Here is a 144,179-nt window from a genome sequence, read left to right as displayed (position 1 = left end):
TGATTTCAAATAACTGTTAGTACACTTATCCCACTATGAGACAAGAGGGTAAATGCCTTAACGGAAAAACGTTTGCGGTTGCCTACGGGACCATGATTGTACCCTGTCGTGCGCCTCTTCGTCTAAAGCAAAAAAATGGTTCAAATGGCCCTGAGCACTATGGGTTCAAATGGCTCTGAGCACTATGGGACTCAACTTCTGAGGTCATCAGTCGCCTAGAACTTACAACTACTTAAACCTAACTAACCTAAGGACATCACACACATCCATGCCCGAGGAAGGATTCGAACCTGCGACCGCAGCGGTCACGCGGTTCCATACTGCAGGGCCTAGAACCGCTCGGCCACTTCGGCCGGCCGTCCAGAGAAAATCGACGGCAACGAATGTCCCCAAAAGGACATGGGAATACATCAGGAGTGAATGGAGCATGTATAATGGCTTCCTAGCGAAACTTCGTAGTGTAGTCGAAACAACCATTGGAACATGTGGGCGGACACTTGTTGCCAATGGTTTGCTTCGGACGAAGAGGTTCACGCCCTGGTACAATCATGGTTCCCTAGACAGCCTCAAACATTTTTCCATAAAGGCAGTGACCATCTTCTCTCAAAGTGCAATAAATGTACTAATAGTTACGGCGCTTACTTTTGAAACAATACACGGTTTACTCATTTTACCACCTGCCTTGTTTTCGTTTGCCGATACTTACAGATGTACGTGTAGGAACAGTTGTTGCTCATTCAGAACCACATTTGACTATCCTTTTAAGTGTGGGGCAACTATCACATAGATAATTTTCAAGCGAAATACCAGAACGTTTAAAATCAACTGCCCACTTCGGAATTATGGGAAATGGTGCATGGAGCATACCCCTTGTAAAATTTTTCCAACATTTTTCTAACTATGGAGATAAATCATCAGTTTCGATTTTTAAGTGATTTTCAAATAGTTCAAGTAATGTAGTACATCAATATATTATCCAGCACAGAGGCATATAGGCAGTCATTTTTCCCTCGTTCTTTTGGGAGTGGAACAGGGAGAGAAGATGCTAGTTGTGATACGAGGTACCCTCCACCACGCGCCTTATGGTGGATTGCGGAGTATGTATGTAGATGTAGATGTACTTACGTCAGTGTTATTACCACATCTTAACGGCAATATTTAACAGTAACTCCTAAACAGTTTTAATCTGCCAGGAAGTTTCATATCAGCGCACACTCCGCTGCAGAGTGAAAATCTCATTCTGGAAACATCCCCCAGGCTGTGGCTAAGCCATGTCTCCACAGTATCCTTTCTTTCAGGAGTGCTAGTTCTGCATGTTTCGCAGAAGAGCTTCTGTAAAGTTTGGAAGGTAGGAGACGGATACTGGCAGAAGTAAAGCTCTGAGTACCGTACGTGAGTCGTGCTTCGGTAGCTCAGTTGGTAGAGCACTTGCCCGCGAAAGGCAAAGGTCCCGAGTTCGAGTCTCGGTCGGGCACACAGTTTTAATCTGCCAGGAAGTTTCAGTAACTCCTAAGCCTAAAGGAGGCTATGTTACTGATAGTACATAGCGATCTATTATTTATCGAAAACAACATCAGCAACATTTACACAATGTTTATCTCAAGTGTCACAATGTTATTTTCACATCTCAAATATCTGTCAAATGGCAGCTAAATCCTGACCGGCTGTTTCCATCTTGGATTATAATTTGATCCAACAAGGAAATGAATAGGGGATAGTTTGTTATAGTTTTACTAATAATGTGATGTATAGGGCACTTCGTTGCAGTTTTGCTGTAACACGGTGATGTATGGGGTAATTTGTAACAAATTCATGTGACGCTTATTTGTTACTGAATAGCAAATAGTCATATGTGGGTTAGTTTGTTAGACCAACCGAAGTGGCGCAGTGGTTACCACACTGGACTCGCACTCGGGAGGATGACAGTCAAACCCGCGTCCGGCCATCCCGTTTTAGGTTTCTGGCGATTTCCCTGAATCACTCCAGTCGAATGGTTGGTTCCTCTGAAAGGGCATGGCTGATTTCCTTCCCCAACGTTGACCTAATCCGTGCTCGTGCTGCATCGCTAATGACGTCGATGTAAATGGGACGTTAAACCCAATCTTCCTTTCTTCCTTCAGTTTGTTAGTATTTCTTCTGATGTTTATCTGTAACATGGTGATGTGATAATAACGCTGGCACAACCATTGTAGGTCAATTATACAGGTAATTTACATGTGGAAATATTGAATTTTGGAGGTGCATCGCGGCTTGCACCAAGTCGGTAGTATAATCAAACTCATTGACAAAGGCTGCTTAACCTGTAATTTTAGACATGAAAATAACATTGACAGAAACATTTTGTTTGTGTATGTATGTATGTGTGTGTGTGTGTGTGTGTGTTCGTGTGCGTGTGTGCTACGTATTTTTGATAACTATCACAGTAAATTTTGATATAGAAATATTTAATTTGGGGCTCCACTGTACCTTGTACTTAGGGGAGTACAGGGATCGAACTAATCCCCTTGGCAAGTGCTCTTAATAGGTAAGTTAGATCAATAGTGCCGAGGTACAGCAGTATTCTCAGTGTCTCCACATGTTTTGGTAAGTAGTTGAATGCTTTAGAACATGGTGTAAAATTCATACTGTTCAGATTCTTTTGAGCATAACTCAGATTTATGCAGTTCATGAGACACTTGCAATATTATTTGATAATCCTTACACAGCGCTTAGAATAATGAATAAAAGAATAGCTTTCGGTCTCAACGGTGAGCATCAAATTGGTAAAGCGGTTAACAGAAATATCGCTATTGATAGTCGCTCCTGTGGCGACTAACTTATTAATGTGCCAACATGTTATGATGAAGATATTCGTAATTGCCTCAAAATAATGATGCAGTGATCGATTGCAAATAAAGCATCTAAGGTTTGAATCACATTTCACTATCTCTTGGATGGGTGTTGGTAGATGATAATGATAAGAAAGTGAAAAAAAACTCTTCTTACCCTTTTTTTGAGGGCATATTCTACTAGTTTAGTTTTTGCTCATATGTTATTAAAATTAGTAGAAAAATCCAGCCTTCATCTCATTGCTACAGTAATTTCTGATGACAAATTGTGAAGACAGTCCCTTGAAGCAATAGTTTATAGTCGTCACTTAAAGACGTTTTAATTCACCAGTGACTAATTGCAGCAGGGTTAATGATTTCAAAAATAAATGAATTGCTACAGCAAGTGAGAACATATTTTGTAGTTGCAAACTGTTCAATATAACGAAATTCCTACTCTGCAAGTACCATTCAGTTATTTACTGAAAAAAATCTAGTTCCCAAATGAGAAATTATCTTTTCTCCTAATAATGTTTACTAAAAAAAATTGTTAAATCAGTCAATATTACATCATTACAATTACTACAAATACTTTTGTTTGTCCCTATACATACACTCCTGGAAATTGAAATAAGAACACCGTGAAGTCATTGTCCCAGGAAGGGGAAACTTTATTGACACATTCCTGGGGTCAGATACATCACATGATCACACTGACAGAACCACAGGCACATAGACACAGGCAACAGAGCATGCACAATGTCGGCACTAGTACAGTGTATATCCACCTTTCGCAGCAATGCAGGCTGCTATTCTCCCATGGAGACGATCGTAGAGATGCTGGATGTAGTCCTGTGGAACGGCTTGCCATGCCATTTCCACCTGGCGCCTCAGTTGGACCAGCGTTCGTGCTGGACGTGCAGACCGCGTGAGACGACGCTTCATCCAGTCCCAAACATGCTCAATGGGGGACAGATCCGGAGATCTTGCTGGCCAGGGTAGTTGACTTACACCTTCTAGAGCACGTTGGGTGGCACGGGATACATGCGGACGTGCATTGTCCTGTTGGAACAGCAAGTTCCCTTGCCGGTCTAGGAATGGTAGAACGATGGGTTCGATGACGGTTTGGATGTGCCGTGCACTATTCAGTGTCCCCTCGACGATCACCAGAGGTGTACGGCCAGTGTAGGAGATCGCTCCCCACACCATGATGCCGGGTGTTGGCCCTGTGTGCCTCGGTCGTATGCAGTCCTGATTGTGGCGCTCACCTGCACGGCGCCAAACACGCATACGACCATCATTGGCACCAAGGCAGAAGCGACTCTCATCGCTGAAGACGACACGTCTCCATTCGTCCCTCCATTCACGCCTGTCGCGACACCACTGGAGGCGGGCTGCACGATATTGGGGCGTGAGCGGAAGACGGCCTAACGGTGTGCGGGACCGTAGCCCAGCTTCATGGAGACGGTTGCGAATGGTCCTCGCCGATACCCCAGGAGCAACAGTGTCCCTAATTTGCTGGGAAGTGGCGGTGCGGTCTCCTACGGCACTGCGTAGGATCCTACGGTCTTGGCGTGCATCCGTGCGTCGCTGCGGTCCGGTCCCAGGTTGACGGGCACGTGCACCTTCCGCCGACCACTGGCGACAACATCGATGTACTGTGGAGACCTCACGCCCCACGTGTTGAGCAATTCGGCGGTACGTCCACCCGGCCTCCCGCATGCCCACTATACGCCGTCGCTCAAAGTCCGTCACCTGCACATACGGTTCACGTCCACGCTGTCGCGGCATGCTACCAGTGTTAAAGTCTGCGATGGAGCTCCGTATGCCACGCAAACTGGCTGACACTGACGGCGGCGGTGCACAAATGCTGCGCGGCTAGCGCCATTCGGCGGCCAACACCGCGGTTACTGGTGTGTCCGCTGTGCCGTGCGTGTGATCATTGCTTGTACAGCCCTCTCGCAGTGGCCGGAGCAAGTATGGTGGGTCTGGCACACCGGTGTCAATGTGTTCTTTTTTCCATTTCCAGGAGTGTATTTTCCTCTGTCATGTCCAGACAAAGTAGAGGCTTAATTACAAGTAGTCCGCTCTTTTAAAACACATTTAACAGGCGCACCTACACAGGGATCGATCATTAATTGAGCACTGCTTTTCCTTTACTTTTCTGGTAGTTAACATTAAAAAAAACACACACACAGCTAACATCTACATGCGACAAACGTGACATCTTGTCAGAAAAATGTGCTAGATACTTCCTGGCAGGGCTGCAAGGATTCTCCATTGTCTCTTTGCATACGTTCTCATTACCTGAAAAGGAGAAAAATACGACTGCGTCAATATCTGCTCCAGCCAACTTATCGGTGATTTTAAAGGTTCTTATTCTACTTCCAAAATTGAATTCCTCATGCGCCTTTTTTTTTTTTTTTTTTTTTTTTTTTTTTTTTTTTTTTTTTTTTTTTACAGACGAGCATCACAGTTGTAAGGTGAATGAGAAACGGCGGAAAACAGATACGCCAAAAACATGAACTGAAGTTATCGATAGTGATTAAGCAAACTGTAACCATACAACCTTACGTTTTTTTGACAAATGATACATATGTGGAAATACTGCAGTATTTTTAATATATTCACATAGATTTGATAAATAATTCAAGTTGTTCGGATACTTTTGAACATAGCCAATATGGTGTCATATTGACTACTATATTTCATTTTAACGGCCAGTAAAATATTGGAACTGCAATTGGGAGATCTAAATGTGCGTGTGTGGGCTTACAAGCTCTCGTATTGTTATGTTTCCAAGGAAAGATACTTGATGACATGACATCATAGAAAGGTGATGTGACTTGTGAAGCCATTTGCTCAAGGCCAAATACAGCACACGATAGCAGCTCGTTCTAGATCGCTCAAAGTGTGATAGATAGTACACAGATAATACATCGCTATTCCTGGGTACATTTCGTGTTCCCACCTCCAGCATTGCCGAACATGATCATTTTAATGGTCTGGATGTTATGACGTGGAGAGGCAGAATGTTGCATGACCTCCAGATATTTTAACACAGTACACTCACCGGTCAGTGTAACTGTGACAGTGTGTTTCTTCCCCAAGTGCGTCTTTTCATTCTTATGAATGGCGTGCACTATCACATCGAACTGCCCGGGTGAAGGAGAGGATATTCGGTGGATAGGCTGGGAGCCGGCCTTAGTGGCCGTGCGGTTCTAGGCGCTACAGTCTGGAACCGAGCGACCGCTACGGTAGCAGGTTCGAATCCTGCCTCGGGCATGGATGAGTGTGATGTCCTTAGGTTAGTTAGGTTTAATTAGTTCTAAGTTCTAGGCAGCTGATAACCTCAGAAGTTAAGTCGCATAGTGCTCAGAGCCATTTGAACCATTTTGATAGCCTGGGACTGTCCATTCCTCCGACTTAAACCCCCCTCCCCCCTTCCTCCCCCCACCCCCCAAGCACGTGGCGGATGCTTTAGAAAATGTACTGCAGCAGTGCAGCAGTCCACGTGCACCAACGACCGTCTGGCGGTTGTCGACTGTGGAGAACTGGAACGCCCTACCACAGGAAATCCCCATCAACTTCGTGGACAGCGTCGGACCACGTTGCAGAGCATGCTTTGCCATCCGCGGTGATCACATACCCAATTAAGAACCACGTCATGCTTCGTAATGTCCAGGGCACCGTCGTGAATCGCGGAGACTTAATCGTAGTTACTACACTACTGGCCATTGAAATTGCTACACCACGAAGTTGACATGCTACAGACGTAAAATTTGACAGACAGGAAGAAGATGCTGTGATATGCAATTGATTAGCTTTTCAGAGCATTTTCACAAGGTTGACGCCGGTGGCTACACCTACAACGTGCTAACATGAGGAAACATTCCAACCGATTTCTAATACACAAACAGCAGTCGACCGGCGTTGCCTGGTGAAACGTTGTTGTAACGCCTCGTGTAAGGAGAAGAAGTGCGTACCATCACGTTTCCGACTTTGATAAAGGTCGGATTGTAGCCTATCACGATTGCGGTTTGTCGTAGCGCCATATTGCTGCTCGCGTTGCTCGATATCCAATGACTGTTAGCAGAATATGGAATCGGTGGGTTCAGGAGGGTAATACGGAACACCGTGCTGGATCCCAACGGCCTCGTATCAGTAGCAGTCGAGATGACAGGCATCTTATCCGCATGGCTGTAACGGATCGTGCAGCCACATCTCGATCCCTGAGTCAACAGTTGGGGACGTTTGCAAAACAACAACCATCTGCACGAACAGTTCGACGACGTTTGCAGCAACATGGAGTATCAGTTCGAAGACCGTGGCTGCGGTTACTCTTGACGCTGCATCACAGATAGGAGCGCCTGCGATGGTGTACTCAACGAAGAAACTGGGTGCACGAATGGCAAAATGTCATTTTTTCGGTTGAATCCAGGTTCTGATTACAGCATCATGATGGTCACATCCGTGTTTGGCGACATCGCGGAGAACTCACATGGGAAGCGTGTATTCGTCATCGCCGTATTGGCCTATCACCTGGCGTGATGGTATGGGGTGCCATTGGTTACACGTCGCAGTCACCTCTTGTGCGCATTGACGGCACTTTGAACAGTGCACGTTACATTTCAGATGTGTTACGACCTGTGGCTCTACCCTTCATTCGATCCCTGCGAAACCTTACATTTCAGCAGGATAATTCACGACCGCATGTTGCAGGCCCTGTACGGGCCTTTCTGGATACAGAAAATGTTCGATTCCTGCCCTGGCCAGCACATCCCCCAGGTCTCTCACCAGTTGAAAACATCTGGTCAATGGTGGCCGAGTAACTGTCTCGTCGCAATATGCCAGTGACGAACTGTGGTGTCGTGTTGAAGCAGCATGGACAGCTGTACCTGTACACGCCATCCAAGCTCTGTTTGGCTCAATGCCCAGGCGTAGCAAGGCCGTTATTAAGACCAAAGGAGGTTGTTCTGGGTACTGATTTCTCAGGATCTATGCACCCAAATTGCGTGAAAATATAATCACATTTCAGTTCTAGCATAATATATTTGTCCAATGAATGCCCGCTTATCATCTGCATTTCTTCTTGGTGTAGCAATTTTAATGGCCAGTAGTGTATCTTTGAATAAAAATGTCATTTCTTTTCGTCTCACTGTGTATTTCTTTCATTTATCTTCCTTTCTGTACGGTAGCACTTTTTTCTATGTATGCTCAAAGTTTCATCGAGCTATCTTACTTGACTTGACAGATGCGCATGAAGCGAAAGCTGCTTTCTTTGGGTTTCCCTCACTGGTGTATGTATAATGGCTGGTTAGATGCAAGAGAGATACCATAGCCCTCATCTTGCCAGGTTAAGTACATTAATAAATAGATTAAAACAATAATATCACAGCTGAAACAGCTGTGAGTGAAATGAGCGGCAATGAAATTTACAGCCTGGTCCTCACAAATATTTGGCTGTTTTTCCGCATTGTTTCACGATTTACAAGCTTGTGTTTAAGAGTGGAGCCTAGTAGCACAGCTTAAATTGTTGCAAGTGAAACAAAATTCCAGTTAAGTTCACGATTCGTCGTATTTTCTCCCCATCATCTATCAATGTAACTGTTACCAACAGCAACGCCCTGTGGAAAACCTGCCGACACTGTATAAATGAACTTGTGCCGACCGCGCAGACTGCACCTGAGACGAGGGTATACACTGTCCCTGGGGAATACGTAGAAACATGGCTTCCTGTCGGGCTGCCGCCAGTGGGTGCTTTACTTTTCCCCCGCGGTTCTCGTAAAAGTATTTGTTTGGCGTTTTACGACGAGTGGAGGCTTTCCGGAGACGGAAGAGCGTAATATCGCGAGCCTGTGTCGAGTTACGGCGCGCCGTTGCCAGCTTTCTCCGAAGCCTCGAGAAGTCTGCCTCGGAAGGTACACTGCTACGCTGCGTCGCTACGTTCATGTGACACAACTTCCTTCCGGAAGATGGAAACCGAATTTCGGGGACCTTTTCTCGCTGTCGTGTTTACAGGTGAGGCCGGAACCGGTTTTGTTAATTCGGTCAAATATCAGGTTTCCGATTGTCACCTGTTTTACATAAATAGCGTTTCTCATTTAGTCATCGCCGTGGATGTTTCTCTTTAGTTACATATTACTTTCGGCTCAGTCTAATACTTCTGTTTCAACCTCATGCTCAGTCTAATATTTCTATTTCTCCTTCAATGCATAAATTCCTGAAAATTGTTAAAAACAAGACGTAACCTGACAACTCAAGCACGTTTAAAAACGGTTGAGCTCCATGTAAATATAGCGCTACAGTGCTCACACCACTCATCATGTCTCAGTAGTGTTATCAGTCTTTCAAAACAATTTTCTAGTTCGTTAGTTATCACCCACTTGTTTGTTTTCTTCGAAATTCGAGAAAGTCTTTCCCTAAACGTAGTTCTCTCCTTGCGCTGCTGGTACATGTGTCATGTAACGAGATCTAGGTTATATGGAGAAAGCTCTATGAAAGGAATGCGTTTGTCTTTGAAAGCTCGTATCAGACAGAGAGAGGTAATTGCAGGTCAGCACGTTGTTCTTCATACTTTTTTCACAAATTCGATTGTTATCTATCATGTATAATGTAGCTAGAAGGTCTGTAAGATAGGGTAAGATAGGCTGGCTGTGAGGTAGTACTAGTTGATTTGCTTCGCATTATGAGATATGTCGACAGTGCACCACATGGAGGAAACTAACAGTGCATCCCAAAGTGAACTAGAAAGTCAATTTGTCTTTGGAGAACTGAGAGCCTTACGAGAAAGTACAAAAGAATTTCCATCTACCTGCAACTGCCTGTCCATCAAGCCTGGCTCCGCACAGAAGGGCAGGCTCAAATTTAGATGATCAACTCTCCGTCAAGCAGAATCTCAGCCAGCATCATTAGAGCATTGGCATTATTCTACATCTACATCTACATGACTACTCTGCAATTCACATTTAAGTGCTTGGCAGAGGGTTCATCGAACCACAATCATACTATCTCTCTACTATTCCACTCCCGAACAGCGAGCGGGAAAAACGAACACCTAAACCTTTCTGTTCGAGCTCTGATTTCTCTTATTTTATTTTGATGATCATTCCTACCTATGTAGGTTGGGCTCAACAAAATATTTTCGCATTCGGAAGAGAAAGTTGGTGACTGAAATTTCGTAAAAAGGTCTCGCCGCGACGAAAAACGTCTATACTGTAATGACTTCCATCCCAACTCGTGTATCATATCTGCCACACTCTCTCCCCTATAACGCGATAATACAAAACGAGCTGCCCTTTTTTGCACCCTTTCGATGTCCTCCGTCAATCCCACCTGGTAAGGATCCCACACCGCGCAGCAATATTCTAACAGAGGACGAACGAGTGTAGTGTAAGCTGTCTCTTTAGTGGACTTGTTGCATCTTCTAAGTGTCCTGCCAATGAAACGCAACCTTTGGCTCGCCTTCCCGACAATATTATCTATGTGGTCCTTCCAACTGAAGTTGTTCGTAATTTTAACACCCAGGTACTTAGTTGAATTGACAGCCTTGAGAATTGTACTATTTATCGAGTAATCGAATTCCAACGGATTTCTTTTGGAACTCATGTGGATCATCTCACACTTTTCGTTATTTAGCGTCAACTGCCACCTGACACACCATACAGCAATCTTTTCTAAATCGCTTTGCAACTGATACTGGTCTTCGGATGACCTTACTAGACGGTAAATTACAGCATCATCTGCGAACAATCTAAGAGAACTGCTCAGATTGTCACCCAGGTCATTTATATAGATCAGGAACAGTAGAGGTCCCAGGACGCTTCCCTGGGGAACACCTGATATCACTTCAGTTTTACTCGATGATTTGCCGTCTATTACTACGAACTGCGACCTTCCTGACAGGAAATCACGAATCCAGTCGCACAACTGAGACGATACCCCATAGCTCCGCAGCTTGATTAGAAGTCGCTTGTGAGGAACGGTGTCAAAAGCTTTCCAGAAATCTAGAAATACGGAATCAACTTGAGATCCCCTGTCGATAGCGGCCATTACTTCGTGCGAATAAAGAGCTAGCTGCGTTGCACAAGAGCGATGTTTTCTGAAGCCATGCTGATTACGTGTCAATAGATCGTTCCCTTCGAGGTGATTCATAATGTTTGAATACAGTATATGCTCCAAAACCCTACTGCAAACCGACGTCAATGATATAGGTCTGTAGTTAAATGGATTACTCCTACTACCCTTCTTGAACACTGGTGCGACCTGCGCAATTTTCCAATCTGTAGGTACAGATCTATCGGTGGAACGTCTTTCCATAACATCATCTAAATGCATTTACACTGTGTTTCAAATGAAGGGCTTATTTCAATAGTGGTACAAGTTCATTTTTGCTCATTCTGAGATACGGAGTCCTAAAGTTAAATGAGCACTGAAAAAACTGCAGTTGAGATATCAGAAATATTCAAGTATATATAGAATATAATATTATATATATACTTGAATATTTCTGGTATCTCAACTGCAGATTTTTCAGTGCTCATTTAACTGTAGAATGGACAAAAATGGACTTGTACCACTATTGAAATAAGCACTTCAAATGTCGTGAGATAGCAATATGCGTGTATAATACAAATATCGGTAGTATATCGTACGCAAGGTGTAAAAGTGCAAGGAATGTCTTAAACTGCCATTCGTACTCAGGTGAGTCATGTGATTATGGCCGCACCACGGGAATTAACAGACTTTGAACGCGGGATGATAGTTGGAGCTAGACAAATGGGACATTCCAAATCGGAAATCGTTAAGGAATTCAATATTCCGAGATCCACGAAGTCAAGAGAACGCCTTGATTACCAAATTTCAGGCATTACCTGTCGCCACGGACAACACAGTGGCCAATGGCCTTCACTTAACGACCGAGATCAGCGGCGTTTGCGAAGAATTGTCAGTGCTAACATACAAGCAACACTGCTCAAAATAACTGAAGAAATCAATATGGAACGTATGACGAACGTTTCCGTTACGACAGTGCTGCGAACTTTGGGGTTAATGGTTTATGGCAGTAGATGATAGACGCGAGTGCCTTTGCTAACAGCACGACATCGCCTGTAGCGCCTCTCCTGGGCTCGTGACCGTGGCCTGGTCACACGAGTTCCTATTTCAGTTGGTAAGAGCTGATAGTAGGTTTCGAGTATGACGTTAGACCTCCAAAGCCATGGACCCAAGTTGTCAACAACGCATTGTGCAAACTGGTGGTGGCTCCATAACGGTGTGGGTTGTGTTTACATGGAATGGACTGGGTCCTCAGGTCAAAGTGGACCGACCTTTGTTTGCAAACGGTTATGATCCACTAGTTGGAGACCGTTTGCAGCCACTCATGGAGGTCATGTTCCCAAACAACGCTGGAATTTTTATGGATGACAATGCGCCAATCAATGGGCGACAGTTATTTGCGATAGGTTGGAAGAACATTCTACACCATTCGAGCGAATGATTTGGCCACCCAGATTGTCCGACATTAATCTCATCGAACATTTATCGGACCTAATAGAGAGATCAGTTAGTGTACAAAATCCTGCACAATCATCACTTTCTCAACCGTACACGTCTGTAGAAGGCAGCGTGGCTCAATATTTCTGCAGGGGACATCCATAGAGTTGTTGAGTCCATGCACGTCGAGTTGCTGTACTACGTTGAACAAAACGATATTAGGAGGTATCCGATGACTATTTTCACTTCAGTGTATAAGGTGCATTTACACATGAAGAACTCCCCCGCCAGTGTCAGAACTACCGTAAGTGGACGGGATCAAAAATGTTCAAATGTGTGTGAAATCTTATCGGACTCAACTGCTAAGGTCATCAGTCCTTAAGCTTACACACTACTTAACCTAAATTATCCTAAGGACAAACACACACACCCATGCCCGAGGGAGGACTCGAACCTCTGCCGGGACCAGCCGCACAGTCCACGACTGCAGCGCCTCAGACCGCTCGGCTAATCCTGCGCGGCGTGGACGGGATCAGGCTGAACAGAATCTCAATCAGAATCACGGAAGATGTGCAGATTTTCATAAATGGGACTTAGTTCAGGCAGTTTCGTGTTACTGCGACGTTCATCAACAAACTATCAACCATATTATGAGGAACTACGCTCTCGGAGAAAGTCAAGGAGAATGAAATGATTTTTAGGAGCTACACTAGCAGCTCTTAAGATCATTCCTCAGCGGGAGATGGACTTATGAGTACTTTAAAAGCTATTTGCTATTTTATGTTTGTATGCTATGTTCCAGTGTTATAGACAAGTTTCTTTTTCACATCAAACATGTCTAATAAATATTCGTTTCATACTTACGTACTTGTATTGCCATTCTCTGAGGTATGCAATGCGATAAATGAAATAAAATCAGTTTTTCTACTGTTCCCCTCTCAACTTGACTAAAACCTCAGTGTAATACTTATTAATCATTTGACGCTGATTGCCAACCAAATGGAACCATATCCTGGATTTCTAAAGAAGCTATCCGTATTATCCTCAGTTTCGATTTGCTCAACTGCACTTTTCTTTAGTTTTAGCTTGCCTTTGAAATCATCGATCGTCTTTTCTTGTCTTTTAATTCCCCCGTGAAGTTTCTGATTGAAAATTTTTTTTCACCTTCCGTCATGTTCAAGTCGTTAGGCAAGATCTATCATCTCTTTGCGAACATTTGTCATATCTGTCGTCATCTGAATAACTAAGCTTCTGCGTTTTCATGCATTTTCTATAATTTTCTGAATGTTTTCACTAGTTCTTGTCGCCTACGTCCTTTCGACCTCGTTCCAACATTCTGTAACATTACAGGCTGCTGCAACATCACCTCTTATGCCCTTTTTGTGGTATCACCAAACAGCACCTTTAAGAACTTAAAACGTCCGTGCCTATACCACAGATTGGTCGACAAACAATATTGAACAGTTAATAAAAGCACGAATACAGAAACAAGAGGGCATGAATCTCAGCTAAATTCTAATATTGCCTTGCCCACAAGTCCCAAATCTAGAGGGTGGCAGTTTATTGATTAACTGTAACAACTTGCACTTCCAAATTTTAAAGGACGCAGTGGCAGGACCATTCGTACCAGCTAATGCTTCAAAGTGAATTTCCTGAATTCTGGAAGAACTTTCTTGAATTATTACACAACTTTACACCTGACCCTAAATACTCTTACTTTTTAAGCAAATGGAAATAGATGTAATGCCAATGTTGACAGTGATGATTGTTTCGTACTGTGGACGTCAGTAACGTAGTTCTCTGTAACCACACTAAGATGTGTAAAGACAGAGTGGTTAAGATGTATAAAACTCTTCAATAAATTATATTCGTTGTCAGAAATATTACTCGCCACATTCCACTTTCTTTCAGTTTACTCTCATGTGATACCCATAAAACTATTTTTTTAAGTACTTGGTATAGTTATCTTACAGACAGGCATGTAGTTAAGAAATGATGTAAAAATAAATCAATCATCACTCCAAAGATCAGTTTGAAGTCCTTCTCGAGGTGACTTGTTTCGCAGTTGCTTGCCGTTGCCCGGTGACCTGATAACCTTTCAGGCACTCAGTTATGGGGAAGCCTAATGTTTAAGTTATTAATCTAACTATGGCACTATCTCTTTCTTTCATTGATAGAATCCATTCCAGCGTTTCACGGTAGGATCAACCGGGGACAGCAAGCCAAAAACCGCGGAGCATGGCTAATGCTATAAATCAATTGCATCTAGCAATTTAAAAAGCAGATTAGTTATTACGAGGAATTTTAAAATCTGTACAGTAATCCTTTTATGCGTATATTAGAAGATGAAGCCACGAATAAAAATATTGTCTAGTCGAAAAGTTTACAGTATGTTCGGTAAGTAAACCAACGAATATACAAGACTATCTTTAAGAAAAAAAGAAAAGAAAAAAGAAAAAAAGTGTTACCCGCGAGAATGTGAATGCCAGTGCATACTGCGAATAGTATGCGCGTAGTACTCGTACTAAAATTTCAACGTCTATTCGTAGGTTTGTATGGCAGGTATACTACCCTGAAGAGGTTTACTTGTATACTAGTTTAAGACGTTCATTCGTCGTAGAACTCTGCACGAATACTGACGAATTAACACGCCAAGTTTATATAGTAGCGACTCGCAGGCTAGTAAATTTTTCGATCGTCTCGTAGCACGAGCTAAACAAAGGACGGATGATCTGTTAGCCTGACTACTGCCACGCGCCATAATGTGTAAGACGGTCAGGCAGCTGTGGTCTAGTGATTAACGCGGTGATGGCCAGTGACGCTATGGTGTCGGATCCTATTCCCGGTGACCACCTCCATTCTTTCTGCAGTGGGAACGTCTGCGAGAGCAAATGAGAAGATATTTGAATAAAAGAATCAGCGCAACTGTCATGCAAACGGCCGAAGTGGCGTCAATTCGAATGGCTTACTCCACCACACATGATTGATTGGCCTATGTACCGGACTTGGTTTGCGATGCGGTCATGTATCATGTAAAAGTCCTATGTTAAATCAGGCTCTAAGAACGTCATCACAGCTAAATGGGGAGAAAGAAGCTCACCTCGACCAGGTGGCTGTTTCCCTCGAGCCTTATTGTCTCTCTTCTGACCATACCTCGTCCAGTCGATATGACTCCCAATACTGAAGCAAGGCACTCTGTACTACATTATCATTTGATTGCCACTCCGGCACATTTCTGGGAAATTCCATGTACCCCACCATTAACGTTTTGCTTGTCTCTAAAGCACGAAGTCGAGTTATGGAAGTTTTTGATTTGTTTGTGCACGCTTTATCCACCTCGATGACCGCGGTGTGTGACGACTGCTAACACGGCGGCACTCAACCCGTAGGTATCTACACGCAATTGGTGGAAATATTCGTGAGCAGTCTCTGACCAACAAGGAAGGAAATGATAACGCAGAGCTGCTGATCGTGACACTTTTCGCCAAAATCCTGGGTCACCCTTCAAACCCTGTTCTTGCAGAATCCTACAGAATATTTTAAGCTTTAACGTTAAGACGTTCCCGGATGGGAAGAAACAACTACCAAAGAAACAGCATACCTTCAGGAAAACTCCGCCGTGCAAGAGACAGACAGATCCTTTGCAAATAGCAGGCCCAGGTGCACAGGCAGAATTCTTCTTTCTGGAGTTCGACGCGGTGCCACACTATAGCACATTGTCAACCGATAACTAAGATATGATTATACGAAGTATCTTCATATATATTCGGCTAGATCGAAGAATTTTAGGCTGATATAACCCAGTACGTTCAACAGAAAGGAAAGGAGGACTGGGTGTAGCACAGGGAAGTGTGACAGCGCCGCTGATGTTCCCAAGCTTAAGTTCTGTAGCACACAGAGCCTATAACACTGCTTTTTCGCTTGTGTTGCTTTGTCTACAGTAAAGTACTGGCCTGGCGACTCTTGTAGATAAGTAGAATCAGTCTATCCGCTAGGTGGAAAAATGCAAAATGGTTCAAATGGCTCTGATCACTATGGGACTTAACATCTGTGGTCATCAGTCCCCAGGAACTTAGAACTACTTAAACCTAACTAACCTAAGGACATCACACACATCCATACCCGAGGCAGAATTCGAACCTGCGACCGTAGCGGTCACGCGGTTCCAGACTGAAGCGCCGAGAATCGCACGGCCACACCGGCCGGCGAAAAAATGAAATATGATTCCGTAACAAAGAGGAAGCACCCGATAGTAGCAGATTGCAAGGTTACTGCTGTACTTCTGAAGCCTGTCATGTCGTTTACATATATGGCGGTAGTACTAAGAAAAGAAATAAGAGCATTTCTTATGTGAGAACTAAAAGGTCATTATCAGAGAGTGTCATTTGTTGTTCAAAAAATACTTTTATATTGAGACGTTTCGGGCGCAGCCCAGCTTCAAAAAGTCGAACAAAATTTGCCTTCATACAAACCATGGCGTCCCATACGTACCTCAACAACAGTACTCAACAAAACACTCTTGCTGTAAAACGTGATCATGTCGTTCCACATTGAGCGTTTTCTTCAGCACCCCTGGGGGACCACATCCCACCCACGAAAAACACCCCTAAACACCCACTCGCTGCTTCACTGTTGGCTCTGCACTTGATGGTAGCCAATGTTCTCCAACCATTTTCCAAACTCAATTCTTTCCATCGGACTACCACCAGGTATAACGTGATTCATTTTGTAAACCCTCGTCGCCAGTTTCGTAAAGGCATCGTTGCTACTGTTGTGGAGGCCGAGTTGCCACTGTTGTTACGGTAGGCCGAGTTTGTGAGTTCGTGAAACGGCTTCTGGTGCAGTACAACGCTAAGACAATTTCTTCCTGCCACAATTACAGCTATGCCCCAGGGTCAGCTAACAGGATAGGAGAACGAAGGTCCTACAACAATCTAACAAATTAGTAACAAACTCACACAAATAAATTAAAATGTTTATCTATCTTAGTGACTTCTTGAATAATGAAGTCTGTAACACAGGTAGTAATATACCACAAAAAATGTTCTCAATGGGAAAGTACAAATAATCGTAGGTAAACTTCACAGTAAGCAATTTACAAATGCCACTTATGACGTTCCCTGCTTAAGTCAGCCCTGGACGACGATCTGTAACAAAGTAGGTGAGATCTCCTGTCGTATCTTCCGAGTAGGCTTCTGCCCGTTGTCATTCGGCATTGGATTGACTGTTATGGTATGTTATGTTATATTAACCGGGGACCTAGAAACGACGGAGAGGCTCCGTCCCCGCCGCAGCCGCTGTCGTCCGCAACCCCACGACAATCACCGCAGTCCACTTCAGCCCTCCGCCACCCCACACAGAACCCAGGGTTATTGTGCGGTTCGGTCCCCGGTGGACCCCCCCCCCCCCCCCCCCCAGCGAACGTCTCACACCAGACGAGTGTAACCCCTATGTTTGCGTGGTAGAGTAATGGTGGTGTACGCGTGCGTGGAGAACTTGTTCGCGCAGCAACCGCCGACATAGTGTAGCTGAGGGAACCAGCCCGCATTTGCCGAGGCAGATGGAAAAACGCCTAAAAACCACCCACAGACTGGTCGGCGCACCGGTCCTCGACACAGATCCGCCGGGCTGATTCGTGCCGGGGACCAGACGCTCCTTCCCGCCCGGAAAGCCGTGCGTTAGACCGCACGGAAAACAGGGCGGGCTTGGCGGACTATACTCGCCCGGCAATTTGCCGAGGCGAAGTCGAAATCTTCATCCTCAGCGCCGCCCGTGGTGCTGGTGGAACTCGAGCAAGTGGCGAGTCCCCATCGCAATGGCACCAGCTCGCATCTTCTCCACGTGTGGGGCTTTTGCCCTGGCTGTGTCTTGTTTGGACGACACAGCAATTCATCATTCCAAATGACTCGTTCCCAGTCTCCCGATGTCCAGAGGCGTTGCTCTTCACACCACCTCAAGCCTCGCTATCCTTTCACTACATACGAGCAAATATGTGACTTATGAGGAGCTGCTCGACCACTGTACCGTATTCTGTTTAACTCTCTGCGCACAGTCTGTGTTTTAGCTGGACTGCTGATAATGCTTTGCAGATCGCGAGTGATTCTTTCCACCGATTTCATGCAGTTTTCTACAATCACCCTCTGCAATACTCGACGATCCCCGTCCGCCAGAACGTGAAGGCTGCCTGGTCTTGATTTAACTCCAGTAATTCCTACCCATTCCACTTCATAATCACCTCACCATCAATCGACCTTTTTATCACTGTATCTTTTTGCATTTAGAGGCATTAGTCCTAATTCATGTCTTACTTCTGTGCTTCGCTTTCGATCTCGTTAGTTGTGTTCTGAAGTGCATTTGAGAATCTTCATTTATGCACTCTGGGATTTTTCGTACATACTTTCTCGGTCTTAGTCAAATTCTGCATCTACATCAGCACTCCGCAGGCCATCTTACGCTGTGAGCGTCTTCTGCTGTCACTACGTTTTACTGTTCCATTCGCGAGTGGTGGGCGCTGCATAGGAACAACAGTTGACAAAAGCCTCCTGGTCCTTTTCATACGTCGTCTGACTGGTCTGGTGTGACTTGCCACGACTTCCACGCCTGTGGCAACATCTCTCCCTCTCAGAAGAGCTTACATCCGGCTTCCTCATTTATTTTCTGTAAACATTTCAATTTCTGTCTGTCCCTCCAATTTTTGCGCTCTACAGCTACCCCTAGTACTGTGGATGTTCTGCCTCCCTTTCTTAACTACACTACTGGCCATTAAAATTGCTACACCACGAAGATGACGTGCTACAGACGCAAAATTTAACCGACAGCAAGAAGATGCTGTGATATGCAAATGGTTAGCTTTTCAGAGCATTCATACAAGGATGGCGCCGGTGGCGACACCTACAACGTGCTGACATGAGGAAAGTTTCCAACCGATTTCTCATTCACAAACAGCAGTTGACTGGCGTTGCCTGGTGAAACGTTGTTGTAATGCCTCCTGTAAGGAGGAGAAATGAATACCATCACGTTTCCGACTTTGATAAAGGTCGGATTGTAGCCTATCACGATTGCGGTTTATCACGACGTTTCTGCTCGCATTGGTCGAGATCCAATGCCTATTAGCAGAATATGGAATCGGTGGGTTCAGGAGGGTAATACGGAACGCTGTGCTGGATCCCAACGGCCTCCTATCACTAGCAGTCGAGATGACAGGCATCTTATCCGCACGGCTGTAACGGATCGTGCAGCCACATCTCGATCCCTGAGTCAACAGATGGGGACGTTTGCAAGACAACAACCATCTCCACGAACAGCTCGACGACGTCCACAGCAGCATGGACTATCAATTCGGAGACCATGGCTGCGGCTACCCTTAACGCTTCATCAGAGACAGGAGCGCCTGCAGTGATGTACTCAACGACGAACCTTGGTGGACGAATGGCAAAACGTCATTTTTTCGGATGAATCTAGGTTCTGATTACACCATCATGATGGTCGCATCCGTGTTTGGCGAGATCGCGGTGAACGCACATTGGAAGCGTGTATTCGTCATCGCCATACTGGCGTATCACACGGCTTGATGTTATGGACTGCCATTGGTTACACGTCTCGGTCACCTCTTGTTCGTATTGACGGCACTTTGAACAGTGGACGTTACATTTCATATGTGTCACGACCCATGGCTATACCCTTCATTCGATCCCTGCGAAACCCTACATTTCAGCAGGATAATGCACGACCGCGTGTTGCATGTCCCGTACGGGCCTTTCTGGATACAGGAAATGTTCGGCTGCTGCCCTGGCCATCACATTCTCCAGATCTTTCACCAATTGAAAACGTCTGGTCAACGGTGGCCGAGCAACTGGCTCGTCACAATACGCCAGTAACTACTCTTGATGAACTGTGGTATCTTGTTGAAGCTGCATGGGCAGCTGTACCTGTATACGCCATACAAACTCTGTTTGACTCTATGCCGAGGCGTATCAAGGCCGTTATTACTGCCAGAGGCGGTTGTTCTGGGTACTGATTTCTCAGGATCTATGCACCCAAATTGCGTGAAAATGTAATCACATGTCAGTTCTAGTATAATATATTTGTCCAAAGAATAGCCGTTTATCATCTGCATTTCTTCTTGGTGTAGCAATTTTAATGGCCAGTAGTGTATGTCCTATCACATTGTTCCTTCTTCTGAATTTCGTTTCTTTATTCTCCACATTTTCCACTCCTCTCTGATTCCGCGTAGAACTTGCTCATTTATTTTCTGGTACACATTATGTGCCTTTTAAGTAGTCATTTTACCTTCATGGTCAATTCGCGCAATGTACATTGGTAGAAATAGTATATGGTCCTACTATTTTTGGAACAAGTGTTCTCAGTATGTCAACAGCATGCTTCGCTGTGATGCAAAATGCTGCTGTAGTACTGTTGGCCGCTGAAATTTGATGAGCACTTCCGTAAAAATCTGGCTCTTGCTAAACAAACCCCTGACGAAACGTGCTTCTCTTCTTTGGATCTTTTCCACCTCGTCTGTTAGTCCTACCTGGTACGGTTCCTAGATTGACGAGCATTACTCAAGAATAGGTCCAACGAGTGTTTTGTTGGTTATTTATTTCGTTGGCTGCTTCATTTCTCTAGGATTCTTCCAATGAAGCTGTATGCTATGTACCTTTCTAACAACTAGCTTTTTTGGAGCCGCTTCATATCGCTCGTAGGTATTTTAAGGTTGTTATTGTTCCAAATGGTTTACTGCCAAATTTAATGGTCTATTTCGGCTATTTAGCGTAATACACATCATTTATTTACGTTGAGGTTCAATTTCTAATCATTGAACCAAGCGTCGATACTCCCAAGGTTGTCTTGAATTTCATTACAGTTTTCTGGCGTCGGCGCTTCCCTATACACTCGAACAATAGCTTCGTCCACGATCTGCCTCACGGAACGTCTGCAAAATCCACCAGATCACTTAACGGACCTATAAAACTACATTGCGGTACTCCCAGATTTACTTTCTCAGCGGACGATTCCTTACAATTAAAACTGGTATTTTGAAATCTATCTAGCTAGAATCGATATATTACAACTACAAGAGACAAAATGTTGTAATATTTTAGCAGTGTTTCTGTCCTCAATTTCCCATAAAGGTTCGTTTGACAGAACCACTAATTAGGTTCAAATTCTCTAGCTTTTAGCGAAAATAAATTTCATCTTCATGTCCACTATAGCACCCTTTGCATTTGTAAATTGTTACTTAACCTACTATTTTGCCATTAATTAAAATATGAGACTTAATTTTGATACCGTCGCTTTTGCTTTACTACCTGATAACTGCAAGTTATGTGAAGCACTATTCTTTATAACTGATATACTGCTCTTTCTAGAGCATTTTCATCATAAGAAATAACTACTTCGGAAACTGCAAACAACATCACCAGTACATAGTCCGTTTCGTTTTTTAATTAAAAGAATAAAAGGTTTGTATTTGGTTTATGTGAGTATAAATATGTACAAATATAAAACATTTTTGACATGTACGTTGATGTTTGCACCAAGTAAACTATGCTCATCAAAGTGGCATAACGATCTGAATGGCTCGTGTTGCATGTGTGGGGCACAATAACTCAGTACCTGGCTCAAAATCCTTTGCTGACTACATCTACAAGAGTACCATCCAACACCATCATGATAGTGCCTATACATACATGAAATGTATTCGCAGATGCGAATACGAGCAACCATTATCTGTGTAAGGGAATGATGACAGTGAATATCTATGCCGGCCCGGGACTCGAACCCTGATTTCCCGCTTTACGTGAGCGGTCACCTTAACTGCTTTGGTGGCCGTGCACGACTCACGGCCATACCCAAACTTACGTATGACGTGGTACCTGCGTCGGAACCTGTACTCGTACAATTACGTAATTCCCCTATACGGAAGGACATTTCAACTGAAAGTCGCTGCCTGGTATAGACGGATAGCCGGCCACTGTGACCGAGCGGTTCTAGGCGCCTCAATCTGGAACCGCGCTGCTGCTATGGTCGCAGGTTCGAATCCTGCCTCAGGCATGGATGTGTGTGATGTCCTAAGGTTAGTTAGGTTTAAGTGGTTCTAAGTTCTAGGGAACTCATGACCTGAGATATTAAGTCCCATAGTGCTTAGAGCCATTTGAACCATTTTTTATAGACGGATAAATACGGTACTACTGTGCGTGTCTTGTTATTAAGACCGAACGTTCTTCATAACAACACAGCCACTGCAGTATCATCTCTATGCATGACCGCACAGCTGCATTACAGCTACAGGAGACTGTGCAAGACAAATTGTTGCCCGAGATAACCTTTCCATAGATTGTGACTAATCATAGTACACAAACTTTGCATCACGCGAATAAAACTCCATTAGTGAGGGCATCATTACTTCAGGGCGTCCATTTTTGATTAATCTCTCAAGTAAAAATACAGATTTTATCCCGAAATCCCTCTGCGTCCTAGACTGATACACTTAGGAACCATTACGTTCAGAAGAAGTACCGAAATGAAGGTTTCACTAAGGAACTAACCTGTAAAAAAAATTGTATTTTGTCGTTGATTGTGGGCGGAAGGAAGATTAGAGTGTAACTTTAAGTCAATGTCGAGTTAATTAGAGACGGAGCAGAAGCTTAACTGAGGAACGACATGGAAGAAAATCGGACATGTCCTTTTCTGAGGAACCAACATTTGTTTTAAGCGATTAAGGGAAATGAAGGGAAACATAAATCTGGTTACCGGAAGGGGATTTGAAATACCGTTCTCCTGAAAGCGAGTGCAAGTTCTAAGAACAGTGCAACCCCGCTCTGTCCTTTGACAGTGGGGGCCTGGTGGGAAAGTCGGGCGAAAAGGCATTAGGCTGAAAAGTGTCAGACGAACTGCCTCTGCCATCCCGTGATGCGGAAGCGCGCAGAAGCGGGACAGCAGGCTGAGTGCGGGGCGTGTTGCAGAATTCATGGCCGGCCCGTAGGCGACAAGCGTAACGGCTGCTGGCGGCTCCACGAAGCATTCAGAATTTCTGTGGCGATACAGTCTTCCATGAACGCAGAGCAGATGGCAAACTTAACAAAATACCGTTTGAAACGCCTTGGAAACAACGACAGCTATTAAACACAGTGAAAGCTGCACTGTTGTTGTTGTTGTTGTGGTGGTGGTGGTCTTCAGTCCTGAGACTGGTTTGATGCAGCTCTCCATGCTACTCTATCATGTGCAAGCATCTTCATTTCGCAGTACTTACTGCAACCTACATCCTTCTGAATCTGCTTAGTGTATTCATCTCTTGGTCTCCCTCTACGCTTTTTACCCTCCACGCTGCCCTCCAATGCTAAATTTGTGATCCCTTGATGCCTCAGAACATGTCCTACCAACCGGTCCCTTCTTCTTGTCAAGTTGTACCACAAACTCCTCTTCTCCCCTATTCTATTCAATACCTCCTCATTAGTTACGTGATCTACCCACCTAATCTTCAGCATTCTTCTGCAGCACCACATTTCGAAAGCTTCTATTCTCTTCTTGTCCGAACTATTTATCGTCCATGTTTCACTTCCATACATGGCTACACTCCAAACAAATACTTTCAGAAACGACTTCCTGACACTTAAATCTATACTCGATGTTAACAAATTCCTCTTCTTCAGAAACGCTTTCCTTGCCATTGCCAGTCTACATTTTATATCCTCTCTACTTCGACCATCATCAGTTATTTTGCTCCCCAAATAGCAAAACTCCTTTACTACTTTAAGTGTCTCATTTCCTTATCTAATACCCTCAGAATCACCCGACTTAATTCGACTACATTCCATTATCCTCGTTTTGCTTTTGTTGATGTTCATCTTATATCCTCCTTTCAAGACACTGTCCATTCCATTCAACTGCTCTTCCAAGTCCTTTGCTGTCTCTGACAGAGTTACAATGTCCTTGGTGAACCTCAAAGTTTTTATTTCTTCTCCATAGACTTTAATACCTAAGCCGAATTCTTCTTTTGTTTCCTTCACTGCTTTCTCAATATACAGATTGAATAGCGTCGGGGAGAGGCTACAAGCCTGTCTCACTCCCTTCCCAACCACTGCTTGCCTTTCATGCCCCTCGACTCTTATAACTGCCAACTGGCTTCTGTACAAATTGTAAATAGCCTTTCGCTCCCTGTATTTTACCCCTGCCACCTTTAGAATTTGAAAGAGAGTATTCCAGTCAACATTGTCAAAAGCTTTTTCTAAGTCTACAAATGCTAGAAACGTAGGTTTGCCTTTCCTTAATCTTTCTTCTAACATAAGGCGTAAGGGCAGTATTGCCTCACGTGTTCCAACATTTCTACGGAATCCAAACTGATTTTCCCCGAGGTCGGCTTCTACCAGTTTTTCCATTCGTCTGTAAAGAATTCGCGTTAGTATTTTGCAGCTGTTGTGACAGGTAAAAATATTGCATCTTCCCAACAAACAAAAACTCTTTTCACTACTTTGTCGGCAACTGGTGGGCATAATGCAAAATCGCTTCTGCTTCTGCATCAGTCATATCTGTACGTATAATACTTTATACTAGCCCTGTATAATTATTCTCATTTGAGGATGGGTGTAGGGGACGAGAAAAATTTTAATAATAACATAAATATATTAATTTGTCGTCAAATGAAATTGCTAGCTTCTTTTTGTTAGTAATACGTCAACATGGCACTGTAGCTGACAGACAGTCCATAGAACAGTCCAGAAGGTCTCCGTAGGAATAGACTGTTATATGTGCAGTTACACTCTCCTAAAAAATGGAGAATGATTCTGTAAGTTGTCCTTTTTGATGCGAAGCTCAGTGGTAAATTAGTGAAACTAATTCAGCTTATTCGCTTTTTCGGCCTCGTAAATATGCTAGCGTAGCTGCTCTGCGGTGCAAGTCTTAATCTCAGGAGGTAAGATGAACACTATGTGATCAAAAGTATCCGGACACACCCAGAAACATACGAATTTCATATTAGGTACATTGTGCTGCCACCTACTGCCAAATATTACATATCAGCAACTCAGTAGTCCCTAGTCGTCGTGAGAGAGCAGATTGGGGAGCTCTGCGGAAATCACAGACTTCGAAAGTGGTCAGGTGATTGGGTGTCACTTGTCTCATACGTCTGTACGCTAGATTTCCACACTCCTGAACATGCCTAGGTCCACTGTTTCAGATGTGATAGTGAAGTGGAAACGTGAAGGGACACGTACAACACAAAAACGTACAGGCCGACCGCGTCTTTTGAATGACAGAGACCCTCTACAGTTGAAGACGGTCGTAATGTGTAACAAGCAGACATCTATCCAGACCATCACACAGGAATTCCAAAGTGCATTAGGATCCACTGCAGGTACTATGACAGTTAGGCGAGAGGTGAAAAAACATGGATTTCATGGTCGAGCGGCTGTTCATAAGCCACACATCACGTCAGTAAATGCCAAATGACGCCTGGCTTGGTGTAAGGAGCGTAAACATTTGACGATTGAACGGCGGAAAAACGTTGTGTGGAGTGACGAATCACGGTACACAATGTGGCGATCCGATGGCAGGGTATGAGTACGGCGAATGCCCGGTGAACGTCATCTGCCAACGTGGGTAGTGCAGTAAAATTCGGGGGCGGTGGTGTTATGGAGCGGTCATGTTTTTCATGGAGGGGGTATCCACCCCTTGTTGTTTTGCCTGGCACTGTCACTGCACAGGCCTACATTGATGTTTTCAGCACCTTCTTGCTTCCCACTGTTGGAGAGCAACGCGGGGATGGCGACTGCATCTTTCAACACGGTCGAGCACCTATTCATAGGCCGGCCGAGGTGGACGAGCGATTCTAGGTGCTACAGTCTGGAACCACAAGATCGCTACGGTTGCAGGTTCGAATCCTGCCTCGGGCATGGATGTGTGTGATGTCCTTAGGTTAGTTAGGTTTAAGTAGTTCTAAGTTCTAGGGGACTGATGACCTCAGAAGTTAAGTCCCATAGTGCTCAGAGCCATTTGAACCTATTCATAATGCACAGTAGCATCCCTGTAATGGACTGGCCTGCACAGAGTCGTGACCTGAATCCTATGGAACACCTTTGGAATGTTTTGGAACGCCGACTTCGTGCTAGGTCTCACCGACCGACATCGATACCTGTCCTCAGTGCAGCACTCCGTGATGAATGGGCTGCCATTCCCCAAGAAACCTTCCAGCACCTGATTGAACACATGCCTGCCACAGTGGAAGCTGTCATCAAGGCTGAGGGTGGGACAGTACTGTAATGAATTCCAGCATTACCGATGGAGGGCGCCAGGAACTTGTTAGTCATTTTCAGCCAGGTGTCCGGGTACGTTTGATCACATAGTGTATCTCGATAGCATACAAAACAAGAAGGAACAAATTCAGCTCCTATGTGTTTTGTATCGACTACAGCCCTCGAACACCCAGCAATAAACACGCTACCACGCTCGTAAATAAAACTTCTGATAGAGTAAACGGAGGTTTCCGCTACTGCAGATATTCTGCGTGATGTGACACTAAACCAGGAACTGCACTGCCAAGATGTTTGTAAAACGGCTCTAGTGAGCCTTGTTTCAAAGTGTGGTTTCTCGCGTCTGTATTACGCAGCAGACGAAAAAAATGGTTCAAATGGCTCTGAGCACTATGGGATTTAACATCTGAGGTCATCAGTCCCCTAGAACTTAGAACTACTTAAACCTAAATAACCTAAGGATATCACACACGTCCATGCTCGAGGCAGGATTCGAACCTGCGACCGTAGCGGTCGCGCGGTGCCAGACTGAAGCGCCTAGAAACGCTCGACCAGCAGCTGCCGGCAGCAGACAAAATTAACGTACGAAATGTTAGTGTAGCAACGATTCCACCTATTCAGGCCTCCACCCTCTTTTAAATTTTAAAACGTGGGAATTAAAAATTGATGTAAATCCTCATGAAATTCGCTTCCAGTATTAGGGAATATCATTGTTTCCAAGATTCTCCTCACCCCCCAAAAAACCTTCCGCTGCGACGAGTATGTTCGCCGCGACAACATAAAAGTTTAGTTTGAAACCATTCAATCTTCTGCACCCACACCATTTACTATTCTAAGGGAAAGCCGTAAACCTTGTGGCACAAATGTTTCGAATGCCTAATCTCATATCGGTATGTACGAGTCCTCTTGGTGTCTTCTTTGCTGATCTAAGACAGAAATTACTATTCATTCTTTTTTCGTCTTATTGTCTACCAACAATTGCTAAGCAGCAGTTATTTTGAATTCTGTTGGTGCTCTAATTGCTCTCCAAGGACTATCTACACTCAATGATTACACCAATATTTCAGGTGACCACGTGCAACCCATGATACACGTATTCCATTCTGTGAAGGGACCATTTTCCATCATGACCATGTCTCCAATCTTGAACGTTCTAACAAAAATTTATTAAAAAAATCATTCTATACTTCTGATCTGCCGAAACACTCTTACTGAATCTCATTAAAAATCTTTGGTGGTATTCCACATCTAGGTGCATATACTCCAAAGGTCACTGTATAGCCAATATAGAGATTTTCTGTCCTATTACATTCGCATATTGAGCAAGAAAAAATTGGCCGTTTGTACGCGTCTCCACACTGCCTGTAGATAGGTTAGTTATAAAATAATACTGCTGGCTATGAAAATTGCAACAGCAGGAAAAATAGCAAATAACAAACTTTTAAGTATTGTGCTTGTCCGCCTCTATAGCCGAGTGTTAATAAAAACTGTCATGTGAAGAACCCAGGTCCGATTCCCAGTACTGACTGGAACGAGGTACACTCAGCTTCGTAAGACCAATTGAGAAGTTGCTAGACCGAGCAGTAGCGGCTCCACGTCACGAAAACAACATCCTGGAGAGAGGTATGCTCACCCCACACTCCACCCTACGACATCCAGTGGCGTCATTGGCAGAGGGTAACACGGTGGTCGATCGCTACCGATTCGACCATCAGGGCCTGGGAAAGACTTTACGTTTCATTTCTTGTGTATATAGAATTTAGTAGGAAGACTACTTGATTAAATACGAGAGTAAGAAATTTAGTACAGAGGGCTGCTACTTCTGATAGTAAAAATGGGTTTAACGTGGCCTTCGAGAAACTACTCGCCTGGCTGTTAGCTGACACCACCCATAACGAATTTAAGTGTCCCTTGCCACTTGTATGTCGAGCATCGTATGTAATGTGTCCTTATGTTATGTTATGTTAACCGGGGGCCTAGAAACGACGGAGAGGCTCCGTCCCCGCCGCAGCCGCAGTGGTCCACAATCCCACGACGACTACCGCAGTCCACTTCACCCCTCCGCCGCCCCACACCGAACCCAGGGTCATTGTGCGGTTCGGCCCCCGGTGGACCCCCCAAGGAACGTCTCACACCATACGAGTGTAACCCCTATGTTTGCGTGGTAGAGTACTGGTGGTGTACACGTATGTGGAGAACTTGTTTGAGCAGCAATCGCCAGTATAATATAGCTGAGGCGCAATAAGGGGAACCAGCCCGCATTCGCCGAGGCAGATGGAAAACCGCCTAAAAACCATCCACAGACTGGCCGGCTCACCGGACCTCGACACTAATCCGCCGGGTGGATTCGTGCCGGGGCCCAGCGCTCCTTCCCGCACGGCCAGCTGAGCGGGCTAATGTGTCCTTATTGAGAGTTATTGTGCTGTCAATAGAACGTTACACAGTGACGGGTGGAAGCAGGCAAAGAGAGTAAATAAATCTGCTGCTGCAATCTGTCGAAACAATTGTCTGTATTGTAACTTAAGATAAGCTTGTTTTGAGTCTTCCATTTCGTGAACTTCGGAATTATAACTGCATCACAATAAAAACGTAACTAACAGCAGTTTGTTTACAGAAGACCTGCCGGCCGCGGTGGTCTCGCGGTTCTAGGCGCGCATTCCGGAACCGTGCGACTGCTACGGTCGCAGGTTCGAATCCTGCCTCGGGGATGGATGTGTGTGATGTCCTTAGTTTAGTTAGGTTTAAGTAGTTCTAAGTTCTAGGGGACTAATGACCACAGCAGTTTAGTCCCATAGTGCTCAGAGCCATTTGAACCATTTGAACAGGAGACCTGCCATAACAACCAATCGGATTTTCGTAGTAAGAAAAGAGTGATCTCCGCAGTTTGAAACTGGTTGTACAATCTGTCCTGCGCGCAGTTGTCACATCGCTCTGTTACCACAGCCGCCAGTCACCTGCTGACAGCGATTGTGTATCTGTAAGACATATGCTTTTTTTCTCTCTGCGGTATGTTCCTTTTATAGAATGTGTGAAGCTAACTGTGAAACAGCTCAGTAAAGTAATTGGACTATTGGTATCCTACAATGAGGACTCAATAGTCAACGTACTCAGTGGGGAACTACATAGATACTACTACCACAGCTATATTGCAGTTGCGCGAACTCATCACATCCCCAGCTGCAATGTTTAACTATCAATCACATTATTATTCTGATGTAGGTATGTGCATGTTTTCTGCCTACAAGCTTCACTTGTCTATGGACCTAGATAAAGCAGCAATGATTGACTGGCTACTGTGTCCAAAATACTATGTGAAAAGTTGCAAAATAAAATGTAAGATACACTTATTTCTTAATTTGCTGATCTACATTCCATGTTCAACTGCTCTTTATATTTTAAGAGCAACAGCAGTTAGAAGTAAATTTCAGAAGAAATGCTGTAGCAGCTCGAGAGTTTATTTGATATTTCTGGCAGGCTGCTCTTCATGCCAGCCCAACTGGCCATAGCAGCGCTGCTCTGGCGGTCGTAGTTTGGCGAGTGAGCTCGGGCGGTGGCGTAGTCTGCTGCAGCAGTGCTGTTTCGAGTCTAATTGGGGTGGGGCGGCACAGTCGAAGTCAATCAGCAGTAGAAAGTGTGACCAACATCATCTTCACGGTCGTGAAAGCGTTGGACAAGCCTGTGGTGCGTTGTTGGGCCAAGGATCGCCTGGTGGCCGAGGTTTCCCATATCTGTGGGCTGGGCTTGGACGTTTCAGAATAAGAAACTACAACTTTAGCCTCTGCTGGTAGCCGTGGTGGACAGTGGCCAAGCTATCGCTGTCCAGACTTGTTCTGGCTGTGGTGTGGCAGACCCAAGTTGACGTCGTGGGCAACGGCTGGAGAAAGCCACAGTTGGTTTGTGGTCAGCAACCGACACATGGTTCAGTGGGAGTGTGGTGTAACAAGGAGACAGGAAGTGCACTCAACGGTCAATGCAGGGCGCGGCCAAGCTATCGTGGACGTCACCTACCCTGAAGGCAGACGCGTCTTTTCTCAGTGGTCAGAGAAGGGGTAAAAAATAACCAGATACAGAGAAGAGGTTTTGTTTGTATTTTTGTAATATGCAGAGCACTAGGAGTGTGCTTGCTGGCTCGCAGTGTTTGGTGAGCAGCTGACGTATTGTCGATTGAGAAAACTGTATGGTGGCTAGCGTCTATAGCGAAAGAGCCAGTGGCTGATGTGTGTGTTGTGAATACAAAATGTTCGTTAAGAGTTCTTATATTACATAATGTGGTTGTGGGTATAAAAGACTGGACTTTTTGTACTGTGTCTTATCTCCACACTGAGGGCGTGTTCTATCATTTTACAAGATAGAGTACTGTGTTCTGTTTGTAATCACGTTGAAGATGTCTTCTGTTTGTGTACATAGCTAAACGTTTTCTGAATTTTGTATTGGTCTTGTCCATAGGCTAAGCAGCCTTGGTAGGCTGTTGTATTTAGTAGTGTGTTGCTAATATAGATCTTTGGTAGTAGAGATGATTCTGCTGTAATTTTGTTCACTTATTGTACTGTATTCGTATGATTGTCTGATTGTAAAGTGCTCTGGGTGGTGAATGTGAATCTTCTGCTTTCTACTCTGTTGTTCGTCGTTCTGCCCCCTTGTGTGTCACGGGGTCTGAAACACAATTAAACCGTTTTTGCATTGTATTGCTTAGAAAGTGTTTATATTTATTTTGTTATTTTGCTATGCCGATATTTACATAAGCATTAGCTCTTTGCAGAATATTGTTAATTTATTATTAACTGCCTAAAATTCTACTGATGTCATTACGTTTGTGTGAAAATACTTATGTTATTTTGTGTGAAAATACTTATTTTGTTAATAAATGCTTTTAAAAAAACAAGTCCACATCTGCATAACCTCCAGCCCGAACCCCATTCTGAGCTACATCACAATGCATCTACACTTCTTAACTTAACAACGTGAAGTAGTATTTGTAATGGTTTTACTTTTTTATTTGCAATTACAGTCAGATGACAAAGAGTTTGGCAACCTGTAGATTTGAGGAAATGATCCACAAAAAAACTGTTTTTTTTAACACAAGAATCTACTTATTAATTAAAAATAACCAAACAATACTTATTATTTATTAGCAAAAAGGGATTTTTTAAAATTTCGAAATGGAGAAGTGAAAATTAAGTTTTATTTACAAAAAGTATTGACAAACAGTTTGGTACACTCTCTACTCTTGAGATACAAACTGTTATGTTAATTAACCAGTAAAAGTGGAATTTATACATCCTCTACGTATCATTTCACAGATTATAAAATAGTTTACTAAAATAAATCTTATTAAAGATTAGCCGGCCGCGTTGACCGAGCAGTTCTAGGTGCTTCATTCCGGAACCGCGCGACTGCTACGGTCACAGGTTCGAATCCTGCCTCGGGCATGGATGTGTGTGATATCCTTAGATTAGTTAGGTTTAAGTAGTTCTAAGTTCTAGAGGACCGATGACCTCAGATGATAAGTCGCATAGTGCTCAGAGCCATTTGAACCATTTTTTATTAAACGTTTAAGGTCTGCTATATCATTATGTGGTAAAAGACCAGTAGTTCTTGTCGGGAATGGTACCGTGAGCTTTATCAATTCTAAGAGGAATTTCTCCCTTTGTTGCTGGAACTTAGAACAAGCGAAGATTTAATTATAAATATCTTCAAAGTTTGAATTATGGCAATCACAAGCGTCTGCATTTCTTAGCTGAAGGCCCAGTTGGCTACCGGTACGATCGAGAGAACTATGTTTATGCTCACTGTGACGCAGGGCTCATTGGAGCACCGAAATCCTGCGTGGCACTGAGGAGGACCCTCCTGATCTCATCGATTGCCTATTCGCATGACAGTTGTGGGATTCAGATCAACGCGAGCAGCTATAATGTGGATCGATACAAAGCAGTCTCGATAATCCACGATACCGCCGCTGTCGAATACCTACACATACTTCTAGACGTCTCGCATTATACACTGGACATGACAGCGATTTCCGTCTGAGAGACCTACTTTGTTATCTTTCCTTATGTAAAGAATGTAGATGGTGTTATCCGTGCCTGCTTTGTGCAGTTTCGCTAAAATGTCAATCATTTGCATGCACTGATCAGCCACAACTTTATGACCACCTATCCAAGAGCCGGTATGTACACATTTGACACTTATAACAGCAGCGACACCTCGTGACATGGAAGCAGTGTGGCCTTGGTAAGTCGCTGGACGTATTTGGCACCACGCTTGCACACACATATCACCTGTTTCCCCTAAATTCCGGGGAAGTGGGCGATAAGCTCTGATGCCACGTTCAATCACATCCCAGATTTGTTCGATCGGTTTCAGATCTGGCGAGTTGGGGCCAGCACATCAACTGGAACTCTCCCCTTTGTTCCTGGAACCACTCTATCACTCTTCTAGCCGTGTGACAAGCGCATTATTTCATTGAAAAATGTCACTACCGTCGGGAAACATGATCGTCACAAAGGGGTGTACGTGGCCTGAACCCGGTGTACGATACTCCTTGGCTATCATGGTGCACTGGACCCATGGATGGCAAAGTGAATGTTCCCCAGAGCGTAATAGAGCCGCAGTCAACTTGTCTCCGCCTCACAGTACAAGTGTCAAGGAGCTGTTCCCCTGGAAGACCACGGACTCTCGACCTCCCATTGGCAAGATGAAGAAGGCATCAGGATTTATCACCACTCTGCCACTGCGCCAACGTTCAGTGCCGATGGTTCAAAAATGGCTCTGAGCACTATGTGACTTAACATCTGAGGTCATCAGTCCCCTAGAACTTAGAACTAGTTAGACCCAACTAACCTAAGGACATCACACACATCCATGCCCGAAGCGGGATTCGAACCTACGGCCGTAGCGGTCGCGGGGTTCCAGACTGAAGCGCCTAGAACCGCTCGGCCACAGCGGCCGGCGGCTTCGAAATAGAACTCCACCCTGTCCTCCAATGAGCTGCCGCTTGCCAGCTCTGAAATTGCAAATGGCTGTGGTTTGTGGTTAGTGTAATGCACGCTTCAAGGCGTCTGGCTTGGAGTTGCATTTGAAGTAACCGATTTGTAACAGTTGGTTGTGTCACTGTGGTTACAACTGTTACTCAATTTGCTGCTGCAAATACAGAACGATGCGCCAGAGTCATATGCCGAACACGATGTCGATAGTCTCACACGGCCGTTCGGAGCTCGCTTCTTGCCATGGTACAATTTCGTGATAACCGGTCCAGTTATCATATACAGTGGCTACATACCTGCCAAATCTTTCTGCAGGAACATCCAGCTTCTTTGTAGCCATATTACACCACCTTGTTCAAACTCAGTGAGGTGTTTGGCGTCTTTGTCGCCTCAAAGGCATTCTTGACTAACATCAACTCTCCACGTCCAATCTCAAAAGTAATAAACGCTCACGACCGTTACAGAGTGTATTTAAAGCAAACCTCATTTGCATCCTCAAAGTGGCACCACAGTGAGTACACATGATTTTTCACACGTAAAAACACGCCTACCAACACAACCCCTTCTTGTAGTTGCGATGCTTTTTTCGGTCAGTGTATTTTCTAGTAAATGCTCCTCCTTGCCGTTAATAGTTTGATATGCTTACTAGGTTTCTGAAGACATTTACCTTCATTATTGAGACTGGTTACTAGACAAATGCTGAAACAGTGTTCTGCTAATCTCACTGAGGCTGCAAGGTGAACGACCAGATTAAAGGAAGCTTTCAGTTCAGCATTCGCTTGCCTGAACTTGGTTGCCGTAAAAGGGCACCAAACGTTCTGCAGTAAAACTTCCCAGCCAACAGCTGTATCGACTTTGTAGACGGTGGTCAGAAGAAAGTTTACCGGGAATCGCACTGAATGAATGACTCGGAAGACGTGCCGAGCAGTTGTTTGCTCCACTCGAAAGCTCCTTGCCGAGACCGGCATGGGAAAATGAACAATATTGGGAAGGACAAATCCAGTTTGTTCGCGGTGATAAAAACAACCGAATTAAAGAAACCTAACAGTTGTCACTGTTCCTCGTTTGTTATCGACGTCTCCAATTCTGACTTCATTCTAGTTTTTCTAATCGGTTTATTGGGCGATCACGAAAATATTGACCTCATCTCAGTCGAGACACTCATAACATTTCGCACTGCGTCAGTGGAGGAAGGAAGAGAGATTAAGATGCATGTCCTGTCGATGACGTTGTTATTACCACTAACAAGGAAACCATCCGGCAAATGGATTTTTGTAATGTTTTGTATTTATGGTAAGTGAAATTCAGAACTCAACTGTCAGTGACCCCAGGCAGGTCGACGCAACTCCCAAAAATTGTCGAGAGAATCGACTTTAAAGTTTCCGCAGGAGTTTTGCTTTACTTTTGTTAAGTTAATTTTCACGATGGGCCTCGTGTGTGTCTTGGTAGCATCGGAGAGTGGTAATTGGTTCATCATTGGATCACTCGTTGGAATCGCGCTATGGCTTTTCTTTCTTTTATTTTTTTCATGAATTCGATTACCTATGTCATTTACAAAGGTAATCTCAAAAGAAAGGTCTCCTATTTTTTTATAAGTACAAAACTCTGTGAGTGTGGCAGTTAGCCACACTGTTATGAAGAGTGCTTCACGCGTTGTGTGCAAACTGGGAGCTCCCGTTGGATGTTAGCACCAAGTGCGAATTGCGTGCAGTTATTCGGTTTCTGAACGCAAAGGGCACTGCGCCGATTGAAATCCATCGCCAACTGACGGAAGTGCATGGATGTCAAAAATGTTCGTAAGTGGTGTAGAGAGTTTGCAGCTGGTCGGACCGAAATTCACGACGAACAAAGGTGTGGGAGACCGTCAGATTCTGAGGAGACAGTGTTGAAGGTTGAGCAAAGCATGCGTGAAGCTCGGCGGATCACCCTGTATGATCTCTGCACGTTGGTTCCTGAGGTTTCCCGAAGAACCGCTCACAGAATTTTAACGAAAACATTGACCTACCAGAAGGTGTGCGCAAGATGAATGCCACGCATGCTGACTAAGGACCACATGCGGCAACGATTTGATGCTTCCCGCGCATTTCTTCACCGTCTTGCAGCCGAACAGGTCAACTTTCTGGACTCAATTGTTACGGGTGATGAAACCTGAGCATACCACTTTACATCTGAGAGCAAGCAACAATCATGCCAGTGGCGGCATCCTTCTTCGCCAAAACTGCGGAAATTCAAATAAACACAGTCTGTCGGTAAAGTCATGACACTCGTTTTTTGGGGATCGGAAAGTGGTATTGTTGGTCGACTTTATGCCCACTGGGACCACAATTAGCGCTGACAGGTACTGTGAGACTCTGAAAAAACTCAAACGGGTAATTCAAAACCGGACAAGGAGAATGTTGAGCAAGGGCGTACACGTTCTCCATGACAACACTCGCCCACACATCGCTCGGCAAACCATTCGTTGTTCTCCTGCAACAGTTTCAGTGGAACACATTCACCCACCCACCCTATAGTCCTGACTTGGCGCCCAGTGTCTATCACCTGCTCCTTAAAAGAACATTTGGCCGGAAAGCGATTCAGCTCCGACGACGAGGTGAAAGAAGTGGTTCATAACTTTATGAACAGCATGGCGGCGAGCTGGTATGACATGGTCATACAAAAGCTGCCACAGCATCTACAAAAACGCATCGACAGAAACGGTGGTTACGTCGAAAAATAGCTAAATGTTCAAGTTGTAAACTGATGTAAACCACTATAGAAATAAACAGGTCTATTTATTTATTTATTTATTTATTTAACCTGGCAAGATTAGGGCCATCAGGCCCTCTCTTTCATCTAACCAGGCATTCTACTTATTTTACAGTCATATGTTTCAGTAGGCATGTTAAACTACATCTAATACAAAAAGTGAGATAAACAATTAGAAAGGTACACCTAGAAAAATACATTATTGAAGAGAAAGATTTAAGATAGGAGTGCTGGCAGCAGGGAGTATGAGGGAGACTCATGGTGAAGGGAGGAGAAGAATAGAGAGACATGATGAAACATAATTAAGGAAAATATAAAGGAAAAGGAGACTGCGTGGCTAATAGAGATAGATGAAGAGGAAGGCATCTCAGGAGCAAGATAGGAGACGCTAGCTTTGCTATTTGACAGATGAGAGGATTGGCCTTGCACATTAATTTTATGGAGAATTTTATGCGGATGATAGTAGGAAATGCTTCAACTTCTTCTTAAAAGCAACAGGAGATTGAATTTTCCTCAAGGTAAGGGGCAGTTTGTTCCAGAGGCGGACAGCGGTCTATGTACTTATAAAAAAAATAGGAGACCTTACCTTTGGGATTACCCTCGTAAGTATAAGATTCATAAAATACAGGGTGAATGTTAATAAGACAGACAAACTGTAGGGACGAATTCGTTATAGGAAATTGAAGGAAAAAGGCCCTATGGACATGTGTCCGAAAATGGACGGTGTGCGTTCAACGACAACAAATCGTCCCGGAACACAGTGCACAGCTGCATCGCGTCCACGTCACAGTAGATATTCAAAGTCCTCCATGGGATTGCTGGTGACAGGGATGGTAGCGGTTGTCTCGCAGGATACACATATTCGTACTTTGCCTTACACCATGTTGCGGGTCATTTGCCTGGAGCTTGTACTCAGAATTCGTCTCAATATTCTGCAGAACCTGGTCCTCCAAATCTGAGTTACGCACAGGCCGGCTCCGGCCTTAAAGGGCTCAAGATCACACAAACGCCCAAAAAGGGCTTGAAACGTGTGATGTGGTTGGTGTCTGTGAGGGTATTGTTTCGGTATTGTTTCGGTATTTTCCTTCTGCTTGGCCGTACACAAACACCATCTCGACTTGTTCCCTACATGAATACCATAGTACCCTGCGTCGATCACATAGCATGTAACACATAAGGACAACACGGCATGAGGTCACATGAAATGTCATTCTTCAGCGCCGTCTACCGTGGCAACGATGCATTTCCGGACACATGTTCGTAGGACCTTTCTCCCTCCATTTCCACTTAGGAAACCGTCCCTGCAGTTTATCGGTTTTATTAATGTTCACCCTATATATGCTAATTAACACTTACTTAATAATCATTTATTATGAAAATGCACCTCTTCTTGTCTCGCGTAACAACTATTGCTCGCGTAGCAACTGATAAATGAGATAAAATATGTTGCTACGAAAAGACCCCAGAAATGCTTTTTAGGGGTGCTGTGCTGTTACTTTCTTTGGATCATTAATTTTCAACAAAACAAAATATATTATGTTCTTATTATTCTGGATCTTACTTTCTATTAAAGGAACATTGTTTCGTTTCTGCAACTCGCTATAAAATTCAACATATCTTCCGTACTTTACAGTTATTGAAAAGCTTACTGAAAATTATTTCGTTATCAATACTGATGCTACAGTACGCAATGTTTGTTCAACATCAAAATTTTGCAGTGGACTTTTGTTAACAGTAAAACACCAATAAGTACCACGGCTAACACGAGAACATGAGACTATTATCAGAGAAATATGGTTTTACTATAATGTTTTCCAGACCAGAACTACGCACAGTAAGATTTCTTTTATGTCATGAACGTAAATTATCTTTTTGCACTGTTAATAATATATCATCCGCAGCCCGCGTCCACCTGTAAACACATCATAAAATCTGCTGCTCTGCCCTGCAATCCCGAAAACTGAAAGAAATAATTTTAGTTCACTATTACCTGTCCACTTCTTTGCGGTGTGATTGGTTTCATTTAATGCAGTTTGAATGCGCCGCGGCAGAGGCTCGTTCGTTCGCCCCGCAGCTCTGCACCACGAACAATATTTCAATAGCTGAAAATACACTCCTGGAAATTGAAATAAGAACACCGTGAATTCATTGTCCCAGGAAGGGGAAACTTTATTGACACATTCCTGGGATCAGATACATCACATGATCACACTGACAGAACCACAGGCACATAGACACAGGCAACAGAGCATGCACAATGTCGGCACTAGTACAGTGTATATCCACCTTTCGGAGCAATGCAGGCTGCTATTCTCCCATGGAGACGATCGTAGAGATGCTGGATGTAGTCCTGTGGAACGGCTTGCCATGCCATTTCCACCTGGCGCCTCAGTTGGACCAGCGTTCGTGCTGGACGTGCAGACCGCGTGAGACGACGCTTCATCCAGTCCCAAACATGCTCAATGGGGGACAGATCCGGAGATCTTGCTGGCCAGGGTAGTTGACTTACACCTTCTAGAGCACGTTGGGTGGCACGGGATACGTGCGGACGTGCATTGTCCTGTTGGAACAGCAAGTTCCCTTGCCGGTCTAGGAAAGGTAGAACGATGGGTTCGATGACGGTTTGGATGTGCCGTGCACTATTCAGTGTCCCCTCGACGATCACCAGAGGTGTACGGCCAGTGTATGAGATCGCTCCCCACACCATGATGCCGGGTGTTGGCCCTGTGTGAATCGGTAGTATGCAGTCCTGATTGTGGCGCTCACCTGCACGGCGCCAAACACGCATACGACCATCATTGGCACCAAGGCAGAAGCGACTCTCATCGCTGAAGACGACACGTCTCCATTCGTCCCTCCATTCACGCCTGTCGCGACACTACTGGAGGCGGGCTGCACGATGTTGGGGCGTGAGCGGAAGACGGCCTAACGGTGTGCGGGACCGTAGCCCAGCTTCATGGAGACGGTTGCGAATGGTCCTCGCCGATACCCCAGGAGCAACAGTGTCCCTAATTTGCTGGGAAGTGGCGGTGCGGTCTCCTACGGCACTGCGTAGGATCCTACGGTCTTGGCGTGCATCCGTGCGTCGCTGCGGTCTGGTCCCAGGTCGACGGACACGTGTACCTTCCGCCGACCACTGGCGACAACATCGATGTACTGTGGAGACCTCACGCCCCACGTGTTGAGCAATTCGGCGGTACGTCCACCCGGCCTCCCGCATGCCCACTATATACGCCCTCGCTCAAAGTCCGTCACCTGCACATACGGTTCACGTCCACGCTGTCGCGGCATGCTACCAGTGTTAAAGACTGCGATGGAGCTCCGTATGCCACGCAAACTGGCTGACACTGACGGCGGCGGTGCACAAATGCTGCGCGGCTAGCGCCATTCGACGGCCAACACCGCTGTTCCTGGTGTGTCCGCTGTGCCGTGCGTGTGATCATTGCTTGTACAGCCCTCTCGCAGTGTCCGGTGCAAGTATGGTGGGTCTGACACACCGGTGTCAATGTGTTCTTTATCCATTTCCAGGAGTGTATCTTAAAAGGATGGGATAAAATACCAGGCAAGCTTATTACAAATCATAACGCAAGTTTTCACTAAGTAACTCTATTCAAAACATTTAGACAGATTAAATTCTTACACACCTTTACAAAGCAGTACCTAATGGCTTCCTTCTCTCAATCTTGACAAAAGAATACTACACGAGCATACAATATAGCGTTACAGGTCTTCCTACTCACGTAAAGTCCAAGAAGACGACAGAGACATTAATGCTCGGTCACTACTATTTATAGGTTCACATACTGTCATCTTTGTTTGATATTTAATAAGTATTGTCTGTGGTGGTTTCACTACTCGCCGACACAGATATTATCTTTAAAAAAAATCGGTACATAATTCTAAACAAGTATAAAACATGACAGATAATGGTTTCTCTTTGTTACATAAAGTTCACACAATCATTGTCCACACAGAAATAAAATTACAATTATCCAGTTTAATTTTTTTTTCTTTTTTACCACATGTAATATGTGTTTTGCCAAGAGACGTTACACTCTTCACCGTTTCCTTCCGCTTGGCCGTACACAAACACCATCTCGGCTTGTTCCCGACATGAATACCATAGTACCCTGCGTCGATCACACAGCGTGTAACACACAAGGACAACACGGCATGAGGTCACATGAAATGTCATTCGTCAGCGCCGTCTACCGTGGCAACGATGCATTTCCGGACACATGTTCGTAGGACCTTTCTCCCTCCATTTCCACTTAGGAATCAGTCCCTGCAGTTTATCGGTTTTATTAATGTTCACCCTATATATGCTAACACATATCTAATAATCATTTATTATGAAAAATGCACGTCTTCTTGTCTCTATTTACAAGTCGTGCGCCGTCCAAATATAAATTCTTAATTATTGATATTTTAATAAAGACTGTTTGAATTAAGAAATATTACGAATTTATTACTCTTTTATAAAATGTCGAAGATTAAAATTTTTTATTTTCAGTACCTGCAACATGTAATAAGAAACAAGAAGACATATTTTTTTCGTAATAGTTTGATTACGTAAATGTTAATTAGTATATATTCGATGAATTTTATATTTAAATGCTGTAGTCATTCGAAATGAACGAAAAAACTAAAACGAAAACAAAGACAAAAGCGAGGTTCGGATTAGTAATCCATTGACTACCTGATCACCATTCTGATACGCTAGTGAAAGAGCCATGCAGTCCGTAGTGAAAATATTACTGAATTAAACTTCCTTGGATAACTTCAAAGTCTGTTTCCTCGATAATGTTTGTTGCGTCGAACAGCTTTGAGGCACTGATATTTCAGTTCTGAACTTCACGTAGCATAAATATAAAAAATTACAAAGTCCGGTTGCCGGATGTCCTCTTTGTGAGTAGACAAGGATAGAGAAAAAATCACCCACGTTCTTTTCAAAGGAACAGCAATACCATGGAAAACATGAATCTCGATGACTACACAAGGATTTCAGCCTCGAACCTCCAGAATGGGGTCCGTTCGACTTTTCAGGAGAAGAACTGAGCGAAGGACAGTTACGTGTGCTGTTTACAGAACGGTGACAATTTACCATTACACTCAAAACACCATTTTCTGCGAAGAATAAAATTTGTAAAATAACTTGACTAAGAATTTAAAGAGACCAAGTACCATAAAAATCAGAACAGCATTTTCTACCAAGGACAACAAAATTTACAATAAATTGCCTAAGAAGCTTAAAGAGATTACTAAAACTAATTTTTAAAAAGCAGATAAGAAGTACCTGTTAAAATGTACATTCTGTACTGTGAAGGATGAATTAGAAAACAACGAATAACAGTTTGGTAAAAATGTAATACAAGTAAATAATACTAAAACACACTTTCGTATTGCTGCGTTCTTGTCTTAGTCACTGATATTGACAAATTAATTAACAGTGCAGCACTTTTGGAAATTACATAACGAAAAAAAGTCTTTGGAAGAATGTATAAATAAAATAGTATTAAACTAAGGGCGAACCATTTGAGATTGTGCTATTTTAAACAGAATGGTCTTGTGTTCTGGACGATGATGTCCCTAATCTCCAATCAGAAAATCGATTAACGTTTCCCGTTATTTCTGTAAACTAGGCGAGGCAAAATACTCCTTTCTTATTAAATTATCATACAGGTTGTATCATGATTCACAGTGGCAATTGGCAAAGGCAAAAGTGAACAATAACACACTTCAGGAAAAACTGCAACCCGTTCAAGGCCCAGGTTATCTTAGTGACAAGTGAGACAACACTTAGTTCATCATTGAGAGTATATGATAAAAAATTCAGACCTAACGAAAAACACGTCACAGTAAAGGGTACGCACACATTCGCATCGATACACAGTGTATCCGCCATCCCCCCCCCCCCCCCTTACCCCAAACCTCCACTGGTGGCAACGCAGGCATGTAATCTCGTATGCAAACGATCGTAAAGGTGCCGAATGACATCCCACGATACAAGTGTCCCAGGCATGTTACGCCTTTTGTTGCAATTCTGCTATGGTTCTAGCAAGCCTTCGAGAATGAGTAAGTTACTGTATCATCATGTCCCGTACATGTTGAACTGGCGAGAAATCTGGTGAGCTTGCCGGCGTGGGCAGTCTTTGTAGACCAGGAAGAACGTGTTGCGTTGCAGCAACCATATGTGGCCATGCACTATTCTGCTGGCAAAGCACATCTCCTTCCTGTCGAAGGAATGTCGTAGCACGTGGAAGCGAGCAATGGTTACTTTACACTGCAAGAAAACCAAATGTGACAGTGAGTTATAACCGACAGCTCCTTCATCATGAAGCCTGGGATAGGCCCTCTGGAATAGCAGCTCACAGTGACTATATAATAGGTGTGTATGTCCATCACTCTCAACAGATAGAACTTACTTCAAATGGTTCAAATGGCTCTGAGCACTATGGGACTTAACATCTGAGGTCATCAGCCTCCTAGAACTTAGAATTACTTAAACCTAACTAACCTAAGGACATCACACACATCCACGCCCGAGGCAGGATTCAAAACTGCGCCCGTAGCGGTCGCGCTGTTCCAGAATGAAGTGCCTAGAACCGCTCGGCCACAGGGCTGGCTAGAACTTACTCTTATCACCGAAGACAACAGAGAGACTTTCCAGTCTCCAGTCATCTCTTTCATGCGGTGTCATGGTGACAGACGTAGCCCGCATAAAGGCGCATGTGACCTTAATCCTGCTGCAAACAGATGATTCCCAGTGGCCCCATATGACACACGGATGCAACATGTGCCCAGATTTCGTCCTTGGATTATGTTCAGTTATCCACAGCTGCTCACTCAATGTGTAGATTTTCTTGTGCATCTGTACTACGTGGACGTCCAGAATCTGGTCTAAGGGTGCAGGAATGTTTCACTGCTGAAATCAGAGACATACCGCCGATACGTTGTGTCCAACAAGTACAGCAATCCGTCAACATGTCCATCCAGCTTCCCACAGGCCCACAATAAGACCACGTCCAAATGGCTCAAGCTGTTCAGTAAAAGTACGTTCTCGTTTTGGGGAGTGGCTGTACCTTAAAATGAATTTTGAAAACACTATACATGTCCAAACTCAGCACAGTCACAGCCTGCAGAATCAAAACAAAGAGTACACAGACAGGTCTCCTGACCGGCATCTGTTCGCCGATGAGCGTAATAAATGAATCACTAACACTGCAACCTCTCAGTATACACGTATTATATACACCCTGGTGCCACTGAACATAGTCCTTCAGAGTGCTGCATTTTTTTTTTTTCCTTTTGCCCAGAAGTGTACAAACGGAAACTGTTAAACATGAGCCAACGACCATTTGCGCCACAACTGCGGGTGTGTGGTTATGAGCTGCCACTGACTTCAGTATGAGATATCGTCCTAGTGAATACAAATGTATTTGAAATGTAAACTTTTCTACAAGGGTCACACCAAAAGAAATGCCCACTATTTTTGTAAAAATACAGTTTTCATTCTGCATGTGTGAAAGTTTTACAGTGTGTAGATACATCCTTCCCGCTTGTTTCCAAACTTAGATCAACCTGTTCCTGTGAGTGGTGCCGTCACAGCATGTCTTCAAGATGGCTGCTATTCTTGACGTTCGTCAGAAGCAACGTGCTGTCATAGAATTCCTGTGCTGTGAAAACGAGATAGTGGGAAACATCCACAAGAGACTGAAAAAGGTGTATGGAGATGCTGCTGTCGATCGCAGTACAGTAAGTCAGTGGGCAAGCAGGTTGCGTGATGAAAGCGGGCACGGCAACATTGAGGATTGTCCTCGCAGGGGCAGGCCTCGTACTGTACACACTCCAGACAATGCGCAGAGAGTTAATGAATTGGTGACCCTGACAGATGCATCACAGTGGATGAATTGTCACTCTCCGTTGTGATAGGGGAAGGAAGTGTTTGCAGAATACCGAAAGTGTTGGCGTTGAAAAAGGTTTGTGCTGGTGTGTTCCCAGGATGTTGAGAGTGGCTCACAAAGAAACAAGAGAAATGGTATGCAGCGAACTTTTGGAACAGTACGAGAATGGTGGAGATGAATTTCTTGGAAGAATTGTGACGGATGATGAAACTTGACTCCATCATCTTTCACCAGAGACGAAGAGGCAATTCACCCAAGAAAAAAAATTCAAAACCACACCTTCTGCTGGAAAAGCTATGGCTACGGTTTTTTTTTTCGATTCCGAAGGAGTCTTGCTTGTGGACATCACGCCAAGTGGAACCACCATAAATTCTGATGCAAATGTGATGACACTGAAGAAACTTCAAGCAAGACTGAGTCGTGTTCGACCACATCGGAAAAAGCAGGATGTTTGGCTGTTGCACGACAATGCACGGCCACATGTCAGTCAAAAAACGATGGAAGCGATCACAAAACCCAGATGGACAACACTGAAACACCCGCCTTACAGTCCTGACCTGGCTCCACGTGACTATCATCTCTTTGGTAAACTGAAAGACTCTCTTCGTGGAACAAGGTTTGAAGATGAGGACTCCCTTGTGCACGCTGCCAAACAGTGGCTTCAACAGGTTGGTCCAGAATTTTACCGTGCGGGTATACAGGCGCTGGTTCCAAGATGGTGTAAGGCAGTTGAGAGGGATGGAAATTATGTGGAGTAATGAAAATATTGTTCCTAAAGGATGTATCTACACACTGTAAAACTTTAAAACATGTAGAATAAAATATGGATTTATAAAAAGTAGCGTGGCCCTCGTATTAATTTCTATAATAAAATGAACAAATTTGAAGTAAACCTACATGCTCTTCAAGAGTCTTTTCATCATCAACATTTCTCACTGAGTGGTTAGGTGACTAAGTGATCATCCCACTGGGCCCCACATTCTTGCAAGAAAACTTGACAGACAGGGATCATTCGATTTCTGCTGCGGGTGCTTCCAGGATTGCTTGAGGATATTCCTCTTGTGCAACATTGGGGTGTATGGTACATGTCTGATGGAGTACAAGCATATTGCATACTTTTCTGCCGATGTACGATGAACTGTAAGGCTCCAAGATGAACCAACAAGGACAGCTCGAGCAGGGCCTGTACCTTGTCCTTCAAGATTACATGATCTCCTCGTTACAGATTTCTAGTCTGGCATTTAAGAGGGTCAGTCGTAGCTGATGTCGTGACAAGTGCAATGCTGATTAAGATCGCTGTGTGTCCTGACTGTCAGCTAGAACCAACAGACACCGTCTAGCAGACGCTGGGCTACGACTGTGGTCGCTGCTCGCCACACCTTCGCCATGGTCGCGAAAAAAGGACCTGGACTATAGTCGTGTGCAAGTAAGAAGGCGGCTGTTTGATGGGTTCTGCGCAGAGAGAGACGGAGAATGTTATGCGCCCCCGCCAGTGTGCTCTCGTTGCTGCTCCACACCTTACGCTCCAGCCCTTCCTTATCCTAGTAACTAGCAATGCTGAGGCACGCGATGTGCGAAAACTGCACGCAGTTAAATTTGCACTTAAACAGAAATCTGTGAAATTTACACCCAGTATTCTTGGAAACTATTTGCTCGCTACGTCACTTGTAACCGTGTCTTCTCTCAGCCCGTTCCTACGCCCGCAGGGGGTGATGTGCGGCCCTAACCAAGCCAAGCAGACGCTGCCATGTAAATGACCAGCAACGTAACCAAAATATCGTGTTGCTGAAAGAAGTGCAAGATCGCCGTCAATTGTCTACATAACACTCTACAATATTCCCTCTTACGTATGCATATGGCACTCGCCCTATTTATTTTAACATGTTATACTACTTTTTCTTCTTTTATGATGCACATTTACATCTACATCTACAAGACTACTCTGAAATTCGCACTCAGCTAGCTGGCATGTGGTTCATCGAACCACTATCACTTAATTTCTCTGCCGTTGCAGTCTCGAACTGTATACACAACTGTCAACCAAATATATCTTGATCTTGCTTTGAACTTAGCAAAATACTTATTAGAAGTTCCATCGTCATGCTCATACAAAATATTTTACAAAAATGTTAGTTATACCTTTAACACTGACTACATTTCAATATAGCCACTCCAGATAAGTGAATTTATGGAAGGATGAGCGTTTCTGATTTGCTGAAAATTGACCCACGCTTCTCGTCCCATTTCATAGTTTCCATTGTTTTTAAAATACTTTCAAGCAGTCTGAACAGCAAGCTAGAATTATCTGCAGGCACTAATAGCAGTCTCACAGTGTTCACATCAAGTGAACACACTGTACTCAATTTTATATTATCATTGTCAATATATGTGTCACAATTTCGAGCCAAGTCCTGTCTTTTTTCACGATACCACAGTTCATCAAGAGTAGCGACTGGCGTATTGTGACGAGCCAGTTGCTCGGCCACCACTGAACAGACGTTTTCAATTGGTGAGAGATGTGGAGAATGTGCTGGCTAGGGCAGCAGTCGAACATGTTCTGTATCCAGAAAGGCCCGCACAGGACCTGCAACATGCGGTCGTGCATTATCCTGACGAAATGTAGGGTTTCGCAGGGATCGAATGAAGGGTAGAGTCACGGGTCGTAACACATCTGAAATGTAACGTCCACAGTTCAAAGTGCCGTCATTGCGAACAACAGGTGACCGAGACGTGTAACCAATGGCATCCCACACCATCACGCCGGGTGATACGCCAGTATGCCGATGACGAATACACGCTTCCAATGTGCGTTCATCGCGATGTCGCCAAACACGGATGCGACCATCATGATGCTGTAAACATAACCTAGATTCATCCGACAAAATGACGTTTCGCCATTCGTGCACCCAGGTTCCTCCCTGAGTACACCATCGCAGGCGCTCCTGTCTGTGATGAAGCGTCAAGGGTAACTGCAGCCATGGTCTCCGAGCTGATAGTCCATGCTGCTGCAAACGTCGTCGAACTGTTCGTGCAGATAGTTGTTGTCTTGCAAACGTCCCCATCTGTTGACTCAGGGATCGAGACGTGGCTAGAAGATCCGTTACAGCCATGCGAGTAAGGTGCCTGTTATCTCGACTGCTAGTGATACGAGGCCGTTAGGATCCAGCACAGCGTTCCGTTTACCCTCCTGAACCCCCCGATTCCATATTCTGATAACAGGAATTGGATCTCGACCAACGCGACCTTTATCGAAGTCTGAAACGTGATGGTACGTATTTCTCCTCCTTACACGAGGCATCACAACAACGTTTCACCAGGCAACGCCGGTCAACTGCTGTTTGTGTATGAGAAATCGGTTGGAAACTTTCCTCATCTCAGCACGATGTAGATGTCGCCACCAGCGTCAACCATGTGTGAATGCTCTGAAAAGCTGATCATTTGCATATCACAGCATCTTCTTCCTGTCAGTTAAATTTCGCGTCTGTAGCACGTCATCATTTTAATGGCCAGTAGTGTATTATACAATCTCATTTCAAAATCATTTAATGCGACGATTTTGTTTGGATTCATTGTTAGTTTGTTTCGATTAATCAGTTCATAGTAGGGCTCAATGTTTCTAAACAGACCTTGCTTGGTTCAAATGGCTCTGAGCGCTATGTGACTTAACATGTGTGGTCATCAGTCCCCTAGAACTTAGAACTATTTAAACCTAACCAACCTAAGGACATCACACTGATCCATGCCCGAGACAGGATTCGAATCGGCGACCGTAGCGGTCACGCGGTCTCAGACTGAAGCACCTAGAACCGTACGGCCACATCGGCCGGCTCAGACTTTGCTGTTCAACATAATACGGTACTTCAAATGATTTTACTGTTTCGCTCAGAGAGCCTGAAAATTTCGCTTTTTCAGCTATCAAATAGAACTCCGCTCTAGAACTACCGGAACACCAATGTTACTTTCACTACAGCAGTTTTTCTACGTTCGTGATTTATTGGGCGCTGTAGTGTAGTCGCCGTCTCTTAAACATCCAAGCCACGTCTGTCGATTTCACTTATGCCTTGTGTCATTGTTTTACATGCAATTTGCCTCAGCAGCTTTCGTCCTTCTACTGTCCATACTGTTTGCAGAACTTCGCCTTTGTCGCAGCAGTCCTCCTATCGATTTCAGTTCCTTTTGAGTTCTTCACTCCATCATAACTTCTTTGACAGATTGAGAGCCACTCCATCATGTCACCCTATTGATTTCAGCCGTAACAATATTCACTTTATAACAAAACAGTTTGCGATGAAAGAAATTCCACAGAAAACGCACGTTAGCCATAGAATGAGATCGGGCGTCTAGAGTAATATACCTGCGTATAGAAATCTGAAATTTTGTGGCAATATCTAGGAAATCTGAGATACTATTTTACAGTTTTCTCCTCGCTTCACTAAAAAAATTTCACAATGTTCCTTCCATACACTGTATGAAATCAAAGAAGAAATTAGAGAAACAATCTCGAGAAAACTTGGACGGAATTCCGCAATATTGTGTTTTTCTGTGCGTTCGTTTGTAACACATTTCTTATTGAACACCGATTAGTGTCAAAAAAGTCGTCTTCAAATATAGTAGTATTTGGTTACGCAAAGACACTGCCTAATGAAAATCGTGAAGTGCCAAAAATTGGAGGAGGAAACGACATTCAATTTCATGGGTTGGGAAGGTACGTGATGTTATTTCAGTTGTTGCAAAATCGAGACAAATTAACAAAGAAACTGGCAGTATGAGCCCACTCACCATCATGGCATTGCACCGCCTCTGGACTGGAGGCATGCACAAATTCGGTTTGGAAGGATGTCATAAAGTTTCGTAAGGCCATCGTATCCTCTCTTGAGACAATCTGGCTCCCACCTGCTATAGCTGGCCCTTGGTAATCTAGTTACTAGCGCTAACACAGATTTGTCATCTAAACTAGTACGACAGGTGTTCTGCCAGGGACATATCTGGGGATCTTGAAGGCCATAGGACAACCTCAGTATCATTCATACAGTTCATAGAGCCACCTTCCATGTGTGGACAGGCACTGGCACTACAATACTGGCCGGCCGTGGTGGCCGAGCGGTTCTAGGCGCTACAGTCTGGGACCGCGTTACTGCTACGGTCGCAGGTTCGAATCCTGCCTCGGGCATGGATGTGTGTGATGTCCTTAGGTTAGTTAGGTTCAAGTAGTTCTAAGTCTAGGGGACTGACGACTTCAGAAGTTATGTCCCATAGCGCTCAGAGCCACTTGAACTACAATACTGTTGCATGAGAGGTAACATATGAGAATGCAGGATGTCAGTGACCATCAGAGTTACCTCAACCATTAGCAGCCACAACCTGTCTGCGATGGCTCCCCTCACCGAGATGCCAGGAGTAACACCGCTGTGCATGTCCAAAAAATTGTAAGAATGGGATCTCGCCCCAGGTTACCGCCGTACTCTCCAACGATGATCAGATGGTCATCTGCGGTACTGCAGAATCGCGATTCGACGTTTAACACAGCGTAATAAGACGGCATTCATCAGCAGTCCATGCTTCAAGGTCATGGCGCCACTCCAAATGTAGGCGTTTGTGTTGTGGTGTTAGTGGCAGCCTGTAGAAAAGGGAAAGGGGGGGGGGGGTGTAGTTCCATATTGCTGGGTATTTTCCCACATATACTGAAGTATGCCATTGTTAAACGACTGCATAAAAGAGGGGGATACATCTAATTTTAACAACTACTGCCCAATCTCTCTTCTGACTGCCTCATGCAAAATTCTTGAAAAAGTAATGTATTGTATAGTAGCTTCACACCTTTGTATAAATAAAGTTTTAACAAAATATCAGTTTGGTTCCAGAAGGGTTTTTCAACGGAAAATGCTATTTATACTTTCACTAATGAAATACTAAATGCTCTGAGTAGCCGGAAGTCACCCGTTGGGATTTTTTGTGATCTATCAAAGGCTTTTGGTTCTGTAAATCATGGAATACTTCTAGATAAGCTCAAGTACTGTGGTATGAATGGGACAGTGCTCAAATGGTTTAAATCATACCTAACTGGAAGTGTGCAGAAAGTTGAAATAAACAGTTCACATAATATGCAAAAAACTGGTGATTTCTCAAACGGGGGAACAATCAAGAATGGGGTGCCGGAAGGTTAGGTCTTGGGTCCTCTGCTGTTCATAATATATATTAATGACTTGCCACTCTATATTAACGAAAATGCAAAGCTTGTACTTTTTGCCGATGGTACAATTATAGCTATCTCCACCCAACAGTCAAGAATTAACTGGTGAAATTGTAAATTATGTTTTTCAGAAAATCATTAAGTGTTTCTCTGCAAATGGACTCTCATTAAACTTTGACAAAACACAGTATATACAGTTCGACACAATAAAAGGAATTACCCCATTAATAAATATAGATTTCGTTCAGAAATCGGTAGCTAAGGTAGAATATTCAAAATTTCTAAGTGTCTGCATTGATGATTGGTTGAACTGAAAAAAACACACTGAGGATCTGCTGAAACGTTTGAGTTCAGCTTCTTACGCTGTTAGGGTCATTGCAAATTTTGGCGATATACATCTGAGTAAATTAGCTTACCACGCCTATTTTCATTCTCTGCTTTCGTATGGCGTCATATTCTGGGGTAAAGAGTGTTCATTGCACAGAAGTGTATAATCAGAATAATTGCTGGAGCTCATCCAAGATCATCCTGCAGGCACTTATTTAAAGAGTTAGAAATCTTCACTGCACCCTCACAATATATATATTCACTTATGAAATTTGTTATTAACAATCCGAACGAATTCAAAAGTAATAGCAGTGTACATGGCTACAACACTAGGAGAAAGGATGATCTTCACTACTCAAGGTTAAATCTAACTTTGGTTCAGAAGGGGGTAAATTATGCTGCCACAAAAGTCTTTGGTCACTTACCCAATAGCATCAAAAGTCTGACAGATAGCCATATAGCATTTAAAAGGAAATTAAAAGTATTTCTTAATGGCAACTGCTCCTACTCATTAGATGAATTTTTGGATATAGTAAGTGGGTAATTTCCCAACGCCACAAAAAAAAATTGAGTGTCATGTAACGTTTTGTGTAATGTAATATCTTGTATAGACACCTTTTATTAACCTGACACGTTCCACATCATTACGAAGTGTCGTATTCATGATCTATGGAACAAGTACTAATATAATCTAATCTAATCTAGACCAACTGCTGCTAGTTTCTGACTAATGGTGCAGAACGACACGGGATGTTGTAGGATGTCCATTTCCTGTTCTCAGATGTCAGGTGCACAGGTGAAGGCGTTGCAGTGTGCTTGGTACATAATACGGTGATCAACCCTTGTATTGGTCAGACGTAATCGACCGGAACATTGATGAGGAGTATGCTTGCCCTCACGTTCCCATGCAGTCTGACATAAGGCTACTGTCACATCCAAATACCTCACAAATCTGGATATTGCAAGATGCGACAAATTGGTCAGTTCGACATCCACAACGAGACCCCTTTAAAACTCTGTCGGGTATTGATAATGCCGTCTCATACGAGTACGTGGAATTTCCGTGTCCACAATTGTCGCTCAACATCTGATGCTGTTCAAACACCCTATATATTCTTCCAGGACTGGTTCTTGTTGTTGTGGTCTTCAGTTCTGAGACTGGTATGATGCAGCTCTCGATGCTACTGTAGATCATCATTTAACCATACAGTAAAGCTGCATGCCCTCGGGAAAAAATTACGTCTGTAGTTTTCCCTTGCTGTCAGCCGTTCTCAGTACCAGCACAGCAAGGCCGTTTTGGTTAGTGTTACAAAGCCAGATCAGTCAATCATCCAGACTGTTGCCCCTGCAACTACTGAAAAAGCTGCTGCCTCTCTTCAGGAACGACACGTTTGTCTGGTCTCTCAACAGATACCCCTCCGTTGTGATTGCACTTACGGTACGGCTATCTGTATCGCTGAGGCACGCAATCCTCCCCGCCAACGGCAAGGTCCATGATTCATTGGGGAGGGGGGGGGGGGGGGGGAGGGGGAGGAGGGCTAGTAATAACATTAAATATGAACAACACTAATGTACTCTGTTGGTCATTATACCTGTCACAGACAACTGCAACTCTAATCATTTACATACCCGCCTATGACGTGTGCATGTACAAAGTTACTTTGACATCCAACCATATCTTTTGCGTGCTTCACTTTTTTGTCGACGCTGTATATTGATGCATAAATTCCAGAATGAGATTTTCACTCTGCAGCGGAGTGTGCGCTGATATGAAACTTCCTGGCAGATTAAAACTATGTGCCGGACGAGACTCGAACTCGGGACCTTTGCCTTTCGCGGGCAAGGGCTTTACCAACTGAGCTACCCAAGCACGACTCACGCCTGGTCCTCACAGCTTTACTTCTGCCAGTACCTCGTCTCCTACCTTCCAAACTTTACAGGAGCTCTCCTGCGAACCTTACAGAACTAGCACTCCTGTAAGAAAGGATATTGCGGAGATATGGCTTAGCCACAGCCTAGGGGATGTTTCCAGAATGCTATTTTCATTCTGCAGCGGAGTGTGCGCTGCTATGAAACTTCCTGGCAGATTTAAACTATGCGCCGGATCGAAACTCGAACTCGTGATCTTTGCCTTTCGCGGGCAAGTTCTCTACCAACTTTTATTTTATTTACTTAATCTCATTTTATTCTATATTGTTCGTTGAATTTGTTCAGGGCGGACGTCCGATGACCCCTGCTCAGGTTCTTCATTAATCCCTGCACTCAGTTTTTTTATTACAGAGGGCAGCTAACGCTCTGACCGAACACGCTGAGCTACCGTGCAAGCTAACCACCTGAGCTAACCAACTGAGCTACCCAAGCACGATTCACGCCCCGTCCTCACAGCTTTACTTCTGCCAGTAGCTCTTCTCCTATTTTCCAAACTTTACAGGAGCTCTCCTGTCAACCTTGCAGAACTAGCACTCCTGAAAGAAAGGATATTACGGAGACATGGCTTAGCCACAGCGTAGGGGATGTTTCCAGAATGGAAGGTAGGAGACGAGCTACTGGCAGAAGTAAAGCTGTGAGAAGGGGGCGTGAGTCGTGCTTGAGTAGCCTGTTGGTAGAGCACTTCCCCGCAAAAGGCAAAGGTCCCGAGTTCGAGTCTCGGTCCTGCACATAGTTTTAACCTGCCAGGAAGTTCGATGCATATATTATGGCAAATTCGATATCATTTATTTGTCTTTTCTAGAACTTTGCTGCGACAGACACGCTTATTTCACTGCGTTCACAGTCCTCGGTCTTTCCATCTGCACCAAGTGTTTAAACTCCACGTGCCCACCGGCCGTTGTGACAGAGCGGTTCTAGGCGTTTCTGTCCGGAACCATGCTGCTGCTACAGTCGCAGGTTCGAATCCTGCCTCGGGCATCGATGTGTGTGATGTCCTTAGGTTATTTAGGTTTAAGTAGTTCTAAGTTCTAGGGGACTGATGACCTCAGATGTTAAGTCCCATAGTGCTCAGAGCCATTTGAACCATTTTTTTCCATGTGCTTTCCAGTTAATAGTTAAACAAGATTGAGTGGACCGCTTGAGGGCTTGCTAATACGGCGTGGTTGCTAACACCTTACCTTTCTTACGTAGCGACACTATTGGTTGCTCCAGCTTTGATGCCAACCCGTCGCCATAGAAGGCAATGTTTTCATACCGAGTTCGCTACCCTGCCTCGAACCTCTCTATACCTCCATTTTAGGGTGTATTCGATCGCAGGATAGTCTTTATTACGGAAGTTGTCTGCTCCCTTAATTTCTTCCATGTGGCTCCTCTCGAACTTACTCCATTTCTGACTATAGTGCTGTTGTCAAAAATAATTCACGGTAATAGTATCATGTTGTGGTAGATTCTCCTGAAAACTGTACGTGTAACACTGCGTCTCTTCCGGAAACTGATTATCTTCCTCGTCACTGAGGCGCAGAATCAATTATTCTTGCTGTGCTCCTCAACGACGTTCATCTTCAGAGTTTTTTCAGAGGTTGCGTGCAAAATCTGCAAGTCGCTCTGACTAAATGATCTTCGTTAATTTTTTTGAAGTCCTGTAAGCGAGCTATGAAACAATTATCTCGACATAAAAAGCTCTGTTTTATTACAAACGTAGTACGTCATTCAAGTATAGTATTAAATGTAGAAACGAGTCGCCAATGGAACAGTTTTCCACACAAGCGTCTGGCGCCCCCCCCCCCCCCCTCCCTCCCTACAATTTCCGTCAGATATTAACTGCTTTTTCTTGACGCCTTGGTAGCACCTTTAAAAGTTTTGGTTGGTCCCAAGCGACGGTTTGGGTCTTCAAACGACCCTGTCTCTGACACATTCGATACTATAATTCTTCACTGCAGCGTCTCTCATGATATAACACATAACATCTACTGCATTATAAATGAATGCAAACAAAAAGCAGCTCACCTGACAACATATTTTGCCGTGACCCACCACTGGCGACGTTTAGTCATCGCAGCGAAGGGCTACTCATTCTACGAAATTAGCGCATTAAAATGATTTGACATAGACACGTGTCAGAATCGTAGAAAGGAGCTATCGTATTTGGACATGCCCATGGTCATGCCTTATATGAAGATACCCCATTTGTTGGTGTATGAATGCGGATTGTCCAATGTATCTACAAGGAATGGTGTACCATTCGGTGCCATGTGATGTGACATAAGAACTGTGATGATACAGATTCGAGCAATGACTGAAAATTTATACCAGGGCTGGGATGCAAAGCTGGGTCTCCTGTTCACTAAGCAGATACGCTGACCACTTGCACGTCAAGTGCTATTTCAATACAGTTGTACAGCCTCTGCAATGCTGTTCCACTTTAGGGGGAATATCGGGTGGGCTGAGGTGTGAATAGGAATTTAGACTGAGGAGGTAGGTGTGCGAGGGTAGTCTGTGCAGTTGTGCAGTGCCACTGCGCCAGGGAAGGGTAGTGGTTGAAACATCTGCCTAGTGAGCGGGAGACCAACGTTTGAATCCCGGCCTTGGTAGAAATTTTCAATCATTGCTTCAGTCTGCATGTAAATATCATAAAATTTTGAGACTTGAAAAGTTATCCAGAACCATATAATTTCATTTCATAAGAACTGTGGTTACAGAAAGACCCTAACTGGTCAAAGACAATCGATTTCAAACCCAGCAGGAATTTATGCTGCAGGGACTGCAGGTTCACCTCAGCCAGTTTTCAGACATTGCAAAGGAAAATTACTACTACTACTACTGCTAGTAGTAGTAGTAGTAGTAGTAGTAGTAGAACAGTAGTAGTAGAAAGTACTAAGTGCACCAGTTTTATTCATACAATACTTTTACAAGAATATTGAACATGTCGTAGTATGGCAATTAAAGAACCAAAAAATACCGCAGTATATGGGAAGATGGATAGGCCGTAGAGGTGCTGTGGAGTATTCACCACGTTCCCCAGACCTAACTCCTCTGGACTTTAACCTGTGGGTAACACTAAAGGACGTCGTTTATCTACAAAAGCCACTCACATTGGATGAACTTAGAGAATCCTTTGTACATTCATGTGCAAATATCCAATTGAACACGTTGCAGTCAGTAGTTCGTGCTGCAGTTCGGTGGCATCGTTTGTTTGTGGATGTTAATGGTGACCATTTCGAACACCTACAGTGATATCTTTAAGTTGGACTTTAAGGTACACTTTCACCAAAGATCAGACAATTCCATCAATTAGTTCGCCAGTTATGGACTTTTAAACAGTGGATACATTTTTTTGGACCCCTCTGTATATAGGCATTTACATGCTTGAACATCTGAAATCAGGTACATCGCAAAAAGATCATTGCTCACAGCTTCCCATAAAACAGCACATCATCTTCAAAGGCCCAAAGAACACAGAGCCCGAGTGGGGGCATGTGTGTTGTGATCAGTTGCGAGTTTGCCTTTTTTCATGACGTTGAGTACACCGACAGCCCAATGAGGCACTTAATCCGCGGTGAGGAGGGTGTGCCGAAGAGGGTTCTATGATATTTGGTGGTTTTTTTCGTACCATGAATCCAATCAAATTTACTATGAACATGAACCAGTACATTTACTTCTACACTCGTTGGTCATGTGTTGGCCTTTTTCAAGATCTTTATGGACATTCTTCTCCCCCAAGAAGACGACAGCCAGCCATGTTCACTGAGCTGCATGCATACATTTCTGGTTTGATGAACACTAAGGCACCCTGTCGCACCTTGATTGGGCATCTAAATTTCCAAGTCTTAATCCAATGGAAAATGTGCAAAACTCTCTGGAATACCAGATGAAATGCAGCAGACAGTATACCCACAGTTTGGTAGCTTTACAGGATCTAATCACCAATGTGTGGTTTCATCTGCACAAGTCATACCTCGAGAGACTTGTGAATTTCGTTCCTCGTCGAAATGAGGTGATTATGAAGAATAAATTCCTTGTTAAACAGCGTTAGCTTGACATCTCCTAGGGATGACAGATACTTCATCTGATGTGCTTATGTACTCGTACATAATTAACTGAGTGTCCTATTTAAAAATGTGCAATATATACGCCTGGATTTGTTGCTATACATGGCGTATGGCGCGAGTTTAGCCACAATATGAGAGAACAGATGTGTAGTGAAAGAGTAGCACATAGATCTTCGACATCACAGAGACAGTTTTCACATATGTAAACCGCCACGCACGACAACAACATGCGTTCAACGAATGGAAGTCATGTCACCTTCTCGGAGTCATATGAGGCTGTGTGACAGATAACAACTGATCTACATGTGAGCTATCAGGAAACCATTTCTACCACAGATGTGTAGAGACAAATTCATCGCATAGGCTTCAGCATCTGATGAGTTACATCACATCCAGTAGCGTCCCTGTCTTCTGGCCACTCTGAGTATACTGTATTGGGCGGGGATGCAATGACCACAACTGGATGGCGGGAGCGGTCTTTATGCTTGCTAGAAGATGATCGACTCTTACCTGGGGCGTCCTGGGTTTGTATGATAACAGTGACTCCCATCTTAAGTGTCGTAGGAAAGCAAGGGACACAGACTGTAGACCAACATAAGTGTGAACAAACAATTCTTTACTATCCTCTTAGGCTCGAACAATTAATGGAGCAAGTCTTCATCCCTAGCATGGCCTGGCATTGTCCTGTAATAGTCCAGCATCGCTGTGGCAGTGGTGGTGCAAACAGCTCTGCAGTGTACCCATGGAGCTGCATGGCAGCTTGCTTATTGACACTGCTCACATGCCACTTGCTTAGTCAACAGAGGTAGTCACAGCTCTGAGGCTGGCCACCACCAGTAGGTAGTGAAGACTTCTGCATTGTAGCCCAGTGTCCCAGAAATGTAGCAGAGGAATATGTTGCCCAGAGTAAAACTCTGAACGTTGACTGGACAACAGGGGCGGGTGTATTTTGGACTCCAGCGTCACAGAGCCAGGAGGTCTTCTGTTCACGTTTCAGACAACAAGATGGCGGCAGAGTGGAGGGTGCCAGTTGTCAGGTGACTGTCAGCGGTTTGAGGTTTCATGACGGTGGTGGCACCTGCGTTGTGTCATAAGTATGGTAACAACTGCCACAGGCTGAGCGTTACAGCACAGCAGTCCCAATTATGACTGCGTCAGTAGTATGTTGTCAATCTTGCGGTGGCAGCTGATGCACAGCAGGTGATGTAACATAGGCTTGCGGTACCAATAACTCACCCATTTGGGTCCGGGTGTTTAAATTCAGCTGTCTAAAGCCGACAGCGAGAAAGACGCCCCACATAGAAGTTTCCCAAATGGTAGTCAGTGTCGTGCTCAGAGGTTTTGGAACAGGGAAGGAGGTCGGCATGGTTTTGACCGGTTTCAGCTGAGTTGCTGTGTCAGCAGGTCATTGACTGCAGCAAGGCTCTGAGCTCCTCCTTCAGCCTTTGTTGTCACAAGACTGTTAAGCTTGTAAAACAACTGTTATTACCTTTTTGTGGCAAACGTGTAAATTACAACAACTTCAGTCCATGAATTTCGAGAATTCAGTCATAAAATTAATAATTGTTTGTTACTAACTCGGGACCTATATCACATGTCTGTGTAGGTTGCGTAGTTTCAAATTTTGTCCCTAAATCGCACCAAACTCTGTTTGGAAGGAAGGAACATTCGGTTTAACGTTCCATCCACATCAAGGTCATTAGAGATGGAGCACAATCTCACATGGGGTGAATGGGGAGAGGTAGGTTGGTCATGAAGGAAAGAAACCATTCCATCATTTGCCTGGAGTGATTTAGGGAAATTATGGAAAACCTAAATCTGGATGGCTGGACCTGGATTTCAGCCATTGTCCTTCTGCATGTGAGTCCAATATGCTAAACACTGCGACATCTCACTTGGTCAACTCTGCTTCCAGTGCCACTTATGACATTTTTGAAGGTACGACTCAGCTGAATAGAGAACAATCCCCAAAATGTAGTTATGAAGGGTGTACTTCAAGCACAAGAACCATATAGAAGAAGTGAAATAATTATACACACATCAAAAAAGGTTTTGCATCACTCTGGTTGCCAGAACTCTTGAAGACAGATATTGACTGTGGATATTGTGTCTCAGGCTGTCCCTGTGACTGTTCAGAGATGTCACTAAACCTGCCCTAAGATGTAAACAACAATGCATGAGCAGCACCAATTAGACGGAGGGGGTCCGACCGCCGATCAGTTCCAGCCATTCCACCAGGAAGGACGTACACGGCTTGTGTTGTCTGAATTCCAACCATACCTAGACAGTCAATACTGTGGTTCAATCACATCTGCATTTTTACTTTGTGCCAGGAAGGGCTCTCAGCAAGGGAAGTGTCCACACATCTCGGAGTGAACCAAAGTGATGTTAGAACATGGAGGAGATATGGAGAGACAGGAACTGTCGCTGACATCCCTTGCTCAGCCACCCAAGGGCTACTACTGCAGTGGATGACTGCTACCTAGGATTATGGGTTGGAGGAATCCTGACAGCAACACCACCATGTTAAATAATGCTTTTCAAGCAGCCACAGGATGTCGTGTTACAACTCATACTGTGCGCAATAGGCTGCATGATGTGCAACTTCACTCCTGACTCCATGGTGAGGTCCATCTTGGCAACCACGACATCATGCAGTGCAGTACAGATGGACCCAACAACATGCCAAATGGACTGCTCAGGATCGGCATCACATTCTCTTCGCTGATGAGTGTCACATGTGGGTTTAACCAGACAACCGTCGGAGACATGTTTGTAGGCAACCCGGTCAGACTGAATGCCTTAGACACACTGTCCAGCAAGTGCAGCAAGGTGGAGGTTCCCTGCTGTTTTTGGGTGGCGTTATGTGGGGCCGATGTACACCACTGGTAGTCATAGAAGGCGCCATAATGGCTGCACAATAGGTGAATGCCATCCTCCAACCTATAGTGCAACTATATTGGCAACATATTGGTGAGGCATTCGTCTTCATGGGTGACAATTCATGCTCCCATCGGACACATCTTGCGAATTACTTCCTTCAGGATAACAACATCGCTCAACTAGAGTGGCCAGCATATTCTCCAGACATGTACCCTATTGAACCTGCCGGGGATAGATCGAAAATGGCTGTTTATGCACGAAGTGAACCATCAACGACTCTGAAGGATCTATGCCAAATTGCCATTGAGGAGTGGGACAATCTGGACCAATAGTGCCTTGATAAACTTGTGCATAATATGCCATGAGGAATACAGGCATGCATCAATGCAAGAGGACATGCTACTGGGTATTGAAGGTATCGGTGTATACAGAAATCTGGTTTTCATGAGCAAAAAAAAAAAGGTGGAAATGATGTTTATGTTGATCTCTTTTTCAATTTTCTGTGCAGATTCTGGAACTCTCAGAACCGAGGTGCGCCCGACTGCAAATTGTTGCTCATGTCGGCACCAATGACTCCTGCCGTCTGGGTTCAGAGGTCATCCTCAGTTCGTACAGGCGGCTGGCGGAATTGGTGAAGGTGGAAAGCCTCATTCGCGGGGTGGAATCTGAGCTAACTATTTAAAGTATCGTTCCCAGAACCGATCGCAGTCCTCTGGTTTGGAGCCGAGTAGAAGGCTTAAACCAGAGGCTCAGACGATTCTGCGGAGATCTGGGGTGCAAATTTCTCGACCTCCGCTATCAGGTGGAGATATGTAGGGTCCCCCTGAATAGGTCAGGCGTGCACTACACGCCGGAAGCGGCTACAAGGGTAGCGGAGTAAGTGTGGAGTGCACATGGTTTTTTTTTTAGGTTAGAGAATTCCCTCCCTAGGCCCGACAAGACGCCTCCTGAGACGCAGCAAGGTAGGAGTAGGCAAAATGCAACAGGGAATGACAATATTAATGTGCTAATAGTAAACTGCAGGAGCGTCTATAGAAGGGTCCCAGAACTGCTCTCATTAATAAACGGTCACAACGCCCATATAGTACTAGGGACAGAAAGTTGGCTGAAACCAGACGTAAACAGTAATGAAATCCTAAACTCAGATTGGAATGTATACCGCAGAGACAGGCTGGACAGTGAAGGGGGAGGCGTGTTTATAGTGATAAGAAGTGCAATAGTATCGAAGGAAATTGACGAAGATCCGAAATGTGAAATGATTTGGATGAAGGTCACGGTTAAAGCAGACTCAGACATGGTAATTGGATGTCTCTATAGGCCCCCTGCCTCAGCAGCTGTTGTGGCTGAGTACCTGAAGGATAATTTGGAAAATATTTCGAGTAGATTTCCCCACCATGTTATAGTTGTGGGTGGAGATTTTAATTGGCCGGATATAGACTGAGAGACTCAAACGTTCATAACGGGTGGCAGGGACAAAGAATCCAGTGAAATTTTTTTAAGTGCTCTATCTGAAAACTACCTTGAGCAGTTAAACAGAGAACCGACTCGTGGCGATAACATATTAGACCTTCTGGTGACAAACAGACCCGAACTATTTAAAACAGTTAACGCAGAACAGGGGCTCAGCGATCATAAAGCGGTTACGGCGTCGATGATCTCAGCCGTTAATAGAAATGTTAAAAAAGGTAGGAAGATTTTTCTGTTTAGCAAAAGTGACAAAAAGCAGATTACAGAGTACCTGACGGCTCAACACAAAAGTTTTGTCTCAAGTACAGATAGTGTTGAGGATCAGTGGACAAAGTTCAAAACCATCGTACAATATGCGTTAGATGAGTATGTGACAAGCAAGATCGTAAGAGATGGGAAAGAGCCACAGTGGTACAAAAACCGAGTTAGAAAACTGCTGCGGAAGCAAAGGGAACTTCACAGCAAACATAAACATAGCCAAAGCCTTGCAGACAAACAAAAATTACACGAAGCGATTTGTAGTGTGAGGAGAGCTATGCGAGAGGCGTTCAATGAATTCGAAAGTAAAATTCTATGTACTGACTTGGCAGAAAATCCTAAGAAATTTTGGTCTTATGTCAAAACAGTAGGTAGATCAAAACAAAACTCTGTGATCAAAATGGTAGTGAAACAGATGACAGACTAAAGCCCGAAATACTAAATGTCTTCTTCCAAAGCTGTTTCACAGAGGAAGACTGCATTGTAGTTCCTTCTCTAGATTTTCGCACAGATGACAAAATGGTAGATATCGAAATAGACGACAGAGCGATAGAGAAACAATTAAAATCGCTCAAAAAGGAAAGGCCACTGGACCTGATGGGATACCAGTTCGATTTTACACAGAGTATGCAAAGGAACTTGCCCCCCTTCTTGCAGCGGTGTACCGTAGGTCTCTAGAAGAGCGTAGCGTTCCAAAGGATTGGAAAAGGGTACAGGTCATCCCCTTTTTTCAAGAAGGGACGTCGAACAGATGTGCAGAACTATAGACCTGTATCTCTAACGTTGATCAGTTGTAGAATTTTGGAATACGTATTATGTTCGAGTATAATGACTTCTCTGGAGACTAGAAATCTACTCTGTAGGAATCAGCATGGGTTTCGAAAAAGACGGTCGTGTGAAACCCAGCTCGCGCTATTCGTCCACGAGACTCAGAGGGCCATAGACACGGGTTCACAGGTAGATGCCGTGTTTCTTGACTTCCGCAAGGCGTTCGATACAGTTCCCCACAGTCGTTTAATTAACAAAGTAAGAGCATATGGACTATCAGACCAATTATGTGATCGGATTGAAGAGTTCCTAGATAACAGAACGCAGCATGTCATTCTCAATGGAGAGAAGTCTTCCGAAGTAAGAGGGATTTCAGGTGTGCCGCAGGGGAGTGTCATAGGACCGTTGCTATTCACAATATACATAAATGACCTTGTGGATGACATCGGAAGTTCACTGAGGCTTTTTGCAGATGATGCTTTGGTGTATCGAGAGGTTGTAACAATGGAAAATTGTACTGAAATGCAGGAGGATCTGCAGCGAATTGACGCATGGTGCACGGAATGGCAATTGAATCTCAATGTAGACAAGTGTGATGTGCTGCGAATACATAGAAAGATATATCCCTTATCATTTAGCTACAGAATAGCAGGTCAGCAACTGGAAGCAGTTAATTCCATAAATTATCTGGGAGCATGCATTAGAAGTGATTTAAAATGGAATGATCATATAAAGTTGATCGTCGGTAAAGCAGATGCCAGACTGAGATTCATTGGGAGAATGCAATCCGAAAACAAAGGAAGTAGGTTACAGTACGCTTGTTCGCCCACTGTTTGAATACTGCTCAGCAGTGTGGGATCCGCACCAGATAGGGTTGATAGAAGAGATAGAGAAGATCCAACGGAGAGCAGCGCGCTTCATTACAGGATCACTTAGCAATCGCGAAAGCGTTACGGAGATGATAGATAAACTCCAGTGGAAGACTCTGCAGGAGAGACGCTCAGTAGCTCGGTACGGGCTTTTGTTAAAGTTTTGAGAACATACCTTCATCGAAGAATCAAGCAGTATATTGCTCCCTCCTACGTATATCTCGCGGAGAGACCATGAGGATAAAATCAGAGAAATTAGAGCCCACACAGAGGCATACTGACAATCCTTCTTTCCACGAACAATACGAGACTGGAATAGAAGGGAGAACCGATAGAGGTACTCAGGGTACCCTCCGCCACACACCGTCAGGTGCCTTGTGGAGTATGGATGCAGATGTAGATGTAGATGCAAAACTTTTTCGATGTGTGTATGTATGTTCATGTGCGTTTAATAACAGCAGTTTTTTTTTTTTTTAAAAAATTCCATTTAGGACTCTTAGAGGTTGTCAGGACCAGATCTCTAGCTTACGGCAAATAATGGAGAAGTGTTATGAGTGGAACAGGGAATTGTATCTATGCTTTATAGATATAGAAAAAGCATATGACCGGGTTCCTAGGAGGATGTTATTGTCTGTGCTACGAGATTATGGAATAGGAGGCAAACTCTTGCAAGTAATTAAAGGTCTTTACATGGATAGTCAGGCAGCAGTTAGAGCTGGCGGTAAATTGAGTTCATGGTTCAGAGTAGTTTCAGGGGTAAGACAAGGCTGCAACCTGTCGCCACTGCTGTTCATATTATTTATGGATCATATGTTGAAAACAATAGACTGGCTGGGTAGATTAAAATATGTGAACACAAAATAAGCAGTCTTGCATATGCGGATGACTTAGTTGTGATGGCAGATTCGACTGAAAGTTTGCAAAGTAATATCTCAGAGCTAGATCAGAAATGTAAGGACTATGGTATGAAGATTAGCATCTCCAAAACGAAAGTAATGACAGTGGGAAAGAAATATAAACGGATTGAGTGCCAAATAGGAGGAACAAAGTTAGAACAGGTGGATGGTTTCAAGTACTTAGGATGCATATTCTCACAGGATGGCAACATAGTGAAAGAACTGGAAGCGAGGTGTAGCAAAGCTAATGCAGTGAGCGCTCAGCTACGATCTACTCTCTTCTGCAAGAAGGAAGTCAGTGCCAAGACTAAGTTATCTGTGCACCGTTCAATCTCTCGACCAATTTTGTTGTATGGGAGCGAAAGCTGGGTGGATTCAGGTTACCTTATCAACAAGGTTGAGGTTACGGATATGAAAGTAGCTAGGATGATTGCAGGTACTAGTAGATGGGAACAATGGCAGGAGGGTGTCCACAATGAGGAAATCAAAGAAAAACTGGGAATGAACTCTATAGATGTAGCAGTCAGGGCAAACAGGCTTAGATGGTGGGGTCATGTTACACGCATGGGAGAAGCAAGGTTACCCAAGAGATTCATGGGTTGAGCAGTAGAGGGTAGGAGGAGTCGGGGCAGACCAAGGAGAAGGTACCTGGATTTGGTTAAGAATGATTTTCAAGTAATAGGTTTAACATCAGAAGAGGCACCAATGTTAGCACTGAATAGGGGATCATGGAGGAATTTTATAAGGGGGCTATGCTCCAGACTGAACGCTGAAAGGCATAATCAGTCTTAAATGATGATGATGATGATGATGATGATGATGATTAACAAAATTCTTAATATGTCTTATAAAATATGTTATTAACTACTGCTTAAGATCTGAAGAAGGTTCACACATGTGTTCCTTAAAAATCTTAGAAAAAAAATAAAAAAATACAATTATAACAATGTAATTTAGAATGTAACTGTGAAACATCAATAAAGCATCATGTTGAAGAGGTTAATGAGTAATTAACCTGTAAATGTCTGTTTCATAGCAAATACTCCTAAACCAGGCAAATTGCACATGGTATCTGTTGATTCAAACAGGGCTCCTAGGGGCATTGCGTTTCACTATTGTTGTTTACATAAGAAGGCTGAGACATGCGAATTGAAAACCTCTACAGTTAGGATAAGACTCTCAGCTAATTTAATTACAAACTGTTCTCCTTTGTTCAGTGTGCCAACAGCACCAGTTCCTGTCAGATCACCGAAGTTAAGCACTGTCGGGCTTCGCTGGCATATAGATGGGTGATATAGATGGTCTGCCGAGTGCTATTGGCAAGTGGGGTTCACTCAGCCCTTGTGAGGCCAGTTGAGGAGATACTGAGAAGTAGCTGCTCCAGTCACAAAAAACTGACAATAGCCAGGAGAGCACTGTGCTGACCACATGCCTGTCCAGAATTCACATTCAGTGATGTCTATCAGATGAGGATGACACGGCAGTTGGTCAGTACTGTTGGGCATTTCCAGGCCTATTTGGATGGAGTTTTATTCTGTGTGAGCTTGCCGGCCAGTGTGGCTGAGCAGTTCCAGGCGCTTCAGTCTGGAACTGCGCGACCGCTTCGGTCGCAGGTTCGAATCCTCCCTCGGGCATGGATGTGTGTGATGTCCTTAGGTTAGTTAGGTTTAAGTAGTTACAAGTTCTAGGGGACTGATGACCTCAGATGTTAAGTCCCACAGTGCTCAGAGCCATCTGAACCATTTTGTGTGAGCTCAGTAACACAGAAGAGAGAATGACTCACAAACCAACACATCAGATGCAGATAAATCAATGGATCAATGCATTCTTGGATATCACTCCTCCCCCCCCCCCCCTCCACACACACTTTCAATGTACTTTTTCTCTTCCACTTTCTAAATATTCACATGTTGACCGCATGAGATAGACTCAGTAACTCCCGTTTATTTTATTTGAGAAAGAAGAGCATTTACAGCATTCATACATTATGCCTACCACACCATCAGGTGTTGCACCTCTTGATAGATTACATCCATCTCACACCAGGCCAGTGTAAATAATACCAACTAAAAGAAAGCAATGAACATTTGTTCTCTGCATTCAATGATACTCCATACACAGCTGGAATGGTAGTTGCCCTTTTGTTTGTTGGCCAGATTCTTCATCTGACAGAGATTAAAACTGTGGACATACTGTTTCCTCTGTGGCTCAGAGCATACCATTTCCACCAACTTTCTGGGCTGATCATTAGAAGACTCTGCTACCACACTTGATCAGGTAGCAGTTCCATCTATCAAGTTCAAGATGTTCTCCTTGTCATTCCTGACATCCAAAGTCGCCCCCCTCTCCCACACCATGTAAAACATGTTTATGGCAGTTGTCAATTTGTTTTTTAAACAATTAATTTGAATACTATTGACAATTATGTTTACCTGACAATTGTATCTTGTGGAAGGTGCAAATGCTTCCCTAAGAGATAACAAATAAAATGAAGGAAGATGAAGTTAATTGTTTAAAAGTTAAGTGTTTAACATCCCATTGATGATGACATCATTAGAAATGAAGCAGAAACTTGGATTAGGTAAGGATGGGAAAGGAAATAAGCAGTGCCCTTTCAAAGGAACCATCCCAGCATTTGCCTTAAATGTTTTAGGGAAATCACAGAAAACCTAACTCTGGATGGCAAGACAGGTATTTGAACCATTCTCCTTCTGAATGTGAGTCCATTGTGCTAACTACTGTGCCACGTACATACAAGATAAAATACTCATTGGACTGCTACACCTTCTTTCTCATAAGGAACTTCAGAAAAGTGAATGATAATAGTTTACTTTCAGAAAATCAAAGAAAACACTCTAATTTTGATGATCAATAATTTGTATTTATTCTTAATTTTGTCACTCAGTGACATTAGAAGGCAGTACACACATTAGCAATCAGCTCATCTCGAGATGATAGATGACATTACTCTGTGCACTAGCAAGTCACTCAGTGAGTTCATCCTGTGCCATGATAAGTAAGCCATTAGCAGTCTGGTAGGACAACCTGGTAGAGCAAAGCCCGGCAGGTAGCCTGCACAGTGATACCAAGCAGGCTGGTAAGCTAACCTAATAGAGCAGAGTCTGACCAGCCAGACTGCATAGAGTGGGGCCCAATGACACATAGCTGGACTGAGAGCACACAAGCCAGCCCTCCTGAGTAATTCTGATATGGGTTGGCAATATGCGATGGACACCTCTGTGGGCAATTTTTCCAGTGCTCAGTGTAGGTGGTTCAACACTTGAGAATGACCGTCTATGTCTCAAATAGCTCTAGGTCTATGTATCTCCATAACTACTTCAGGCCAACCAAAGGTTACTGAGAGTGTGCAAACAAAAGTCTAATGACTGTAAATAGGAAATAATCCTCTAATGTTCAAATACAGAATTACTGGAGTGCTACTAGACACAGTCACATTGATTAAGTATCTAAGTGGAATGTTGCTAAGCAATACAAAATGGAATGATTACATAATGATGGTAATGGGGAGGGGGCAAATGGTCAACTTTGGGTTACTGGGAGGATTTTAGTCATCTATAAAGGAGACCACATATATAACACTAGTGTGACACATTCTTGAATACTGCTGGAGTGTTTTAGGCCCCCACCATTTCAGACATCAAAGAAATTCAAAGGCTTGCTGCTTTTTTTCTGGTAAGTTCAATCAACACAAGTGTTATGGAGATGCTTCATGAACTCAAATGGGAATCCCTGGAGGCAAGATAACATTCTTTTCGTGAAATACTACTGAGAACATTTTGAGAATCTCCATTTGCAGCTGACTGCAGAACAATTCCATTTACACCTAAGTATACTTCATGTAATTAATTTGAAGACAACGTAAGAGAAATTATGGCTTATATGGAGTCGTATAACTGTAACTTCTCCCATACCTCCATCTGCAAGTGGATCAGAAAAGGGCATGGCTACTTGTGGTACAAGGTACTCTCACTATATACCATATGGTGGCTTATGGAGTATGTATGTAGATGTAGACTGGTTTCCTGCACACTTCACTAGAGACTTTCAGGAGCTGTTAGATTCTGTTAACGTGTCCCACCTCTAAGGAGGCTGAAGCAGACATAATGTATCCAAACCAGAAACACTGCATTAGGCCCTCAGGTGGTATTAACCACATCAGTATAGAATCTGGTACCAAACTGGTGAATAACGCATAGAATTTTAGAAATGCCTATATGACTACAGCACTGACCAGTTTCCATAAATAATATTCCACCCTCATGTGATCTGTACTACAGCTCACTGATTCATTCCTCATGTGAAGCATGGTTTACAAGGCAATGGGTGAGACACTAGTGACTTTGCAACTGATACCACAATTATAATTTTAACACTGGTGCCCTGAACTACACAGTGTTCAGTTACAGTCAATGTTGGCTGACTACAGTCCAAAATCAATAAAACAGTGCTGAAAGTGATCAAACATTCACGGCATCTGACCTCACAAATTAAGCAACAGTTCATGAAATAAATCAATTTTCATCAAAATTGCAATCTTGCATTATACATTCTTATCAAATCATTGAGGAAACTACAACAAGCTTCCTTTGCAATCCAAAACAAATATTCACTTCACAAGACCCATTAGCAAACAACACATCAGTCATGTTCAAATTCCATCACTTCTCGTGTAAAACATAGCAGAATATGAAGTTGTGTATGTAATGTGGGACAAACTCTTTACAAAACAAAGAAAAATAGAGAGTGGTAGAGAAAATTTATTAAGCTATGGTAAAGCCAGTCAACAAAACACAGAAATAGCACTAATATGCATATGCAACAAAACATTGTAAAGCAGTGTGTAAGAATAGTTGTCACATCATGTTATTACTGTTTTTTTAGAGGAACAGTAAGTGTCATGCAATGAACATGTTCCCCAAAAAATCAATATTGCCTCTTAAGGTAACAACCTCACTTCCCATAGAACAAACTAAGAATCCCTCTTCATCAGTGATGTGCACCTCAGCATGAAGCAAAAACTTGTTCTACTTGAAAATCTTGTTGATTTCCTTTATTACATCACTTACAAACAACTGGACATGACAGACTGTAACAGAATACATTAATCATGGTATAAGATACATAAATGTACTCTAACATAGAATATTTAGTGTAATAAGAGTTTCATTGATAAGTTAGCTCCTTAATAGTTATTCCTTCATTATGCTACTACTCCAATATTTTTCAACTTTGATCATCTGCCTCTTTGACATAGTCTCTTCAGATGCTGGTGAGAAGTCTGCTATACCCATGTCCCTGAATCTCATTTGTGAGTTTTGAAAAGGTCGTTACACTTGAAAACAGTTACAATGTCAGACACCATAATACAGTGAGAGATGATGACCATAAGTTGAAGTAAAATAAGGTTGTAGTCTTTGTCACCTCTGGATAACATCAGTCCTTGAGAATTGGAGGCAATGGGCCTTAAATCCACACTTTGAACATGGTGCAGGTTTTAGATGTTTTCAATTCTTTTCCCAAGTATGTGTTTGAACATGAGAGAGCTTGCAACTGAAGTGAATACATAATCACACCCAAGTTCAGTTGTTATAGTTTTGATTGTGTGATTCTTTCCTCTCTACTTGGACCAATCTAGCCAAAACATGTCATTTATTTCCTTTAGCCTTCTAAAATAATTTATAGCTATACAATGAGATTACTCCACTCAGTTGTACCTTTATCTATTTATGGTAAGTTTTTGAATGGTAACTCCAAACTGCCAATAAATAGCCAGTTTCCATCATAACTCAAGTGAGAAAACTACCTGTCTAATGATGAAAATGTCAAAGAACCTTACACATTTGCCCTTCTTCTCTTTTGCATTTTGTCCTTTGACTATTTTGTGTTAACAAAAATTTATGATATTTCAGCTGGCAATCAGGAAGTGGTGATGGTCATACAGTGTAATCCTATGTTGAGAGTTCAGTGTATTCAAATAAGGATGTAACATGGCATTGCTCATCTGCCACTTTGAAATCATAATTTGTTTTTATTTATATATTCATGTTCCATAGATCAAGGTAGCAAGCGAATCTGGAGGATATGCCATGTGTCAAACTGTACAGGGTTCAAATATGACTTTCATGGCAATAATGATATAATGTAAATAAAATATCAATTACAAAACATATACTGAATTAATGCAAAATTTTGTTTCACTATGGAAGATAAGTAATATTTACAGGAAACAGAGTTATATTAATTATTACAGTAAGTAAATACATACATGAATACAAAAACCAAATTTTCACTTGCCTATGACAGTGCCCAAAATAATATGAAGTGATAAAAGTTAGAACATAACATATATTTACAAAGGTGAAAAATAAGACACAGACATTGTAGATTACATTGTTCTTGAGTGGAGCAAGACAATCATGTTAAATAGAATTTATTACATAATCTATTAAAACAAGTTACGCAGGAGTTGTAAGGTTAGAAATGATAAGAAGATGAAAAATATGACACAAACACTAGTTTACACTGATTGATTAGTGATGGATCACAGTATGTTTCAATTATAGATTACATATAAGTAAACAAATCTAGTTCTAACATAATTGTAATTTTGGCAGTCTTATTCATTTTGTGTCACAAATTCATCAACTGTATAAAAAGATTTCTCTGTTAGGTACTATATGAGAATTTGTTTGAATTTGGGCACTTGTTTATGAAGACATTTAATATGCAATGGGAGCGTGTTAAACAGCTTAGTTTTGGAATAATAAATTCCTTTATGAACCAGGCTAAGATTTTTCAGTTCAACGTGTGGATTGTTTTTGGTCATTGTGTTGTAGAAATGATATTTATTGTTGTCCTTGTACAGAGAAAAGTCAACAAGGAAAAATATACTGTGAGGTGATGGTAAGAATCCACATACTTTGAAACAGGTACCTGCACAAATGCATATGGTATACACCACTCATTATGCGTTATTCATCATTCTAGTGACTTTTTTTCCCAGTGAATTACTCCCCCCTCCCCCCTTCCAAGAGCTGGTTCCCCCAGAACATAATCACAGGTTTCAGTATCAACAACAAACAATAAACACCTTCCCTTTCCTCCTAGGTTGTCTTGCTCAGTTGTTCTTATTGTGATCAGTGATAAAGTGTCTTAATAACACTCAAGTTTTCTCTTTTATTTTATATATTTATGCATCATAATATGCATAATCATTAGAGCTACAGAACACTTTTGATATTAATACACAAGAGAAAACTTTAAAAACATTACTTTATCCCAAAAAGGTTATACTTAAACAGGCACTGTCAGGTGTTTGTTCAACAAACATCCAACAGTAAAACTTTGAACATAACTGCTAAGGTTCAGTGACTGTGTCAGAATTATATTAGAACAACTAAGCCCTCGGTCACAAATATTAAGTCAAAATTGACCAGGTTTCGACGCTGCTATGAGTGTCGTCTTCAGAATTAGACTAACTGTTCTAAAACATATTAGTTATATAATACATTAATAAAATTAAAGTTTGTACTGACTGGAAAAGATGCAGTACTTACAAGTCACACATTAAAAAAGATCTAAGCTGGAAAGGCAACATCATGAATAGTTGTGAGATGGCGAGCCGCTAAGGGCTGCAAGACTTGTTGCAACCCTTGTTCACAGTACAAGCAGCCCTTAGCGGTTCGCCATCTCACAACTATTCATGATGTCCCCTTTCCGGCTTAGATCTTTTTTAATGTGTGACTTGTAAGTACTGCATCTTTTCCAGTCAGTACAAACTTTAATTTTATTAATGTATTATATACCTAATATGTTTTAGAACAGTTAGTCTAATTCTGAAGATGACACTCATAGTAGCGTCGAAACCTGGTCAATTTTGACTTAATATTTGTGACCGAGGGCTTATTTGTTCTAATATAACATCCAACAGTTTTTTGTTTAAAAAATGAGTTACTAGCTCATCCTCCATGTGGAAACAAGAGACATGTCCACTCATACCCTAGGAATACACTCACCTCCTGATTTGCTCTGCCAGTACATTAACTTCTTCATCCAGTTTTCTGTTTTTTGTGAGGCACACCTTTCCTTTCATTCACCATAATGGACAAGTGTGCTCTTTTCATCCTAGCTGGGATTTTTATGAAAGAAAACTGCATGTGAACAAAGTATACACATCATTCATAGCATTCATAGCCTCTGACTATAGTATGTGATGCAATGGCTAAGCTATTGGACTCATATTCAGAAGAGGAATTCAGCTCATCATCCAGCCATCCACATTTAGGTTTCCAGTGACTGGCCTACATCACATGAAGAAAATGGCGACATGGCTCCTTAAATGTGACTGTGTGTAATTTCCATAACCCTTCTTGTATAATCTGAGCTTGGGCTTCACCTCCAGATAAATTAACGTTTTACTTTGATTTTGATGGCTTTGTTCCTAATTATTTATGCTGTGTGTCTGTGTCTTGCATGTAAAGAAGAGAACACATTACATGTCAAATCAATATTGAGATTTCTTATCTTGACATTAGCCCAGATCTTGGATGATTTTAAATACCTAAGACTTTCAGATGTCATATCTTCCCCTCCCCCATCCAATATTAAAACCAAACTTATCCCACTCATGTATCAGAGATTTTTTTTTCAGAATGATGAGTTAATGTAGTTCTAAAAGATTGTGTACCTCATGGTAATTAAGGAAAATACGGCTAAAAAATTAGACTTAGTGAAGTGATTAGTGAGGATCCTTATTTCAGCTATTAGAACAGGAAACACAAATAGCAGCATCACTTTTAAGCCAAGAGACAATTAAATTCCATTCCTGGGTTCATAATAAGTAACTTTCCTTGTAAACCATATCAAAAGATATGAGACACAATTATTCATTTATTATGTGACTGACATCTGTAAATTTTTCAACAACATTTCTTTCATTAAGACACATATATTACCAGAGTAAATTACTAGAGAAAAAATTAAGAAGAAGGACTGACCTTACTTTTCTCAAATAACAATTTGACTCTATCCTTTGGCATGTTATCTCCCTCTCTAATGTAAAGGTTGTAAAAGGCCACAAATGTGCATCTCATTTTATTTCCAAATAAATATTGCGTTCTGTACTTTTTATCTCAGGGACCTAACCAAACAACACCACATAAGCATTGTTATATGGTTTAACATTCCAAGCTTAAGAAAACACTGGGGCTTTCATTCTCTCAGCCACGAGGGGTCACAGAAGTATATAAAACATGAGCTGTATTTTAATGACACAATGTGGAAATAAGGAAAGTTCATAAAAGATCGTGTTGGCTGGAATGGTACTGACCAAGGTCATCATTTCAGTTTCTTTCTCATTGCTACGTCAGAGGTTCTTTACCCCCACCATCTGCCTTAGCTGCATCTGATTGGTTGCTCCTTCTCAAAGCAAGCCCATCTCATTGGTCAGGAGTGGCATTGTCTCAATGCTGGAGGTGATAATATCTGTGGAACAGATAAATTGGTAGGTTCAGTTTGAAGAGCCTTCAGTATTTGCTTTTCCTTGCAACTGGTAGTTGGAGAGTACAGAGGACTAGAGCAGATACAGAAAACTGTAAGTTGTATTTATTACATGTTTTGTTAATTTGAACTTTTGTCTCTCTTTTTGTTTACATCATAGCACTTTGCCGTAACAAGTTGGATAACAGATATGAAAAACTGCACAATCATGCAATTAATGCCAAAAAGATGAAACTGAAATATTTGTTGACTCTGAGTTGACATTTGTTTTCAGAATAAAATTAAAGGTAACTCTATCCTGTTGTTGAAAATAACCCTTTTGACACAGCTTGTGCATATGGTATATTTTCTTCTGAACATGTAATGCTTTTTACAGTAGCCTTTAAAAGTTTGTTCTTGTCACTTATTTTTATTATTTGTTCTGTCAATGTGGAAAGAACATATTTCTAATATGTCTAAAAAATCATTATGGAGCAATACTCAGTATATCCCTTTTTCTGTACTTTTATTTCTAATTCAGAAATTTTGAAAATAACATTGTTTAATTTATGCTTTTATTAAAGCATGGAATATTTTTCAAAGTTAGTGCATGCAATGGAATTTCATTCAATCTTTGTTTCTGGATGATGACATATCTTAACAGCAGTAGATAATTCATATATTTGTGAATGGCCTGAGTGAGAAGGGAGGGTGGGTATGAAATATTAAAACTATTCATTCATCAAAAAACTGACAAATGTTGGTACAGTCTTGGCCTAGAAGCTGCTGGCTATCTCCATGAACTTTTTTTTTTTTTTTTTTATTCCACGCAATTATGCTACAACTGTGTTGTGTGTGTGTGTGTGTGGGACAAGGGAGTGGAGGCAGAGGCAGCAGGGAACTAGACATGAGTTTCAATTGATACATTGTATTTTTTTGATCCAAGGCTTATTTATGTATTCCCTTGTAAAAATTATCTTTCTTATTGTTTCATGACAATAAACATAGCCATTCATTGATGACAGAAGCTCCTGTGTCTTAAAGACACAGATGCCTTAGACGAAGGCACTGATGCTCTTACTAATTCAAAATCTTAAAAAATTGTTCTGCATGACCCCTTTGTCAAACTTCAGAGCCTGGTTCAGCTTCTTAAGGTTGTTCTGCCACACCTACATTGTTCTAGCAACAACTCATATCTCAGTAGATTGTGTATAAACAGATAATAGATGCAAATTCATTTAGTTACTCTGTTATTTGCTACATATGCACTTTATTTCATTCTCCAGAAAGAGCTGTGTGTCATCAGAACACAAAAAGGCGGCAACATAACTAGAACTGCATTATGAATAAATATTACAGTTTTACTTGCACCAAAAACAGACCAATCAGGAACAGATGGCTATGTAAAAAGTGAATATTAAGCATTATTGGGATGTAGATAATTGTCTTAGCCTGCAATCTCAATTATGCAATCAACAATTACATCTGGAATACTCCTGTGAAAGCAACTCACATTTATATGAATATCATGTCACTTTTGAAATAATACATCAAAACATACTTGAATCATACTGTCAATTATATGAATACAATATAATTGGAGTTCACTTATGAAAGTGAGTATCTTCATGTAAAGGGGCAGTTGCTGTATTTTCGTCAATTAACTGTGTAATACATGTACTGGTTTTCATTTGATAACATCAGATCAGTGGTTTCTTTGACAGCTAATTAAAGCATCCAGAGTGAATGAAATATTATGCATTCAATATCAGTGTATTTCTGCATTTTGCTAAACTTTTCTCTCTTTTATTTTTGTAGATAACACTTTTGAAATATTGTATCACAAGATAATTGTACGAAAAAGCTTCTATAGAACATAAAAAATGTAGAACATCAAAAATCACGTACTGCAAATAAACACTACAGTATCTTCCTTCAGAATATAAAAAGGACTTTAAAAAAAAAGATTTTTTGGTATCATTATAAGGAATCAAATAAGTTCAGCAAAATACATGCAGATGTATTATTCATATGAAAAGACCAATTCAAAATCACAGAAACTGGATACTTACTTCTTGACACATATAAGCAAAAGTTGAACTGTTGGAAAACTAATAAAATGTACAGTGTAACAGCTGTCTATGGAACACACAGTTGGCTTTCAGATCCTGGAAACTCTAAATGTGCACTAGTATAACAGTATAGAGGTAACTGACAGAAAATATTTTTAACGTTGTCAAAATGTGGGAAAGGATTAATATATTTTTGTGGAAATAACTGCAGATTATCAAATTCCATCTGAAACTAATTGTTATTGCCAGTGAAACATGCAATTTAATATGAAATTCACTACCTTAAGAGTATAAGAAACCATGTTAAGGCTTTAACAAAATATTTGGTTACCTACATACTTCAATATTTTTATGGTTCATTTTGCCCAACTGACACTTTGTGTATAACTTCTGAATTACATCACAAAATTAACTGATAAAAAATAAAGGAGTGAAAACATTTATTTTTAAATATTCTAGCATTATTATCTGCAACTGCAAAACTCAAAATATACCAAACCACATTTCTTGGTTAGTGAGTTGATTTATTATTCATTTCTTTCACTGTTATACTGATGCCAATTTGTTTTGATGAAAATGCATTGCATCTTTGTGATGTATTAATAACTGGAATTAATGTGTTGAAATTATTATTAATTAGTTGCAACTCTATTTTCAATGGTCTTGCTACATCACTTCAGAATTTATAATGAAACAAAAACCAAGATACAATAATCTGTCATTTCTTTAGCATAATAAATGGCATACACAAATTTGGGTGAACAAATCAGCATATGATACTGTGACTTGTAAAACAATTTTTATTCAGTTGCTCTTAAGTACTGGTACTTAAAAAAAATTACATATAATGATAGAGTGTTGATACTTTTGTGATGGAATAACTGAGACCTTTCTCCACAATAATAAGAATCCCTTTTAGTATGAACATAAAGATCATGCTTAGAGATTATGGTCTTCATAGGTACTATTTGTTTTAAGATGATGCCATACAACAGGAATGCTCTAAGGTTGTACCCTTTCAGATCTGATCAACGCATCTAGAGGTAAGGAAAAATATGATAAAATGAGCATTTTAGAAAAATCAACTGAGTAACAGAACCAGTTCAATTTGTTAGCAAATTGTGAACCCAGGTTTTTAGAGGAACCTGCTTTATCTCTACCTTTTGGTATTATATCAACTACTTCATCATCATGAGGCACATGAATTTTAAATCCATTAGAACTAAACCAATTTAGGATATTCATGAGTACTTTATTTACAGGTGCATTGTTGCTCTGAGTGGTTTTATTTTTTTATGCCATATCATTACCAACTTCTCCTTGGTGTATACTATGACTAGCACCCAGAGATTCCTGCAAAAACCACTTTAAATATCTCAGTGTAATGACAATACCTAGCATGTACATATATAACTGTTTAATGTATGCTAAAGAAAACCTGGACAAATTCAGCATGAGATGTGATGTACACACCCACAATACCAGAAATAGTCGCTTGTTGGATGTTCATTTCTCAAGGTTAGCTGTTGTCCATAAGAACTATAAACATTTGGGCATAAATTTTTTTAATAAGTTATCATACTCAGCTTGTACAGCCCCATTTAATAAATTCAAGAGTGTATTGCAAAATTGGTTAAAATGCAGTGAATTCTATACAATTGGAGAATTCCTAGGAAATACTCATTATAAGCTTTTAATACGTGATAAAGAAATGTTTACAATTCCTAAATCAACTAAATAATTCTGTGTATGTAATTATTTATTGTGCTTAACTGTACTCCATTGTAAACTTTGATGAAGCCAATTGTATGACAAATACTGAAAGGCGAGTAAAAATATTCTATTCTATTGTATTCTATTCTGAAATCTGTTATTTGTTATGTGATCAAAATAATTCCCTATTTATCTTAGTCACTGCTATCAGTTCTTTATATGAGCATTTCTTTGGAACATGGTATTACACAGTTTGATCTCCAAACACAATCATTTCTTGGCTTTGTCGCTCGGTGCTATTTTGTTGAAAATTGACCTAGTGAGACTGCACCTCTGTAAGGATACAGGTTATATTATGCAACAGTAAAAAGAGTAACCATCAAAAAGAGCAACCATCCGCTGTTCTTTATTAAGAAGAAATTGCATTATTACCAATCTGGAACCAATTGGTTCGTCATCAGATTGTTGTTCACGTATATAATTTTGTGCAGCTTATGCTGAATACATGTTTCCTGTTTTTAATTGGAGTGAAAGTTCTTTGCAATCAAAAATCCTGTTTTATTTTATGCCAGTGTTGACTATTTATAAAGAAATTCATATTTTGCAAAGTAACATGCAACATTCAACATTTTTCTGAACTACAGAGAAACAGACAATGAAGAACACCACATACACTTAAATATTTCAGCAACACAGAATGCTTAGTGTTAATCTGCTTGACCATTAATTGTGGATCCTTTTCCAAAATAGATCCTTTTTATCTTTGCACCGTTAGCTACACCAGACCTGTCTCTGGTAAGGCTTCATTTATTGTGGACAGAATCATGTGTGAGGTACCAGTTGAGGCACAATCATCATGCAGCATTTTATGCAAGCATGACAGCCCCTAAGTTATCACTGAGACTCAAGGAACTTAGAGAACCTGTACAAGTACCAAACACTCTAATATAAATCACATGGTTAAGCACAATGGGCATGACCTTTGTATATGCATTACCATGTAGATAATTCTTATTCCTAGCACCAGTACTTTGGAAAATAGTCATAAGTGGCAACCCTTTGCTTGGTGTTCATCACCCACCTGCCACAAACTTACACCTGTTAGTGCTATTATTGTCTATTTCTTTTCCATAAGTCTCATTTCCTCAACCTGCTTCTTCTGGCATTACAATTATTTCCACATATTTGATTTTCCTCTTTCAACCCTCTTTTATCAATGATCAATTCTTATACCTGTTCTGTATTTTTAGTACCATTTGCTTTTTTTCATTATTCTCCATTGTTGTCCCATTTTGTCTGATCAATGCTTCAATTTTTGAACATTATCTCTCTTATCTGTGAGTAGTCAACAGCACTGGGAGTCATTTCTCAGTTTTTCAAATCTCTTCTGTTAGTTATACTTTTTTGCTGATTTTGTTATTCTCTAATTCAGATGTCTTTTTGTTGGCCTTGAATCTATGAGCCTTTTCTAATTGATTTGAGGTTAGTTTCAGTTCTTTTAATCTTTACTTTTTTTCCAGAAAAACAAACACTTGAGTTCATAAATTAGCACTTTTTTCTTTCTGTTTGTATAGATCCTTCTGTGTGTTATATGCATAAATTATTTCATTTCCATACTGGTTTTATTTTAGTTTACTTTAAATGACTATTTTCACTATAAATAGTTTGCACTGTTTGTTTTTTCTAGGAGGAACAATGAATGTAAGCAGGACCAAGACATCTAAACGCATACAGAGACGATTCAGTGTCTATCAACAGCAATCACCAAAATCAACAGAACAGCAACAGCAGAAAGTAAAACAGGAGAAACTGCAGAAACAGCAGGACCAGCAGGACCAGCAGCACCAGGACCAGCAGCAGCAACTCTCACAAGCACAGGTACAAGATCAAAAAGATAAATATGAAGAAAAAGAGGTAAAGCAAGACCAAAAGAAAATAAAACAGGATCAGGAACAAAATCTAGACGAGGAACAGAAGCTAAACCCAGCTGAAGAACAGGAGCAAGAGAAAACTGAAGATCCACAGCTAAAAACAAAGCCATCCCAGGCAACAAAAAAGGAATCAAAAGATACACAAACAAGAAAGGAGCAGAATTTCTGGTACTGGGTCCCTCACCTCACTGACAATTCTCCGTGGGAATGTCTTGTCAAGGTAAAAGACAATGTTAGTAGTTAGAGAGCTGAAACTCTTCAGTATTGTAAGAAAGGCACTGTGTACTAGTCATTTGCTAGCTAATAAAAATTTAACATACTTGAAACTCACCGTATTTTGAGATAGCCTTCGCCAACTATTTCGGAGTCACAGACAAACTGAACTGAGTTTAGAGCATAGTCCCTCAAATATGTCCCACTACAAAAGTGAAAACTTGTGCAATAAATTTGATGAAAATGTCTTCAAGTTTAACATAAAACAGTCTTTTGAACATTTGTGATAAGTAAACCTGCATTTCATATCAGATCTAGACACCTGTCTCAGATATAAACTTAGACAGAAATGTCAAGAAATGGAAAGTGAGATAAGTAGAAATCTTTTACTCTACCCAGAATTTATATGTTATAAATTAAGACATACCTGAAGTGAAATAGCAAATTACCAATTATGCTCTTCAAGCAAGCCACAGGGACTAACAGAGCTTCAACCTATCACAAACTTCACTGGATTAATTACATCTAATCGCCACAGTTTTCTCTGAAAGAGCTAAAAATGTGAACAAATAGCATTTTATTATTGTTTTAACAGTAAATCTTCAAGAATGGCTTCTTTGTCAGATATAGACGGGTTACTAGTAGTTCTTACATGACCTCTGTCTGATGATATTTGTAGAAGAGAAACTCTCTCTTGAAGGCAAAGCAGTTGGTTAATTTATTCACTTATCCAGTCATTCATTCATTTATTTATTTTGTTCTGTAGATCCTATCAAGGAGAATCATCTTGGGTTTGGAATGAATCAAGGCATACAATTAGTATGAGACAAAGCCATCACAGAAACTTAATCTGTATCATGTATTAGTAATAAAACTCTCACTATACTGCCTAATGCTAATCTCACTTATGTCCTTTAAAATTAATGGAATACATTAATACGAATGCTGCTGCTTTGAAAAAAGGTGCTGCCTTCTCAGTTTTAATATATAGCTCCTGTTTTATCTGCTTTTTGTGGCTTACTGTCTACCGATTACAATTTTTCAAGAGTAATACTTTCTCATCCATAAATACTGACTCTTATTTATTGTATATTATCACTCATCATACAGCTTCATAACAAGCATTGCTACTTGCCTTGTAGCTAATATTAATTTTCAATCTATGAATCTAAAAACTCAGATAATTTGTAGAAGGAGTCGCTGATGAGGTATGTTTTTAATTTTCTTTTGAACTGGTAGGAATTCTGAATTTCTTGCTTTATATTAAACAGGAGCTTGTCAAATACATAACTCCAGTCTGAACCCAGGTCATGGAGGCAAAGCTTACAAGAAAATCATTTCTGTGTCCTGTATAGTGACTGTCTATATCACAGTTTAGTAGAAAGTGATCTTCATTTTGGCAAGAAAAACCTGTAAGGAATATTAGGAAGTGAGCCTAAGAAATCAAGATCCTTAAAAAAAAAGCTTCAGCAGGATATACTTTATCTGCATTACACAATATTCTTACTGCTAACTGCTGCTGAAAAAACGCTTATTTACTTTAGGTGCATCATACCAGAAGGAAATTTCATAACGCAATATGGTGTGAAAATGTGAAAATATGCCAAATAAACCAATATAACTTGATTTGTTCAATATTCCTGAAGAGCCTTGATTGTGATGGAATTTATGGTAAACAATGTTTGAAAGAGTTATTGTGTAGCTCTAAATGATTTTGTCATATTTCAAAATATTAAAAATTTCAGGTACAAAATGTTCAGATGCATGCAATTTTTATTTTTAAGCTCACACACTGAGAGAATAATTTTACTTTATATATCTATTTTACTGTATTGCAAGTATTGTCAGAAATAACATTTTCTAAAAATGTATTTCCTTTTATCATTGCAGGGTAAAGGCCAAGAAATTTTAGAAACAGTTTTCAACAGTACATCAAGATCTAAGTATACAAAATTTACATGCCGACACAGACGTACTGAGCAAACTACAGAAACTGCACAGCACAGCACACATGGCAGCACTTCAACTCAGCCTCGCACCCGAAGTTCAAGTAATGTGAAGAATATTAACTGTTTCTTTTTTGGGCTTCTATAAAGACATAACTTCCAAAATTTCTTAATTTCATTTATTCATTTGCAAACACTTTCCATAATTCACAATGTGTGTAATAGTTACATTTTTCATGAAATACAAAGAATCAAGAAACATGTTTCTGTATGTAAGGCAGTAACTAAAAACAGAAAAACCAAACAAATGTTGTGGTGGACAGGAAGTTTTGTAGTACCACATTCTGCTGCTAAAAGAATAGAGAGGAACCATTGCTGAGTCAATAACTCAAGCATCATTGCTAAGGAAAGTCCTGTTTGGCTTGTATATTTTTAAATTTCCTAGTGACAGTTCTTTTGTGTGCTCTTCATTTTTTAGTGGCTGATTTTCAATCACAGCACGCAGACACATATTTTTGTTTCTTGCTTGGAGAAACTGGCACAGGAGCTCTTAAAATGTTAAAAAGAGCCATCAAGGATAATACAACGAAGAATACTCAAGGGTTCATGTCATTTTCCCATTTCAGAAGTGGTGAAATGTCAATCAATAGGAAATCTCACTCTGGTCACCCTTCCAAAACTCAGTATGATGAAAAAGTTAAAAAATCATCCTGGAATATTTACAACAGACCATTAAAGAAGTTTCAGGGTTGTCTCAAGTGACTTGGAGTTCAGTTTAGCGAATTTTAATGAAAGGTTTAGTGATGAGAAGAATGACTGTCAAATTGGTCGGTTGGTTCCTCGATTTGAGGGAGCAAACCCAGCAGTGAGATCATTGGTCCCATCAGATTTGGGAAGGACAGGGAAGGAAGTCAGCAATGCTCTTTCAAAGGGACCATCCCAGCATTTGGCTGAAGTGATTTAGAGAATCACAGAAAACCTAAATCAGGATGGCCACACACAGGTTTGGACTGTCGTCCTCCTGAATGTAGGTTCAGTGTGCTAACCACTGTGCTACCTCATTCATTGCCAACTCAGCTGAACTAATATGACATCATGTGGAAGTTTCCTGCAATCTAAAATAAGAGTTCTGAAATGATCTAAACATTTTTCCCAAGGTCATCCCCGATGACGAAACATGGTGGTGTGGTTACAACACAGGAATGACACAATACTCAAATTGCTGGAAGACTTCAAGTTTGCCCCATCCATTATATTGACTGTTGTCATAATGATCAATATCTTTCTTATGGTTTAGTGAAATGGTTCTGTTCTCCCACTTGTTTGTGGGTGCAATATGCTTGTCCATAATTTATGAATATATAATAAATAAAAACCTTGCTTCATTAACTCTGACATGAAATCGGGCCCTGATGTATAATCAGTCTCTGTTCAATGTCAAACTTCACCAACCAATTAGTCACTACAGACTGAACCACTGTGTTGGTTACTGGTTTGGGACAGCCACCATCCCCACATAACATGAAAAATGGTATACTATAATCAATATATAGCAATTCATAATATTTCTATACTGGTCATTTCAAATGGTTGATTAGCCTCCAGTAATCTTTGCAGTGGGATACACTGATGGCTCAAGTCACCCCACTTCACACACACTACATAGTTCTTCACGTACTGCTCTACATTCCGCTTATGTGTTTGCCATCAGTATTGGTCAGGTACTCTCTGTTCTCTGGTTTTATGGTCCACTAACATATGACTGTGTGGGCATGTCAATACTTCTTCCTGCAGCATAGCTGGAATCACTACACGAAGTCCAAGTTTTGTTTTCTTACATACCACTCTGTTGTGCACAATTAATTGTGGGTGCATTGCAGATAGTTTACAGTCTTCTTCGCCAGCTTGTTGTTTCTGCCACATTGTAGTGATGTATCACACTCATTGTAACACTTAACATTTCAGCTTGGGCCATCCACATTCTCATGTGTTCTGCCTGGTCGATGGATTACCTCAAAATCAAACTCACTTTAAAGTAATAACATATCGTGTGTTGTTAAATTTCCTATCATACAAATAGTACTGGAATTACATTATGTCATTTATAAGGCTCAGTATTTTCTTCATTGTTGTAGAGCAATTTTTCTCCACTTTATTAAACTGGTGTGAGGCAAATGTAACTGGATGCTTTGCTCTGTTCACTCCTTCATTCAGTGTGAAGTGAAGTGCATGACCGCTTGCGTCAGATGCCAATTCGAGTTCCTTCTCATAATTTGGAGAAACTAACACCAGACTGTTATTTATGAAATATCCAGGTGCACTGCTATGTATATATTGTATGTATGTATATATATATATATATATATATATATATATATATATGTATATGCTGGATATTTCATAAATAATTATGTCATTAAAAGACATATTTCGCGCTGCGGGCCCCAAAGAACAGAAGTTAACACCAGACTGGTTATCAATGTTTCTTTTAATTTACTGGGTCTTCATACTCAGATCTTACAAAACTTTACTTTCTTTTTCAGTAGATGAGCAAGAGTTCATGCTATCTCTGCAAATTTTGGAACAAACTTCCTCTAATTATTTATTAAGCCTGAAAAACGACTGTAACTTCTCTTTCATACATGTTGTTGTTGTTGTGGTCTTCAGTCCTGAGACTGGTTTGAAGCAGCTCTCCATGCTAATCTATCCTGTGCAAGCTCCTTCATCTCCCAGTACCTACTGCAACCTACATCCTTCTGAATCTGTTTAGTGTATTCACCTCTTGGTCTCCCTCTACGATTTTTACCCTCCACACTGCCCTCCAATGCTAAATTTGCAATCCCTTGATGCCTCAGGACATGTCCTGCCAACCGATCCCTTCTTCTAGTCAAGTTGTGCCACAAACTTCTCTTCTTCCCAATCTTATTCAATAACTCCTCATTAGTTACGTGATCTACCCACCTAATCTTCAACATTCTACTGTAGCACCACATTTCGAAAGCTTCTATTTTCTTCTTGTCCAAACTATTTACTGTCCATGTTTCACTTCAATATATGGCTACACACCATACAAATACTTTCAGAAACGACTTCCTGACACTTAAATCAATACTCGATGATAACAAATTTCTCTTCTTCAGAAACGCTTTCCTTGCCATTGCCAGTCTACATTTTATATCCTCTCTACTTCGACCATCATCAGTTATTTTGCTCCCCAAATAGCAAAACTCCTTTACTACTTTAAGAGTCTCATTTCCTAATCTAATTCACTCAGCATCACCAGACTTAATTTGACTACATTCCATTATCCTCGTTTTGCTTTTGTTGATGTTCATCTTATATCCTCCTTTCAAGACACTGTCCATTCCGTTCAACTGCTCTTCCAAGTCCTTTGTAGTCTCTGACAGAATTACAATGTCATCGGTGAACCTCAAAGTTTTTATTTCTTCTCCCTGGATTTTAATACCTACTCCAAATTTTTCTTTTGTTTCCTTTACTGCTTGCTCAATATACAGATTGAATAACATCGGGGAGAGACTACAACCCTGTCTCACTCCCTTCCTAACCACTGCTTCCCTTTCATCACCCTGGACTCTTATAACTGCCATCTGGTTTCTGTACAAATTGTAAATAGCCTTTCGCTCCCTGTATTTTACCCCTGCCACCTTTAGAATTTGAAAGAGAACATTCCAGACACCATTGTCAAAAGCTTTCTCTAAGTCTACAAATGCTAGAAATGTAGGTTTGCCTTTCCTTAATCTTCCTTCTAAGATAAGTCGCAAGGTCAGTATTGCCTCACGTGTTCCAACATTTCTACGGAATCCAAACTGATCTTCCCCGAGGTCGGCTTCTACTAGTTTTTCCATTCGTCTGTAAAGAATTCGTGTTAGTATTTTGCAGCTGTGGCTTATTAAAATGATAGTTCGGTAATTTTCACATCTGTCAACACCTGCTTTCTTTGGGATTGGAATTATTATATTCTTCTTGAAGTCTGAGGGTATTTCACCTGTCTCATACCTCTTGCTCACCAGATGGTAGAGTTTTGTCAGGACTGGCTCTCCCATTTTGTCAGTAGTTATAATGTAATGTTGTCTACTCTCGGGGCCTTGTTTCGACACAGGTCTTTCAGTGCTCTGTCAAACTCTTCACGCAGTATCATATCTCCCATTTCATCTTCATCTACATCCTCTTCCATTTCCATAATACTGTCCTCAAGCCTCAAGGACATCGCCCTTGTATAGACTCTCTATATACTCCTTCCACCTTTCTGCATTCTCCTCTTTGCTTAGAACTGGGTATCCATGTGAGCTCTTGATATTCAACCAAGTGGCTCTCTTTTCTCCAAAGGTCTCTTTAATTTTCCTATAGGCTGTATCTATCTTACCCTAGTGAGATAAGCCTCTACATCCTTACATTTGTCCTCTAGCCATGCCTAATTGGCCATTTTGCACTTCCTGTTGATCTCATTTTTGAGATGTTTGTATTCCTTTTTGCCTGCTTCATTTACTGCATTTTTATATTTTCTTCTTTCATCAATTAAATTCAATATTTCTTCTGTTACCCAAGGATTTCTACTAGCCCTCATCTTTTTACCTACTTGATCCTCTGCTGCCTTCACTACTTCATCCCTCAGAGCTACCCATTCTTCTTCTACTGTATTTCTGTCCCCCATTCCTGTCAATTGTTCCGTTATGCTCTCCCTGAAACTCTGTACAACCTCTGGTTTAGTCAGTTTATCGAGGTCCCATCTCCTTAAATTCCCACCTTTTTGCAATTTCTTCAGTTTTAATCTACAGTTCATAACCAATAGATTGTGGTCACAGTCCACATCTGCCCCTGGAAATGTCCTACAATTTGAAACCTGGTTCCTAAATTTCTGTTTTACCATTATATAATCTATCTGATACCTTTTAGTATCTCCCGGATTCTTCCATGTATACAACCTTCTTTTATGATTCTTGAACCCTTTGATACATAGTGTTGGAAAATCTTGCATTGCTTTCACTACTCAAGATCCATCATGACTCCTTCATGACTGGGAGTCACGTGCACTGCATGTAACGTCTTAAATGCCTTCCTTAAAAATAGAATATGTCCCTCCACTTTCTTTGCGAAGACTGTAGGTCATCCAGATATACCATACATTGCCTTGGTTTTAAATCTTGCAAAACTTCATCTAACAAACACTGAGATATGACTGGCATGTTTTTTAATCCAAATGGCATTTGCTGAGACGGGTAATTTCACAAAGGAACTGCAACTGTTGGTTCTGGATGGTCCTCCAGTGCTACTTCTAACCTATCATAGCCACTTCTTATATCTGTGGTAGAGAAGTAAATGCATTGCCTCAAATTATCCACAGTTTCCATTATTTTTTGGTATAGATAAGCATCCATAATTGTGCAGTTATTGAAATATCTGTAATCATAACAAAAACTATATCCTTTTGTGCAGAGTACAAATTTATCCCATCCATATTATCTTCCTCTAAAATCTCCAAATTGGCAACTGTCAATCCTTCAGACAAGTCCATGTCTTTGGCCGCAAAGTTATCTATTCTGATGGGCACTACCTGCTCACTGGCCAGCTCCTGTACACATACCACACTTCTGTGCACAAAACACCTTGCCTTAGGTAACTCATCATTCTCTTTTAGTGATTTGTAATATTTTATCATGCAAATTAATCCTTAGTGGCCTTGCATACAATCTAATTGGTTACTCTTTCATGAACAATGAACTTGGTGCAGTGTGGCACAGAAAGCAGATTTCCCCAGCTATAACAATGCCCCATTTAGTTCTTCTACATGCTGTCTGAGGTCAGTTTTAGTATGATGCTCAGGTAAGATATCTAACCCTACAACTGCATAGTAACCTTCCTCTATATGAGTCAAAATTTTCAGGCATCCCTGTAATTGTTTTGCCTCCATCCAGGCATCCAACATGTTTCAGTAGGAACATACTTGTATCATTTCTTTCCATTAGCTCATATATTAACTTCAAGCTTCCTAATCCTCTCCACAAAGCTTTCAATTGACTCCCCTTTTTTGTGACACATAATTCAATTTTTTCCTGTAATATCTATTACTATTCTTCCTCCTATATCATTGCAATAAGCCTGTCATCAGAATTTCAAATGTGTGAGCATGCCTCAATTCTCCATGATACATCATGTACATTTTGGCGCCTTCCACCAAATCTGACTTGGCCATATGCAGCAACTGTTCCTTGGGTAACACCCCAGCTTTGGGGCTACAAACAGGTAGTCTGTAAGTGCTAACTGATCCTCCCCTGCTTTATCAACGAAAGGAGAAACTAGCTTAGTGGCACTAGCACCTAGGACAAGCATTGAGATAACAGATGAGGATCTGTCCCCCTTATTGCACCTAACTGCTTATGCAAGTCCATGATGTTTGCCTGCATTTGTATCATCTGGTTCAGAAAGGTCTGAACCACCTCCATAATCATAGCCTTCTCTATCCTTGGCACACTCATTGCAAAGCCTATGCCCACAAAAAGAGGAAAATAGAATAGAAAAGGACTTAATATTAATACTAGCATTATACTTCTTGCCACAGACCCCTGTAATCCTCACATCTCGGTATCAACCATGAGCACTCTCTACATTCTATTGTGTAATAACCAGGTCCATAATACTCAAAACAAATTGTTGTACACACCTATCTGGGTGCAAACCACCATCTGTTTCCTTAGTGTGCCCCTAAAGTCACTCACTTGAACAACTAAGTCCATTTTCACCAGTTGAACCTTCCATTCAACCTTGCAATACATACAATTAGACATTTTCACTGCAATAATATGGAAAAAAGTAAAAAATAGTCTGTTTCAAGTGACCACATTGAAATTATGCTGCTGATTGCTGTCGCAAGACATTGCTTCTTGTTACTGGCTATCTTCTGACATCAAATGTAATGATAAATGTGTGTAACATTATTAATGATATTGGCAATGTGAGCATCATTATCAGCCATGATGATCACTTCTGCTGCAGAATGGTATGTATGGGACAGCAGGTTGCATTCTACAAGGGCCGTTTTCTTTTTTCAATCTCCAATCTCTTAGTATAGAAGCTACGTAAGTGGCAGAAAGTTGACATGCACTGTAGGCTACTGCGCAACTCTCGCACTACACACTCCACCATTGCCAACCTCAAGGCATCAGTCTGCGTAGCGCTACAGCCTTGTAAATATGACTGCTGCCATTGCTGCTCCCGCCAAGTGTGAATTACGAAGTGTAATTCAGCTTCTGCAAGCAGAAGGGAATAGTACAGCAGAAATTCATTGGAGAATGAGCTGAGTGTGTGGTGATAACATCATGACTGATGGTGTTGTGCATGAATGGTGCCGAAAATTTAAAGATGGCCGAAATGACGTGCATGATGAAGGGGACCAAGGACGCAATTCTGTCATTACAGCCGACATTGTTGAACGAGTTGACAGAACGGTTAGAGAAAATTGTAGGTTCACCATAACTGCTTTGTCTATGGAAATTCTGGAAGTTTCAAGATCTGTTGTACACTCTATCATTACTGGACATTTAGGCTACAAAAAACTTTGTGCTCGTTGGGTTCCAAAACTATTGACGGATGCCCAAAAAAGTCACCGAATGGTGTCAGCTTTATTAATGGTGTCTCAATGGTGTGTGAATTCACTCAGGCACAGGCTGCTACCTCAGCATAACAGCCAGCAGCATGCTTGGCTCATGGCAGTGTGCATATGTGAACTAGGTGGTGGTGCTATCTCCATGGAAGGCCACAGCCAGTACAGTAGCTGTGTTGACTTAAGGAACTGCGGACCTGGGGTGATCTTTTCTCAGTAGTCACGGCTCAAGACATGGAACCATCAGGTCTTGTGGAAAGATTGTGGACCAGTGGCTACAACAGGGGTTCCAAACTTTTTTTCCTCATAGACCACATGCCAATTCTTTCTGCTTTGCATTGACCCCTGCCTTTCATATATTGAATTTTTAGAAATTCATCAACTTCAAATATATTTTTGACAGCTAATACGATGATAATCGCTTTGATACATTTAGCTTTAGAAGCGTATAAAAAAGTTAGAAACAGGATAAGTTTTCAAACTTCCTGGCACATTAAAAATGTGTGGTGGACTGGTACTTGACCCCAGTACAGCTCACAATTTTAATCTGCCAGAAAATGTAATATCAGTGCATATTTTGCAGCAGTGAAAATTCATTTTAGATTGTGTTAAGTTTTATTCATTTCTTAATTTAAATGACACAAAACGCAAATCAACTAAAATTAATACATAAATGCTTCAGTTTGGTTAGGTTTAATTTTAAATCTCTTTGGTCAGTGACTTTCAGTCTGTTTCAAGATTGGCAACAACTCTGAAACCACTTCCAATCAGATATGAAAATGGAAAGGCTATCAAATAATGCATAATACAGGATAAGTAACAAGTTCACCTCTCTCAAGCCTGAATTGCTGACATCACATTCTAACATACATCTTGATTTCATCATTAGTATTTATTCCAGTCAGTTCTTATTGTAACATTACATCCGTGTCTTCAAGATCAATGTACAGATTGATAATCCACTGTGGTCTTCCCACAGTCAAACCATCCTCAAACCTAGTTTCACAGTCTGTGAGAATGACATTTAAATGTCGAACATAGGTTGAAATGTCACTATACTAGCAGTTTTTCTGTGGCAAATTGGAAAACTGAGAAAATTCACATCATCCTGAGTTTTGCTTCATTAGTGTAATTATGGAAAGAAAAAGTGAGATGGTGGACTCTGTTTTATCTAATTTAGATAGTTACCATGTAATCACAACTTAACCTCATTAAATCTAATAAATAAGTCTGTTAAATGAGCAATACCTGGCTTCCCTTTAATTGAATTTTCTTTTAAAATTGGGTCTTTCATATCCAAAAAGTCTAAAACAGTCTACAATAGTGAGAATAAGTTTGTGAAATGTTAAGTTTTTTTTGGCAGCCATTGTACTTCACTGTGAAAGAATAATCAGTTAGTCCTCTTCATTTTCTTTGAGTAATTGAGCAAATAACATAGAATTCAATGTTGTCTCAAATTTTTTGTACTGTGTTAATGACAAATTGAAGAGACTGATGCAACCAACCACTCAGGTTGTTAGCAACTGTATGTTGTTGATGGATGACTCAGTGTACTGCAAGCAATGTTGGTACTTTATTTTAAAATAGCTTATAAATCCAGGCAGGGCTGATTTAAGGCACAAGTGACACAAGCTACTGCTTCAGGCACCAGGTTGAGAGGGTTTCCAGATGCACAACAAGAGTAAGATTTCTATAAGGGAAACATAACAGTTAGTAGTGGCTGCTTTGGGCACCTGGGTGAGACGGACACTACGGGCATACAAATGCACTATTTGGACACAATAAGTTTTACAATTAGTAGTGAAAACTGACATGGGTGAAAGCATACAAGGGATAAGAAGGGAGAGGGGGTGCCAAATGATAAGTCACTTGTGTGGAAAAATATTCTCGTATTGGCCTTGAATCCATGATAGTGTCAAGACGTGGCAGGTGCTCCATCTGCTGCTGCTAATCTATTTCACAGAGGGATCACTTTTTCCATGACATAATCTTTCATAACATTAAATACTGATTCAACTTGAGTGTCTGTTGCCACAATTCTCGCAAAGAGCAGTTCTTCGTGGATTTCTGGTCTCTAACAAAATGAATGTATGCCAATAATAATGGTTAATAACCAGGTAAAGTTGACTCATTCAACTGTATTGAGAAATAGGTCTTTGCAGCTAATTATACAAGGTGCTTTCAGTATCATAATTCATTCCATCAATACATCTTTGAACTGTATTTTTGCTCAAAGGAATTTTTTTGAGAATGTCATAAAGTGGGCTTGTGTAGAACAGTTTTTAAAATCTCTTCAGTGGCTGGCAAAATTAAATACCCCCAGTAGCATGCAGTTTTCCAGATTTTTCTATAAATGGGGAGATATTGTAAGATTCCTGCAAACCATCGAAATGAACATACCATCCACAGTGGGTCTCTCTGGAAGCTTTTCTTTAAATATTTGAAAGTATTGCAAATCTTGAGCTGTTTTGTCAGTGTGGCACCTTCTCCAGCTTGGGTAGTTTCATAACACTATTGATTAACACTTTGTTGCATAAAAGGCACAAAGGTTCATCTGTCAAACAATGGTAGAATGAAGCCCAACTTCAAACAATTGACACTGTTCTGTTGTCATGTTTTGTGTAATTTATCTATGGAGAAAAATTAAGCTATTTAAGTAAATAGGACATAGCATTAAAAACCAACCCTCTGAACCTAAAGTCATGACCTACACAACTGAAGAAATCATAAAACAAAATTCAATAAAAAATAATTTACTCACTTTTCTCTGCACTCCCCAACCACATGACAATGATTAACTTTAATATACCTAACTACAGTCTATTAACAAAGAGATGAAGAGGGCTTTCTAGTTATGGACCAGCGAAGTTTGTAGAAGTCAGCTGACATCGACCTGCTATCAAGCTCGGTGATGTAACACAGAACCTTGAGAATGTAGCGAAAGCAAAGTGGCTGTTGTGCCGCATTGTGTTGTGTTGCAAATTAATACATCTCATGATAAGTATCAAAGTGGTTCCTTGCCTGTCAGGAGAGCACCAGATACTTCCTCCACTTTTTGGAGTAGGGAAAGGGCCAGTACTTTATAGAGTAGATCTAGAAAAAATAATTAATAATGCCAGCTATAAATTGTCTCTGTGTCATCTTGTATCTTCCTAAAGTCACTCAACTTTGACATCTTACCATACACCACATTATCATCAACAAACAACTGCAGATTGCTGCACCCCCTGTCTGCCAAATCATTAATGTATATAGACAAAAACAATGGTCCTATCACACTTCCCTGGGACACTCCTAATGATACCCTTGTACCTGATGAACACTCGCCATCATGGGCAACATACTTGATTCTATTACTTAAGAAGTCTTCAAGCCACTCACATACTGTGAACTCATTCTATGTGCTCAAGCCTTCATTAACCGTCTGCAATGGGGCACAGAGGGAAAATCCAGCTTTGTGCGAGGAATTCAGAATTTTTGTATCATACTACATGAATAGAATCCACTCTGGTGGGCCTCCAGTTACATCTAATGCACCCCATTTATTATTATTATTATTATTATTATTATTATTATTATTATTATCATTATTCATCCCCCCCCTCTCCCTATTTCGGTGTAGTAGTTACTAAAGCTGTTCACAGATGGTACAGTAATCACTATATGTAATGCTTCTAACTAGTAATCCAAAGCCTAGAATCATCAATTTCACCACTTAAATGTGAGAGAAGTTTATCGTACTGACATAAGATGCTGAAATCATGTATTTGATTAAGCTGCACGTGTTTCTGATACTGGAATATCATATGTTAGAATACAGTGTTCTGGCAGCAAGACACTTTTTTCAAACAAGATTTAATGGTACAAAATGACCCAATGCAAAAACCATTTGCAAACACATTACAAAATTCAAATGGACAGACGGATGATTTATTGGTCCCAAGTCAACTGCCGTTACTCCTAAAAAAAAGGTCACCATAGTTTTGAATTATTGAGTAACATCCAAAGAATTAAAAAGCAGTAACTAGTTTGAAGTGTTCCAGTACATGAGCAATACTGACAAACAATCTACACATGTTTCTATTCAAAATTCAGTCACCAGGTCATACACATACCTCTTATGCAATGAAGGGCTGACTTTGCATATCATATTCTCTTGCTGACAGATAATGACAGATTCATAGTTGGCTCCATCTGGCTTGTAGATGAAGCATACTACCACCAGAATGTATTCATGAGTAAACAAAGCTTGTGTTTTGGGTACTGAAAATCCCAATTTTTGTGAAGCGAAACCACTGCATTTTTCCAGAATTGCAGCAGAGTTCACAGCTAAAGTTTAATTTGCTCATTTGGGTTTCAAAGAAGGCAAACTTTCAAGCAAGTGTAACAAGTCAAGTTACATATAACAAAGAGAAGCACCTATTGTATTAAACTTAAGGCAATATAGTGAACAGGAAATTAATTGCCTTCTTGTCTTATATTAAATAGGTGCTGTTTATCTCCTACTGCATTTTTTATGTCAGTACAATATTTGTTATACTGAAACAGTTATTTACAAGCACAACAACAGAGGCACATGTACAATGAACACTGCAGCCAGCTGTGCAGCTAACATAAATCTTCAGTTCTTGAATTTAGGCAATTAGTGTGGTTAAATGCCAAAACATATACTGCTTAATGGTAGGTCTACTTGTGGTTAATAACAAGAGTGAATTTAGACTGAACTCTGAAGTTCACAACCACAAGACTAGAAGTAAAAAAAATCAATATATATGCTAGTCCTATCTAGGATTCAGAATAGAGTTTTATAGCCTGATGCAAAAGCCAATCACATGTTGTCTGTAAGTTACACATGTTGTCCCATATTAAGACTATTGTGCAACAAGAGTGGTGCATTGTCAGAAGAGGGTACATGTTTTGGGTTTCCTACAGACAACATTCTGCTGCAATAGGTAATAGTATAAAAGTGTGGGAGTAAAACGGCAAAGCATCTGGGTACATACATTAAAGCTGAAATGTAAGCAGGGCAGTACAATTCTTGTTGGCAAAACATCTAAGTTGTACACAGACTCACTGTGAAATCTTAGCAGTATATGGAGCAAATGCAATGGCATGTTCAGCTCTATTGAAATGGTGCCAATAATTTGAAAAGACCACACAGACATGGGTGATGCTGATTGAGAAAGGAGGAAATCAACATCGACCACAGACAATAATGTTCAGGCAATCAAGCAACTGATTCACAGCACTCATATACTTTCCAATAATAAGCATGTTCACACAGAATTTCTCAAGTGGCTCTGTTACCAAGGAGCAGATTTCTATCGTTGAGTAATAGAATAATTGGTAGAATGTTCCAGCAATCGATTACAAAGATTTGGTGGATACAACAAAAAATAGTTTCCGGTATCTATACCAGTCTGAAGTGTAGTGCAGCATTCAATAAAAGTTACTTGACCTGCCTTAATAATGTGTAACTCACTTTTCAAACTCCTCTGGAATTCCATATGACATTATTTGAATGTAAACTAAGGGAGTTTTCTGACTGTTTCATTGCCAAAATCAGCGATCACATACAGAACTGAAACTCACTGAGTTAAACAGTCAAAAAGACGGACAATATTTGATTTCTGAATCATGTTCTTGAAAGTATAGCCATTATTCATAAGAGAAATTAATTCTTGGTGAATAATTTATGTGAACAAACAACCACATCACCAAGTATACTGATAAAAACTTTGGTGATGGGCAAGCATGAGGCTTATATCTGTACACATCCCCAGCCCCTCTCATATTACCTTCAACAATGGGTACATTCTTGCTCCAAGCTTAGTTCATGTCCTGGAGCAAGTGTTGTGCTCCACCCAAGATGGGTACATAACATAAGCAAAGAATCCATTGTTCTCTGCCTGTATCAAAAACAGTTCAGTGCTGTTGATAGACATATCTTTTAATTTTTTCATCAGTTCTATCTTCTCACCAGTCCAAATATGGGATCCTAGGTTTTATGAAGGTTCTAGCTACAGTCATGGTTGTAGTATTATATAAAATGAAGGTGGATGGGGAGAGAAAGGAAAGGAAAGGGAAGGAACTATTGATATCAGCAGCGTCGGAACTTCATGGAGAATCAGTGTTGATCAGTGAAGACATATGTAGGACCGAGACTTGAACTCAGGATCTCCTGCTTACTAGGCAGTTGCGTTAACCACTCCACCATGTGGACACAGTATTTATAGCAAATGCACGGACTATCTGGCACCCTCTCCAGCTGACTCACATTCCCACTCACATTCCCACCTTTTCATAATCCCCACCCATATCCTCCATGCTCACTAATTTTAGACTCTGCCAGAGACCTAACACAAATGTGTGTCCACGCTGAAGGTTGTGGATTAATTGCACATTGAGATGAATCAGTGGTATGAATTTGCGGTGGTTGTTCTTTCTGCAGAAAGAACAGACACCACGCATTCATATAAATGGGTGAAACAGTTATACAGAGATAAACAGATAAACACAAGATAATAACTAATGGAGAACTGCACTTTAAAGACTAAATACTTCATCTACATCTACACACTACTCATAATTAAGTGTCTGGCAGAGTGTTCACTGAACCACATTCAAGCTCGTTCTCTGCCATTCCACTCTCAAACAGCGCATGGAAAAAACTAACACTTAAATCTTTCTGTGTGAGTTGGTGATTGAAATTGCCACAAAAAAATCAAGCTGACATTCAAATGATTGCCATCCCAATTACATCATAGCTGTGGCACTCTCTCCAGTATTTCATGATAGTACAAAATGAGCTGCCCTTCTTTGAACGTTTTTTGATGTCTTCCATTTATCCTATGTGATGTGGAGCCTACACTGCGCAACAATACTCCAGAAGAGGACATACAATAATAGTGTAGGCAGCCTCTTCAATAGATCTGATGCATTTTCTCAGTGTTCTACCAATAAATCATAGTCTTTGGTTATCTTTACCCACAATATTATCTGTGTGATGATTCCAACTCAAGTTATTCTTAACTGTAATCCCTGAGTATTTAGTTGAATTTACAGCTTTTAGATTTGTGTGATTTATCATGAAACCAAAATTTAATGTATTCATTTTATATTCATCTGAGTCACTCCCAATTTCCATTATTTAGAGACAATTGCTACTTTTCACACAATACTGATACATTGTCTACATAATTTTGCAGTTTGTTTTAATCATCTGATGACTCTATAAGATAAATGACAGCATCATTTGCAAACAATCTAAATTGTTTATGTAGATCATACCATAACATTATTAAAATAATATTGTCTAAGGAAGATCAACATCAGTAAGTGTGTCGCATGTTGTCAGACATAACTACAGAACATACAATCCTAAATATGTTAAAACACAATTAAAATGTCAGTTCCTGTTTCTTGTAAACCAGTCATGAAAAATCGTACAGCTTGTCAGCAATCCAAGTGGGATCAGTGAGTTCATCATAATTCACTTATTTTAGTGGTGATTAATGACCAATAAATACAAGAGATGAAACAAGATGAAGCTAACATTCATATTTAATATATAAGAAACCATCAGCCTCGATTGCAGTACTGAAACCAACCTTTGCCTGGGTTTCAGCTCAAATAATTGAGCCTTCTTCAGAAGATATAGCTGAATTTATAATTTGTCTAAGAGGGCATGGTCTAGAAATAAAACTAAAACAGTCCATGCCCTCTTAGACAAATTAAAGATTCAGGTATACCTTCTGAAGAAGGCTCAACTATTTGGGCTAAAACCTGGGTAAAGGTTGGTTTCATTACTGCAGTCGAGGCTGATAGTTCCTTATATATTAGATTATCACAATTGCTGACTGTGCTGCAATGTTGAAAGTACAAAAACATTCATATTTAACAGGCATCACATGAACATTGTCTGTCAGATATCGTGCAGTTCTCTTTTGTGAAGTGCACTAGCTTTCTCTTATCCTTTTTCCTTAAACAAGTTCTCTGTTCATTTTCTTTCATTCTGAAAATCCCTCTTCCTCAAACTCTCTCTCTCTCTCTCTCTCTCTCTCTCTCTCTCTCTCTCTCTCTTTCAATAAATGTGCAGTTGGGCAGTTTTGCTTTCAGTGCTCACTTTCAGTTTTGCACATAATTCTGTTACATAACTTCCTTGTAATATTTGCAGATCCATCTCATGAAGCCAGACCAACAGGAATGCAGCACAGGCCTGGTACCTCAGCAGGATGTAGCAATAATGTTCCAGGAACAAGAAATGTTCCTCAAAGTGGACCGTCTCATGGGGGAATGACAGATCAACAAATGTTTCTCTCATTCATACAGGAAACTCGCAGTATGGGTTTTGATCCTAACATGTTTTCTCTTTTGGGGTTACCTGTTCCTGCACAGAATCCAGCGGCTCCAGATGGATCACAACGTCCACCAAATGTTAATTTCGTGCCACCAACACCATCATCACTAGAGTCTAGTGAGTATCAATGTACTGTGAATTATGATTGTTCCAAATGCTAATGAATTGGCAACAATTTGAATCCTTCTGCAGTTATACTCAGTTTACACTTAAAGTCATATACACTGGGTTATTGTAGGTAAAAAGTCTGATTTCTTTCCATTTTATTTTGTAAATGTGGTATAAATGAAACTACTGTTTCTACCCTCTGGCATGCACCTTAATTCCTCATTTTGCAATACAGTGTGCAAGTTTGACTTCTTGAAGACAGTGCTTTGTGAACCATGGTTCTTACTCCCATTATACATCATGCTACCAAATGACAAGCTTCCCTCCTCTGTGGAAAATTCAGTTTTAACAAATGTGTAAAGCTTTTAATTTTGAAACAAAGAGACATAGGAAGTTCCATTTTAATCTGTGTAGGCTGCATATAAACATGCTAGGTAATAAATACGTTTTCCTCTAAGTATGTAAAAAATATGACAAAGCTCAGACTAAATAGCACCCTATCTCTGTAAAAAGAATGAAAAAAAACAATAACTAAACAAAATGAACAATACACTCTACATGAAAGTATGAAAAAAAACAGACAAAAAAGTTTCTTGATGTGTGGCTGAAGATAAGCCAAAAATGAACTTTTTCCTTAGAACAAATTCAGCACAGGAAAATCCCAAAGGAAATGCCACCAAAAAGGAACTATCAATCATATGCTATCTTAGAGATTTACAAATCTAGAGTTCAAATTAAACTAATGAAATTTAATTATCCCAGTCACTTCCCAAATCATCAGAATATCTAGGAGAGAAATTATATTATGGTAATGTTTATCCAAATCTTGAGACTGGATGATTTTTGGAAATTTTTTGCTGTTAGTGTCATGTATTCTAGACTAATCCACAAAGCAGAGAATGAAACTACTTGCTGCCTAATCACTATATCCCCTCCTCATTTCTCCCTTCTCCACCTAATCTTTTCTGCTTGTTGTTCTCCATTTCATTATGTTTTATCTTTTGTCTTTCATCCTATTGATCTGTGCTTTTTTAAAATTAACCTAGTTTCTTGACACTACAGCATGAAATTTGTCCTCCAACTGTCTTCATATTTTATTACTTACTTTTATTCTTCATTATATATCCTCCTTTGATAGTGAGACCTATACTAGATGGTAGAAAAATCCCTACCTGTCTCCAAGCACAATGTGACCCATTTTAAATTTCATCAGCAGCTTGCATGGTGGTGTAACGTCTCTATGATGCTTTCTTTGTGTTCCCCATTTGAGCTGACTAACAACTGATGCTCTATGCTTCTTCTGCTTCATTTCATCTGTATTTGCCCCTTATTTCAGATTACCACAGTGCTTGTGCTTCGGGTGATTCTGGAGGTAATGGTGTATAATGAGCACGATGTAGTGGCTGGATATAGCAATCCTAACAGTCATGTGATAAATGTTAAAAAGCACATTCCATGACAATATAAATATTTATTGACACACGATAACTGTGACAGTAATAGAATTTAAGCAGTTTTCATTAAGTGTATAATTAAATAATACAAGAACCATTTAACTTACACTGTGATTAGATACGTACATAAATAAACAAAAATATATTATAATAATGTATTATTTATTATAGAATATTGGAGAATAATTGTTAAATTTCCAGAAATTCTCTAACATAATAAAAACAAGTTCCCTGTTCCACACTCTTGCCAGTATAGTTCTACTCCCAGGAAACTCAGTAGCACTCCAGTCATTATTACCCAGTACCACCAGGCCTTGACTGCGTCAGTAATTACTCCACTAAGGTTACAAATTTTTCAAGTGAAGCCATGAAATAAGATTCTCTCTCTTTCACCTACTCCCTGTTTCACCCACTGCCATCTTCCGCCAGTCTTATCAACTTATACAATATACTTTTTGAACATTCCACGATGACCACCTACACTTCTGCAATTATTTGTACCATAAAACCTGACTTCTACATACAGTAAGAACAACTGTCACAACACACAACATTAAAGCTATGACCAAAATTCAAACTAATCATGTCGTTTATGGGCTTACATGTTTTCATTGCATTGCTTTCTATATATGGAATACAACCCCCAATCTGGTATAATGCACGAATGGATACAATGAATGGTCTGCCTTGGGGATGAACGCAACCAGTTGCTGAGTGTGCTCTGCAGTGTAGTCAAAAGGACTTTACTACCTATTGTATAACATGGTGCCACAAGAAACCAGACCAGTCATACAGGGCCTGATCAAATGAACTTCGCAGCCTTAGCCGCAAGTGTCAGTTCATTACTGATGCCCATAATGACTCTTATGCAGACTCTGTGGAGTGCAACACAAATATCTATTTAGTTCCAGACAAGGAAGTGCACCAGAAGGCTTTATTCTGTGAAAGCCCCCTCTGGCAGAAGTTTTGTAAATATTACAATCTTTTGAAGTTTCTCAGGCAGCAGGTAATCAAACTGAAGCATGCATGGGGCAATTTAGCAATAGTGTCACATGATGTGCCCACCAGAATGACTGACAGCTTGCTTGAGGAAGCGGCAGTGGTGGTAGTAAACATGTCCGCCCTGTGCTGAACAGACCAAGACCACCCCAAACAGCAACAACCACCAAAGCCCAGTATCAGCATTCTCTGTTTCCTTCTTGTTCTTTCTGTTTTGTCCATCATGAATATTTGGCATGCCCTAAGCACTGGGCTACACGTAATGCCAGAAGAAAGGCCACATTGTCTCCATGTGTCGTCCACCAAAGTACACGGACATGGATGTAAACTGTGTGACTCCAAGGTTTATGACTTCTCCCAGATTGCTTATTGAGTTAAATGTTTTTACCAAGTGTTCCAGCTACAGGTGAATGCAGGTGCTGCACTGATGTTACTGAATTCTCAAACCTACATGAGTTTAGGCTCACTGCTGTTGACAGTGGTCACATGGGAGGTGGTCAATTATCCCAAACAGAACCTTGCAATTGGACAATTTACGGCATCTGCCTCTTACAAATCAGTGGTTCATTCCATTGGTAGTTACTGATGCTGGTCAGGAGAACTTGTTCAGGATGGACGAATTTCAGGCATTTGGATTTTTTATCACCAATGCAGTTCACCACGAGTCCAATCAGGTGCTGTATTCTCAATTGGAAACACTGTGTGAGAAGCTTTTGGACTTTTTTTCTGAAGGTATAAGATGTGCTACAAATTTTTCTACTCATATTTCTTTGAAATCCACAGCTCGGCCTCATTTTTATCATGCACATCGGGGAAACTTTGCCTTTGTGATGACTTCAGTACTACTGCCAACACGCAACTGATTATGGATGTGTATCCTCTCCCACACAAGGAGGAACTGTTGGTGAAAATATTGAGTGGCCAGTACTTTTCTAAAATTGGTTTGTCTGAAGCATATCTGCAGGTACCTGTGGACAAAGAGTCTTGGCAAGTTCTGGTTTTGAATACTTCTTTTGGTCTGTATCAGTATTAGCACCTTCCTTTTGGTGTGGTTAGTGGCCCTGCTACTTTCCAACAGCTTACAGAGCAACTGACTATGCCTGTCCCAAATTGTATTAATTATGTGGATGATGATGTTGGCACGGGGTCCACCATGGGTGAACACTTGAAAAAATTGTGCACTTCATTCTCTGTCTCACAGTCTGCTGGCTTAAAGTGTAACTTTGCAAAATCTCAGTTTTTTCCACCTTCTGTTGTTTATTTGAGGTTCAAGGTCTCACAGGATGGAATTCACCCTCTGCCATGGTCTGCTGTTACATCTATGCCTCATCCCTCATCCATGAAGGATCTCCAAACATTCTTAGAGAAGATAGCCTACTACCACAAATTTGCGACAGAGTCGGCCACATTGCCCAACCCACTGCATGCCTTGTTCTGCAAGAATGTACATTTTTGCTGAAGCCTAGATTATGAATGTGCTTTTCAAATGTTGTAATCCAAACTACTCTCAGCTCCTTGTTTAGCTAAGTGTTCTCTGGACCAGCACATAGTGTTGGCAGCACAGTATGGCCTCAGCTTGATCCTAACACACCAATATGCCAATGGTGCTGAACAACCTGTAGCTTTTGCCTCTAAATCTCTCACTCCAGCCCAGCATCATTACTCTCAGTTGGGAAAAGAGGAGCTTGCCATAGTCTACACTCTCCAGAAATGTAATGTTGTTCATATCGCTCCGTATTTCACCTTATTACTGACCATAAACCTTTGCTATCCTTGTTTAATCCTCATGGTTCCTTTCCTGGCAAGGCAGAACACTGCCTACAATGCTGGGTGCTGTTCTTGTCTAGCTACAAGTACAAAATCTATTTTCAACCTATGTCTAAACCTGCCAATGCAGATACCTTGTCCACTGTACAAGAAACCTTTTACTATCAACTTTTAGTACAGAATGAGATGTAACAAAGGGAAAGGAGATGACCAGCCACATCACCTGCAAAGATACCATTCTCCTGTGTGTCTTCCCAATATTTTCACAAACAACAGTTCACTTCAGCCACATAGGTGTATTACTCTGAAAGCGTCATAATCATCATATTTGAATGTGGCAAATCCCTAGTGATGTTTCTTATGTCAAGCTTTACTGCACATTCAAGGTTCATTTTAAGTTGCCAATGCCACCACAAAAATAAAAATATTAACAGCAATGATAATATAATATTCTTTGATAGAACACTCCCACCTAACAAAAATAAAAATAAAATAAATAAAAAATCATAGCTCCACACAGTATTAAGTATCCTAGTCATTTCATTTGCACAATTAAAGTGGTTTTGTACAAATTCTGACACTACCTGTCACCCAGCTGGAGAACAGTTTTATGATCTTTTAACAGCATGATGTCAAGTCATATCTTGCATTTTTACATATTTGTTAGCAGAGTGTACTTGATCTTCATGAGCTGTTTACACGGCTCTGATGTCAGTGTCAAATGTAGTGTAGCCACTAAAGGCATTAAGACTCCTATGTGTTCTACGTGATGTAACTCACTTAACATCAGGTTTGATGTTAACAAATTCATCTGGGCAATTGCTCACATCAGTAATGCAGTTTCCAACCTCTCTCTCTCTCTCTCTCTCTCTCTTTCTCTACCTCTATCTATCTATCTATCATCTATCTCTATCTCTTTTCAGTGTAGTTTCAGCTCTCTGAGACTGCAGACAAGTGTGCAAGTTGCGCTTGCATGAGTGTGTGTGTGCATCTGTGTATATGAGTCTACTGCTGACAAAGACCTTAATGGCCGAAAGCTATGTGTGAATCTTTTTATTGTGCCTAAAGCAACTCAGCATCTCCGCTATATGGTGAGTAGCAACTTTCCTTCTCTCGTATTGTTACATTCTATACTGGATTTTCCATTGTTTGATTCTTTTAACTTGAAATTATCTTAATTTTATAAACTCTAAAAACATTAAAAACAAAGAAAATAAGAAACACATTAATGAAGCATAATAAAAGGTACATATATTTATAGAATTAACAAAATTTCTTTGTGTTGCAGGTCTAAATGAGACACTGAATATTATCCAGGAAATTATGGCAGGTATGTATAAGGTGCTTTTTTCTGTGTCTCTCAATCTTTTCATCATTTTCAGCACAATCTCTCCAAATTTAGCTTCTGATACATATAAACATTTCTCTAACATACTTGTTTTTTTCGAGATTTGAAATATCTTCTGTGTTCAACATGTTTGTGAAATGCAATTTATCTTAACCAATGATGGTCAATTATCATACTCAATTGCATTAACCTTTGGAAACCATGTTAGCAGGAGGAATTCATTGTGATTAATTTGATTCAAATCTCATTAGTCATTTCTTCTACTATTTATGAGAAAATGTGAACTCAGGGATGTAAATTTTGCTTAACTTTAATGTTTGCATTGAACAGATGTTGCCTTTGATAAGTATCAGATGAAAACAGCACCTTAGTAGTTTAAGAGGATGAGCAGTGCCTTTTTACACCTTTCATAGTTGCCACATTTCTCCTAATATACATATACATATATAACATAATCTAGAAGCTATTCCCATAATTACAGCATCATTAGTAGTAAATTTTTGTTAGTGTACTTTACAAAAATAGCCTGCAGTAACTGCTTCTGTTAGTTCATGCAGAACATGACTCATTGCACATTCCTGAAAGCTCCTGTTTATTAAGGGACATATCGAACATGATGTGTGAATGAATGAAAAAAAAGTTGATAAATACCTGAGATCAGCTCATATGCCTCACATGGACATCTCACAAAACCACAATATCTGAGGGTACAATGTCAGCCAGATGAAAAATTGCAAAGTTATGAAAATACAGTCAGTCTAGAAAGGAGACTGCTCACAAAATACACATACAACCCATCTTAGAATATTACTCAAGTGTGTGGGACCAATACAAAATAGGACTAATAGGGGATATTTAACATATACAAAGAGGGGCAGCATGAATGGTCACATGTTTGTTTGAACCACAGCAAATGCGAGATGCTTGCACTGGGCTGACGGTTGATGCCATTTATCACATAAAACCCATTTCCAAAAACCAGTGAAACTGAGGGATTTATGAATGTACTACACCCTCCTATGTATCACCCACATCACAACCAAGAAGATAATGTCAAACTATTTATAGCATGCGTAGATACATTTGAGTAGACACTCTTCTTGTGTTCCGCATGCAAATGGAACAGGAAGAGACATTATGTAATGAGTCGGTAGTGCAATGACTGCTGCTGGGTTGTGGGAGCTGTCTGGGTGTTTATCAGGAGGTGCTCAAGTCCCACTTGGGACCTGCAAGTGAGGGAGACGTGAGGGCATTGACACAGGCTGCAGAGAAACAAACAGTGAATATAAAAGTACTTTATTACTCTCTCAGACTTAGACAATCATTCAGGTGAGCCCTTGATTCTGATGTGACTTGATGTTGTGCTCATAATATTTCCTCTTCGTGTGGCAGGCAAGGCAGGCAAAGCAAACAGCATGCTGCATGCATATGTCATGCTGAGCTTGGTGTTGCTGATATGCAGAGCACTGAGTTGTCTGCGACAGAAATAGATCCTGGCTGGAAGCATGTGGCCATCAACAACACAAGAAAGGCATATTACATTGCAACTGGTGGTGTCCTGCTGGCACTATGGCAGGCAGTGTCACCCACATTGATGAACCCTGAGCTGTAGACTTCAGCAATGCATAGGGTGGTAGCAGTGGTTGCTGCACGCATAAGCTCCAAGACCATGTCAGTAAATCCCATGACAATAACCAATACACTGCATGTGAGGTGCATAGCCCTGCCATGCTGATGACTTGTTCGATGGCATCTGCCGTGAATTGGGCCTCACAACATTTCCCAGGGTCTGGACCAATGACTGGCTGCTCATGGGATGGGGGCTTAAATACCACTATCTGGTGTTGACCACCTGGAAGAAGCTGTGTTTCTTTGTCAGGCAGAAATGTCTTGAACAGGTGTGACTGTTCTGGGTGTGGATATAATGACATGATAGTGGTCTGAACTGCAAAATCTTCCTGAAGGGTGGTCGGTGACCCAGGCATTTACTCATGCTGGTCAGGCATCACAAACACACCTCACTCCTGCTGTGTTAGCAAGTCAATGACTGCAGCTGGTGGACATAACTGTGAATGTTCTAGAATCAGTACTTGTCTATGGCTTATGGCTCATGCTGTTACTCTTTCTTCTTCTAAGAAAATTCAGCCCTCTGGATTCCTGTTTGTAAGTTGTCTGCAACATAAGTTCTGATACATTTAAAAATAATTATACTTTCTATCTTCTACTTTACTCACAGTGTCATTTGTTTCTTTACACTATTTACACTTCTTTTATTGCCACTGGCATTGGTTTGTGCTTTGCTCCATCCTTGGGCAGTAAATTCTTTGTTGAACAGCAGTTTCTGGCTCCACTACATGAGAGGAAGTGGGTGTCCAGATGGATTCCTAGCACTACAAACTGGTTGCATCTTATCTAAATCTCATTGTATCATCTTCTGCAAGTATACACTCATAACTTGGTACCTATAGCTAACAACTACTAAGTAGAATACATGTACTATGGGCTAAGCACTTCCTTAATCTATCAGGAGCAAAACTAACCTTCACAAACTGAATGGTATGTGCGCTGCCATATTGTTTGGCAATAGTCGCTTGCATGAACTTTATGATTTTCACATTGTCATTTTGTAGTGTATTTTTGCACCTTAGCAGTTCAGAAAAAAATTATTTACTACCTTAAGTCAGCCATGGAAACATTGCTTTGGCAGTGTTCTCAAGATATTGTGTCTAGGGGATCTATCTGTACTTCCATAACCTACCACTTCTTTCTTGTTTTATTAATTCTTTACTAACTCCTCTCACTCTGCGAGATTTATCCAATGGCATCACTTCAAGAGCTCTCTGATACAATTGACCCAGCTACAGGCACTATACCAGCTCTATTTGCACTGTACAATAATCCTATAATTTTCTCAGCTATAGACACTTCTATACACCATCATAACATCTGATAGACTTTTCCACTATATCAAATCTTTTTCATAGTTGCAATTGTTGGTGGATCTACTGCTATCGTGAAATTGCTTCTCAAGGGACATGTTGTTGTTGTTGTTGTCTTCAGTCCTGAGACTGGTTTGATGCAGCTCTCCATGCTACTCTATCCTGCGCAAGCTGCTTCATCTCCCAGTACCTACTGCAACCTACATCCTTCTGAATCTGCTTAGTGTACTCATCTCTCGGTCTCCCTCTACGATTTTTACCCTCCACACTGCCCTCCAATGCTAAATTTGTGATCCCTTGATGCCTCAAAACATGTCCTACCAACCGATCCCTTCTTCTAGTCAAGTTGTGCCACAAACTTCTCTTCTCCCCAATCCTATTCAATACCTCCTCATTAGATACGTGATCTATCCACCTTATCTTCAGTATTCTTCTGTAGCACCACATTTCGAAAGCTTCTATTCTCTTCTTGTCCAAACTAGTTATCGTCCATGTTTCACTTCCCTCAAGGGACATAGAGTGGTTTAATTGAGAATGTCACAGCCAATGATGCATCATGCATTTTTCTGTTTTGAGACAATGCCACATGACATGAAGACAGTAAGACTTGATCAACCAATACCATTGGGACTCTTTGTTCTTGTTCTAACTTATCAGTGCTGTACTATCGCTTAATCTTATTTTATTCAGCTAACTATTTTCTCTGGGTGTCAAACTTTCCATATTACATCTACTAACATTCTTGACTTACACTTAGAAACCATGACCTTAATTCTACACGATAACTATGTTTAATTACTGATATACATGTTACTCCTATCATCCTTACTCATCCTAAAACATTTACTCAATACAATTCATATTTAAAATAAAAACCTTATGGCTATTCTGAAATATCCTTAAGAAATTACCAAGTTTTCGTGGTATCCAAGGCTTCCTCTACCTCAGTCAGGTGTCGTCCGGCTGGCATAATGCCATTTCTGGTGGCATACCCAAACAATCTTCCCCCATGAACCATGAACCTTGCCGTTGGTGGGGAGGTTTGCATGCCTCAGCGATACAGATAGCCATACCGTAGGTGCAACCACAACAGAGGGGTATCTGTTGAGAGGCCAGACAAACGTGTGGTTTCTGAAGAGGGGCAGCAGGGCAGCAGCCTTTTCAGTAGTTGCAGGGGCAACAGTCTGGATGATTGACTGATCTGGCTTTGTAACAATAACCAAAACGGCCTTGCTGTGCTGGTACTGCGAACGGCTGAAAGCAAGGAGAAACTACGACCGTAATTTTTCCCGAGGGCATGCAGCTTTACTGTAGGATTAAATGATGATGGTGTCCTCTTAGCTTCGATCTTCAAATAGCTTTAGCATAATAAACAACAAGATCACCTGCAATTAAGGGGGCTGCACAGATTATCTCCTAAATTGCTTATGTAAATAAGGAACAGTAGAGACCCTATAAAACTGCCTTGGGGAACACCAAATATCACTTCTATTTTACTTGGTGACTTTGTGTCAGTCACTATGAACTGTGGCCTTTCTGACAGAATATTACAAATCCAGTTGCTCAACTAAGGCACTACTCCATAGCACGCAATTTGATTAGAAGTCACTTGGGAGGAAAAGTGTATAAAGCCTCCTGTAAATCTACAAATATAGAATCAATTTGAGATCCCCATGAATACCACTCATCACTTTATTCTCTTCTTCAAGGTAACTTGTAGTGTTCGAACTTCGTATATTCTCCAAAATCATAAATCAATGTCAATGGTATGGGACTGTAATACAGCAGATTACTTCTGTTTTCTTTCTTGTGTTGTGGTGTGACCTGTGCAACTTTCCAGTCCATAGCTCCTTTCTCAGGGAAGAATGGGTGGTGCATTGGGAAAGGATAGAATGGAAGTGCAGGTTGCTCACACCACAGTGGGTCCCTGTCAACTTGGGGTCTGTATGGCCTGTCTTGTCTCTCTACCTCCCACACCTTACTCCTCTATCCTTTCCAAAAAGGAAAATAATTGTTCTAAAATATAGGATAGTTTCTTGTACTTTTATGTGGGAAAAATACTCAAGACTATGGAAATTAGGATAACTGTAAAATTAGCAAAAAAGTGATAAAGCAAAACAAGTAGTATAATCATGTGTTGTGTTAACATTACACGTACCAACTCATCAAAAGCTATATCTGTGAGCTAATAAAATTATCTATCTATCTGATAGCTTTCTTGTGTTTAACAGTCAGCTACATTTTGTCACTTTAACTTGATGTTAATGTATATGTCTGTAGGGACTGTTGCTCTGTGTCGCCAGCAACCAGAGCTAACATTAGATCAAATGAAAAGAAAAATTAGAGGATTGTTTCATCAGATGATTACTGAACCTGCCAACAAACCTCAGCAGTAAGTGAAGGAGGTGAGAAACCTAAATCAAAGCCTATTTTTTATTCACTATAAAGTACTCTTATAAATATTTATTTGCCTATCTCCTAGAATTAAATATACAGAAATATTTTTCTAACATGTTACATACTGCTATGAAATCTGAATGACTAAGCAAGAGCAGCAGTGGCTTTGAATGAGGATAGCATCACCATATAAAGGCAACAGACTAAATGTCATTATACTAAAATATGAGATCAAACCATATTATTTCTTCTTTTTCATTATCCACTTTCAGTATGCCCTTGTATTCTGCTTTCAGTAGTTCCTTCCCTTTAAAGAGTGAGTGCTTTGCTTATTAACAAATCAATTAAAATATAATACAGTGGAGAAACTGAGTCACAGATAGGCACAATAAAAATACAGTCAGAAAGCGAGCTAAACAAATTGGCAATGATATGTGACAATGGGCTTCCCATTGCAATGCCATCTGTCTGCTCATAGTTCTGGTCACTGAATGAAAAGTAAGTGGAAGTCAACACATGTCGAAATAGGTATCATAATCCAGCGCCAACCCTTACTCAATCAACTGTAATGAGTCAGAAACAGTAACACGAGTGAAGAGAAAGTCCATATAAAAACTTACTCGAATATCAAAGTCATTCAAATGCATCCACTCTAATCAACGTAAGAAATCCACTGAGTTCTTAATGTGGTGCTCACATTGACCTATTATAGGACACAAGAGAGTAGTAAATTGTTTTGCTACACAGTATGTTGGAGCACCAATGTAACTCATGACTGGAAGGAGAGGAACCCTTTGTTGTTGATCTCAGGGATGCCATATAACCTAGGGGGAACAGCACAATAAGAATTGAGACTCTTGATAATTGCCTGTGACAAGGACCTTTTCTGCAGGAGGTTGTTAGTCTTTCTCTCACCACTTCTTGTGGGGTTAGCACAAAGCCTACAATATGTTGAATCAGACAGTAAACACTGCAGCCTTTGAACATAATCCTGCTTTTCCAACACAACTATGGCATTGCCCTTGTCCATTAGTAAAATAACAATATCTGGATCAATTCTAAGTGAATATAAAGCAGCCCTCTCAGCCACTGTTATATTGCTCTTGGACGGTTGTGCACCATTCAACACATGACATGCTTCACTCCTAGCCTCCTCTGCTACATCAAGAGGTAGTTTAAAAACAGACTGTTCAATAGAACTAATAAAATCAATCACTGCTGTACAGTTGGCAGAAAGTGCAAAATTGAAAGCTGTGTCATCAAAAGCTTTCTCTGTCTTCAAGTGAGACTGTAGATGCACAGCATGCCAGAATTGAGGTAACATCAGATACAGCAGCTCCTCACGCCCTCTACAAAGCAAAGAATTGCAGTGCAGCCAGCAATAGAAACTAAAAAATGTGATGAATCGCAAAATGAAGATGCAGCCAGTTAAAAACCATACCACTGTTATTTTTTAACCAATAAAATAGGACTCCACATCTTGTTTAAAACCTTTATCTCTGTTAATAATGTCATCAGACAATCATATTTTAATGGATTCCTTAAGTACACAATCCCAGTAATGGGAAGTTGGATCAATAATTTGCATTTCTTTAAATGATATGTTATGCCCTACATTGAGTCAGTGTTGAACAATGGCAGACTAGAGCAGACATGTACGATGCTGACTGATGTTGATGTTCCACACATCGGGCATGAACTGTGTCTATCCAATATAAGCCTTTCTGCAACGACAGAGAATTCCATATACTTCAGGCTTCCTCAATTCCAAATCATCTTTAACAGGTCCCAGAAGGGCTTTAGTTTCAGCCTGAGGCAAAAGGACACTTTTATTATCATATTTTCTGAGGATACTTAAATTTTCAAAGAAATACTCCCCGAAAAGGGTAAAAAAGCAATTGTCTTACAAGTGTCCATTGTTGGTTCACATAGTGGTCCAAATTGGGAAGCATGAACCATTTAATGATTAGTAGATCCATTTTGCCTGAAAACAACCTGAAGATAATCCAGTTACTGCATCAACTTATCAGAATCCAAAATAGCATAGGCTCTCTTACCACTTGTATACAAAATTACCGTGTAATGATGTCGGGGATGATAACTAGTAGCATGGAGGTAGCGGTCCATATGAGTTGGTTTACAGTATACACTGTGTCTCAAAATCCTGTTTTCTTTTTTGTGTATTAAAAGATCTGAAAAAGTTAATTTGCCATCTTTTACAATTTCCTTCAAAAATTTGATGCTTGGATAAAAGCAGTAAAATTATCTTAAAACCGATGAAGAGCTTCCATTCCAACTAAACTGAAATTAAGAGAAAAAAATATTTATTACTCATTTTTTCCTTATGTATTTGTTACAAATATCTTGTAAATTAATTTACTTCTAATTTTAGATTTTTTTCTCTGTTTACAGATGCTATGATGACAATACTCCATTTAAGATACTGTGGGAAATCTTGAAAACTCAAGTTTTGCTTAGCTGTTTGCATCATTCTGATGTTTTCTTTACACATTTCTCACAATATTAACTCATAGAACATTATCAAATTATTTTGTGAAAGTTGTCAACATATTGAAACACTGTTTCCTGAAAAGTGTGGACGCTTAAAAGACAATACTAGCATTTATGTCTAATCATTCCAAATAAGGTTGAGATGTATGCTAAACAGAGTGAACATTTCAATTCAAGTTAATTGTCTCCATTTTAGTATGTTATTAGTTTTAATGGAGATAATACTTGATGTGTGTCAATATTAATTATATAATTTCATGTGATATTGCAATACTAGTTTCAGTAATAGAATTTAAAGTTTCTTTTAACAGTCTGTAATGTAGGAATTCACTAATATTAACACCAAATGTTTTTCAGTTGAGTACATTATTTTGGGTAGCAGTGCTTGTCAAAACACAACTGATAAATATTTGAAATTCAATTGATTTTAATAGAATTCAAAAATTTCATCTTCCAAATTGCACTCTGAACGATGAAATTAATTTTAATCAAAGAGTGATATAATACTCTGCTGAATAACCATATGTCACATTGTTTTGTTGGAATGAAAATGACACTAATTGAATGTAGGATGGAGAGGAGAGGTGACAGGGAGTCACTGATTTTTTGAGTTGACAGCTCCTTTACTAAAAGCAAAATGTGGGCTGGCAGAAGATTAGAGTGTAAGTAAAAGAGTCAAACACAAAGGAGGCTTGACTATCAAATTCAGTGTGGATCTTCATACAAGTTATTAAAAGTGCTTCATATTTTCATCTGTCCTACATGCATCTGATTTTATATTTGTTATAATGCTTGTCATATCTCTCTAAGCATATATTTCTGAGCTTGCTAGAACTACTCAAAACTGGGCACCTCTATTCACTTTAGTGATCTACTGAGAAACCAAAGACTTCCTTTTTTCATAAGATCCATTTTTACCAACAATTACTTCACATCATGTGGCCAGACAGACAAATCACAGCTGCAGTAATGGGAATTGCCAGCTGACAAATCATTAATACTGAAATGATTTCAGCTGATGGTCTAAATTCAGATTCAGAGGCAAAATCTTTGTTGTTCTAACTGCTCTTGCTGACCCTCAATATCTTAACTTACTGTGTACGCTGCACTAATTCTCCATTATAAACTCTTCAATGAAGTATGAGGACTAGAACAAAGTTTCTTGAGTTCGTCATCACTCACTTGAGCATCTGCTATATTCTTGTAATCAGCTGCTGCTACTACTTCCTCCATTCTGGACATGTTGTCAGCAACAGTATTTTATATTCCAGAAATGTGTCTGATATCTGTCATAAATTGTGATATGAACTGTGGGTGGTGCATTTGCGTAGGGGTTGCCTCTCTTTTCATTGTTTAAATGCTTGTGTGGAAGGAGCATGGTTAATATGCACTGCAAATGAACATCCTTCAAGCAGGTATATTGAATACTTTATTGCCATGTACTTGCTGAGAAGTTCCTGATCATATGTTGAACATTTCTTTTACGATGGCAAGAAATTTTTGGAGAAGAAACCAACTGGTTTCTATGTTCCTTCTTCATTCTGGTGCAACACTGTTGTTTATATTAATGAATGTTAAAAGGGCTGTGTTTGCAATGTCCATTTTGCACTTCCTAAACTGCTTTATTGCTTTCTCTCCAGTATGTGCTTTCTTTCCTACAATTCTTTATGTAATACTTACGAAGCTTGATGTTTTGTGGTATGTTCCAAATGCCATCAGTAAAAATCCAGTATGCCAGTGAAATGACAGAATTCTGATACAATTCCTAGATGTTTCAAATTAATTATCACTTGTACTCATTTTGGGTTTGGTTTGTACCTTCTGGAGTTATCACATGACCTAAAATGATAATTTCTTAAACACCAAAAACAGTTTTTACATCATTAATCCTTACACCAAACTTGTTCAGTCACTGAAACATGACAGTTGAGAGCCAGACGTTATCAGTATGTCATCTAAATATGCAAAACATAAATCTAAATATCTCAGAACTTCATTAACAAATCTCTGAAAGGTACTGAGCGCATTCCTGAGGCCAAGCAGCATGAAATTTAATTCATCAAGTCCAAACGGTGTGATCACAACACACCATTCCTTCTCATTTTCAGCTGCTGGGATTTGTTAATATGCATTGAGGGGACTGGGAGATTGACTTGCCCACAAGGATGGAATTTGCATAATTTATATGAGGAACAGGACAGCAGATGTTGGTAGCCTCCACAAACACATGCTTTTTTGCCATGTACAGAGGGATAGGCCACCGGGATTTAGAGGTGGCAAATTATATTAGGATTGTTTGGAAACTGAAATCCTTATTTATCCAGTTTAGTTTTATGTAAATCTAACCTGTGGGGTTTTGAGTACGATGGAGGGCCACTGCAGGTTGCGATGTAATATTTTATTTCTCCTGGCATAAGGGTGGATTTTGTCAGTTCAGGTAACTTTTTAAGTAGTTCAGAATATTTACAACTAGTATGAAGCGAACTAACAGAATCATACAAATCAACTGCACACTGGAGTGGAGCCACATCTGTTACTGTCAACTAATAATTTTCTTTTCAGACCTATTAATAAACTAAACCAACAAAGAAAGCCTGCACCTATTATGCCTTTGTTGTGTTGACTACACTGAAAGACCACTAAAAACTTCATTTTAAATTCAGGAGTCAATAACTTTGATCCATAAGTTTTAATCTCAGATCCATTTGCAGCATAAAGTTTGTAACCTATCTATTTAACCTTATCCTTGGGACACACTGGTTTAATTGAAACATCAGAGCCATAGTTGACCAGAAAACATAGCCCTGAAGTTTTATCTCTAACAATCAATTGATATTAGCAATCTGGTATAACTGTTGTGGCAGAACACTCAGCCGTTACTGTGTCCGCCAATTGGTGTTTCCCTCACTTTTCCATTTGCAAGGTTGGACACATTTCTCAGGTCTACAGTTGGAGCTGTAATGAAAATGAAAATAGTACTACTTTCTGGAACTATTTCATCTTGGCTTGCTGCAGCCTATGCTACAAGAACATCATTCCAATCAATACTGTTGCTCCCTACATCTAGATTTTTTTACTTCATTTTCAAACTCTTCCACCCTTAACACAAGACCTTTCACTGACAAAAGACTCACATGCCATAGGAAACTGACGGAAGTTCATGGTTGCTTCACATTTCCAGAACCCGGTGAGTCACTTGTGCTAGTTTGTCCAAATGTTCTTCAGAAATTATTAAAATATTTCAGATGCTAACAGTAGGTTTGTCTAGCCAGACAGACTTTAAAATTTTATTTGAAATGTCCATTCCTCCACAACCTTTCATTTTCCAAAGTAAATGACTGGTCATCAATGCTCTTCACCTTCCTTAAAAACCATTAACAGTCTTTCTTTACCTAACAAACATATGTTGCTTTTGTCATTGTTTACAAGATTGAACCTATTTTCAACAAATCAGGGCTCTAACTATGCTAAGAAGTAATTGAATTTGGTTGCTTCAGTCTGCATTTCCACAATTGTTAATTTTGCATCAGCCTGACACAACCATTTATCTGGCTTGTCATTTCAGACTGGAGAAAGTTGGTTACTAACTTTATCCACTTCTACTGTAGTATCATTGTTTAGGATATTACTGTTCGCTTTATCTTTTATAATATTTGTTTCTCATTCAGATCCTGTCAAAGTCACCAGTCATTTGGTCTTGTATAATTAAACACAAAACATAGTATTTGAAATTCAAAAATATTATTTGGAAACTTTCATTTGTTACAAGAACAAATATCACACAATCCAGGCACGGCAGTTAATGTCTAGATCTCCTCCTACTCTGCATATTTCAAATGTCATTGTTTTCAAAGAAATATAAGAGTCAACACAAAGAACTATTTAGAGGATTGCAGGTTATGAAAATAAACACAAACCTATGGCCATTATACTGTTCTCATGTACACATGAGTATGGCATTCTTGTGAAAGGTTCATTTAACCTGATCACCATGAACATCACCCATAATGGAAGTTGAGTGCAGCATAGCTTCTCATGCTTTCCAGTTTTCCACTGATAAGTGATTATGGTTCCAAATCTATAACTGGAAGGATGTAACTTGCAAATATTTTTTAGCTTTATATTTTATACAATTATTCAACTTTAAAGTATCAAATAATATAGTCAGATTGGAATTCTCAAATTTGAAGTGATTTTATCCAATACAAACTGGCTGTTTGTTTGGTAAAAACAGTCTCATGATAACAGACTATTTAAAATATAGATTACAATGGAAGAGGAAGTAGAGGTTTAAATCACCAAATATGAAAGTAATTCTGTCAAGATATTGTTCTCCATTCTGTAGCTGTATGGATTTCATGTATAAAGTAAATCATAAGCACAACTGTACAAAAAAGTGTATTGTATGAATACTAATTTTGTCAATAAAACAATCAGAGCTTAAATGCAAAATAAAAACATGTCAATACCAAATATACCAATGTAGGATTTACAAATCTGATACTTGTATGATCTTCAGCACTTCTTACAATTAATGGAAAACATAACACTGTATTGAGTTTTGCAAATACTGAAATAAAGTGTTTTCTTAAATATGCAACAGTACAACACTTTATTCCATAAGGATTTGTTTTTCTCAGAAGTTCTTGGTTGAAATACGCAATTTCTTTCAACCAATTTTTGTTGAATATGAGAGCATTCAGATTAGTTGTAATGTCATTGGAGTGGTCAGTGTATGCTAACAGATTCTTTGTACATATTTTCAACACACAAACACAGTAAGTGTCATATTCCTGATGGAGGAGGGGATGATGAGAGGTGTGAAAACGCTTTAACTTTGCAGTTTGCAATTTTGTATCCCAATTTAATTCCCAGAAATTATTAAACCATTTCTCTGTGCAACAGTAACTACATCTACATTTACATGACTGCTCTCCAGTTCACACTTAATAACTGCAAAGGCTTCATTGAACCACCTTGAAACTACTTCTCTACCATTATACTCTTAAACAGTGCACGGGAAAACTAACACTTAAAGTGTGAGTTCTGATTTCTCTTATTTTAAGTAGATGATTATTTTTCCCTATGTAGCCTTGCATCAACAACATATTTTCGAATTCAGAAGAGAAAATTCATGATTGAAATTTCATGAAAAGATCTCACTGCAACAAACCCTACTGGTACAGATCCCATACCACATGGTAATATTCCGGAAGAGAACAGACAAGCATAGTGAAGGCACTCTCTTTAAAAGACCGATTGCATCTTCTAATCTAAGTATTCACCCAATAAAACACAGACTTTGGTTCACCTTCCCCATAACATTATCTATGTGACTTTTCCAATTTTTGTTGTCGATAACTGAAATCCCTTGGTATTTAGTTGAACTGGCTGTCTTTAAATTTATGTGATTTATCATGTAACCAAAATTTAATTAATTTCTTTTTGTTCTCACAAGGATGACCCCAAACTTTTTTGTTATTAGACTTAAATTGACACTTTTTGCACAATACAGATATCTTGTATAAATCATTTTGGAATTGCTTTTGACCTTCTGATGACTTTACTAGATGAAAAATGACAGCATCAACTGCAAACAATATAAGAGGGACGCTCAGACTGTTTCCAGAATCATTTATATAGATTGAGAACAACAGAGGACCTATAAAACTTCCTTGGGGAAAGCTACATATCACTTCTGTTTTACTTGATGACTTTTCGCCAATGGTAATGAACTGTGGCCTTCTCAACACATCAATTATTCATGATAGTATTGAACTCTTGCACACAATTTCAGTTACAAAAATGGCAAGCAAATTCTTTTCCATAAGTACTGATAGAATTTATGCAACCATTTCCATTACAAATCAGGATTAATTCCAAACATGCATCTGGGAAGTCAATGAAGATGAGATGAAATTTTGAAAGGGTGATTTCATTTGTGAAACTGATGCAATTCTGCAGTCTCAGTGTATTGAAACATTTACTGTTCACTATAGATATCAAATCCCCAAGAAATTAGCTCTGCACATAGTAAATTACTATCATTCTGAACATCAGATGTTACTGATGTAGCATTTTCAACATTTTAGGTTTTCTGTATCATTCTAAGTGTCTCAAAACAAAGGTTGGGGCAGTGAGTAAAGTGCATCAGTGGACTTATATTCTCAAAGATACAGTTCCACATCAAATGCCAACAAGACAACAAAAATGCTAGTTCTAGACACAACAGGGGACTGCAGGCAAATTTTATAACTATTTAGTTGTCACTGTGGTGCATAAATTAGTTAAACCATTAGGCCCCTCTCCACCTCAGGCAATTCTGAAACCACACTAAAGTGACAAAGCTTCAATATTTACAGGTTAGTACTTCTTGACAACAGGACTGGAAAATTGGAAATTTGTAGTACGATCTCATGGGACCAAACTGCTGAGGTCGTCGGCCCCTAAACTTACACACTACTTAGTCTAACTTAAACTAACTTATGCTAAGGACAATACACACACCAATGCCTGAGGGAGGACTCAAACGTCCAACGGGGGAAGCCGCGTGGACCGTAACAAGGTGCTGCAGACCGCGCGGCTTTCCCGAGTGACAGCAGAACTGGCATTTAGTTTGCAATGGTACAAAGGAATTCTCAGTCTATTCAATCATTATACATGTCTTGATGCATGATATGTGAACAGTACCATTAATAGATTTGAGTGTCAGGAAGTTGTTTCTGAAAGTATTTGTATGGAGTGTAGCCATGTATGGAAGTGAAACATGGACAATAAATAGTTTGGACAAGAAGAGAACAGAAGCTTTCAAAATGTGGTGCTACAGAAGAATGCTGGAGATTGGATGGCTAGATCACATAACTAATGATGAAGTGTGGAATAGAATTGGGGAGAAGAGGAGTATGTGGCACAACTTGACAAAAAGAAGGGACCGGTTAGTAGGACATGTTCTGAGGCATCAAGGGATCACAAATTTAGCATTGGAGGGCAGCGTGGAGGGTAAAAATCGTAGAGGGAGACCAAGAGATGAATACACTAAGCAGATGCAGAAGGATGTGGGTTGCAATAAGTACTGGGAGATGAAGAAGCTAGCACAGGATAGGGTAGCATGGAGAGCTGCATCAAATCAGTCTCAGGACTGAAGACCACAACAACAACAACAACAACAACAACAACAACATTAAAGGCAATGAATTACAGCTTTATTTTTGCCAGCCTCAAGTTGCAGACTTGCTTAAAATCATTTGTAAAAGATGAAGACATGACAGTATGTTCCTGCATCACAACGATACATACTAGTCAGACATTTAGGCAGACTATTTAGCTGTAGAAGTATCTATCTTTTGTTGTTTCATTTCTACAAATGAAGACTTGTTGATTATTTGTGGGGGATGAACTCCTGCATGTATGGTCAATGCAAATTCCATGCACTGATTTAATTCCATCACTAAGACCAATATGCTTGACCTCAACAACTTCTTCCAGAAGAAAACAAATAGACAATGGGCTTTGCAAGTACCAAATGGAATGAAATATGGAACTGACTATATTCTACCTAACAATTAGAAACACAGGATGTGGTAGACGTAAACAACTTTAAAATTTCACGTAGTCATAGACTAGTAGGACACAGCAAAAATATATAAAATGTTGAAAAAAATTGATCAGTTAGGAAATCAGAAATGTAGACTGTTTGTTGCTGCTGTAGTCTAAAGTCCAAAGACTAGTTTGGTGCAATTCTCCATTATGTTCTATTTTGTGCAACTTCTTCATCTCTGAATAACTTCTGCAACCGACATCCTTCTGGATCTGCTTACTGTATTCATTTATCTCTTGGTCTCTCTCTACAACTGTACCCCCCCCCCCTCCCTACACACACACACACACACACACACACACACACACACACACACACACACACACACACACACACACACTTCCTTCTAATACTAAACTGGTGATCTCTTCATGTCTCAGAACTTGTCACATCAACCGATCCCGTCTTTTAGCCAAGCGCTGCCACAAATTTCTTGAAACCCCAGATCTATTCCATACTTCTTCATTAGTTTGATTTGATTTGATTTGTTATTGGTCCTGTAGATCATACAATTTGTACAGCAAAGCACATCATGATATAGGACAAGTCAATTTGAAAAAATATGTTAAGATGGTATATGATAAGAGATGACAGTAGTGGCACATAACTCACATAGCAGAATACATATAGGATATATAGACAAAATATAAAAAAGGTGGTGTGTGATGAGAGATGATGGTGGTGCATACTGCACATAGCAGAATACATATAAGAGATACAGACAGAATATGAGTAACAAACAATAATTAAATTATCTTACTAAGTAAAAATATCTACAAGTGAATACACAGCTTATTACAAGTAATTAAAATACTGTGGTACATAGTTCACATAGCAGAATACATATATGAGATACAGACAGAATATAAATAAGATACAATAATTAAATTATCTTACTAAGTAGAAACATCTACAACTGAATAAACAGCTTATTGTAAGTAATTAAAATTTTGTTTCAAGAAATTCATGTACGGAATAGAAACAGTGATTTAGTAGCAAATCCTTTAATTTAATTCTCATTATTTTTGGGTTTTAGCTTGTTTTTATGTTTGTTGGGAGTTGGTTGCATATTTTAATTCCCATACATTTAACCCCATTCGCATATAATTTTGTGTTGTGGGCTATAATTTGTAACAGTGTTTTGTTTCTGGTGTCATGTGTGTGGTAGTATGCATTTCTGTCAAGGGCGTCCAAGTGCTGTACTGTAAAACAAGCTAGTTCCAATATATAGAGGCATGGCAGTGGCAGGATTTTTAGCTGTCGAAATAGTGGTTTACAGTGTTCAGTTCTTTTTTTAATTTCATTATTCTTACTACTTGTTTTTGTAACTTGAAAATTGTGAGGCAATCAGAGCTCTTTCCCCAGAAGATTAGGCCATAGCTCAAGACAGACTCAAACAGGGCATGGTACACCAGCTTCAAGGTATCTACACTGCCTGTGTCTTTTAATTATCATAATAGATAGCAGGTTTTACTAAGCTTTTGTGACAATGCCTCAATATGTGGTTTCCAATTTAGTGCGTTACTGATGGTAAGTCCAAGAAATTTGGTGTCCTGCCTGTTCGTAATGTCATCTTCGCCAATAACTATAACTGCATTGAAGGGGGTTAGATTTTGTATAGTATGGAAGTTGATACTTACAGTTTGTTGAGTATTTGTGAGTATTTGCTTCAAACCACAATTGTAAATGACAAGTAGTTTCATTAACTGCATCTTGCAATGAGTCACCTCTACTGGTTATCAGGATATTTGTGTCATCTGCATACAGAAAGGAGCTGGCATTTGGTATGTGTTCTGGGAGACCATTTGTGAACAATATGAAAAGAACAAGGCCAAGGACAGATCCCTGAGGGACACCATTTGTTGTATGTAGTATATCTGACCTGCAGTACCTGAATGTCTCTGATTTTCTTATTTCTACATATTGCTTTCTTTGACTAAGGTAGCTATGGAACCAATAGTGGACCACACCTCTAATCCCATCTTATAGAGTTTCATAAGCAGCAGCTTGTGGTCGACCATGTCAAAGGCCTTGGACTGATCAAGAAATATACTGACAGCAGGTTGTTTACGGTCAACAAAACTTGAGCACTTTTCTAGAAATGCATACAGAGCATGTGTGATGGACCTATTTTTCCAAAATCCTTATTGGGAAGATGTGATTATGTTGTTAGAATTTAAACATATTTCTAATCTAGTTAACATATTCTATTCAAATATTTTTGAGAAGGCAGATGGTATAGCAATTGGCCTACAGTTTATCATGTCCGTTTTCTCTCCATTCTTGTAGAGAGGTATAATTTTAGCAAGTTTTAGCTGGTTTGGAAATGTTCCCTCTAGAAATGAGGTATTTATGATATTTGATAGGGGTCCACTGATGTAATTTCAACACTTATGAAGTAAGAGGCAGGGTATCAGATCATGCCCTGCAGAATAAATCTTTTTGACTGTTTTTTTAATAATATCTTCAATTTCATACCGTGTTGTAGGAGATAGGATAAAGGAGTATTATTTTTTAGACAAGAGTGTGCAGTGTTTGGAGAGTTAGTCAAGAGATCAGGAGATTTGTGGGAGGAGAATGAACAGTATGTGAAGAGTTGGTTAGGAGATTTGTGGAAATTTCTGAAAAATAACTGTTGACTTTATTGGCAATTTTATGTGCATTAGCAGTCTTTTGTCCTTCTATATTTAGTGTGATTTTATTCCCTGTCCTTAACTTTCTACCAGTCTGTTCATTTACTATACCCCAGATGGTCTTACATTTGTTGGAAGTGCACCTAATTGTTTTATCGTTATGAGCTTTTTAGCCCATTTGATAAATCTCCTGTATGTGTTTTTGTAATATTTATAGTATACCTTGAACTCTTTGGATTTGCCACTGTCCAGTTTGCTAAGTCTGTGCAGCAGCCTCATCTTTTCTTATGAAGTTTTAATACCTTTTGTGACCCAAGCATTCTGTTTTTTGTTAGTGATAGTCTTTGTTTTCTCTGGGAAATGACAATTTAAGTAATATTCAAATATCTGCAGAAAATTGTCATATTTTTCATTTGTTGTTGAAGAAGTAAATACACTTTGCCAGTCTTCTTTCTCTAAGCTAAGTACAAAGTTGTTTATGTTGCTATCACTATAACTTCTACATTTAATAACTGTTTCTCCTGTCGGGAGTACATTGAGTGGTGGGTTAAAATATATCATTAGTGCACTGTGATCTGAAAAACCAACATCAATAATTTTTACAGTGCAATCAGTGTTAGTAGCAACCTGATCAAGACAGCTGTTTAATCTTGTAGGACATATAACTTTCTGAGGAAGACTGAAAAGTTACCACTAGGTGATCTATATACACACATTACATACATAGATAGGTCGGCAAGTATTACCCCAGCTATTTCAATGTCTTTGTCTAAGGAATACACTTCACAGGGATGGAAAGGTTCACAGCTAATGCTATTTGTTAGGTATATACAAGTTCCACCACCTTCGTAATTTTTCCTAGAATAGTGGTGGGCTAATCTGAAGTTTTGAATATACTGATAAGGTAATTCTGACTCTTTTAGCCAGTGTTCACTAATACACAGTAAGAGCATGTCTGACAAAACATTAGTATTACATGGTTACCCATCCAATCTTCAGCATTGTTCTGTAGTACCACATTTTGAAAGCTTCTATTCTTTCCTTCTCTAAACTGTTTATTGTCCATGTTTCATTCCCATACGTAGGCTACTCTGCATACAAATGCCATCAGAAAACACTTCTTAACAGCTACTAGTAAATCTATGTTGAATGTTAACAAATTTCTCTTCTTCAGAAACGCTTTTCTTGCCATTGACAGCCTATATTTTCTATCCACTCTACTTCATCCATCATCATTTATTTTGCTGCCCAAACAGTAATACTCTTATATTACTTTAAGTGTCCCACTTCCTAACATAATTCCCTCAGGATAACCTGATTTAAATCGATTACATTCCATTAGCCTTGTTTTGCTTTTGTAGTATTCATCTTATATCGCCCTTTCAAGATGCTGCCCATTCCTTTCAACTGTTATCCCAAGTCCTTTGCTGTCTCTGATAGAATTACAACACCATCAGCAAACCTCAAAGTTTTTATTTCTTTTCTATGAACTTTAGTTCCCACTCCATTATTTCTTTGTGTATGTGTTTCCTTTACTGCTTGCTCAATGAACAGATTGAATAACATAGGGGGCAGGCTACAAATCTGTCTCACTTCCTTCTTAAGTACTGCTTCCTTTTCATGCCCTTCATCTCTTATAACTGCAATCTGATTTCTGTACAAGTTATAGAGAGCTTCCCGCTTCCTGCATTTTACCCATTCTACCTTCTAAATTTCAAAGAGACTATTTCAGACAACATTGTCAATATCTTTCTCAAAGTCCACAAATGTTACAAACATTGGTTTGCCTTTACTTAACCTATCTTGTAAAAGAAGTTGTAGTGTCAGTATTCCATTGTGTGTACCTACATTTCCCCAGAATCCAAACTGGTCTTCCCTGAGATCAGTTTCTACCAGTTTTATTCTGTAAATAATTTGTGTTAATATTTTGCAACCATGGTTTTTTAAACTAATAGTTCATCAATTTTCACACCCTTTAGCAACTGCATTCTTTGGAATTGGAATTATTATGTTCTTCATTACATCTGAGGGTATTTTGCCTATCTCATATATCTCGCACACCAGATAGAAGAGTTTTGTCATGATGGGCTTTCCCAAGGCTATCTGCAGTTCTGACATGATGTTGTCTACTCCCGGGGCCTTGTTTTGACTTTGGTCTTTCAGTGCTCTGCCAAATTCTTCTTACAGTATCATATCACCCATCTCATCTTCATCTACATCCTCTTCCACTTGTATAATACTGCCTTCAATTACCTCTCCCTTCTACAGAAACTCTATATATTTCTCCATCTTTCAGCTTTCCCTTCTTTGAAGGAAAATGTAGACTATGAAAATTTAAGTATTACCTGAAAGGGCACCAGATTAAAATATTGGTATCTTGTAAAATGAATATTACACACACACACACACACACACACACACACACACACACCACACACACACACACACACACACACACACACACACATTGAAGGTTCAGTGGCTTAACAAAGATACTTAAGCAACATCAAAAGATGTACCGGCATGAAGGGCATATTTGTCTTGCTTCCTATACAGTGTGTTTGTTTTAACATGGAACAATTAAATATCTCAAAAAATAAGCATAGCATGAAAAAAGTGTTTGAGATGAAAAGTTAATAACTTCAGAGGGAACATCTGTCTGTGGCACAGTAGAATCAAATGAATCACTTCTCAATTGCAAAAACTGGAACAGCTGGATTTTGTGTATTACAGTACCATCTGCCACGAATGGCAAAAACTACATTTTTTGGTGTAAAGAGAGAGAGAGAGAGAGAGAGAGAGAGAGAGAGAGAGAGAGAGAGAGAGAGAATTTTGAAAATGTCATCATACAACGAGCAGGAAACCTACAAAATAACACTCATGCAGTCCCTCTCACCTCACTTGTGTTGACCACACAATCACTCTATCTCACATGCTCTAAGATAGTGGAGAAAGGAGAAAATGTGATATCATGGGATTAAAACAAAAATAAAACAACAGAGGAGCTAAAAGAAAGGCACAGGGAAAAGTGAATGGCTGACCACTTACAAAAAACATAGGTGAGGCAGTCACCCTGTTAACACATTAAAAACATTTCCCTAAAGTTTTCAGAAACATGTTGAACAAATAACAAAACCTTAATATTCTCACCATATTTATTTGAGCATTAGCTAAAATAGAAGGCAGATCCGTTGGCAAATCTGCCACTGCCACTAGTCAGAAACACAGTCTAATAAAATGTGGCACCTAGTGATCTGCACACCTCACATGGGAGGGACCTTTCACAGGAGCAAGAAGCCAGACATCATAGGGCTGTGCCCCATACAAAGATGAATAAGGATAACCTCATCCCGTTGATGTGCTTGAAAGGAAGTACACCAAGGCGCATTGTGGGCTTTATTAACTGGAGCTTATTGTGTGTCACTTCCAGTCACTCATCCTGCCACTGATGCAGATTCTGTATCTTAACAGCAAGGCAATAGCACGTAGGGGAATGGAACACTGACATAACTGAACACTCAATACACCTTCTTGGCTGCTACATCTGCCCATTCAATCCCAGCAATACTCACATGCCCTGGCACTCAGCAGAAGGACACCTCCTTCCACAGCCATTGTAGTTGGAGGAGGGCATCCTGGATATTCTAGACTACTTCATCTGCTGGGTACAAGCATTTTAGAGAGTTAAGGGCACTCAGAGAATCTGAACAGGCAAGGAATTTAGTACTCAGATCACATCTCGTCTGCTCCAATGCCTGCAAGTTTTCATATACTACTGCATCAAAGAAAGAAGTTTTAAGGCAGTCAGATCTTGAGGACATGATCAGGAAAAAACAAAGCAACCAACAGAATCCTCCTGTTTTGACACAGCTGTAAAGGTGTGGTGCTCAGTTAAAATGTCCCTAAATAACGTATTAAAAACATATGCAGGAGTGCAACCTCTCCTTTACTGCACTAAATCTAAAATTACTCTGGGCCTCTGCAGTAACCAGGATGTCAGACAGTCCAAACCCTGGATCTGGGGTTGTACCTGTAGAATCAGAATTTGCAATAAAAATGGCAGGTCCCATTTGAAATAAAAAGGTTGACCCTCCCACGGGGGCCATCTTTAGCACAGACAGACATCACCTTTGGCAAAAAATTTCCATTTTTATTTACTTATTTTATTTTTTAAAGAATGCTTGTTTTTAAAAGATATTTAGTTGTTACAAGTTAAAACAAATACCACTTATGAAAAATGACATGAAAATATGCTAAATTGCAGTTCTCTCAATTAACAGAATGAGATTTTTGCAATATCTTATGAGTTATGTAATATCTTTACTTGTTGCAGTCATTGCTATAAAGAATAAGTGTTGTTCTTTCAAACAAACCTAATTGTGTAATTTCTTGTGTTGAATGTGATATGCAACAATGAAAAAAAATAATAATCACAAATCTGAAGTCTTCTGTACCCTAATCATCTTATGTAAATGAGTAATAGTGCAGTTTATTTATGGTATGGTAAAAGGGAGTGTTTCAAGGAGAGTGGAGGACCACATTTTTGAATATGATGTTATATATATTGTAAGCATTTGTCTGTGTTGTATGGGTATCCGTTTGAGTTACTTCTTGGGTGGCACATGGCATTTGAAGTTTGTCAGCTGACACCTTTACATCACAACAAGTATTGCACAGAACATATAACTCCACATGGATATCACAGGGAATGTCTCAAAATAAGAGATGTCAAAGGTCATCAATGAAAACTGTATGCAAGAATGTAGATGAAAAAAATTAGACAAGAAAAAGGCTTGGAATTTTTTTTAGTTTGTGTAGTTGTATTCAAATATCCACACAGACAGCATGGTGCATAAGTTGAACTCAAATATGCAAACTACAAGCAAGTTGTATACATTCATGCAATAAATGCACACTGCTATTTAATCATCTGGATAATTATTTCCAGTGCAAGGAAGAGAAATATAATAACAGTAAGGAATATATTTAAAGCTACCATGCAGACTCCCTGACATGCAGCCCTTGAAACATATATGAAATTGTAACACAAGAGGTTTGAGTAGAAGGATATAATAGAAGATGATAAAACAATAGTGAATTCTGGATGAAGAATTTACTTGTTAGCTTATTATGCTGTTGCATCTAGACTTTAAGCCTATTACTAGTTTATCAAGACCGAAGATTATTTTATTAACAGTGGAAGACAAAGTGTGCAGACAACAATATGTTACATATGTAAGCCATGTAGTACAGCGAACAAGAATACACAGCTGTGTGGAAAAAAGGCAATGAAGTCTTTGAGATAATTGAAAAAGAAAGGTTCAAAAAATTGTGGGTCTTTACAATCCATCTGAAGCAATTTAAGATGTCAATTGGGATTAATACTGAAAAATTGAGATTACATGGTGTAATTTATGTGTATACAATATTTACACCATAGACAAACTAACAATAACTGGAAATGATATAAATGTTTATTTGTGAGATTAAGAAGGTATTAAGTTGGTTGGTTGGTTTGGGGAAGGAGACCAGACAGCGTGGTCATCGGTCTCATCGGATTAGGGACGGATGGGGAAGGAAGTCGGCCGTGCCCTTTCAGAGGAACCATCCCGGCATTTGCCTGGAGTGATTTAAGGTATTAAGTACCGTACACTGGAGCTGAAATTAATTTTCTAGTATTTATTATAATCTACAAAGAATATATAGAAATGAATTTTCTTGCCATCACAATCAACAAGCTGTTGTCACAGAAATGAACAAGAAAAATATTACACCATTACACATTATCTAATGATATGCAATTAAAAAAAATAATTACAAAGAAGAAGTATAACATTTACATATCATTCTCAGAAATAATCTCAACAAAGATCGCATGTGGAAAGCAAATACAGAAGATTCAAATGCATTCGACATTCACTGAATTTAGCCTGAATCATTCCAGCATGACATAGTACACCAAACTGGTCATGGAAGCTCACATCAAGTTTCATCGCCTATGGAAGTACATAAATGTGTTTAATTTTCAGATGTATGAAAGATTACTTAATCAAGGGTAGCCATACAGAACTGAACAGCAATGGCAAACTCAGAAGAAGCAATAAAATACACGTGATTGTGACTATAGTGTGAATGGTGATTAGGTAACATAGGGATATTTTGCTTGTGCCTAAAGAACAACAAATTCAGTGTTCATTTTAACTGCATATTATTACAGAAAAACCTGGTCACTGTATTTTATAATGTTAGTGGGAACTAATGGACAAAAATAGTGGATATTTGCCTTGGGCATGAGTCAGGAGATGTGTGGTTAGGAATATAAACATTAAAATAATTCAAACTTTTTTATAATCAAAATGGGAGGAGGTGTGCAAGTGATGTGGTGGAATAGAGGCAGACCATCCTCTCATTCTGCATTTCAAGCTGAGTTGGTCCTCCTGAAATACAGAAACAACAGTCAGCATACACTAGAAGATGGCTAAAGGGACACCAATAACTTAATATCTTCTTTGCTCATTATTGTGAACATTGGCAAAAATAATTACCCTGTCAGTGCACCAATAGACAAATGAAAGGAAAAAAGTTTTGTTATGTTTTCACCTATACAAAGCTAAAAAGTGTTTTCTTCTTGTATGCTTCAATTGCTGAGAACCTATCCAATGAAACCACAGAATCACATACTGATGTGCTAAAACATTATGACCAACTGCTTAATAGTATGTTAGTTCACCTATGGAACACATATCAAGAATTCCACATGGCACGGCTTCAGCATGTCATTAATATGTTGGTTTTTTGATTGGGTGAGGGGACCACACAGTGAGGTCATCAGTCCCATCGGGAAACCATCATTCTCCTGAATGTGAGTCCAGTGAACTAACCACTGTGCCACCTCATTTAGTTCATTAGTGCGTTTCTGAGGGTATGTAGCACCAGATGTTTATGCACAGGTAACATAATTTTCATAAATTACAGGCTGCTGGTATGTGAGTGCAAAGCAGCTGCCCAATAGTGTCCCAGATATGTCCCAGAGATGTTCCATCATGCAAATCTGATGGCCAAGAGATCAAGTTGAGTTTACAACCATATGCATCGAACCACTTTTACACAATTCTGACCTTGTGACATGAACAGTTATACTGTTGAAAGACACCAGTATTGTCAGGGAAGACATCATGCATGAAGGGATGCAAGTGGTCTGCAATAGCATTCGTGTACACCACAGCTGTCGTAGTGCCTTCAGTTACTGTCCTAAGTCCTATGGAAGTCCAGGTGAATGCCTCGACCAACCTGTCTCTCAGGTGCAGTGCACACTTTCAGCAGCTGTTCACTTGGTAATGACATATCTATACTCGACCATCGATCTTGGGTAGCAAGAAACATGATTCATCTGACCACATAAAATATTTCTATGGAGCCACAATCCAATCTTGATGATCCCCTGGCGACTTCCATTGTAACTGACAGTCAATAACAGAGCACAAGGCTGCCATCTGCTGCAGAGACCCATATTTCAAAATGTGCACTGAATGGTATGGGTGTCCCCCCCCCCCCCCCCCCACCCCCTCCTCTCTGCACCAGCACTGTATTGTCAATAGGTCACTGTCTATCGTTACAGGTTGTGCAAGCTTTTGATCTGTGTGTTCTTTGATGAGGTGTGGGCACTCAACACTTTGTCACCTATTCATAGTCTCACCAGTTTCCACAGATACTCATGACAGTCAACCAGCTGGACTGTTTCCAAGATGCTTGTTTCAGGTGCCAGTTCATAAGCATCTGCCCACTGTCAAAGTCACTTAACTTAGTGGATTTCCCCATTTTCAGCCTGTATTATTGCTGTAATGATTCCCCATTCATCTTGAAACACAGAAAGTTGGAAACTAATCCCTCTATCATGTTTTCTGCTCCCATGAATAACTAAAATTTTTCATTTTTTTCCATTCTATTTCAAATGCAGCTGCACACACAATATGTACAAGCGTATGTTGAATTGTTATATGTGTGAAAGTTCATTTAAATTTATGGTTTAGCTATTTGTAATTGTCATCCTTATTAGATTGATGTAATTGGTTTCACTAGAAGACTGGGTATTTACACATTATGCTAACGGAAGTTACAACAACATCATATAATGAGAAAACACTTTTGAGCTAACAGACAGAATAGCAGGTATTGTGACCAGTTGTTTGAAAGCAGACATTTCCAGCTTTCAAAGAACGCTTTTTAAACTGTCTAAAACTAATTAATTTACAAAATAATTGACATAAAAAGTTTGGACCCTCATCATTTCAACTGCTTATTTTGCTTTAATGCCTACAAGATTCTGAACTTTGATGCTATACACTAGAAGCTTGATATAACGTGGTTGTTGGGGAATATACTTTATCCCCACATTATAGTGTACCCATTCTATATCAAGAGTGAGCCATTAATGATAAACTACCCATAGAAAGTTAAAAAGAATACACAATGCGATATTATATATATATTGTACTATACTGTATTTAAATTTAAAGAACATCAGAAGTAAAACATTTCAGAAACTTATCAAATAGGGTACAGCAATTAGACAAATTTCACTCAAATGTCAAAGAAGCAGTAACACAAGTTTCAGTACAGTATATAAAGTACATAGCAAATTAAGTGTAATAATTTACAACACTGCATCCAAGCTACAGTACACCATTATTCTACTGCTTTAGACAAGTCAGTCAGCTTTCTTTGGTGGATTGTTTTTTGCAGTTTCTTTGGCATATATTGTTTTAAGTTCATCAGCAGCAAGAACTCAGGTTTTTTTTTCACTTTGTTGTTCCATGCATGTAATGACTTTATTTACATTACCCAGTGTTTCATGTGTACTGGGATCTTCATATAAACATCCTTCTTCAGCTTCATCATCCTCATCCTCAACTGCTTCATTACATCTACATCTACATCTACATCTACATGACTACTCTGCAATTCACATTTAAGTGCTTGGCAGAGGGTTCATCGAACCACAATCATACTATCTCTCTACTATTCCACTCCCGAACAGCGAGCGGGAAAAACGAACACCTAAACCTTTCTGTTCGAGCTCTAATTTCTCTTATTTTATTTTGATGATCATTCCTACCTATGTAGGCTGGGCTCAACAAAATATTTTCGCATTCGGAAGAGAAAGTTGGTGACTGAAATTTCGTAAAAAGCTCTCGCCGCGCCGAAAAACGTCTATGCTGTAATGACTTCCATCCCAACTCGTGTATCATATCTGCCACACTCTCTCCTCTATAACGCGATAATACAAAACGAGCTGCCCTTCTTTGCACCCTCTCGATGTCCTCCGTCAATCCCACCTGGTAAGGATCCCACACCGCGCAGCAATATTCTAACAGAGGACGAACGAGAGTAGTGTAAGCTGTCTCTTTAGTGGACTTGTTGCATCTTCTAAGTGTCCTGCCAATGAAACGCAACCTTTGGCTCGCCTTCCCGACAATATTATCTATGTGGTCCTTCCAACTGAAGTTGTTCGTAATTTTAACACCCAGGTACTTAGTTGAATTGACAGCCTTGAGAATTGTACTATTTATCAAGTAATCGAATTCCAACGGAGTTCTTTTGGAACTCATGTGGATCATCTCACACTTTTCGTTATTTAGCGTCAACTGCCACCTGACACACCATACAGCAATCTTTTCTGAATCGCTTTGCAGCTGATACTGGTCTTCGGATGACCGTACTAGACGGTAAATTACAGCATCATCTGCGAACAGTCTAAGAGAACTGCTCAGATTGTCACCTAGGTCATTTATATAGATCAGGAACAGTAGAGGTCCCAGGACGCTTCCCTGGGGAACACCTGATATCACTTCAGTTTTACTCGATGATTTGCCGTCTATTACTACGAACTGCGACCTTCCTGACAGGAAATCACGAATCCAGTCGCACAACTGAGACGATACCCCATAGCTTCGCAGCTTGATTAGAAGTCGCTTGTGAGGAACGGTGTCAAAAGCTTTCCGGAAAGTTTCATTTTGAACAGAATCAATAATATCTTTGTCATTTATAATCTCCAAAATTGATTCTTCTTTGTCGACAACTACCTAACAGTTCAAGTCTTCAAGATCAAGATTGCACTATAGAACATTGTATGCAGACTGGATGTCACTGCTGTTGAAATCTATGTCACTACAGCATTCATGTGTTCCATGTTCTTCAATGGAAAATTTATTTCAGCAATTTCTAATAGTGGCGGCACTGATGCTTTACGACAACAAGATTAATGAATAAAAAACTGTCTTAGGACTTACAGATTTCAAGAACATTTCCATTTCCTCATCTGAATTTACTATTGAAGCGAGCAGTTTACAGTAGTAATATACCTTGAATGCTCTTATGATGTGCCCTGGTCCAGCAGCTGAATTAATGCCTTCATGTTTTTGGCAAAAACAAAGATTTTTTTTTTAATTTTTCCAATCAATCAATAATAAACTGCTGTTTCATCACACTGATACACTTGACGACCATTTAAATTTTCATCTACCATTACTTTGTGCAAATTTCAAGGACTGTGAAGCAGATTCACTGTTGCAAGACCTCATTTCTCCTTCAATGGTTGTTTGGCGAAGTCCATGGCAACATTTCCATATTGAAAACCATCTTTTTTGTCACGTAAATCAAAGTGAAATTTTTCAGCTTCAGCTTTAATAATTAGCCCAGAAAGTGGCACACATTCACTTCTCTTTATTCAAAACCACCTACAAATGCACTGTCTTTTCCTAGTTTGGTCCTTTTTTTGTCCATTACCACATCACTGTCAACTGTGTTTATAAATCTTCTTGCACCCATCCCCTGATTGTTCCTTCAGGTACACCACACTTGCTTGGTAAATTTGCTTGTTTCACCATTCTTCAAACTATCAATAATTTTTAGTTTATTACTCACGGAACATACTTTCTGTTTCTGTGACATCATAAAAAGCACAAAAAATCTAGATAATGAGTGAATAATTCATGATCCATATGTTGGTTGTATTCATTTTGATTATTGACAAGCACTGATACATAGTCAGGAACATACTCACTTTGCTGACTGTGTCACAATGTTGACAGTAAGATGTATATTTTAAGCTTCTGACCAGCAACAATACTAATATGTTGATGAAATAAACTAAAGGTTCAGTTTAATTATGTTCATCTATTGTGGTTGTTGTTTAAACAGCTTGTAGGTTGCAGTAGTAAATTATACTGACGAAAGGCTACATGCAGACTGTAAGAAGGTGTTTTTTTCCGAGTTTATAAAGTATGCAAAGAGTGCAAAAACATTCATAAATGGTATATTACTTTGGTGAACATACTGCATTATATCAGCATTCACAGTATATCAAACCATGGTATAACAGGCTTCTACAGTATTTTTACTGCTATATGTTTTCTGAATGAAACAACACCTCTCACTAATTAATTCAGTCACTAATTAAGATTTAGAACATTTTTGGACATAAAAGACTTATCTCAAGTGGATGCCATGCTTGTAAATATGGGATTTCGATCTATGGATGAATACTGATGTTCTACATACTTTTATGATTTGCTAATATGAAACATTTTACATAAACCAGATAACAGTCAAATATTAAGAGTCCATGCAAAATAGAAAATCTAGCCTAGTCAAATTTTGAAACATTAACTAGGTGCAACCACAACAGAGAGGTATCTGTTGAGGGGCCAGAAAAATGTGTGGTTCCTGACGAGGGGCAGCAGCCTTTTCAGTAGTTGCAGGGGCAACAGTCTGGATGATTAACTGATAGGGCCTTGAAACACTAACCAAAACAGCTTTGCTGTGCTGGAACTGTGAACGGCTCAAAGCAAGGCGAAACTACGACCGTAATTTTTCCCAAGGGCATCAAGCTTTACTGTATGGTTAAGTGATGATGGCATCCTCTTGGGTAAAACATTCCGGAGGTAAATTAGTCCCCCATTCGGATCTCCGGGCAGGGACTACTCAAGAGGATGCTGTTATCAGGAGAAAGAAAACTAGCGTTCTACAGATCGGAGCATGGAATGTCAGATCCCTTACACAGGCAGGTAGGTTAGAAAATTTAAAAAGGGAAATGGATAAGTTAAAGTTAGATATAGTTGGAATTAGTGAAGTTCGGTGGAAAGAGGAACAAGACTTCTGGTCAGGTGACTACAGGGTCATAAATACAAAATCAAATAGGGGTACTGCAGGAGTAGGTTTAATAATGAATAGGAAAATAGGAATGCGGGTAAGCTACTACAAACAGCATAGTGAACACATTATTGTGGCCAAGATAGATACAAAGCCCACGCCTACCACAGTAGTACAAGTTTATATGCCTACCAGCTCTGCAGATGATGAAGAAATTGAAGGAATGTATGATCAAATAAAAGAACTTATTCAGATAGTGAAGGGAGATGAAAATTTAATAGTCATGGGCGACTGGAATTTGTCAGTAGGAAAAGGGAGAGAAGGAAACATAGTGGGTGAAAATGGATTGGGGGTAAGAAACGAAAGAGGAAGCCGCCTGGTGGAATTTTGCACAGAGCACAACCTAATCATAGCTAACTCTTGGATCAAGAATCATAAAAGAAGGTTGTATACATGGAAGAAGCCTGGATATACAGACAGATTTCTGATAGATTGTATAATTGTAAGACAGAGATTTAGGAACCAGGTTTTACATTGTAAGATATTTCCAGGGGCAGATGTGGACTCTGACCACAATCTATTGGTTATGAACCGTAGATTAAAACTGAAGAAACTGAAAAAAAGGTGGGGATTTAAGGAGATGGGACCTGGATAAATTGAAAGAACCAGAGGTTGTACAGAGTTTGAGGGAGAGCAAAAGGGAAGAATTGCCAAGAACATGGGAAAGAAATACAGCAGAAGAAGAATGGGTAGCTTTGAGGGATGAAGTGGTGAAGGCAGCAGAGGATCAAGTAGGTAAAAGGACGAGGGCTAGTAGAAATCCTTGGGTAACAGAAGAAATATTGAATTTAATTGATGAAAGGAGAAAATATAAAAATGCAGTCAATGAAGCAGGCAAAAATGAATACAAACATCTCAAAAATGAGATCGACAGGAAGTGCAAAATGGCTAAGCAGGGGTGGCTAGAGGACAAATGTAAGGATGTAGAAGCTTATCGCACTAGGGGTAAGATAGATACTGCCTACAGGAAAATTAAAGAGACCTTTGGAGAGAAGAGAACCACGTGTATGAATATCAAGAGCTCAGATGGCAGCCCAGTTCTAAGCAAAGAAGGGAAGGCAGAAAGGTGGAAGGAGTACATAGAAGGCTTATACAAGGGCAATGTACTTGAGGACAATATTATGGAAATAGAAGAGGATGTAGATGAAGACGAAATGGGAGATACGATACTGCGTGTAGACTTAGAGAAAGCTTTTGACAATGTTGACTGGAATACTCTCTTTCAAATTCTGAAGGTGGCAGGGGTAAAATACAGGGAGTGAAAGGCTATTTACAATTTGTACAGAAGCCAGATGGCAGTTATAAGAGTCGAGGGACATGAAAGGGAAGGAGAGGTTGGGAAGGGAGTAAGACAGGGTTGTAGCCTCTCCCCGATGTTACTCAGTCTCTGTATTGAGCAGGCAGTGAAGGAAACAAAAGAAAATTTTGGAGTAGGTATTAAAATCCATGGAGAAGAAATAAAAACTTTGATGTTCGCCGATGACATTGTAATTCTGACAGAGACAGAAAAGGTCTTGGAAGAGCAGTTGAATGGAATGGATAGTGTCTTGAACGGAGGGTATAAGATGAACATCAACAAAAGCAAAACGAGGATAATGGAATGTAGTCAAATTAAGCCGGGTGATGCTGAGGGAATTAGATTAGGAAATGAGACACTTAAAGTAGTAAAGGAGTTTTGCTATTTGGGGAGCAAAGTAACTGATGATGATTGAAGTAGAGAGGATATAAAATGTAGACTGGCAATGGCAACGAAAGCATTTCTGAAGAAGAGAAATTTGTTAACATCGAGTATTGATTTAAGTGTCAGGAAGTCGTTTTTGAAAGTATTTTTATTGAGTGTAGCCGTGTGTGGAAGTGAATCATGGACAATAAATAGTTTAGACAAGAAGAGAATTGAAGCTTTCGAAATGTGGTGCTACAGAAGAATGCTGAAGATTAGATGGGTAGATCACATAACTAATGAGGAGGTATTGAATAGGATTGGGGAGAAGAGAAGTTTGTGGCACAACTTGACTAGAAGAAAGGATCAGTTGGTAGGACATATTCTGAGGCATCAAGGGATCACCAGTTTAGTATTGGAGGGCAGCGTGGAGGGTAAAAATCGTAGAGGGAGACCAAGAGATGAATACACTAAGCAGATTCAGAAGGATGTAGGTTGCAGTAGGTATTGGAAGTTGAAGAAGCTTGCACAGGATAGAGTAGCATGGAGAGCTGCATCAAACCAGTCTCAGGACTGAAGACCACAACAACAACAACATAAGTAGTTTCAGAAACCACAACATATTGTTACACCTGTCATCCCTCCTGCAAAATTGCCAGACTGCAATGAGGGCAAAGAAGTAACATCTGTATGTTGGGTCATGTTAAGAGTGTCAGTTGTGTAAGTGAACAAGCAACAACTAAGTCAGTTAAAGTGGAAGTCTGCATCCCAATATCACACATGCAACAAATATGTTTGTAAAGAATGTGAAACTGCATAACATCTTTGTGTCTTAAAATCTTGGGTGAGCTAGTAAATAGATAACCGAAAAGTGCTTGTAGGGATTCCACTAGTGACAGTGGCTGCCACGGAAAGGAAACACTATGACTGGCATCTGTGGCCTGGCATGAAATATCTTAGGAACAATGATTCAGTGCGCTTTTTGTCTGCATGAGCTTAGATATGTAGTCATTCTGCATGAATTACGAAATATAGTGCATGTTATGCATAACTGTGTCATTTCTACACATTACCTTCATCCCATCCCGGGGTAAAGTCTGTGGCCTGAGCTCACAGTTGGTGCACATCGACAGCACTGAAGGATAAGTATATAGCATCTTTTCTGTGTTCACTTCATAGATTCTTACTTACATTGGTGTGAGTTTTGCATAGGAGGTGTAATTTTGAGTTTTAGTTGCTGTAATCGTAAATTCAGGCAGATTGTAGCGCAGTCGTTAGGCATTTGTTATGTTTTGGTATGTCAGTGGCACTTGTCTGTCGAGTAGGCTCTCAGAGAGCAGTGTGGCCTGAGCTACCAGCTGGTGCACTTCAACAGTGCAGAAAGATCCCTTCGCTCACAGCTGCAGACAGCACTGACTTCGGTTGCGCAGCTTGAGGCTGTTGCCAATGGGCACCACTGTGGGGAGCCGGACTTGGGTATCACGGGGATGTCAACCTCGTCCCATCTATCACCAGATCATTCTGCCGCTGTTGTTGCCCCAGTTGCTGCCCGCAGTAGGGCTCAGCCCTCGCCTGTGGTTGATTGGAAGGTAATTCCAAGGTGTGGCAGGCAGCAAAAGACGTCCCCGGAGGCTGATCAGAAAGTCTTCCCGGTGCGTCTGACAAACAGGTTTCAGGTAGTGTCTCTGGCTGAGCCAGATGCAGCTGCCTGCCCTGTTTCTGAGGATGATTCTCAGCCTTCAAGGTCTGGGCAATCACAGAGGGTGGGCTTATTCGAGTTGGGAGCTCCAACGTTAGGGACGTAATGGGGTCCCTTAGGGATATGGTGGCTAAGGAGGGGAAGAAATCGAGTATGCACTCCCTGTGCATTCCGGGTGGAGTCATTCCTGATGTTGAAAGGGTCCTTACACTCCATGAAGAGCACAGGGTGCACCCAGCTGCAGGTGGTGGCACATGTCGGCACTGATTATGTGTGTCGCTTTGGGTTTGTGGAAATTCTCTCTGGATTCTAGTGGCTATCTGATTTGGTCTCAAGTACAGATAGTGTTGAGGATCAGTGGACAAAGTTCAAAACCATCGAACAATATGCGTTAGATGAGTATGTGCCAAGCAAGATCGTAAGAGATGGAAAAGAGCCACCGTGGTACAACAACCGAGTTAGAAAACTGCTGCGGAAGCAAAGGGAACTTAACAGCAAACATAAACATAGCCAAAGCCTTGCAGACAAACAAAAATTACACGAAGCGATTTGTAGTGTGAGGAGGGCTACGCGAGAGGCGTTCAATGAGTTCGAAAGTAAAGTTCTATGTACTGATTTGGCAGAAAATCCTAAGAAATTTTGGTCTTATGTCAAAGCGGTAGGTGGATCGAAACAAAATGTCCCGACACTCTGTGACCAAAATGCTACTGAAACAGAGGATGACAGACTAAAGGCCAAAATGCTAAATGTCTTTTTACAAAGCTGTTTCACAGAGGAAGACTACACTGTAGTTCCTTCTCTAGATTGTCGCACAGATGACAAAATGGTAGATATCGAAATAGACGACAGAGGGATAGAGAAACAATTCAAATCGCTCAAAAAAGGAAATACCGCTGGACCTGATGGGATACCAGTTCAATTTTACACAGAGTACACGAAGGACCTTGCCCCCTTCTTGCAGCGGTGTACCGTAGGTCTCTAGAAGATCGTAGTGTTCCGAAGGATTGGAAAAAGGCACAGGTCATCCCCGTTTTCAAGAAAGGACGTCGAACAGATCTGCAGAACTATAGACCTATATCTCTAACGTCGATCAGTTGTAGAATTTTGGAACACGTATTATGTTCGAGTATAATGACTTTTCTGGAGACTAGAAGTCTACTCTGTAGGAATCAGCATGGGTTTCGAAGAAGACGGTCGTGTGAAACCCAGCTCGCGCTATTCGTCCATGAGACTAAGAGGGCCATAGACGCCGGTTCACAGGTAGATGCCGTGTTTCTTGACTTCCTCAGGGCGTTTGATACAGTTCCCCACAGTCGTTTAATGAACAAAGTAAGAGCATATGGACTACCAGACCAATTGTGTGATTGGATTGAAGAGTTCCTAGATAACAAAACACAGCATGTCATTCTCAATGGAAAGATGTCTTCCGAAGTAAGAGTGATTTCAGGTGTGCCACAGGGGAGTGTTGTAGGACCATTGCTATTCACAATATACATAAATGACCTTGTGGATAACATCAGAAGTTCACTGAGGCTTTTTGCAGATGATGCTGTGGTATATCGAGTGGTTGTAACAATGGAAAATTGTACTGAAATGCAGGAGGATCTGCAGCGAATTGACGCATTGTGCAGGGAATGGCAATTGAATCTCAATGTAGACAAGTGTAATGTGCTGTGAATACATAGAAAGATAGATCCCTTATCATTTAGCTACAAAATAGCAGGTCAGCAACTGGAAGCAGTTAATTCCATAAATTATCTGGGAGTACGCATTAGGAGTGATTTAAAATGGAATGATCATATAAAGTTGATCGTCAGTAAAGCAGATGCCAGACTGAGATTCATTGGAAGAATCCTAAGGAAATGCAATCTGAAAACAAAGGAAGTAGGTTACAGTACGCTTGTTCGCCCACTGTTTGAATACTGCTCAGCAGTGTGGGATCGGTACCAGATAGAAGAGATAGAGAAGATCCAATGGAGAGCAGCGTGTTTTGTTACAGGATCATTTAGTAATCGCAAAAGCGTTAAGGAGATGATAGATAAACTCCAGTGGAAGACTCTGCAGGAGAGACGCAGAATAGTTCAGTACGGGCTTTTGTTAAAGTTTCGAGAACATAACTTCACCGAAGAGTCAAGCAGTATATTGCTCCCTCCAATATTTATCTCGCGAAGAGACCATGAGGATTAAATCAGAGAGATTACAGCCCACACAGAAGCATACCAACAATCCTTCTTTCTACGAACAATACGAGACTGGAATAGAACTGAGAACCGATAGAGGTACTTGGGGTACCCTCCGCCACACACCGTCAGGTGGCTTGCGGAGTATGGATGTAGATGTAGATGTAGATGTAGATGTAGATGGTGAAGGCTGCCGGTCTTGCTTACGAGATGAAGGCAGAGCTCATCTGCTGCTGCATCATTGACTGAACCGACTATGGACATTTGGTGCAGAGCTGGGTGGAGGGTCTGAATCAGAGGCACAGACGGTTTTGCAACCGTGTTGGCTGCAAATTCCTTGACTTGCGCCATAGGGTGGTGGGGTTTCGGGTTCTGCTGAATAGGTCAGGAGTTCACTACACTCAGCTGGTGGCTACACGGGTAGCGGAGGCTGTGTGGCATGGACTGGGCGATTTTTTAAGTTAGAAGGCCTCGGAAATTACGCGGTGGGCTGCAATCTCAAGGGTGCATGGCAAATGCAGGACATGCTTGGATCAAGTAACAGTCGGAAGTGTAGTTGTAAATTGTTGTAATTGCGCTGGGAAAGTCCCTGAGCTTCAAGCACTAATAGAAAGCACAGAAGCTGAAATCATTATAGGTACAGAAAGCTGGCTAAAGCCTGAAATAAGTTCTGCAGAAATTTTTACGAAGTCTCAGACGGTGTTCAGGAAAGATAGATTAGGCAGAATTGGTGGTGGAGTGTTTGTGTCTGTCAGTTGTGGTTTATCTTGTAGTGAATTAGAAGTAGATACTCCATGCGAATTGGTATGGGTGGAGGTTATACTTAACAGATGAACTAAGTTAATAATTGGCTCCTTCTACCGACCCGCAGACTACGATGATATAGTTGCTTAACAGTTCAGAGAAAATTTGAGTCTCGTAACAAATAAATACCCCACTCATATGGTTATAGTTGGTGGGGGCATCAACCTTCCCTCGATGTGTTGGCAAAAATACTTGTCCAAAACTGGTGGTAGGCAGAAAACATCTTCTGAGATTGTCCTAAATGCATTCTCCGAAAATTATTTCGAGCAGTTGATGGTTGCGAAAACACACTTGACCTATTAGCCACAAACAATCCAGAACTAATAGAGAGCATCATGACTCATACAGGGATTAGTGATCACAAGTTCGTTGTAGCTAGGCTCAATACCATTTCTTCCAAATCCACCAGAACCAAACGCAAAATAATTTTACTTAAAAAAGCAGATAATGTGTCACTACAAGCCTTCCTGAGAGACAATCTCCATTCCTTCCGAACTGACTATGCAAATGTAGACGAGATGTGGCTCAAATGCAAAGATATAGTAGCAACAGCAATTGACAGATTCGTACATCATAAATTGGTAAGAGATGGAACTGATCCCCCATGGTACACAAAACAGGTCCGAACGCTGTTGCAGAGGCAACGGAAAAAGCATGCGAATTTCAGAAGAGTACGAAATCCCGAATATTGGCTAAAATTTACAGACGTGTGAAATTTGGCACAGACTTCAATGCGAGATGCCTTTTATAGGTTCCACAACGAAACATAGTTTCGAAATTTGGTAGAAAATCTGAAAAAATTCTGGTCGTATGTAAAGTATACAAGCGGCAAGACACAGTCAATACCTTCGCTGCGTAGTGCCGATGGTACTGTTACCAACGACTGTGCCGCTAAAGCGGAGTTATTGAACACAGTTTTCCAAAATTCCTGCACCAGGGAAGACAAATGGAATATTCCAGAATTTGAAACACGAACAGCTGCTAGCATGGGTTTCTTAGAAGTAGATACCTTAGGGGTTGCGAAGCAACTCAAATCGCTTGATACAGGCAAGTCTTCAGGTCCAGATTGTATAAAGATTAGGCTCCTTTCACATTACGTTGATACAAAAGCTCCCTACTTAGCAATCATATACAACTGCTCACTCACTGATAGATCTGTACCTACAGATTGGAAAATTGTTCAGGTCGCACCAGTGTTTAGGAAGGGTAGTAGGAGTAATCCATCAAACTACAGACCTACATCATTGACGTCGGTTTGCAGTAGGGTTTTGGAGCATATACTGCATTCAAACATTATGAATCACCTAGAAGGGAACGATCTATTGATACGTAATCAGCATGGTTTCAGAAAACATCGTTCTTGTGCAACGCAGCTGGCTCTTTATTCGCACGAGGTAATGGCTGCTATCGACAAGGGATCTCAAGTTGATTCCATGTTTCTGGATTTCCGAAAGGCTTTTGACACCGTTCCTCACAAGTGACTTCTAATCAAGCTGCGGAACTATGGGATATTGTCTCAGTTGTGTAACTGGATTCGTGATTTCCTGTCAGGAAGGTTGCAGTTCGTAGTAATAGACAGCAAATCATCGAGTAAAACTGAAGTGATATCAGGTGTTCCCCAGGGATGCGTCCTGGGACCTCTGCTGCTCCTGATCTACATAAATGATCTGGGTGACAATCTGAGCAGTTCTCTTAGGTTGTTCGCAGATGATGCTGTAATTTACCATCTAGTAAGGTCATCCAAAGACCAGTATCAGTTTCAAAGCAATTTAGGAAAGATTGCTGTATGGGGTGGCACGTGGCAGTTGACGCTAAATAACGAAAAGTGTGAGGTGATCGACATGAGTTCCAAAAGAAATCCGTTGGAATTTGGTTACTCGATAAATAATACAATACTCAAGGCTGTCAATTCAACTCAGTACCTGGGTGTTAAAATTACGAACAACTTCAGTTAGAAAGACCACATAGATAATATTGTGGGGAAGGAGAGCCAAAGGTTGCATTTCATTGGCAGGACACTTAGAAGATGCAACAAGTCCACTAAAGAGACAGCTTACACTACACTAGTTCATCCTCTGTTAGAATATTGCTGCGCGGTGTGGGATCCTTACCAGGTGGGATTGACGGAGGACATCGAAAGGGTGCAAGAAAGGGCAGCTCATTTTGTATTATCACGTAATAGGGGAGAGAGTGTGCACATATGATACGCGAGTTGGGATGGAAGTCATTAAAGCAAAGACATTTTTCGTCACGGTGAGATCTATTTATGAAATTTCAGTCACCAACTTTCTCTTCTGAATGCTAAAATATTTTGTTGAGCCCAACCTACATAGGTAAGAATGATCATCAAAATAAAATAAGAGAAATCAGAGCTCGGACAGAAAGGTTTAGGTGTTCGTTTTTTCTCCACGCTGTTTGGGAGTGGAGTGGTAGAGAGATAGTATGATTGTCGTTCGATGAACCCTCTGCCAAGCACTTAAATGTGAATTGCAGAGTAATGATGTAGATGTAGATACTACTGACACATGATGACTGTATACAACTGATCTGAATGCTTCTACATTCCCAGTTCAAATACTTCACATCAATGATACGGTCATCTTGCAATTCTCGAGCACCAAAACTCCTATGACAAGACAGTCACTTTTGTACAGATGTGTTTAGTGCTTTGCAGCAACATACTCAGCACCTGACATTGTTCAAGCAGGAGAACAATCATTCTCAGTGTAGTGTCTCCAGTGATGACAATGTTACCTACAGTACTGAACAATGTATCCCTGCAGACAATCTATTGGGTGGATACATTCCAGACTTTACTTTGCATGCATATCATTCCATTGCTGTGTATCAGCTTCTTGGACATACAAATACTCGGATGTTCACTGATGTTGATGTGCCCATCGCAATACATCTAACCTTGATCAACCCTTGGCAGATAACATGATCCAAGTGGTTGGACAATTCTCTGACATGACTGCCAAACTTAACATCTGTGGCACAAATGGATACTGTGAACCCATTTGTTGTGCCTCTCTGAACATTGTCCTGGATATCAGCACAACTGTGCTTCAACGACTCCATTGCCCAATTTTAGTTCATAACTTTAACTGTCTCTTCCCAGACCAATCAATGAGTGCATTCTGGCCACCCATGGCCTCTTGGACAACAGTGAAAAATTTGTTGTTTTGGTTAACCACCTCAGTGAACACACTGACGTAATTAGTGAAATTATTCTGGGTCCCTAAGATAGCAATAAATACAATGCTGCACTACTCCAATGCCTTTCAAATATCCTTTAGTAGCAGTTAAACCATACTACCTATCATGAATGGCTGGAGAACAGGACACCTTCACACCTTCACAACTTATTAACTATATTAACCTCATGCATGATCACACACTATGGACTCTGGATCGCCAAGCTCCACCCTTTAAATACAATTGGCTATAATTTGAGACAAATGTGTATTACTGGAAAGCAAATTCATATTAACAGACATGATTTTATGTTTTTACAACACCAGCAATGGATAGACTCTGTAGATAACAATGTTGCCAACTGTGTTTCACAGCAGCTACATCACTGCACCAACCACTTAGGTGCAGACGAACCAGACTGACCATGCCCAACCAATACTGAACATGACTTCAATTCTACCACAGTGGATGGTGACCTTCAGCCTACCACAACAAAGATTCACACAGTTGGCAATCACATGTACTGACTTTCTGCACGGGAATGGCTCCATTGGTTCCACATGAAGTTTGATGACATGGCGTGCAACTGAGAGCAACCATGTGTTTAACCAAAGGTGAAATGTGATCTGCAACAGGTGCACCAAGTCTCAACAACAATTCAGGTCACCTCACCTTGCAAGATATTGACAAAATGTTTACAAACTTCCTCTTCAGCAGAGTTGCACATTCTACATCCCTGAGTGCATACGTAGACAATATTTTCTCACTGACACTGGCTCAAACATGGGTACCTCACCCACCTGGACATTCTCCAGTGATGAGTGACATACCTGCCATCCAGGTTTAATGTTTTTAAATGTTCGGATAATAAGTTGCCGCCTGTTTATCTAAGAATAGATGATGAATGTAGCTAGCCGCTATCTCTGTGAAATGTCTTGTCTGTATAGATGTGTATCTGTTGCCTTTAAGATCTCTTCACCTTCATACACAAATCTATGCAGTAAAGTAAGGCGCTCCCAGTTCTTGGCTGATCCGTGATAAGACAGGCGAAAAATTAGACTAATGGAGGATTATTAGTATTATCTCTATTTTCATTCACTCTCTCTCTCTTTCTCTCCTTTATCTATGTACCATTTTTAATATAATATTTCATTACGTGAAATCAGCCAAATAGAATCTTTGGTGGAGTCCATCTGGGTAATCAGCGGCTGGCTTGCTGTAAGAGATTTCTACATTTATTATTACTGTTAAACACTGCATTCAGTTGAGAGAATCAATCGTTTGGACAATTTGTTCCTTTTATGAAATATTGTGAATTCCAGATATGTGCAAAGCCTTTTTGGACGATTTAACACAGACTCAGTGATTGCAGGCTCTCTTTGACACAGCTGAAACTTCCCCACTAATTACAGGGCCAACGTGATCATAAAAATGATTCAGAAAAAACTCATTCGTTCATTCACTCCAGAACAAAAAAGTCACAAACCTTATTTATGGAGGAAATTGTGT

At 40.5% G+C, this 144,179-nt stretch overlaps 1 protein-coding gene across 1 annotated transcript; it reads left to right on the top strand.

Moving 5' to 3' along the window:
- The first annotated feature begins 73,343 nt into the window (after positions 1-73,343).
- Positions 73,344-115,284, top strand: LOC126272948 (ras-interacting protein RIP3-like). Its single transcript, XM_049976247.1, has 7 exons — positions 73,344-73,429; positions 78,787-79,250; positions 81,134-81,293; positions 96,984-97,283; positions 102,783-102,824; positions 108,062-108,186; positions 110,591-115,284. The coding sequence occupies exons 2-6, from the start codon at positions 78,795-78,797 to the stop codon at positions 108,175-108,177; spliced, it is 1,074 nt and encodes a 357-aa protein (XP_049832204.1). The 5' UTR covers positions 73,344-73,429; positions 78,787-78,794; the 3' UTR covers positions 108,178-108,186; positions 110,591-115,284.
- The last annotated feature ends 28,895 nt before the right edge of the window (positions 115,285-144,179 follow it).

This window comes from Schistocerca gregaria, chromosome 5, assembly GCF_023897955.1.
Source record: "Schistocerca gregaria isolate iqSchGreg1 chromosome 5, iqSchGreg1.2, whole genome shotgun sequence".
NCBI lineage: Eukaryota > Metazoa > Arthropoda > Insecta > Orthoptera > Acrididae > Schistocerca > Schistocerca gregaria.
Note: the sequence above shows the minus strand (reverse complement) of the source record. Positions and strands in the feature narration are given on the sequence as shown.

What these genes read in the sequence shown, in the direction of transcription:
- LOC126272948 (XM_049976247.1), top strand. Translation starts at nt 78,795, where the DNA reads ATGAATGTAAGCAGGACCAAGACATCTAAACGCATACAGAGACGATTC. An exon ending in ACCATCATCACTAGAGTCTA is followed by an intron (nt 97,284 to 102,782) that starts GTGAGTATCAAT and finishes TTTGTGTTGCAG; the next exon opens with GTCTAAATGAGACACTGAAT. An exon ending in TATCCAGGAAATTATGGCAG is followed by an intron (nt 102,825 to 108,061) that starts GTATGTATAAGG and finishes ATATGTCTGTAG; the next exon opens with GGACTGTTGCTCTGTGTCGC.